This window comes from Nomascus leucogenys, chromosome 11 (assembly GCF_006542625.1).
Source record: "Nomascus leucogenys isolate Asia chromosome 11, Asia_NLE_v1, whole genome shotgun sequence".
Classification (NCBI taxonomy): domain Eukaryota; kingdom Metazoa; phylum Chordata; class Mammalia; order Primates; family Hylobatidae; genus Nomascus; species Nomascus leucogenys.
Window position 1 is genome coordinate 58,410,952 of NC_044391.1, and position 142,206 is coordinate 58,553,157.

Sequence of the window (142,206 nt, forward strand, 5' to 3'; positions counted from 1 at the left end):
TTCTCAATCTCTTTATTCAACAGAACAAAAGAAGGCAAAGAGAGCAAAGAAAAGCAGTGCAGAAATGCAGACTGCATCAGAAGGTACATTACACACTATTCAGGGACACTGCAAGGGAAGATAAGGACAACTTATTTGTCAGATGGGAACTCCTGAGTGTAGTTATGATGGGCAGGACTGTTGGGAATTGAAGAGAGGACTGCTCCTCTGCAGCTGGACCCAGATTGAGCTTCAGTTTTTAGTGGGGCGCATATGTCATTTTCATCTCAGAATTATGGCAGACGAATGTATCTGTAATAAGATGGAAGCATGAGAAGGATGTTTGCATGTCTGTGTGATAATGACCGTTGATCTTTTGATGGTGATCAGTGGGAGTTCAGTGGAGCAGGTATCAGCAGAGAGGGGAAACAAAGGGTAGAAAACCTCAGCTCTGGCCGGGCGCGGTGGCTCACGCTTGTAATCCCAGCACTTTGGGAGGCCGAGGCGGGCGGATCACGAGGTCGGGAGATCGAGACCACGGTGAAACCCCGTCTCTACTAAAAATACAAAAAAAAATTAGCCTGGCGTGGTGGCGGGCGCCTGTAGTCCCAGCTACTCGGAAAGGCTGAGGCAGGAGAATGGCGTGAACCCGGGAGGCGGAGCTTGCAGTGAGCCGAGATTGTGCCACTGCACTCCAGCCTGGGCGACAGAGCAAGACTCCGTCTCAAAAAAAAAAGAAAACCTCAGCTCTGATTTAAAGAGCAAGAGAGACCAGAGGGACTTTTAGTTTGGGGTTTGGCACATCAAGAGGTTGAAAGTCATCACTACATTCTAACAAAAAGTAAAAAACGGAACAAATGAAAAGCAACAACTCTTCTTCATCTGTCAGAGAACTGAGATTACAGGGCAAACCACCGCCTTCCAACTGGAGAGTTAAAGAGGCAATTACAGAGAACCCCAACTTACCAGAGTAGTAAACCATGAGCAGAAATCTCCACAGGAACCAGTATTTGGGCAGAAAACCCTGAGCCGTAATTGGTAAATTGCCGGAGGCTCCGTGTGGATAAGTTTGAGTGTTGAAAATTCCAGGGGAGCCCACTCTTAGAGGGGCATACTTAGTTTTACTCCAGGGGCTTCACCAGGTCCTCACAGAGAAAATGTGAGAAAAATCTCATGCTTCCAGTAGGGGGAGCAGACAAAGAACCATTTTGAAATAGCCAGAGCAATCTGTTCTTAAAGAAGTCTGCCGTCAGGAACAACAATTTAACCACAGCCAGCCCTGCTGAGGTTTTATCAGAGCCTGGTCTAGCTGGAGAAAGGGAAATACCCAACCCCAGCTCCCTCCAGCTATGCTGGCCCTACTTAAAGAGGTGAAAAAAACCTCAGAAGCACTTGTGAAGTTCACAGCCAAGGGGCACAGGCTCACTAAAAGACTGAGACCTAATCCTAATCATAGGTCTATAGAATACCTCCCCTCCCCTCATACCTCATCACTACATTACTAAAGGCTTGTTTATCAGTTTCTTCCATCCATTTTCAACAAAAAAATTACAAAGCATACTTAAAGGTAGAAAACAATTCGAAAAGACAGAGCAAGTACCAGAACCACACTCAGATATGGCAGGGATGTTGGAATTATTAGATCGGGAATTTAAAACAACTATGATTAACAAGCTAAGAGCATGAATGAACAAAGTAGACAACATGCAAGAAGAGATGGGTAATGAAAGCAGAGGATAGAAATTCTAATAAAAAATAAATGCTAGAGATAAAAAACATTATAACAGAAATGACGAACGCCTTTTGTGGGCTCATTAGTAGACTAGACACAGCTGATATTAGAATCTGAGCTTGAGGGTATGTCAATAGAACTGTTTTTTCAGTTCTTTCAAAACTGAAAAGCAAAAATAAAAAAACGGAGAAAAAAGAACAGAATATGCAAGAACTGTGGGGGAAACTACGAAAGATGTAGCTTGTGTAAAAGGAATACTAGAACAAGAAATAGAGAAAGCAACATAATAAATATTGGAGGGAGTAATGACAGAGAACTTCCAAAAATTAGTGTCAGACATAAAAAAACCCTGTGTATATTATATTCAAACTGTAGAAAATGAAGGATAAACAATAAAAAATCTTGAAAGAAGCCATGGAGGGGAAAACAGCTTATCTATAGTGGAACAAAGATAAGAATTAAATTCACTTCCTCACAGAAACCTTGCAAGCAAGAAAAGACTGGAGTGAAATATTTACTGTTGGGTGAGAAAACACCAATACAGAATTCTATATCTTGCTAAATTTACCCTTCAAAAGTGAAGAAAAAATAAAGACTTTCTCAAGACAAACAAAAATTAAGAGAATTTGTTGCCAGTAGTCCTGTCTTGCAAGAAATGTTAAAAGAAGCTCTTCACCGAGAAGGAAAATTATATAGATCAGAAACTTGGATCTACATAAAGAAAGGAAAAACATTAGAGAAGAAATAAGATCTAACCGATAAATGTTCATTCAAAATATTAATAGCAACAATGTCTTCAATGTCTATACTTTATGTGTAAGTGAAATGAATGACAGCATTGATACAAAGGATGCGAGGGAGGAATTAGCGATATGGTCACCCCTTGGTATATGCCAGGGATTGATTCCAAGACCCTGCACATATACCAAAATCCTGGCATACTCAAGTCCCACTGTTATCCCCATAGGACCCTCTACATGAAAACAAAGTTGACCCTTCGTAATACTTGGATATTGCATCTTGTTAATTCTACATATATGTGGATCCATGAAGTTCAAACCCATGTTGTTCAAGGGTCAACTGTACTTGGTTATTACAAAGAACTTGCAATACCCATAAAGCAGTATAGTGTTATTTGAAAGTAGACTTGGATTAATTGTAAATGTATATTGCAAACTCTAGGGAAACCACTGAAAGAGGTAAAAAAAAAAAAAAGTATAACCGATATACTAAAAAGGAGAGAAAATAGAATCATATAAAATGCTCAGTTAAAACCACAAAAGATGAAAAAAGAGTGGGAGACAAAAAAGGAACAAAGAACAAGGGCAATAACTAGAAAACAGTAAGAAATATGGTAGATATTAATCCAACTATATCAATAATAACTTTAAATGGTGATGGTCTAAATGCACCAACTTAAAGATAGAGATTGTCAGAATGGATCAAAAAACAAAACCCAACTGTATGCTGTCTAAAAGAAACCCATTTTTAAATATAAAGACATGTATGATTAAAAGTAAAGGGATGGAGAAAAAACATACCACGCTAACGATAATTAAAAGAAAGCTGAAGTAGCTGTATTAATTTGGGACAGGACAGACTTCATAGCAAGGAAAATTATCAGTAAGAAAGAGGGGCATTACCTAATGATAAAAGTGTCAATAACAATCCTTAATTCCAAGATATAACTATCCTTAATGTGTACATGCTTAACAACAGAGCATCAAAATATGTGAGGCAAAAACCAATAGAATGGGGTGGAGAAACAGATGAATCCACTATTCTAATCAGAGACTTCAACACTATTTTATATTAGAAAATATTTATATTGTTTTTTATTAGAAAATGAGTAAAGACATAGTTGAACTCAAAAACATCATCAATCACCTCAATATAATTGACATCTTTAGAACACTTCACCAAACAAGAGCAGAATACACATTCTTCTCAAGCTCACATAGAACTTTCACACTCTAGCCATAAAACATACCTTAAATTTTTTTTTTTTTGATTGGACCCCTTTAGTAAAGATCCATTTATTTTTACTGTTCAAACAGAAGCAATTTAATGTAACTTCTCCCAAATCTATAGACAAATATCGATTACTTCATGAAATATACATTCTTTTTTTTTTAAATTATTATACTTTAGGTTTTAGGGTACATGTGCACAATGTGCAGGTTTGTTACATATGTATCCATGTGCCATGTTGATTTCCTGCACCCATTAACTCGTCATTTAGCATTAGGTATATCTCCTAATGCTGTCCCTCTCCCCTCCCCCCACCCCACAACAGTCCCTGGAATGTGATGTTCCCCTTCCTGTGTCCATGAGTTCTCATTGTTCAATTCCCACCTATGAGTGAGAACATGCGGTGTTTGGTTTTTTGTCCTTGCGATAGTTTACTGAGAATGATGTTTTCCAGTTTCATCCATGTCCCTACAAAGGACACGAACTCATCATTTTTTATGGCTGCATAGTATTCCATGGTGTATATGTGCCACATTTTCTTAATCCAGTCTATCGTTGTTGGACATTTGGGTTGGTTCCAACTCTTTGCTATTGTGAATAGTGCCACAATAAGCATACCTGTGCATGTGTCTTTATAGCAGCATGATTTATAGTCCTTTGGGTATATACCCAGTAATGGGATGGCAGGATCAAATGGTATTTCTAGTTCTAGATCCTTGAGGAATCGCCACACTGACTTCCACAATGGTTGAACTAGTTTACAGTCCCACCAACAGTGTAAAAGTGTTCCTATTTCTCCACATCCTCTCCAGCACCTGTTGTTTCCTGATTTTTTAATGATGGCTATTCTAACTGGTGTGAGATGGTATCTCACTGTGGTTTTGATTTGCATTTCTCTGATGGCCAGTGATGATGAGCATTTCTTCATGTGTTTTTTGGCTGCATAAATGTCTTCTTTTGAGAAGTGTCTGTTCATGTCCTTTGCCCATTTTTTGATGGGGTTGTTTGTTTTTTGAAAAATATAAATCATACAATGTATGCTCTCAGACCACAACAGAAGTAAGCTAGAAATCAATAACAGAAAGACAGTTTAAAAATCCCCAAATATGGCCAGGCATGGTGGCTCACACCTGTAATCCCAGCACTTTGGGAGGCTGAGATGGGTGGATCACAAGATCAGGAGTGAGAGACCAGCCTGACCAACATGGTGAAACCCCATCTCTACTAAAAATACAAAAATTAGCTGCGCATGGTGGCACGTGCCTGTAATCCCAGCTACTCAGGAGGCTGAGGCAGGAGAATTGCTTGAACCTAGGAGGCAGAGGTTGCAGTGAGCTGAGATTGCGCCACTGCACTCCAGTCTGGGGGACAGAGTGAGACTGTCTCAAAAAAAAAAAAAAAATCCCCAAATACATGGAGATTAAACAAGACACTTCTGAATAACACATGGGACAAGGAAGAAATCTGAACATACATTTTTAAATACTTTGAACTAAATAAAAATGAAAATATGACACCAAAATTTATGGGTTTCAATAAAAATAGTGTTCAGAGAGAAATTTATATTGAATGCATATATTAGAAAAGAAGAAAGATCTAAAATCAATAATCTAAGCTTCCACCTTAGAAACCTAGAAAAAAAGGAGGAAATTAAATTCAAAATAAGTAGAAGAAAAAAGTAATACAGATTAGAGCAGAAATCAATGAAATTAAAAGCAGGAAATTAATAGAGAAAATTAATGGAACCAAAAATGATTTCTTTGAAAATACCAATAAAATTGATAAGCTTCTAGCCAGGCTAAGAAAACAATAGAAAGGACACAAAGTTACTAATATCAGAAATTAATAAATCAACATCACTATATATTCCATGGGCATTGAAAGGGTAATGAAGAAATATTATAAACAACTCTACATCCTCAAATATGATAACCTAAATTAAATGAACCAATTTTTTTGAAAGACGTGATCTGCTAAATTCACACAAGAAAAAATAGACTAAAGAAGTTGAACCAAAAATAAATAATTTTCCAAAAGTTATTTATTTACCCATCCAGGCCTGGATGGGTTCACAGGTGGATTCTACCAAACATTGACAGGAGAAATCGTGCCAATTCTCTATAATCTCTTTCCAAAGATAGAAACACAGAGAACATTTTCTGACTCATTCTATGAAGCCAGCATCACCTTAATACCAAAACAAGACAAAGATATTGCAAGAACAGAAAACTGTAGAGCATTATCTCTCATAAGCATAGCTGTAAAAATCCCCCATAAAATATTAGCAAATCAAATCCAACAATGCATAAAAAGAATTGTAAAAGAATTATACACTATGACCAAGTAACATTTATTTATTTATTTATTTATTTTTTTTTTTTATATTATACTTTAGGGTTTTAGGGTACATGTGCACAATGTGCAGGTTTGTTACATATGTATCCATGTGCCATGTTGATTTCCTGCACCCATTAACTCGTCATTTAGCATTAGGTGTATCTCCTAATGCTGTCCCTCCCCCCTCCCCCCACCCCACAACAGTCCCCAGAGTGTGATGTTCTCCTTCCTGTGTCCATGAGTTCTCATTGTTCAATTCCCACCTATGAGTGAGAACATGCGGTGTTTGGTTTTTTGTCCTTGCGATAGTTTACTGAGAATGATGTTTTCCAGTTTCATCCATGTCCCTACAAAGGACATGAACTCATCATTTTTTATGGCTGCATAGTATTCCATGGTGTATATGTGCCACATTTTCTTAATCCAGTCTATCATTGTTGGACATTTGGGTTGGTTCCAACTCTTTGCTATTGTGAATAGTGCCGCAATAAACATACGTGTGCATGTGTCTTTATAGCAGCATGATTTATAGTCCTTTGGGTATATACCCAGTAATGGGATGGCTGGGTCAAATGGTATTTCTAGTTCGAGATCCCTGAGGGATCGCCACACTGACTTCCACAATGGTTGAACTAGTTTACAGTCCCACCAACAGTGTAAAAGTGTTCCTATTTCTCCACATCCTCTCCAGCACCTGTTGTTTCCTGATTTTTTAATGATGGCCATTCTAACTGGTGTGAGATGGTATCTCACTGTGGTTTTGATTTGCATTTCTCTGATGGCCAGTGATGATGAGCATTTCTTCATGTGTTTTCTGGCTGCATAAATGTCTTCTTTTGAGAAGTGTCTGTTCATGTCCTCTGCCCACTTTTTGATGGGGTTGTTTGTTTTTTTCTTGTAAATTTGTTTGAGTTCATTATAGATTCTGGATATTAGCCCTTTGTCAGATGAGTAGGTTGCAAAAATTTTCTCCCATTCTGTAGGTTGCCTGTTCATTCTGATGATAGTTTCTTTTGCTGTGCAGAAGCTCTTTAGTTTAATGAGATCCCATTTGTCGATTTTGGCTTTTGTTGCCATTGCTTTTGGTGTTTTAGACATGAAGTCCTTACCCACGCCTATGTCCTGAATGGTATTGCCTAGGTTTTCTTGTAGGATTTTAATGGTTTTAGGTCTAACATATAAGTCTTTAATCCATCTTGAATTAATTTTTGTATAAGGTGTAAGGAAGGGATCCAGTTGCAGCTTTCTACATATGGCTAGCCAGTTTTCCCAGCACCATTTATTAAATAGGGAATCCTTTCCCCATTTCTTGTTTTTGTCAGGTTTGTCAAAGATCAGATAGTTGTAGCTATGCGGCATCATTTCTGAGGGCTCTGTTCTGTTCCATTGATCTATGTCTCTGTTGTGGTACCAGTACCATGCTGTTTTGGTTACTGTAGCCTTGTAGTATAGTTTAAAGTCAGGTAGCGTGATGCCTCCAGCTTTGTTCTTTTGGCTTAGGATTGACTTGGCGATGCGGGCTCTTTTTTGGTTCCATATGAACTTTAAAGTAGTTTTTTCCAATTCTGTGAAGAAAGTCATTGGTAGCTTGATGGGGATGGCATTGAATCTATAAATTACCTTGGGCAGTATGGCCATTTTCACGATATTGATTCTTCCAACCCATGAGCATGGAATGTTCTTCCATTTGTTTGTATCCTCTTTTATTTCATTGAGCAGTGGTTTGTAGTTCTCCTTGAAGAGGTCCTTCACATCCCTTGTAAGTTGGATTCCTAGGTATTTTATTCTCTTTGAAGCAATTGTGAATGGGAGTTCACTCATGATTTGGCTCTCTGTTTGTCTGTTATTGGTGTACAAGAATGTTTGTGATTTTTGTACATTAATTTTGTATCCTGAGACTTCGCTGAAGTTGCTAATCAGCTTAAGGAGATTTTGGGCTGAGACAATGGGGTTTTCTAGATATACAATCATGTCATCTGCAAACAGGGACAATTTGACTTCCTCTTTTCCTAATTGAATACCTTTTATTTCCTTCTCCTGCCTGATTGCTCTGGCCAGAACTTCCAGCACTATGTTGAACAGGAGCGGTGAGAGACGGCATCCCTGTCTTGTGCCAGTTTTCAGAGGGAATGCTTCCAGTTTTTGCCCATTCAGTATGATATTGGCTGTGGGTTTGTCGTAGATAGCTCTTATTATTTTGAGATACGTCCCATCAATACCTAATTTATTGAGAGTTTTTAGCATGAAGGGTTGTTGAATTTTGTCAAAGGCCTTTTCTGCATCTATTGAGATAATCATGTGGTTTTTGTCTTTGGTTCTGTTTATATGTTGGATTACATTTATTGATTTGCGTATGTTGAACCAGCCTTGCATCCCAGGGATGAAGCCCACTTGATCATGGTGGATAAGCTTTTTGATGTGCTGCTGGATTCGGTTTGCCAGTATTTTATTGAGGATTTTTGCATCAATGTTCATCAAGGATATTGGTCTGAAATTCTCTTTTTTGGTTATGTCTCTGCCAGGTTTTGGTATCAGGACGATGCTGGCTTCATAAAATGTGTTAGGGAGGATTCCCTCTTTTTCTATCGATTGGAATAGTTTCAGAAGGAATGGTACCAGTTCCTCCTTGTACCTCTGGTAGAATTCGGCTGTGAATCCATCAGGTCCTGGACTCTTTTTGGTTGGTAAGCTATTGATTATTGCCACAATTTCAGAACCTGTTATTGGTCTATTCAGAGATTCAACTTCTTCCTGGTTTAGTCTTGGGAGGGTGTATTTGTCGAGGAATTTATCCATTTCTTCTAGATTTTCTAGTTTATTTGCATAGAGGTGTTTGTAGTATTCTCTGATGGTAGATTGTATTTCTGTGGGATCGGTGGTGATATCCCCTTTTTCGTTTTTTATTGCATCTATTTGATTCTTCTCTCTTTTCTTCTTTATTAGTCTTGCTAGCGGTCCATCAATTTTGTTGATCTTTTCAAAAAACCAGCTCCTGGATTCATTAATTTTTTGAAGGGTTTTTTGTGTCTCTATTTCCTTCAGTTCTGCTCTGATTTTAGTTATTTCTAGCCTTCTGCTAGCTTTTGAATGTGTTTGCTCTTGCTTTTCTAGTTCTTTTAATTGTGATGTTAGGGAGTCAATTTTGGATCTTTCCTGCTTTCTCTTGTGGGCATTTAGTGCTATAAATTTCCCTCTACACACTGCTTTGAATGTGTCCCAGAGATTCTGGTATGTTGTGTCTTTGTTCTCGTTGGTTTCAAAAAACATCTTTATTTCTGCCTTCATTTCATTATGTACCCAATAGTCATTCAGGAGCAGGTTGTTCAGTTTCCATGTAGTAGAGCGGTTTTGAGTGAGTTTCTTAATCCTGAGTTCTAGTTTGATTGCACTGTGGTCTGAGAGACAGTTTGTTATAATTTCTGTTCTTTTACATTTGCTGAGGAGAGCTTTACTTCCAACTATGTGGTCAATTTTGGAATAGGTGTGGTGTGGTGCTGAAAAAAATGTATATTCTGTTGACTTGGGGTGGAGAGTTCTATAGATGTCTATTAGGTCCACTTTATGTAGAGCTGAGTTCAATTCCTGGATATCCTTGTTAACTTTCTGTCTCGTTGATCTGTCTAATGCTGACAGTGGGGTGTTAAAATCTCCCATTATTATTGTGTGGGAGTTTAAGTCCCTTAGTAGGTCACTCAGGACTTGCTTTATGAATCTGGGTGCTCCTGTGTTGGGTGCATATATATTTAGGATAGTTAGCTCTTCTTGATGAATTGATCCCTTTACCATTATGTAATGGCCTTCTTTGTCTCTTTTGATCTTTGTTGGTTTAAAGTCTATTTTATCAGAGACTAGGATTGCAACCCCTGCCTTTTTTTGTTTTCCAGTTGCTTGATAGATCTTCCTCCATCCCTTTATTTTGAGTCTATGTGTGTCTCTGCACGTGAGATGGGTTTCCTGAATACAGCACACTGATGGGTCCTGACTCCTTATCCAGTTTGCCAGTCTGTGTCTTTTGATTGGAGCATTTAGCCCATTTACATTTAACGTTAATATTGTTATGTGTGAATCTGATCCTGTCATTATGATGTTAGTTGGTTATTTTGCTCGTTAGTTACTATAGTTTCTTCCTAGTCTCGATGGTCTTTACAATTTGGCATGTTTTTGCAGTGGCTGGTACCGGTTGTTCCTTTCCACGTTTAGTGCTTCCTTCAGGAGCTCTTTTAGGGCAGGCCTGGTGGTGACAAAATCACTCAGCGTTTGCTTGTCTGTAAAGTGTTTTATTTCTCCTTCACTTATGAAGCTTAGTTTGGCGGGATAGGAGATTCTGGGTTGAAAATTCTTTTCTTTAAGAATGTTGAATATCGGCCCCCACTCTCTTCTGGCTTGTAGAGTTTCTGCCGAGAGATCAGCTGTTAGTCTGATGGGCTTCCCTTTGTGGGTAACCCGACCTTTCTCTCTGGCTGCCCTTAACATTTTTTCTTTCATTTCAACTTTGGTGAATCTGACAATAATGTGTCTTGGAGTTGCCCTTCTCGAGGAGTATCTTTGTGGCGTTCTCTGTATTTCCTGAATCTGAATGCTGGCCTGCCTTGCTAGATTGGGGAAGTTCTCCTGGATAATATCTTGCAGAGTGTTTTCCAACTTGGTTCCATTCTCCCCATCATTTTCAGGTACACCAATCAGACGTAGGTTTGGTCTTTTCACATAGTCCCAAATTTCTTGGAGGCTTTGTTCATTTCTTTTTATCCTTTTTTCTCTAAACTTCCCTTCTCTCTTCATTTCATTCATTTCATCTTCCATCAGCGATACCCTTTCTTCCAGTTGATCGCATCTGCTACTGAGGCTTCTGCAATCTTCACGTAGTTCTCGAAACTTGGCTTTCAGCTCCATCGGCTCCTTGAAGCCCTTCTCTCCATTGGTTATTCTAGTTATCCATTCTTCTAATTTTTTTTCAAAGTTTTTAACTTCTTTGCTGTTGTTTTGAATTTCCTCTCATAGCTCAGAGTAGTTTGATCGTCTGAAGCCTTCTTCTCTCAACTCATCAAAGTCATCCTCCATCCAGCTTTGTTCCGTTGCTGGTGAGGAACTGCGTTCCTTTGGAGGAGGAGAGGTGCTCTGTTTTTTAGAGTTTCCAGTTTTTTTGGTCTGTTTTTTCCCCATCTTTGTGGTTTTATCTACTTTTTGTCTTTGATGATGGTGATGTACAGATGGGTTTTTGGTGTGGATGTCCTTTCTGTTTGTTAGTTTTCCTTCTACCAGACAGGACCCTCAGCTGCAGGTCTGTTGGAGTTTACTAGAGGTGCACTCCAGAGCCTGTTTGGCTGGGTGTCAGCAGCGGTGGCTGCAGAACAGCGGATTTTCGTGAGACCACAAATTCAGCTGTCTGATAGTTCCTCTGAAAGTTTTGTCTCAGAGAAGTACCGGGTTGAATGAGGTGTCAGTCTGTCCCTACTGGGGGGGTGCCTCCCAGTTAGGCTGCTCAGGGGTGAGGGACCCACTTTAGGAGGCAGTCTGACCGTTCTCAGATCTCCAGCTGCGTGCTGGGAGAACCACTACTCTCTTCAAAGCTGTCAGTCAGACAGGGACATTTAAGTCTGTGGAAGTTCTTGCAGAGTTTTTGTTTGTCTGTGCCCTGCCCCCAGAGGTGGAGCCTACAGAGGCAAGCAGGCCTCCTTGAGCTGTGGTGGGCTCCACCCAGTTCGAGCTTCCTGGCTGCTTTGTTTACCTAAGCAAGCCTGGGCAATGGCGGGCGCCCCTCCCCCAGCCTCGCTGCCACCTCGCAGCTTGATCTCAGACTGCTGTGCTAGCAATTAGCGAGACTCCGTGGGCATAGGACCCTCTGAGCCAGGTGCGGGACACAATCTCCTAGTGTGCCGTTTTCCAGGCCCGTTGGAAAAGCGCAGTTAGGGTGGGACTGACCCGATATTCCAGGTGCCGTCTGCTTCCCCTTTCTTTGACTAGGAAAGGGAACTCCCTGACCCCTTGCGCTTCCCGAGTGAGTCAATGTCTCGCCCTGCTTTGGCTCGCGCACAGTGTGCTTCACCGACTGTCCTGCACCCACTGTTAGGCACTCCCTAGTGAGATGAAACCAGTACCTCAAGCAGAAATGCAGAAATCACCTGTCTTCTGTGTCACTGGGGCTGGGAGCTGGAGACCGGAGCTGTTCCTATTCGGCCATCTTGGCTCCACCCCCCCAAGTAACATTTATTCCAGATATGTCAGACTGGTTCAACATTTGAAAATCAATTAATGTAATCAATCACAACAATAGGCTGTAGAAAAAAAATCACATGATTATATCAATAGGTGTATTGTGAAAAACAATTTCACAAAATCCAACACCATTTATAATGCAAATTCTTAGCAAGTTTTGAGGACAGAGGAACTTTTACAACTTGATAAAGAACATTTACAGAAAACCTGTGCTAAGATTATACTTAATGGTGAGAAACTAGAAGCTTTCCTGCTAAGATCAGGAGCAAGGCAATGATTTCCCCTCTCATCACTACTTTTCAAAATAATTGGAAGTCCTAGTTAATGAAATAAGACAAGAAAAGGAAATGAAAGTTATACAAATTGGGCGGGAACAAATAAAACTGATCACATGACATAACTGTCTATGTAGAAAAAAAGATGCAATGAAAAACTACCCAAACTTACAAGTGATTATAGCAAAGTTGCATGATACAAGGCTAATATAAAAAGTCAATCATTTTCCAATGTACTAGCAAAGAACAATTGGAATTTGAAATAAAAGACATGACACTATGTATATTAGCACCTCCAAAAATGAAATAGTTGGTATAAATCTAACAAAATATATACATATCTACATAAGGAAAACTACAAACTCTGATGAAAGACATCAAAGAACCAAATAAATTGAGAGATATTGCACGTTCATGGATAAGAAGATTCAATATTGTCAAGACGTCAGTTCTTCCCAACTTGATCTACAGATTCAGTGCAATCCCAATCAAAATCTCAGCAAGTTATTTTGTGTAGACCAAAAAATGGATTCTAAAGTTTTATGAAGAAGCAAAAGATCTAAAATGGCCCAACACAATACTGAAGAACAAAGTCAGAGGACTGTCAATACTTAACTTCAAGACTTACAGTGAATCTACAGTAATAAAGACCATGTTGTGTTGGTGAACGAGTTGACAAATAGGTCAATGGAACATGATAGAAAGGCCAGAACTAGACCCACACAAATATAGTTAACTGGTCCTTGACAAAGAAACAACAGCAATATGAGGGAGCAAAGACAAATGCTATTGGAATAATTGAATACCCCACATGCAAATGAATCTCAACAGAGACTTTCCACTTTCCACAAAATTAACTCAAAATGGATCACAGCCCTAAATGTAAAATGCAAAGCTATGAAACTCCTAGAAGATAACATAGGAGAAAACCTAGATGACCTTGGGTATGGTGATGACTTTTAAGATACAACACCAAAGCCATGATCCATGAAAGGAATAATTGATAAGCTGGACCTCATTAAAATTAAAATTTCTGCTCTGCAAAACACACTGCCAAAAGAATGAGAAGCCAAGCCACAGACTGGAAGAAAATATTAGCAAAAGACATATCTGATAAAGGACTCTTATTCAAACTACAATGTATTAGATAACTCTTAAAATTAACTATAAGAAACAACCTGATTATAAAATGGACCAAAGTCTTTAACAGCTACATCACCAATGCAGATAATACAAATAGTAAGTAAGCATATGAAAGATTTTCAACATCATAGGTCATCAGAGAAATACAAATTAAAACAACAATGAAGTATCACTACATGCCTATTAGAATAGCCAAAATCCAGAACACTGACAATGCCAGGTGCTGGCGAAAATATGCAGCAATGGGAACACTTACTCATTACTGATGGGAATGCAAAATGGTATAGCCACTTTGGAAGACAGTTTGGTAGTTTTGTACAAAAGTAAACATACTTGGCTGGGCACAGTGACTCACTCCTGTAATCCCAGCACTTTGGGAGGCAGAGGTGGGCGGATCACGAGGGCAGGAGTTTGAGACCAGCCTGACCAACATGGTGAAACCCTGTCTCTACTAAAAATACAAAAATCAGCCACATATGGTGGTGCTTGCCTGTAATCCCAGCTACTCAGGAGGCTGAAGCAGGAGAATCGCTTGAACCCAGGAGGCAGAAGTTGCAGTGAGCTGAGATCGTGCCACTGCACTCCAGCCTGGGTGACAGAGAGAGACTCTGTCTCAAAAAAAAAAAAAAAAAAGTAAACATACTTTTGCCATACAATCCAGCACTTTCACTGCTTCATATTTACCCAAAGAAATGGAAAACTAATGCCCACATAGAAACTTGCACATATATATTAATAGCAACTTTATTCCTAATTTTCAAACCTTAGAAGCAACCAAGATAGGTGCTTAAATAGACAATTGGCTGAATAAATAGACAATTTGTGGTACATCCATACAATAGAATTTCATTATTCAGCACTAAAAAGAAATGAGCTATCAAGCCATGAACAGGCATAGAGGAGCCTTAAATGCATATTGCTAAGTGAAAGAGGCCAATCTGAAAAGGCTACATACGTGTGATTCCAACTACATGACATTTTGAAAAAGGCAAAACTATGGAGACCATAAAAAGCCCAGTGGCTGCTTACGGGGGAAGAAGGAATGAGTAAGTGGAACAGGAGGATTTTTAGGGCAGTGAAACTATTGTGTATGATACTATAATGGTGGATTGTTGCAGGCCGAAAGAGTGAGGGTCGTGATCAACTCAGTATACCACTCGTGGCTGTATGAGTAAACAGCAAACTAGTCTCATGAATGCAGGTTGTTGGCAAACTGACAAAACTGCATCTGCCACCTGAAGGAATGCTGAGGGCAGTCATGCTGGCAGTGTTTCTTGTGATTAAGCATAATTGACACCTGTTAACAGTAATGTGAACCTGTGATCAATTAAGCAGCTGACCAATCATTACCTCCTCCTCCCTGCTTTTTCTACACAATAAATACGAAGGGCTGTGGAAGCTCAGCGGGCTGCCTTTGCTCACTAGAAGCACGGAGCTCTCTTCTTCCCCAGACTCCTTCTTTAAAACAGTTTCTTTTGTCTTAAGTTTTCATTTCTACGTTCGTCCCCCTTTGTTAAGTCCCATGGTAACCGTGGCAAACTGCCACAGTGGATATATGTTATTATACATTTTTAAAAGACCCATAGAATGTACAAAACCAAAAGTAACCCTAATGTAAGCTATGACCTTTGAATAACAATGGCACATCAATGTAGATTCACCAACTGTAACCAATGTGCCACTCTGGTGGGGGATGTGGATAATGAGAAAGCTATGCATGTGTGTGTGTAGGTGTGCGGTTTATATGAGAACTCTTTGTACTCTCTGTTAAATTTTGCTATGAACCTGAAGTTGTTCATAAAGTCTATTTTTAAAAATTGTACAATTAATTTGGAAAGCTAATACACGTTGACCCTTGATGTCACAATTCAATTTCTAGGTATTTATTTAAGCAAAATGAAAACATTTGCCCACAGAAATATTCACAAATATGTTCATAACTGCTTTATTCACAGTAACCCCAAACTGGAAATATCCCAGGAACTCATCTGTAGGAATGAGTAAGGAAACTGTGGTATATTCATACAGCAACACACCACTTAGCTGTAAAAAAGCATGAACTACTGATATGAACAACAACCTGGATGAATCTCAAAAACATTTTGTTGAGTGAAAAAAGCCAGACACATACAGCATGTATATAAATGGCACATGTGCAGTATGTATACACCCTATTATTCTTTGGTAGAAAAATCAAAACAGTATTTGCTTGGTGCAGTGGGATTCATAGGGAAGGTGCACAAAAGAGTTTTCTGGAGTAATGGGAATATTCTATACCTTGATAGGGTGTCACTTATAGAGGTGCATGGATTTTTCAAAATAGATTGAACTCTATACTTAAGAGCTGTACATTTCACTGTATGTAAATTCTACCTCAATAAACAAAACTGTTTTCTTAAAAAGAGAAAGTGGTTGGGCATGGTGGAACTTCCCTTTAATCCTAGCACTTTGGGAGGCTAAGGCCAGAGGATCACTTGAGCCCAGGAGTTGGAGGCCGCAGTGAGCTATGACCGTGCCACTGCACTTCAAGCCAAGCTGTGGAACAGGAAAAGACCTCCATCTCTAAAAAATGAAATAAAATGATATGCAACAAAATAAAAATAAAGAGAGAAAGAAGATTTCACTTTTCCTCTTTCTATAGTGGAGATAGGAAAGAAAGATGTGTGTTAGGAATGGAACCTCCTTGTGGATGGATTAGCCAATCTACAGTTTCTGCCACAAGGTCCAGGCTTTCCTAGTCATGTTGTGTGTTCTTCTTCGCCTATCTGGAAAAATTCAGGCTATTTCCCTGAAACAGGTGGGGGAAGAGAAGAGGAAAAAGAGAAGGAAATTAAATTTATCAGATCCCCCCCTGAGGCCTCACTTGCAACATGAGTCCCACAGACTTCTGCCAGAATATCAGTGATCTGTCGCTAATCCTGCCCCTAGGCTTAAAGTGAAATTATACAAGATTAACAGATGGAAGCAGCCAGGAAATTCCAGGAAATCTCAGAGGAGACTGGCTTGCTTTCTAGGGTATTTGTACTCTAAGAGTAAAATGATTTGAAATTAAGTTTTATAGGTGGGAATTACTCCAGATCATTCCAAATGTGGAGGAATTACCTATTACCTCATAATTAATCAGACATTTTCCCTGAAATATTTTCCTGAATTAACCAAATATTTTCCTGAAATAAAGGGTGTTTGACCAGAAGGCCGATGGAGTGAGACACCCCTCTGTAAGAATGCACTTCATCCTATCTTTTACATTATTTAAGCCAGGCCCTGGGTATGTCACTGGGGGATAGTTGAAATATTTTTTCCCAAGTATACTTAAAAAAAATTACGCTGTATGGTGAAGGGAGCCCTGCAGCGGTGAGGAAGTAGAAACCAGAGTTCAAAGTGAAGATGGGATAAGAAGGGAGATGGGAACTGGGGAAGGCAGTGGAGAGAAAAGGAAACCAGTCCACTGGAAACTCTTCTTGGAGTTTTTACTGGTCTCTCTGGAAGGCTGGCAGGGCTCCCTCCAACCCTGTCCTTATCAAGGACCTCAGCCATGTGACAGAAGGAGAGCCTGGTCCTTCACCTGCACACTATCCCCTGCTCACAGAGGAGGGTCCCTGCCTTGTCCTGTCGTGCAGCCTGTCCCTTTCTCGCCTTCTCATCCTCCCAAAAGCACTTCTCTGCACTTCCAACCTCCCTTCTTGCCTCCTATCATCAAAATGCCTCATTCATAAGATACACACTGCTCCTCCTCCTCTAGTGTCCCCACACGGATCAGGAAAGCCAAAGGTTGTCCCCTTCTTCCAAATATGCTGGTCAGTGCCCAGCCCGGTTGTGCGCTTTCCAGTGATGTAAACATCCAAGTGCACCTACTTACCCAGTACCAGCATGCGCAGGGTGAGTCAAGACGGATTGGACACATGCAAAATATGTCACTCGGTAACTACATTTTATATGAACATGCGTCAAACTCAATGTGTAGGGAGCCATCAGAGTCATTTCTGTCATTGTACAAACACTCAATATTTGCCCCCTCGAAGCACAGAACATGCATCAGTCCTGTAGGCTAATGATTGTTTCCAGTTCACTCCAGGCTCCTTGTCAAAATCCACCTTTTTTTTTTTTTTTTTTTTTTTGACACAGTGTTTTGCTCTGTTGCCCAGGCTGGAGTGCAGTGGCATGGTCACAGCTCACTGCAACCTCTGGTTCCCGGGCTCAAGCAATTCTCCCACATCAGCCTCCCAAGCAGCTGGGATTACAGGTGTGCACCCCCCCCCCCCCACTAATTTTTGTACTTTTTGTAGAGAGTAGAGATGTGGTCTCACTATGTTGCCCAGGCTGCTCTCAAACTCCTAGACTCAAGTAATCTACCTGCCTCAACCTCCCAAAGTGCTGAGATTACAGGCATGAGCCACCGTTCCCAGCGTATAATCTACTTTTGATGGTTGAAGTGGCAGCTACAATGCTTCCTTCCATCCCTCAGGTCTGTGAGGAAGAGGTTCTTGATGTATGCTCAACGGGAAAGTCACATGGAGTGACATCTGGGGATTTAGGAACCACACTTTTAAAGGCAGGATGGCCTGTGCAAAATGTTATTCCATTGACCTCTGGACTCCACAACTGACCTGAGGTAGAGCCCTATCCTGCTGGAAAATGGAGTTGTGAGACTTCCTGCCGCTGTAGAGAAAGCCACTCATGGATCATATTCAGATAGGCAATGCTGTCAGTGTTCTCTGCAAAAAAAAGAAAAATACACGGACCGTGTGTGTGAAAATTGAGAAACAGAAGGGAAGCTCCAGAGCTAGGTGCATACTGAGTATTCATAAACAACATGATTACTAAGTAAAACAATTTTGAGGGTTTCAAGACTTTCTGAACCACTAGGTCTACCATAGAAGGCTGCACGTCTCACACTAGCCTTTGTGCTTCTGTCTATGGTGCTTACACATGTGGCTGCCGGTATTTCTCTTTCAGTGGGTGCTTCCTAGGGACAGGCCTGGCTCGCTGGGATTCCCTCTGAGCAGCATCATCCTAAACTGTGGCTTGCAGGATTAGGCACTGAGTCTTAAAGCTTTTGATGATGATGACAATAGCCTCTCCCTCATTCTCATCTGCCAACTCCACCCTGGGAGGCAGAACGCCTAGGCAAATCCTCTTTGAGGCAGACTTTCCATGAGCTCAGACTTCAAGAGGTCCCTCCTGCCCTCCCTCCACACTGGGAACAACTCAAGAGTGCAGGTTAATCCCCGGCCTGGAACAAAGGCATTCTGCATTCCAAGGCAATCAGAGACAGCTCCCACCTGAAGGGAGGCTCTCCTGGCAGAGGGAAGAGGCTGGGTTCAGCTGTCCCCTGGGGAGGAGGCTGGCTGTCATCCTGCTTACTCATACTGCGTGCTTTGGTTTCTCTCACATAGTTGCCTGAACCATCACCCTTTGTTCTAATCTTCTTATGAAGGTTGTGCCTTCCCCACTCGGCTCTCTAGGGAAACAGAACACCTCTGGGCACCACCATGGGACATGAGCCTTCGTCATCAGAGAGGTTTCACCTGAGAATAACCATCCAGGGTAAATGGGGTGGCCTGCCTATGAACATGACCCTTTCCTGGGAGAGGTGGGAGCTGGCAGAGGTAGACTCAGAGGTAGAGAGGGCTGGACTCACAGGAGAGAAAAGAAACAGGGCCCAGCCTAGGGCAGCTGTCTGAAAGCAGGCCAGGAACAATAGCCACCTCCCACAACAGGACAAAGAAAGACATAGACAATCAATGGCAAATGAGCCAGGTGCAAACTTGCCCTTTTAGGGGTGGTGGGGGCTGGGAAGAAGTGGAATCAGAAATAGATCTTCCAGGGGCAGCAGGATTCCCTCCTCTCTAACTCCTCCTCCACTGTCTTAGAAGCCCCTCGTCACCTCTCATGAGTCCTCCCAGCTGACCTTACTCTATGGGGTCACTGGACTTGGTTCCCAGAGCATGCCTGGCAGGTGGGAATGGGAATTTTTTTAAAAAACCTCTTAGTAGATATATAAGAGAATGTCATATAAATCTAGCAAAAGGAGATAAACTTGTGTCAGGAAATTAAACACGGCACTTTATATTGCTGGTGCTGTCTGATGCACATGCCAAGCCTGGGATTGAATAAGATGTTGAAGCTAAACCATCCACTGATAGACTAAATGAATTACACTACATATTTTATTCAGGGATGAGTTCACCCCCACACTTAAAAAGACAGGAACTCATTAGTGAAAAAGGAACTGATGCAGTTGGCACTGCTGGTTAATAGCAGCTGCCCCTGTGTGCGTACCCCAGAGAATAGCCTGAGACCCAGAGGATGGGCGGGGGAACCTGACTCCAGAAGAGGGAGAGCAGCCTTCTGGGCTCCTGCCAAGAACTCAGAGGTTGGATCCTCTCTCTAACCATGTTTCCTTCCAATCACTCAGGCAACATGCTGCCTCCCCCGCCAGGCAGAGCTCTCTCTGCCCCATGCTGCTGCTCAGCGGAGTGGCTGCAAGCTTGCAAATTGCTCTTCTGATCTTGTTGCTCTTCTGCCTTCTGCGGCTCTGTGTGGCCTCTGGGAGCAGGGCAAACCTCTACACATGGCTTCCTAAGTCCTTACTAACGTGGCACAAGCCTGCAACGTTGGTTTCACTTCGTTACCAGTCTCTAAACCACCCTCCTCCCCCACACACTTACCCTGCACTTGTGTCCCTGTTCTTGATGCTTCTTGTGGGCCTCTACATACAAAATGTCTTCATACTTCCCTATGATATTAGCTCACCTTCGGTGAGAAATTGTATGCCAGATGCCTTGCTAAGACCTTCAGTTAATTATCTCACTGAAGCCTCACAGTAGCACTCTGAGGCCAGTGCTATGTTCACTCCCAGTTTACAGGTGTAAAAACAAGGCACAAAGGGGTTAAGAAAGTACATAGGGACACCCAGGTGCTTGGTCATGGACCTGAGCCCTCTGTCTCCAGAGTTCATGCTCTTAACCAGGGGTTGGCAAATGTTTTCTTTAAAGGGACAAATAGTGACTATTTTAGGCTTTGCAGGGCATACAATCTCTGTTGCAACTACTTAGCTCTGTCTTTGTAGTGTGAAAGCAGCCGTGGACATTGGACATTGACACAGACGTAGGACACTGGGTAAATGCATATAGCTCCCACCTGACTTGCCAACCCTTCTTACCCGTCCTAGCATCATTCATGCCAAACCTAAAGCCTCTATCCCAAAAGAGTAGAGTGGGTCAGAGCACATACCAGAAGGAACACTTCTTTCCCAGAACTGGGTGGAAGCACATTCTTGGTCAACCATTGTGCAACCAGGGTGGAGGGAGGGGATCTGCTTCCGTTGTCTTGAGAAGGTATCTCGTTCTTGCCAGACGCTGAGTTAGCACCTCCTTTAGACAGGGAACACCCTGTTCTCCTGGATGCTGTGTCCCCCCCTCCAAATGTTGGAGAAATGGGACCGCTTTTAAAATAGTAACAAGAGCTTTCCTGAGGCTTTTCTTAGCGTGGGAGTTTGTTCTTCCTCCTACGGTTGCTCATTTATCCATAGGTTCTCACAGAAGATTGCCCAGGATTGCTCTCCATTCTCCTCATACACACTGCTTAGTGCATGGACTGGAAAAGTGAAGCTCATTCCTCTCTAAACCAAGCACACTCACCTTTGACAGTCTGCCCACTCTCCCAGAAGGTGTATATGGATTTGAGATTTCAAGCACTGAGATCAGAAATTAAAATGTGGAATTGACATGTTACATCATCACACTTGTAAGGGCACAGTTTTATGACTCACTGCTTCCATATGCCCCTCGACTTTCCCTACACACCCAACTGTCTGACTCTTGATTCTTAAGAAATGTCAAAATCTGTGGGAATAAAAATCCAGTGAATTCCTTAATGATTTTTATTCCACTCATTTTCAGTTGTTTAAATTAAGCTCTAGGTAAATGCTCCAAAACAGCAGGGAGAAGGGGTCTATGAATTTCAACTGGAAAGGCAGATTTACATGAGACTAAGCGCAATGGGAAAGCAAGCACTAGAGAGAGAGGTGCAGATATGGAAAGAAACTCCTGGCAGAAGTCAGGTCTCTGAGCACCCTGGGCAATGTCTGCTCCCATCATCTTAGGTAAACGCCATGTGGGCAGGAGATCACACAGCACACAGAACAAATGTTGCTCCTACAGTGTAAAGACTCAACTGCTCTCTCCCTCTTGCCTGACAAAGGAGGGTTAGATCCCCAAAGTAGACCCCGTTCCTATGTCCAGGACATAAGGGAGGACAGCCAGGAGCTCCAGAAGAACTGTTCCAAATGCAGTGGAAAAAACACAACAGGCTACTTCTTGCTCAGGCCATCAGGCAAATGCCCATACGCCCTCAGGAAGGATCCCACTCAGAGGGTGAGGCTGGTGCCAGTGGAGTTGAAAACCTGTGTGGGAAGGGGGCACACAGGGAGTGTCTAATGAAGAAGAAGGAGGGGACAATTATCACAGATCAGCTCCTTGTCTCCTTTGTTTGAGGACATGACTAACTCATGACTTCAGTGAATGTATACCCAGGCTTATTGTGTTAGGATCAAGTCAAGGCTGGAAGGCAGGAGAATTTCTCTATGACTAAAGGAAGCCAAAAAGCAATCTTCATATTTCATACCTTTCTAGAAACTGGGTGTGATCTCACTGTTGGTAAAGCCCAGCCCTTCCCAACTTGCAAGCTCACCTTCCAGGACTGGGCCCAGCCCATGCTCTCCATATATAAGCTGCTGCCCCGAGCCTGATTCCTAGTCCTGCTTCTCCTCCCTCTCACCTCCAGCCTCTCACACTCTCCTCAGCTCTCTCATCTCCTGGAACCATGGCCAGCACATCCACCACCATCAGGAGCCACAGCAGCAGCCGCCGGGGTTTCAGTGCCAGCTCAGCCAGGCTCCCTGGGGTCAGCCGCTCTGGCTTCAGCAGCGTCTCTGTGTCCCATTCCAGGGGCAGTGGTGGCCTGGGTGGCGCATGTGGAGGAGCTGGCTTTGGTAGCCGCAGCCTGTATGGCCTGGGGGGCTCCAAGAGGATCTCTATTGGAGGGGGCAGCTGTGCCATCAGTGGCGGCTATGGCAGCAGAGCCGGAGGCAGCTATGGCTTTGGTGGCGCCGGGAGTGGATTTGGTTTCGGTGGTGGAGCCGGCATTGGCTTTGGTCTGGCTGGTGGAGCCGGCCTTGCTGGTGGCTTTGGGGGCCCTGGCTTCCCTGTGTGCCCCCCTGGAGGCATCCAAGAGGTCACCATCAACCAGAGTCTCCTGACTCCCCTCAACCTGCAAATCGATCCCACCATCCAGCGGGTGCGGGCTGAGGAGCGTGAGCAGATCAAGACCCTCAACAACAAGTTTGCCTCCTTCATCGACAAGGTGAGCCAGGGCCATGCCCTCCATGGGGCACTTCAGGGTCCCCAGACCAGAAGAGTAACACCTTCCTGCCAGGGAGACCTAGGAGAGAGGGAGAAGGGGACTCAGCCCAGCTCTGCAGAGAGTGCAGATGGCTGCTGGTGCCCAGCAGGCAGCAGGGATGGGCATCACTCCCCCATGGGATCTCTGGAGTGGCCCTCACTCCTGCCTAGGGAGAGCCGTAACTTTTCATAACCCTGAAGCACAGATGAGGCCATCAGAGAATGGAGTAGGTTAACTCTTCCCTTTGAAGCGTCAAAGAAAATGCCAGGAGTACAATGGCTGGTAAATTACACTCTGGGGTCTGGATAAGAGGAAAAAATTATTGGAAACAAAATAAAGGATATTTTGGCTAGATTAAGGAAAAAGAGACTTAAAACGTTTATACGTTATGTGGAAATGTTAATTAATCCTCAAAACAAAGAATGACCATAACATCAGGATGTTTTAGAAGAGAGACTTGCACAAATGGGAAATGAGACAGGAATCGAATCATTGGGCAACATTTAACATCTCTTCTAACTGAGGTCCTATCAGTAATAAAAACTGTGTAAAATTTATCAGATGAATACTATTTTATAACTATGTTTGTAATTGTGGCTGGGAAAAGAAGGAAAAGACATGTTGAAACTCATTAATATGTTCAATAACTTAGAGAGTGAGAACACCTCAATGGTCTGTGGGACAATTTCTCTAGCGAGATTGGTGGGGTGCAAAGGAGAAAGGGTTGGGGGAGCAGAGCCCAGCCTGAGCCTTTCTACATGCACTGTAGTAGCCCAGCACCATGGCAACCTCCCGGACCTGCTAGGAAACCAGATACCAGACACTTTTTCTTCCTTCTTTTGCCTGGAAAATGACCATCTTGCTTCCCCTCCAGGTGCGGTTCCTGGAGCAGCAGAACAAGGTTCTGGAAACCAAGTGGACCCTGCTGCAGGAGCAGGGCACCAAGACCGTGAGGCAGAACCTGGAGCCATTGTTTGAGCAGTACATCAACAACCTCAGGAGGCAGCTGGACAGCATCGTCGGGGAACGGGGCCGCCTGGACTCGGAGCTCAGAGGCATGCAGGACCTGGTGGAGGACTTCAAGAACAAGTGAGTTAAACAGGAGAAATGGACTCAGTTTCCGGCAGCACAGACTTCAAGACTATTGGGTGAGCAGGGCCAGAAGGGGGTAAGATTCCTAACAACCCATGTCCATGGAAATGCAGAGCACAAATTAGTCCCTAGGAGCAAAACTGCAAGAACCACAGACGGTTATGGGAGGATGGGGAGATTAAAGAAGTGGCAAATTTAGTAGAAGCAAAAATAGTCTCTTAGGCTCTCTGCAGCAGGAAAGCCCAATTAGAATATATTCCATTCAGGAAAATGTTGAATCCCAGGCTGCTTTTCTGTTTCATCCTACCCACTGGCTCAAACATGTCCCATGCCTTTCTTCCCGTAGATATGAGGACGAAATCAACAAGCGCACAGCAGCAGAAAATGAATTTGTGACTCTGAAGAAGGTGAGCAGATGAAGCCAGGAATTCAAATTCATTTAGAAGGAGAGAAGTGGCTCTGTGTCCTTGCTCACCTGGGAGATGAGAGTTGGCAGGGGGACTAGAAGATGGGTAGATTGGAAAGGTGCGCTCAGGTAACTCCAGGTTGTTGGGTCTTTCCCCAGGATGTGGATGCTGCCTACATGAACAAGGTTGAACTGCAAGCCAAGGCAGACACTCTTACAGACGAGATCAACTTCCTGAGAGCCTTGTATGATGCAGTAAGCATCTCCACCCTCCTTCTGTTTACTCTGATGGGGTCTGCAAAGGGGAGAAGATGTATAGGGTTGGGTATCTCTGTAAATGTCAGAAGTGAAGCTGATCTTATGACCTTCTGTTCTGCAGGAGCTGTCCCAGATGCAGACCCACATCTCAGACACATCCGTGGTGCTGTCCATGGACAACAACCGCAACCTGGACCTGGACAGCATCATCGCCGAGGTCAAGGCCCAATATGAGGAGATTGCTCAGAGGAGCCGGGCTGAGGCTGAGTCCTGGTACCAGACCAAGGTGAACAGGGAGTGGGCAGCCGCTGAGGAATCCCTGTGTGCATCCCGGAATACCAGAGGTCTGCAGACTTCATTGGGGACATCTCCTGACAGGAAGCTGGGGTCCTCTCCCAGGATATGCACTCTGCACTATTAGAGTAGACATTTGCGCAACTTATGCCCAAGTCAAGGAGGAAAAAGAACCCAATGCAAGGGGAAAGCTGCCATAGACAAGGAAATAGTCATCTCTGCTTTTAGCTTCACCCTGATTGCTGACTTTCTGAAAATGGTATAGAACATTTCTACTCCCTAAAGAAACTAGGCAGGCAGTGGTGCCATAATGAGGATGGTCTGTGACTCCAGAGGTTAGCACCCACCCATCACATAACATCAACTTTTCCTCAAGTTTCTTGGGGAGAAGCCATTAGGTCCACTTCATGACATGCATGATACACAAGTGAAAGTCATCACTCCCAGGTAAGAACCCATAGACACTGTCTCTCTCTCCACCTCTGGGCTGCAGTATGAGGAGCTGCAGGTCACAGCAGGCAGACATGGGGACGACCTGCGCAACACCAAGCAGGAGATTGCTGAGATCAACCGCATGATCCAGAGGCTGAGATCAGAGATCGACCACGTCAAGAAGCAGGTACGGTGAGGTGCAATGGAGGAGAGAAGCATTTTCTTGTCAGGTCGTCAGGCAGTCATCAACCATTATATTAGGGAAAATTCCCTGGAACTCATCAAAACCAGGGAGAGGAGGCTATCAGTTCTTACCCTTAGTGGGTACCCACTGCTTAGGAGACATAGATCCTACCCATGGCATGACACAAACACATGAGAGAACCAGTCACGATGCTCAGAGTTGCAAAAACATGGTTTAGAGCAGGAGTGTCCAATCTTTTGGCTTCCGTGGGCCACAGTGGAACAAGAAGAACTGTCTTGGGCCACAGATAAAATACATTAATACAAACAATAGTTGATAAGCTAAAACAAAACAAAACAAAACGTACAGCCTTGTCCAGTGGCTCATGCCTGTAATCCCAGCACTTTGGGAGGCTGAGGCTAGTGGATTGTGAGGTCAGGAGTGAGAGACAAGCCTGACCAACATGGTGAAACACCACCTCTATTAAAAATACAAAAAAATTAGCTGGGCATGGTGGAGCGTGCCTGTAGTCCCAGCTACTCAGGAGGCTGAGGCAGGAGAATCGCTTGAGCCTGGGAGGCGGAGGTTGCAGTCAGCCGATACTGTGCCACTGCACTCCAGCCTGGGTGACAGAGCAAAACTCTGTCTTAAAAAGAAAAAGAAAAAACCCTCATAATGTATTCAGAAAGTTTAAGAATTTGTGTTGGGCTGCATTTAAAGCCATCCTGGGCTGCATGTGGCCTGTGGGCTGTAGGTTGGACAAGCTTGGTCTAGAGGAATTGGATGTATTTCCATAGGAAGACTGACTTGGAAACTGCAAAGGAACAAATTGAAAAAGAAAAGGGCAGATAAGAAAGCACAAGGAACATTGTTTCAAATCTGCTCAAGGTGAAAGAGAGAGTAGAGGAAGGGCAAAGGACAAAGAAAAGTAGATGAGAGATTCTGAGGGGGAGGAAGGCAAGGTCTCAGCAGTCTCATGTGAAGACTCATCACCTCACTTCAGGATGGTCTTAATTTTGTGCATGTTAGTGTGGCATCTATATGAGGTAATCATAAGTGGTCTTGATTTGACTGTGGAGACAACACTCCAAACAAACCAGCAGGCCCATTTCTTCCAGCGTCTGTGTCCACTGCAGTGTCTCCCATTAGTAAATATCTACATTCTCCCGCAGAATGGTTCACAAAAAGGGTTATGAGTTTTTGTTAAACGAACCAGACTGGACAAAAACTGCAAAATAAAAAAACAATAGATAGGAAGAGTCAAAGCTCATTCACCATCAATTCTGGGCTCCTGGCCCCTTCTTCACTAGGAAATAACCAGCCAGGTTTAGTCTCCTCTGGAAGACCGGATGACAAGTTTCTTCTATTCCTTTCCTCTTCTAGTGCGCCAATCTGCAGGCCGCCATTGCTGATGCTGAGCAGCGTGGGGAGATGGCCCTCAAGGATGCCAAGAACAAGCTGGAAGGGCTGGAGGATGCCCTGCAGAAGGCCAAGCAGGACCTGGCCCGGCTGCTGAAGGAGTACCAGGAGCTGATGAATGTGAAGCTGGCCCTGGACGTGGAGATTGCCACCTACCGCAAGCTGCTGGAGGGCGAGGAGTGCAGGTGGGTAACTGACCTGACTTCCTCCAACAGCTGAGTCCATCTTCAAGATGCCTGGCACTGAGCACAACTTTAGGGTGCACTGCCCATGGCCATAATTGCTCTTCCTGAGAGAAAACTAAAAGAGCAGTTTCCCACGGACTCTTCCACCCACTGAGGCTGCCCACGCTGGTCCAGGGAAGGAAGAGCTCTCTGAGGTCTCACCCTCCCTGTGTTCCTCTCCACAGGCTGAATGGCGAAGGCGTTGGACAAGTCAACATCTGTAAGTACCTTTGCTTGCCTTCCTCCCCTGCCCTTCCACTCTTCTGACTGGGCTCAGGCTGACAGGATGAGCTCATCGTGGCTTCTTGTGTCCTTGTCCCCTCCCCACCACAGCTGTGGTGCAGTCCACTGTCTCCAGTGGCTATGGCAGTGCCAGCGGCATCGGCAGTGGCTTAGGCCTGGGTGGAGGCAGCGGCTACTCCTATGGCAGTGGTCTTGGCGTTGGAGGTGGCTTCAGTTCCAGCAGCGGCAGAGCCATTGGGGGTGGCCTCAGCTCTGTTGGAGGCGGCAGTTCCACCATCAAGTACACCACCACCTCCTCCTCCAGCAGGAAGAGCTACAAGCACTAAAGTGCTTCCACTAGCTCTCGGTCCCACAGTCCTCAGGCCCTTCTCTGGCTGCAGAGCCCTCTCCTCAGGTTGCCTGTCCTCTCCTGGCCTCCAGTCTCCCCTGCTGTCCCAGGTAGAGCTGGGGATGAATGCTTAGTGCCCTCACTTCTTCTCTCTCTCTCTATACCATCTGAGCACCCATTGCTCACCATCAGATCAACCTCTGATTTTACATCATGATGTAATCACCACTGGAGCTTCACTTTGTTACTAAATTATTAATTTCTTGCCTCCAGTGTTCTATCTCTGAGGCTGAGCATTATAAGAAAATGATCTCTGCTCATTTTCATTGTAGAAAATTGCCTGGGGCTTATTTCAGAACAACTTCCACTTACTTTCCACTGGCTCCCAAACTGTCTACCTTACAAGTGTTGTGAACCCCCACCCCTGCATTATCCATGAAAGCACAAGTGACTAGTCCTATGATGTACAAAGCCTGTATCTCTGTGATGATTTCTGTGCTCTTCGCTCTTTGCAATTGCTAAATAAAGCAGATATATAATACAATGTATTCTTTTACTTTGACTTGCTTTGGGACCAAAGTTTTGGGCTTAAACTTTTTTACCTGATAAGTGAATATTTATTTTTAAAAGATAATCCATTCTTTATACACATAACTCCCCTCCTTTAGAGAGGTTCATCAAACTTCAGCTTGGTATCATGACATTCAGAGTGTATTTCTAGATCAAATTCCATCTAAACTTTTGGCAAATGGAGTGGGAGGCATCTGGTCCACCAGCATTGTCCACTCCATTTTAACTGTCCATACCAGGAACTAGCATCCCATTCCCTCTGCCTTGGTTTCCAGGACCACTTTTCCCCTTATGCCAGGGCTCAGCCTAATTGTCCAGTTAAGAAACATATTATCGGCCAACTAGAGCAAGTTATTTGACAAAAGAATCAGATATGTGATTAATCATTATAGTTGCCCTCATGAGCAAGAAACTTGCCTGACAACATGTATCAAGCACAATTAAAATGTGCATACACTGAACCATAATTATACTTCTAGAAATGTATCCTGAGGAAATAGAACAAATTCAGAAAGGTGTATGCACACAGATGTGCATCACAGGAATCTTCACAACAGGGAAAAGTTGGAGACATTCGAGCTGGTCAAATTAAGAGCTCAAAGACTCAGGCCAAAACTCAGGTGCTTATTCCCTGAAGAGTGAAGGCAGTAGAAGAGAAAAATTTCCTCCTCATAGGAGAAGGCTCTGACAGAGATCCACAGATAGCAAGCCTAATGCTCTGAGAGAGATCCAAAGAAACCAAATCCATGTTGCTCAGAAGAGATGGTCCTATTCTTCTCTTTGGTGTGAACTGTCCTGGTTTAACTTTATGAATGGGGAAGGGAAAACTCAGAATAAGGTTCGAGGTTGGTCTATTGACTTGTCCTGTCCCCGGGCCACTTCAGTCTTTGTTGCCCCCATGAGTGACAATTATCTTCCTAACTCTAAGATTCTCATACCACTGAAGAAATTTTCTTGGATTATACTGGTGTTTCTGGCTCCTGCTGTATTGGTATCCAAATGTGTTCATCTCCAAAAGATCCCCCAGCAATATGGGAAGTTTTTCACATTGGCACTTCCTCACATTCTCCCCAGAACTTTCCTGACAGCAGAAAGGTGAAGACTGACTTCCAAAATCTAAGCAATCTTACCACATATATATGTACCCTTCAGAAATAATGAAAAAGAAAATAATTGACAAGAAAAATTATCTAGAATATAGCAATACAGCAAAAGGAGGTTAAAAATTATCCATATAGGTTTAAATAAAATTAAAATCTTATAGTTCATGGGCATTAAAAATGTAATAAAGAAATACTACAAACAACTCTATTGGAAATTTGATAGCTTAGTTTGAGAAGAATTGTTACTAATTCTTCTGTAAATGTTGAGTAGAATTCAGTAGTAAGGTCATCTGCTCCTGGATTTTTCTTTGTTGGAACACTTTTTATTACTGATTCAACCTCATTATTTGTTATTGATCTGTTCAGATTTTCTAATTCTTCTTAGTTCAATCTTGGTAGGTGTTTATGTCCAGGAATTTACACATTTCCTCTAGGTTTTCAAATTTATTGGCATATAGTTGTTCATAAGTAGTCTCTAGTGATCCTTTCTATTTCTGTGTTGTCCATTGTGATGTCTCCTTTTTCATTTCTGATTTTATTTATTTGCATCTTCTCTCTTTTTTTCTTAGTCTAGCTAATGGTTTGTCAATTTTGTTTATCAGCTTTTTGTTTCCTTGATCTTTGGTATTTTTTAGTCTCATTTTTGTTATTTCTGATTTGGTCTTTATTATTTATTTCCTTCTACTAATTTTGGGTTTGGTTCTTTCTTGTTTTTCTAGTTCCTCAAGGTAGAACATTAGGTTGTTAATTGGAAACCTTTCTAGTTTTTTGATGTAGGCACTTATTGCTATAAACTTGTCTCTATATTAACTCTTCTCAAACTATTCCAAAAAAATTAAAGCAGAGGAAATTCTTCCTAACTCATTCTACAAGGCCAGTATAATCCTGATATCAAAACCAGACAAGGACACAACATGGAAAAGAAAATTAAAGGCCAATATCCCTGATGAACACAGAGGCAAAAATTCTCAACAAAACACTAGCAAACCAAATTCAACAACACATCAGAAAGAGAATACACTATAATCAAGTGGGATTTATCGCAGAAATGCAAGGATGGTTCAACATATGCATATATGTCATACATCACATTAATAGAATGGACAGAAACCATATGATCATCTCAACAGATGCAGAGAAACTTTTGATAAAATTCAACATCCCTTCATGATAAAAACTCTTAATAAATTAGGCATAGAAGGAAAGTACCTCAATATAATAAAGTCCATATAGGACAAACCTATAGCTAACCTCTTACTAAACAAGGAAAAGCTGAAAGTTTTTCCTCTAAGAACTGGAACAAGACAAGGATGTCCTCTCACCACTTTCATGCAACATAGTATTGGAAGTCCTAGCCAGAGCAATTAGGCAACAAAAAGAAATAAAGGGCATCCAAACTGGAAAGGAGGAAGTCAAATTGTCCCTGTTTGCAGATGACATAATATTTTATATAGAGAAACCTAAAGACTACAAAAATGCTTAGAATTGATAAACAAATGCAGTAAAGTTGCAGGATACAAAATTAATAAGCAAATACCAGTAGCATTTCTATACCTAAAAACAAAACTAGCTAAAAAAATCAAGAAGGCAAACCCATTTACAATAACTATAAAAATGAAATAAAATTTCCAGGAATAAATTTAACCAAGGAGGTGGGAAACTTCTGCAAGGAAAACCACAAAACCCTGATGAAATAAATTGAAGAACATACAAACAAATGGAAAGATATCCCATGCTCATGGAATGGAAAAATTAATATTGTTAAAATGACAATACTACCCAAAGCAATCTACAGATTAATGCAATCCCTATCAAAATATTAATGATGTTCTTTACAGAAATAGAAAAAAAATTCTAAAATTTGTATGGAACCACAAAAGACCACCACCCCATGCCCAGTAACCAAAGCAATCCTGATCAAAAAGAACAAAGCTGAAGTTATTATACTACAAGATGTCAAAATATATCACAATGCCATAGTAACAAAAATAGCATGATACTGGCGTAAAAACAGATACAGAGACCAATGGAACAGAATAGAGAACCTAGGAATTAATCTACTTATCTATAGCCAACCGATTTTTGACTAAGTTTTCAACAACACTCCTTGGGGAAAAAAACAGCCTTTTCAATAAATGATGCTGGGAAAACTGAATATCCATGTGTGAAAGAATGAAACTAGAGCCCTGCTTCTCATTTTATATAAAAATCAACTCAAAATGAATGAAAGACCTAAATGTAAGACCCAAAATGATAATACTACTAGAAGAAAACATAAAGGAATCACTTCAGAACATTTGTCTGGGAAAAGATTTTATAAATAAGACCTCAACAGCACAGGCAATGAAAGCAAAAATAAACAAATGGGATTGTATCAAACTAAAAAGCTTCTGTACTGCAGAGGAAACAATCAACAGAGTGAAAAGACAACCTACAGAATGAGAGTAAAGTATTTGTTGAGTCTTCATCCAACAATATCCAGAATATATAAGGAACTCAAACATCTCAACAGCAAACAGCAAACAATTCAATTTAAAAATTGGCAAATGATCTGAACAGACACTTATTGAAAGAAGACATACGAATGGCAAACAAATATATAAAAAATGCTCAACATCATTAATCAACAGGGAAATGCAAATCAAAACTACAACCAGCTATCATCTCACCCCAGTTAGGATGGCTATTATCAAAAAGACAAAAAATAACAAAAGCTGACAAGGATGCAGAGAAAAGAAAACTCTTTTACATTGCTGGTGAGAATATAAACTACCACAGCAACTATGAAGAATAGTATGGAGGTTCCCAAAACAACTACAAATAGAACTACTATATGATCCAGCAATCTCACTACTGAGAATTTATCCAAAGGAAACGAAATCATGATATCAAACAGATATCTGAACCTCATGTTTATTGCAGCACTATTCACAATAGCCAAGATGTGGAATCAACCTAGGTGTCCAGCAACAGATGAATGGATAAAGAAAATATGGTATATATACACTATGGAATACTATCAGCCACAATAGAAAGTCAAATCTTGTGATTCATGGCAACATGGAGGGAACTGGAAGACATTATCTTAAGTGAAGTAAGCCACGGACAGAAAGTTAAACACCACATATTCTTGCTCATATGTGGAAGCTTAAAAAACTTGATCTTAGAGAAGTGAAAAGTAGGACAGAGGATACTAGAGGATAGGAAGGATAGGGGGAAGGGTGGGATAGAGACAGACTTGTTATAGGATGTAAAATTACAGCTACTTTGAAGGAATAAGTTCTAGTGTTCTCTACCACCATAGGATGACTGTAGTTAACAATGTATATAGTTTCAAACAGCTGGAAGGAGGATATTGAAAGTTAACAAAAAGAAATGCTAAATGTTTGAAACGATAGATATGCTAATTACCCTGATCTGATCACTATACATTATATGCCTAGAAACATCACTATGTACCTCATGAAGATGTACAATTACTATTCATCTATTAAAATTAAAATTTTAAAGAACTTTCATATTAAACACAACTTGTAAACTTAGATTAAATGGGCTAAACCTTGAAGACACAAAATACCAAATATCTCACAAGGATAAACTGACAATCAGAATAGCCATATACCTCTTAGATAAATTGAATCAATAATATATAACCTTTCAATAAAGAAAGCATTGAGAGAGATATTTTCATTGGTTCACTCTAGGAGCATTTAAAAAATGAGATGACAACAATACTCTACAATCTCTTTCAGAAAATAGAAGCAAGACAGCACTTTCTAATTCATCATATGGAGGCCAGTATAACACTTACATTAAAACTAGATAAAGACAGTTCAAGAAAGAAAAACTAAAGATCAATACCTATTATAAACATAGACACAAAAATGTTCAAGAAAATATTACCAAATTGAATCCAACCAAGTATATAAAGAATTATATACTATGAACGAGTGGGATTTATTTCAGATATGCAAGCCTAGTTTAACATTGAAAATCAATCAATGCAATCCACTACATCAAAGGAATAAAAAAGGAAAATCAAGTGATTATAACAATTGATGCAACAAAGGTATAAAACACAACCTACCATCCATTCAAGTTAAAAAATATTAACTCTCAGAAAGTAAAGAATAGAGACAACTTCCTAAACTTGGCAAAGAATGTCTAGAGAAATTCCATAGCTAATAACATCACACTTAATGTTGAGAGACTGGACCTTTTTCCCCTAGACTAAGAACAAGGCAAGCATATCCTCTCCCACTGTTATTCATAATGTACTGGAAATCTAACTAGATCAAGAAGATGTGAAAAAGAAATAAAAGTTAGGCAGAAATGAAGAAATAAAGCAGTCTTTGTTCTCATATTACATTATAATCTATGTAGAAAATTCTAAAGAATCTACCAAAAACCTCCAGGAAATAATAAGCAAAGATAGCAAAACTGCATTAAAAAAGGTTACTGTAAAAAGTAAGTACATTCTTTTTGTTTTGTTTTGTTTCATATTTGTTTGTGTTTTGAGACAGGGTGCTGTTCTGTTATCCAGGCTAGAGTGCAGTGGCATGATCATGGCTCACTGTAGCCTCAACCTCCCTGGTTCAAGTGAGCCTCCCACCTCAGCCACACAAGTAGCTGGGACTACAGGTGCATGCCACCATGCATGGCTGATTTTTTGTATTTATTGTATAGATGGGGTTTTCACCATATTGTCCAGGCTGGTTTTGAACTCTGGGGCTCAAGCAATCTACCTGCCTCAGTCTCCCAAAGTATTGGGATTAGAGGTGTAAGCCACCACACCTGGCCAAAAAGTAAGTACATTCTTATATACCAGCAATAAAGAACTGAAATTTGAAATTAAAAATCAATATTATTCACAATAGCACAACTAGAATAAGTACTTAGGCATAAATCTGACAAAATATATAGAAAAGAAGATACAGGTAGAAACTACTAAATAATGATTAAAGAAATCAGGTGAATAAATTAAGGGGTATTACATATTCAATATTATTAATTGAATTGACTCAATATTATTAAGCTGTCAATGCTTTCTAACTTGATGTATAGATTCAACATAATTTCAGTACAAACCCCAGCAGGCTAGTTTCAACAAACTGAATAAAGATTGTATGTAAAGAAAATAGATCTTTGCAAGGTGAATAAGTGAAACAACTGTAGTGATGAAATAATGATATACATTTGCCAAAACCCACAAAATTTTTTGTTTTAAAATTAATGTTATTTTAATTGAAAAAGTAAGAATATAAATTTATGAAGTTCAATATGATGTTTATACATGTATACACACACACACACACATACACACACACACATACACAAAGTGGAACGATTAAACCAGGCAAATTAACATCTCATGTCATTTTTTGTAGGGTGAGACATTTGAAATTTACCCCTCTAGTTATTTTGAGATGTGCAGTATGTTATTACTATGGTCACATTGCTGTGAAACAGATCTCAAGACTTATTCCTCCTGTCTAATTGACCCTTTGACAAAGTTTGTGCCCTTTGACCCATCTCTAGTAACCATTGTTCTATTCTCTATTTCCATGAAATTTGACTTTTTAAGATTTCACATATAAGTGTGATCATGTGGTATTCCTACACCTGCCTTATTTCATTTAGCATGATGTTCTCCATCATGTCTTTTGTATTAGTCCATTCTTATCCTGCTTTGAAGAAATATCCAAGACTGAGTAATTCATAAAGAAAAGGGGTTTAATTGACTCACAGTTCTGCATGGCTGGGGAGCCTTCAGGAAACTTACAATCATGGTGTAAGAGACCTTTTCACAGAGTAGCAGGAGACAGAGTGAGTGCAAGCAGAGGAAATGCCAGATTCTTATAAAACCATCAGATCTCATGAGAACTCACTCACTATCATGAGAACAGTATTGGGGAAACTGCCCCCATGATCCATTCACTTCCCACTGAGTCCCTCCCACAATATGTGGGGATTATGGGAACTACAATTCAAGATAAGATTTGGGTGGGGACACAGCCAAACCATATAATTCCACCCCTGGTCCCTCCCAAATCTCAGGTCCTCGTATTTCAAAACACAATCATGTCTTCCCAAAAGTCCCCCGAATTCTTAACTCATTCCAGCATTAACTCAAAAGTACAAGTCCAAAGTCTCACCTGAGACAAGTCCCTTCCACCTGTGAGCTGGTAAAATCAAACATGAGTTAGTTCCTTCCAAGATACAATGGGAGTATAGGCATTGGGTGAATACAGCCATTCCAAGTGGGAAAAATTGGCCAGAACAAAGGGGTTATATGACCCCTGCAAGCCTAGAATCCAATAGGGCAGTCATTAAACTTTAAAGTTCCAAAATGTTCTCCTTTGACTCCATGTCTCACATCCACATCACACTGATGTGAGAGGTGGGCTACCATGGCCTTGAGAAGCTCTGCCCTGGTGGCTTTGCAGGGTACAGCCCCTCCTCCTGGCTGCTTTCACAGGCTAGCATTGAGTGCCTGTGGCTTTTCCAGGCACACAGTACAAGCTGTCAGTGGATCTATCATTATGAGATCTGGAGGATGGTAACCTACTTCTGACAGCCCCACTAGGCAGTGCCTCAGTGGGGACTCTGTGTTGGGGCTCCAACCCCACATTTCCCTCCCACGCTGCCCTAGCAGAGATTCTTCATGAGGGCTCCACTCCTACAGCAAATTTCTGCCTGGACATCCAGGCGTTTCCATACACCCTCTGAAATCTAGGCAGAAGTTCCCAAACCTCAATTTTTGACTTCTGTGAACTCAACACCACATGGGAGCCACCAAGGTTTGGTGCTTGTATCCTCTGAGACAATGGCCTGAGCTGTAGCTTGACCTTTTTTAGCTACAGCTGGAGCTGAAGCAGTTGGGATGCAGGGCACCATGTTCCAAGGCTGCATAGAGCAGGGGGACCCTGGGCTGGGTCCTTTTCCTTCCTAGGAAAATGGTCTATTTTTCCTTCCTAGGCCTCTTGGTCTGCTGCTGTGAAGGTCTCTGACATGCCCTGGAGACATTTTCCCCATTGTCTCGGTGATTAACATTCACCTCCTTGTTACTTATGCAAATTCCTGTAGAGGGCTTGAATTTCTCCCCATAAAATGGGTTTTTCTTTTCTACTGCATCATCAGGCTGCGAAATTTCCAAACTTTTATGCTATGTCACCTCTCGAATGCTTTTCTGCTTAAAAATTTCTTCTGCTAGACACCCTAAATTGTCTCTCTCAAGTTTAAAGCTCCACAGATCTCTAGGGCAGGTTCAAAATGCCTCCAGTCTCTGTGAAAGCATAGCAAGAGTGGCCTTTACTCCAGTTCTCAACAAGGTCCTCATCTTTATCTGAGACCACCTCAGCCTGGACTTCATTGTTCATATCACTGTCAGTAGTTTGATTAAAGCCATTCAACAAGACCCTAGAAAGTTCCAAACTTTCCCACATTTTTCTGTCTTCTGAGCCCACCACACTGTTCCAACCTCTGCCTGTTACCCAGTTCCAAAGTCACTTCCACATTTTCAGGTATCTTTATAGCAGCACCCCACTTTCTGTGGTAACAATTTACTAGTGCTTTCTTTTGCTGCTATGAATAAATATCTGAGACTCGGTAATTCATATAAAAAAGAGGTTTAATTGGCTCACAGTTCTTCATGGCTGGGAGCGGTCTCAGGAAACTTACAATCATGATGGAAGGCACCTCTTCACAGGGCTCAAGGAGAGAGAATGAGTGCAAGCAGGGGAAATGCCAGATGCTTATAAAACCATCAGATCTCATGAGACTCACTCACTATCTTGAGAACAGCATGGGGTAAGCCACTCCCATGATACAATCATTTCCCACTGAGTCCCTTCCATGACACATGGGGATTATGAAAACTACAATTCAAGATGTGATTTGGTTGGGGACTCAGCCAAACCATATTATCTTTGTTTCTTAGAGCAGTTTTAGGTTCACAACAAAATTGTCCAGAAGATACAAAGACTTAGCATATATCCCCTGCCCATACAAATTCATAGCTTCACCCATTAACAACACCAAACAGAGCAGTACATTTGTTGCAACCAATGAATCTACATTGGCATGTCATTATTATCCAAAGTTCATAGTTTACATTAGGGTTCATTCTTAGTGTTGTACATTTTATGGATTTTGAACAATGTATTATGAAGTTTATCTATTATTATTGTATCATACAGGTTAGTTTCACTACCCTAAAAAATCCTCCATTCTAAGCCTATTCATCCTTCCTTCCCCACTAACAGCCAATAATCTTTTTGCTGTCCTCATAATTGTGCCTAAAGTATGCCTTCTAACAGGAATCATACAATATGTAGCCTTTACAGATTGGCTTTTTTCACTTGGTAACATGCATCTAAATTTCCTACATGTCTTTTCATGGCTTGACAGCTCATTTCTTTTTAGTGTTGAATAATATTCCATTGTCTTGATAGGCCACAGTTTGTCTACTATTCACCTATTAAAAGACATATTGGTTGCTTCCTAGTGTGAACCCAAATATCTGAGACAGGTCTCAGTCAATTTAGGAAGTTTATTTTGCCAAAATTAAGGATGCACACCATGACACTGCCTCAGGAGGTCCTGACAACCTGCACCCAATATGGTTGGGGGACAGCTTGGTTTTATACATTTTAGGGACACCTGAGACATCAATCAATATATGTAAGATGGTACATTGGTTCAGTCTGAAATATGGGACAACTTGAAGCTGGGAGGGAGGCCTCCAGGTTATAGGTAGCTAAGAGACAAATAGTTGCATTCTTTTGAGTTTCTCATTAGTCTTTCCAAAGGAAGCAATCAGATATACATCTATCTCAGTGAATACAGACGGTTGACTTTGAATAGAATGGGAGGCGGGTTGCCCTAAGCAGTTCCCAGCTTGACTTTTCCCTTTAGCTTAGTGATTTGGGGATCCCAAGATTTATTTTCCTTTCACACTAGTTTGGGCAATTGGTAATAAAGCTACTATAAATATCTGTGTATTAGTCCGTTCTCGCACTGCTATAAAGAAATACCTGAAACTGGATAATTTATAAAGTAAAAAGGTTTAATTGGCTCACAATTATGCAGGCTCTATAGGCCTCTGCTTCTGCGGAGGCCTCAGGAAACTTACAATCATGGTAGAAGGTGAAAGAGAAGCTGGCACATCTTATATGACTGCAGCAGAAGGAAGAGAGAGAGAAGGGGAAGGTGCTACACACTTTTAAACACCAGACCTCATGAGAACTCACTCACTATCATGAGAACACAAAGGGGGGAGTTTACCCCCATCATCTAATCACCTCCCACGAGGCTCCTCCTCCAACACAGGGGATTACCATTCAACATGAGATTTGGGTGGGGACACAAATCCAAACCACATCAATCTGTGTGCAGGTCTCTAAATGGGCATATACTTTCAATTCATTTGGGTAAATACTAATGAGTTCAATAGCTCAATTGTATGGTAAAAGTAGGTTTAGTTTTGGGAGAAACTGCCAAACTGTCTCCCAAAGTGGCCATGTCATTTTGTATTTCCACAAGCAATGAATTCTCATTCCTGTTGTTCCACATCTTCACCAGTATGCGGTATTCTCAGTGTTCTGGATTTTAAACATTTGAATAGATGTGTAGTGTTATCTCATTTTGTTTTTAAATTTTAACTTACCTGATGACATATAATGTTGAACATCTTTCATATGCTTATTTGCCATTTGTATATCTGCTTTCGTTATGTATCTGTTAAACACTCTGGCCCATTTTATAACCAGGTTGTTTCTTATTGTTAATTTTAAGAGTTCTTTGTATAGTTCTGGTAACAGTCCTTTATCAAATATGTCTTTTGCCAATATATTCTTACTCTGCAGCTTGACTTCTCATTCTCTTGGCAGTGTTTTATGCAAAGTCTGATGCATTGAAATTTTGATGAAGTTCAGCTTATACACACACACACACACACACACACACATGCATAAATATAGAAAGAGATATCCTTTTGGTTACACACACACACACACGTATATAGATAGATGATACATAGATAGATGATAGATAGATGATAGATAGATAGATAGATAGATAAGAGAGAAAGAGTTATTATTATTAACAATCAGATGATGTAATCTTGGAGGCTAACAAGTCCCAAGATGGCAAGTTGGAGAGCCGATGTTCTAGTTCCAGACTCAATCCCAAGGAATCCAAAGATTTGATGGTGTAGCTTCAATCCAAAACACCACAGGCTTGAGACCCAGAACAAGCAGCTGTTTTAGATAAAGTCTGAGGGCAATATAAAAACAAAAATCCAATGTTCCAGTTCAAAGACAGTCATGCAGGAAGATTATCCACTTACTCAGTCTTTGTATTATATTTATGCCTTCAACTGACTAAATAGGCCCACCCACATTAGGAAGGGTAACCTGCTTTACTCAGTCTAACAATTCAGATTCAGATTTTAATCTCACACAGAAGCATCCGAAGAGACATATCCAGAATAGTGTTTGAGCAAATATCTGGGCACCCTGTGGCCCAGTCACGTTGATAGCATTTTGTTGCCCATTGGCATCATTTTGTTGCTAAGGCAAAGAAAGCAGAGAACCTGTGATTTGTGAGCCACTCTGCAGTGATCTTTGCTGGCTTTTTTGAATTGATGTTTAAAATAATTATTCACACAGCCTTGTTTCATAATGAGAATTCCAACCCACCTGAATATGCCCCAGGACCTTCCTCCCAGAATACGTCCTGTAAATGGCAGCCCCAGAGGATGCTCATCTCATTAAAAATGAGCACCAGTTGGAAAGGAACCATTCCAGGATCCACAAAAGATCTATGCATTTAAAACTGAAAGGAGTGAGGGAAAAAAAGGCACTTAATGCTCAACAGAAAAAAGGCACAATAAAGTGTTAGCAAAAAAATTTCAATGAAACGATAACCTCCATAAATTAAGAGAACTAAGGGACAATATATTGAAACAATAAAGAACAAAAGAAACAAAGACCAAGTGAAAGCAGCACAAAGAGGAAAGAAAGATATTGCTGAAGGCACAGTAATTGACATATAGGAAAAGATGGAGAAATCAAACAGAAAAAAAGGGATCAGAGTGGTAAAAGAGAATAAAGAGAAAAAAATAGATTTGGAAGGCAAAGTAGAGACACCACAAACTTAACTGGAAGATAATACATGTGTATGTATTTAATATATATAATTTTAAAATATTTTATATATGTATGCAAATTTAATATATAAAACACACAGAAAAACCTCTCTCTCTCTCTTTAGCTATAATTCACCTACACAATACCTTTCTAGGGGCCTTACTCTATATATAAAACTCCCCCTCCTCTCTCACCCTCTGTCTTCTCTCACATACACATGCGCGCACACACACACACACACACACACGCAAATACACACATCTCACATATTCCCCAGAAAAAGCTCAGAAACATATCCAAGTAAAGTTACTAGAAGGATACACAAGGACCTGATAACAGTCCTTACTTCCACATAAAAAGTTTGCATGGCGGGGAATGGCTTTAGTAAGTATTTCCTCCTTAAACATTTATTACATATTCGATTTATAAACATATAAATAAACGTGTAAATAACAATTTTCAATTTTTTTATTTTAATTAATTTATTTTTTTGAGACAGAGTGTCGCTTTGTCACCCAGGCTGGAGTGCAGTGGTGCAATCTCGGCTCACTGCAACCTCTGCCTCCCAGGTTCAAGGGATCCTCCCACCTCAGCCTCTGGAGTAGGAGCTGGGATTACAGACATGCACTACAACACCAGCTAATTTTTGTATTTTTAGTGGAGATGGGGTTTCACCACGTTGGCCAGGCTGGTCTAAAACTCCTGACCTCAGGTGATTAGCCCGCCTCGACCTCTGAAATTGCTGGGATCACAGGCATGAGCCACTGCACCCGGCCAATTTTCAATATTTAAATAGGCATTCTACTACCTCCACATCTGGAAAGTCTAAATATATGAGAGTCTTATTAAGCTTCAAGTTTTAATGATCAGTTTGCAGGAAATATAGAGGACACAGTAGCATCTTAAATGAAACACTGTGAGTAAGCAATGAGGAAATCCCAAAGACTGAAACACTACCCAGGACAATTAACCTGGTCTCATCAACAAATGAATTGTAAACAATAATGAAATAAATAAACAAGGACATTGGAGAATTGAATAGACACATTGATGTTAATAAATACACAAATTGGGTGGGAGCAGTGGCTCATGCTTGTAATCCCAGCACTTTTGGAGGCTGAGCCGGGTGGATCACCTGAGGTCAGGAGTTCCAGACCAGCCTGGCCAACATGGCGAAACCCCATCTCTACTAAAAATACAAAAAATTAGCCATGCTTGGTGGTGGGCACCTGTAATCTCAGCTACTCAGGAGGCCGAGGTGAGAGAATCTCTTGTACCTGGGAGGCGGAGGTTGCAGTGAACCTAGATCGCACCACTGGACTCTAGCCTGGGCGACAGAGTGAGACTGTGTCTCAAAACGAAAAAAAAAAAAATTACCCTTCCCCACTGTCCCCTCTACACCCCCTCTCTGTGCTCTTTTCTTCCTAGTAAAGCATTACTTTCTTTCTAGCTCAGTGATGCCACTAGATGTGATGTCTTCTATTTCCTTTTGTGTTATTTGTCATCTTTATTAGAGTCAACTCCTTGAGGGCGAAGACTTAATAAATACATAAATTTTAAAAATACAAAATAATATTTCAGTTATATTTTTTAAAGGCCGATCATTTAGAGATTAATATTGAATTAATATTGAATTAAATCCCAAATATTTTGGGGATTTAAAAAAATTTAACATTGATAAGGGAATTGGGTGGAAGTATACAAGAAATAAGACTGGCCATACAGTAATCATCATGGAAACAGGTAATAGGTATATACAGGCCCATTGTGTTGTTCTGCTCCTCTACATGTTTGAAAAAATAATTACAGGGAAAGTGTTAATATTTCTGTTAAGGCATTTGCAATACAGTGCTTGTGATCTCCAACAGCTCTGCTGGAAGAAAGTCAGACTGGGAAGAGGAGAGCACTGGGGGCATGTTGATAAACAGCCTAGCATGCAGAACCTTTGCTGAAGACAGTGACTAACTCCAACTTCATGAACTGAGAATGCTCTTACTGTGCTGAAATCTCAAGTCAAAGCTGGAGGCAGGAACATTTTCCCTGACTAAAGGAAGTGAAAAATGCCATCTCAGCGTTTCATAACTTTTCTAATCCAGGTGTGATCTCACTATTCCTAAAGCCCAGCCCTTCCCAACCTGCAAGCTCACCTTCCAGGACTGGGCCCAGCCCATGCTCTCCAATAATATATAAGCTACTGCAGGAGCCCGATTCCTTGTCCTGCTTCTCCTGCCTCTCGCCTCCAGCCTCTAACGCTCGCCACAGCCCTCTCATCTCCTGGAACCATGGCCAGCACATCCACCACCATCAGGAACCACAGCAGCAGCCACCGGGGTTTCAGTGCCAGCTCAGCCAGGCTCCCTGGGGTCAGCCGCTCTGGCTTCAGCAGCGTCTCTGTGTCCCGCTCCAGGGGCAGTGGTGGCCTGGGTGGCGCCTGTGGAGGAGCTGGCTTTGGCAGCCGCAGCCTGTATGGCCTGGGGGGCTCCAAGAGGATCTCCATTGGGGGGCGCAGCTGTGCCATCAGTGGTGGCTACGGCAGCAGAGCCGGAGGCAGCTATGGCTTTGGTGGCGCCGGGAGTGGATTTGGTTTCGGTGGTGGAGCCGGCATTGGCTTTGGTCTGGGTGGTGGAGCCGGCCTTGCTGGTGGCTTTGGGGGCCCTGGCTTCCCTGTGTGCCCCCCTGGAGGCATCCAAGAGGTCACCGTCAACCAGAGTCTCCTGACTCCCCTCAACCTGCAAATCGATCCCACCATCCAGCGGGTGCGGGCTGAGGAGCGTGAGCAGATCAAGACCCTCAACAACAAGTTTGCCTCCTTCATCGACAAGGTGAGCCAGGGCCATGCCCTCCATGGGGCACTTCAGGGTCCCCAGACCAGAAGAGCAACACCTTCCTGCCAGGGAGATCTAGGTGGGAGGGAGAAGGGGATTCAGCCCAGCTCTGCAGAGAGTGCAGGTGGCTCCCTGTGCACAGGAGGCAGCACAGATGGGCATCGCTCCAGCATGGGATCTCTGGAGTGGCCCTCACTCCTGCCTAGGGAAGCTGTAACTTTTCATAACCCTGAAGCACAGATGAGGCCATCAGAGAGTGGAGTAGGTTAACTCTTCCCTCTGAAGTGTTTAAGAGATTACAAAGCAAATGTCAGCAGTATATGGGCTGGTAAATTACACTCTGGGGTCTGGGTAAGAGGAAAAAGATTTTGAAAGAAAAGGAAAAGATAATCTGGCTGGATTAAGAAAAAAAGGGCAAAGAAACAACTGTAAAACATGGATAAATGCTAATTAATTTTAAAAACAGAGAATGACCATAACATCAGAATATTTGAGAGGAGACACTAAATGGGAAGGTAGACTAAAATGTAATCATGAGTCAACATCTAATATCCCTCCTAACTGAGATCCTATCCGTAAAAAAACTGTGTACAATATATCAGGTAATTAGTATTTTTAAACTAGATTTGTGATTGTGCTCGGAAAAAGAAAAGAAGAAATGTTGAAACTCACTGATGATCAATAGCTTACAGCATGAGAACACCTCAATGGTCCGTGGGACAATTTCTCTAGTGAGACTGGCGGGGTGCAAAGGAGAAGGGGTTGGGGGAGCAGAGCTCAGCCTGAGCCTCTCTACATGCACTGTAGTAGACCAGCACCATGGGGACCTCCCAGACCTGCCAGGAAACTGGATACCAGACACTTTTTCTTCCTTCCTTTGCCTGGAAAATGACCATCTTGCTTCCCCTCCAGGTGCGGTTCCTGGAGCAGCAGAACAAGGTTCTGGACACCAAGTGGACCCTGCTGCAGGAGCAGGGCACCAAGACTGTGAGGCAGAACCTGGAGCCATTGTTCGAGCAGTACATCAACAACCTCAGGAGGCAGCTGGACAGCATTGTGGGGGAACGGGGCCGCCTGGACTCAGAGCTGAGAAATATGCAGGACCTGGTGGAGGACCTCAAGAACAAGTGAGGACTCCATTTCCCACAGCACACATTTCAAGACTATTGGGTGTGGGGCCAGACAGGGGTGGGATTCCTAACAACCCATGTCCATGGAAATGAAAAGCACAAATTAGTCCCTAGTAGCAAACCTGCAAGAACCACAGATGGTTACGGGAGGATGGGGAGATTTAAAAAGTGGCAAATTTAGTAGCAGCAAAAATCATCTCTTTGGCTCTCTGTGGCAGGAAAGCCCAATTAGAATATATTCCATTCAGGAAAATGTTGAATCCCAGGCTGCTTTTCTGTTTCATCCTACCCACTGGCTCAAATATGTCCCATGCCTTTCTTCTGGTAGATATGAGGATGAAATCAACAAGCGCACAGCAGCAGAGAATGAATTTGTGACTCTGAAGAAGGTGAGCAGATGAAGCCAGGAATTCAAATTCATTTAGGAGGAGAGAAGTGGCTCTGTGTCCTCGCTCACCTGGGAGAGGAGAATTGGCAGGGGGACTAGAAGATGGGTAGATTGGAAAGGTGCGCTCAGGTAACTCCAGGTTGTTGGCTCTTTCCCCAGGACGTGGATGCTGCCTACATGAACAAGGTTGAACTGCAAGCCAAGGCAGACAATCTCACAGATGAGATCAACTTCCTGAGAGCCTTGTATGATGCAGTAAGCATCTCCACTGTCCTTCTGTTTACTCTGATGGGGTCTGCAAGGGGAGAAGATATATAGGGTTGGGTATCTCTGTAAATGTCAGAAGTGAAGTTGATCTTATGACCTTCTGTTCTGCAGGAGCTGTCCCAGATGCAGACCCACATCTCAGACACATCCGTCGTGCTATCCATGGACAACAACCGCAACCTGGACCTGGACAGCATCATCGCCGAGGTCAAGGCCCAATATGAGGAGATTGCTCAGAGAAGCCGGGCTGAGGCTGAGTCCTGGTACCAGACCAAGGTGAGCAGGGAGTGTACAGCTGCTGAGGAATCCTTGTGTCCATCCCTGAATACCAGAGGACTGCAGACTTCACTGGGGACATCACCTGACAGGAAGCTGGGGTCCTCTCCCAGGACATGCACTCTGCACTATTAGAGTAGACATTTGCGCAACTTATGCCCAAGTCAGAGAGGAAAAAGAACCCAATGCAGGAGGAAAGCTGCCACAGACAAGGACATAGTCATCTCTCCATTTAGCTTCACCCTGATTGCTGACTTTTAGAAACTGGTACAGAACATTTCTACTCCCTAAAGAAACTAGGCAGGCAGTGATGCCATAATTAGGATGGTCTGTGACTCCAGAGTTTAGTATCCACCCATCACATAACATCAACTTTTCCTCAAATTTCTTGGGGAGAAGCCATTAGGTCCACTTCATGACATGCATGATACACAAGTGAAAGTCATCACTCCCAGGTAAGAACCCATAGACACTGTCTCTCTCTCCCCCTCTGGGCTGCAGTACGAGGAGCTGCAGGTCACAGCAGGCAGACATGGGGACGAGCTGCGCAACACCAAGCAGGAGATTGCTGAGATCAACCGCATGATCCAGAGGCTGAGATCTGAGATCGACCATGTCAAGAAGCAGGTACAGTGAAGTGCAATGGAGAAAGAAGCATCATTTTTTGCTAGACCCATCAGGCAGTTATTAGCCATTATTTGAGATAATTCCTGAAATGTAAACCAATACTAGGGTGAGGAACATGTGTAGTTCTTGCCCTCAGTGAGAACTCAATAAAGAAGTGAATCCCACCCAAGAGGATGAGCCTCTGAGGCACGAGCAAGGCCAGGTCTCAACAGTCAGGTAAAAAGTCATCACCTCTCCTACAGATGGTCATAATTTTGTATATTTTAATGTGGCATCCAGATGCATTCCTCAAAATTATTCTTGTTGTAGTTTTGAAAACAGCACTCAATACAAACCGAGCATTCATCTTCCATATGGCTTGTATTTGCGTCCATTGTAGTGTCTCCCATAAGATGCAAAGCACATTATCAGGCAGGTGCATAATACAAGGGGCATAGGACATTGTCACTTGACTCCCAGACTAGACAAATATTGCCAAATTGAGAAATACTGGACAGGAATAGTCAGAGCTCATTCTCTGTCAATTTTGGGTTACAGGACCCTAGTTCACTAAACAAGAGCCAGCCTCTTCTGGAGGAGGAGACAAGAAGTTCCTTCTCTTCCTTTCCCCTCCTAGTGTGCCAGCCTGCAGGCTGCCATTGCTGATGCTGAGCAGCGTGGGGAGATGGCCCTCAAGGATGCCAAGAACAAGCTGGAAGGGCTGGAGGATGCCCTGCAGAAGGCCAAGCAGGACCTGGCCCGGTTGCTGAAGGAGTACCAGGAGCTGATGAATGTGAAGCTGGCCCTGGACGTGGAGATCGCCACCTACCGCAAGCTGCTGGAGGGCGAGGAGTGCAGGTGGGTAACTGACCCGACTTCCTCCAACAGCTGAGTCCATCTTCAAGGTGCCTGGCACTGAGCACAACTCTAGGGTGCACTGCACATGGCTGTAATTGTTCTTCTTGAGAGAAAACTAAAAGAGCAGTTTCCCATGGACTCTTCCACCCACCGAGGCTGCCCACGCTGGTCCAGGGAAGGAAGAGCTCTCTGAGGTCTCACCCTCCCTGTGTTCCTCTCCACAGGCTGAATGGCGAAGGCGTTGGACAAGTCAACATCTGTAAGTACCTTTGCTTGCCTTCCTCCCTTGCCCTTGCACTCTTCTGACTGAGCTCAGGCCGGCAGCATGAGCTCACCGTGGCTTCTTGTGTCCTTGTCCTCTCTCCACCACAGCTGTAGTGCAGTCCACTGTCTCCAGTGGCTATGGCGGTGCCAGCGGCATCGGCAGTGGCTTAGGCCTGGGTGGAGGAAGCAGCTACTCCTATGGCAGTGGTCTTGGCGTTGGAGGTGGCTTCAGTTCCAGCAGCGGCAGAGCCATTGGGGGTGGCCTCAGCTCTGTTGGAGGTGGCAGTTCCACCATCAAGTACACCACCACCTCCTCCTCCAGCAAGAAGAGCTACAAGCACTAAAGTGCTGCCACCAGCTCTCGGTCCCACAGTCCTCAGGCCCTTCTCTGGCTGCAGAGCCATCTCCTCAGGTTGCCTGTCCTCTCCTGGCCTCCAGTCTCCCCTGCTGTCCCAGGTAGAACTGGGGATGGATGCTTAGTGCCCTCACTTCTCTCTGTCTACACCTGCCCCATCTGAGCACCCATTGTTCACCATCAGATCAACCTTTGATTTTACATCATAATGTAATCACCACTGGAGCTTCACTTTGTTACTAAATTATTAATTTCTTGCCTCCAAAATTGTTATCTCTGAGGCTGAGCATTATAAGAAAATGATCTCTGCTCCTTTTCATTACTGAAAATCGCCTGGAGCTTATTTCAGAACAACTTCCACTTATTTTCCATTGGCTCCCAAACTCCCTGTGTTAAAAGTATTGTGAACCCCCCTGCAGTATCCGTGGAAGCACAAGTGACTAGTTGTATGATGTACACAGTCTGTCTCCCTGCGATGATTTCTCTGCTCTTTGCTCTTTGTAATTTCTAAATAAAGCAGGTTTTAAAATAATGCATGGTACCAATATTTCTTCAGCTTTTTCAGTTGACAAATGCCTTTTTATTTTTAACTGATAATCCATATCCCCATGTGCTTAAAACTTCTCCTTTAGAGAGGTTCAATTAACAGCACTATCGCATCCTGATATTCAGGTATCTTCTCTGATCAAATTCCTCCTAAATGTTTGGCAAGTGGAGTGGGAGTCATCTGGTCCACCATGATTATCCACTCTGGTTTTACTGTATGTAGGAACTGGCAGCCCAGTCCCTCTGACTTGGTCTCTAAGACTACTCCTCCTTATACACCAGTGCTTGGCCTAAATGCCCAGTGGAGAAACAGTTTTGTCCAAATAGAGTAAAAGTCATTTGGGAAGAAAATAAGATACTTTATTTATACTTAGAATTGCCTCATGACTAAGAAAATTATTTGACAAGGTGTATCAACAGCAATCAATATGTGCCTACTTAGAACTGGAATTACACCTCTGGAAATGTATCCTGAGGAGAACGTGCAAATGCAGACAGCTGTACACACATGGATGTGCACCACAGTTATCTTCACAACGGGGAAATGGGACATTAAAGTTGACACAATTAAAAATCCAAACAGCTGGGGGTGGTGGCCCATGCCTGTAATCCCGGCACTTTGGGAGGCTGAGGTGGGTAGATCACCTGAGGTCAGGAGTTCGAGACCAGCCTGGCCAACGTGGTGAAACCCCATCTCTACTAAAAATATAAAAATTAGTTGAACATGTGGTGGGCGCCAATCCCAGCTACTCAGAAGGCTGAGGCAGGAGAATCACTTGAACCCGGGAGCAGGAGGGAGGTTGCAGTGAGCTGAGATCACGCTACTGCACTCCAGCCTGGGCAACAGAGCAAGACTCCGTCTCGAAAAATAAAAAATAAAAATCCAAACAGCCAGGCACAAAACTCTCATGCTTATTCCTTGAAATTCGAAAGCAAGACAAGAATGGAAATTCCTTCCTTTCGTACTCTAAGCCTCTCACAGAGATTCCACGAAACCGAGTCTGTTTATCGGAAGAGACAGTTATATTCCTCCCTCAGGAGTGAACTGGCCTGTCTGTGAACTGGGCTGGCATCTGTGAATGGCTAAGGAAAGTCTCAGGATATAAGTGGATGGTCAATGAACTAGTGTTGCCTTTGGGCCACCTCAGTTCCTGTTTTCCTCAGGAGTGACAATTATCCCCCTAACATTCTGGCTCCCACATCACTAGAAACATTTTATTTGGTTGGCAAATTCACAGAAGGTGTTTCAGGATCCTACTGTGTCAGATTCCCACCGTGTTCACCCCTAGGCTTTTCCTCAGCAACACGGGCAGCTTCTGACGTTAACGTCTCCTCACTGCCCTCCAGACCTCCCCAACAGCACACATGTGATAACTGACCTAAACCCACTGACCATGCATACAGTTATATACTCATGAAGCATAATTAAAAGGAAAATAACTGACAAGGTAAATTATCTAGGATGTAGAAATATACCAAAAGGAGGTTAAAAACAATGTGCATGTATGTGTACCTATATAAAAAATAAAAATCTTACAGTATATGAACATTTAAAGTATAATAAAGGAAAACTACAAATGAACAAACTTGAAATTTCAATGAAATGCACCAAATCCTTGAAAGACACAGGTTACCAAAATTTACACAGGGAGAAACAGATAATTCGAATAGTCACATATCTATTAAATAAATTGAATCAATAATTTACAGCCTCTCTAAAAGAAAGCACCAAGCCCAGATATTTTTATTGGTTAATTCTATTAACATTTAGAAATGAAATGATACTGATTGTCTACAATGTCTTCTGGGAAACAGATGCAGAGAGAACACTTTATATCTTATTCTATGGAGATCGGTATTACTCTAACACCAAAACTAGATAAAGACGTTTTGAGAAAAGAAAACTATAGACCAATACCTCTTATAAACATAGATGCAAAATCGCTCAACAAAATATTACCAAATTTAATCCTACCAGTACTTAAAAGTTATACACCATAACTAAGCAGGATTTATCCTATATATGCAAGGCTAGTGTAACATTCAAAAGCCATCAATAAAATCTACCATATCAGAGGGCTAAAAAAGAAAAATCATATAATGATATCAGTTGATGCAGAAAAAATTTTTTATATAACCCAACACCAATTCACGTTTCAAAGAAAACAAGCCTGTCAGCAAACAAGAAATGGATGGCAACCTCCTCAACTTGGTAAAGAACATCTGAAAAATAAAAAATCCCATAGTTAACATCATAATTAACAGTGAGAGACTAGGCCGTTTTCACAGTTCTAGAGCAAGTCATACATGTCCCGTCTCTCCACTGTCACTCCCATTGTACTAGAAGTTTAACTGCAGCAGTAGATGAGAATAAGCAATAAAAGTAATATATATTAGAAATAAAAAAACTCTGTTTATCCTCATATGACATTTAGTCAATGTAGAAAATTTCAAAGAATCTACCAAAACTTTCCTGGCAGCAACAAGCAAAGAGAGCAAAGTTGCAGGCACGAGGTTACTAGACAAAAGTAAGTACTTTCTTATATACCAGCAATGAGGAACTGAAATTTGAAATTAAAAATCAATACCATTCACAATAACACCAAAAGATTAAATGCTTAGGCATAAATCTAACAAAATATAAAGAGACTCCATAGGTGGAAAACTACTAAATAATGATGAAATAAATCAAAGATGTAAACAAATGAAGACATATTCCAGATTCGTAGATTGGAAGACTCAAAATTATTAAGCTGTCAATTCTCTCTAAATTGATACATAGATTCAACACAATCCCAATTAAAATCCCAGCAAGCTATTGTTTAAATATCAATAAACTGGATAAAGTTTATATGAAAAGGCAAAGGACCATTGCAAGGTGATAAGTGAAACAATTGTAGTGGTGAGGTCACATTATGCATTTGTCAAAATCCATAGAATTTTGGGGGGATTTTAAAAATTAATATTTTAAATTGACAAAAACAAAATTGCATAAATTTATGAGGTACAATATGATGTTTTTATATATGTACAAAATATGAAATGATTAAATCAAGCTACTTAATATATCTATCACCTTGCTTTATCATTTTCTGTGGTGAGACATTTGAAATTTACTTTCTTAGCTATTTTGAAATATGCAATATATTATTATTGATGATTGTCACCCTGCTGCACCATAGATCTCAAAATTTATTCCTCTCATCTAACTGAAATTGTGCTCTTTGACCAGCAATTCCCATTCTGTCCCATCCCCACCCCCTCCCCCATTCTCTGATAACCATCATTCTACTCTAAACTTCCATAAGTTCCTCTCTTCTACATAACACGATGAAGTGAGACTATGCAGTATTTCTCTTCCTATGTCTGGCTTATTTCACTTAGCATAATGTCTGCCAAGTTTATCTATATTGTCTTTATTTTTTAGAGCAGTTTTAGGTTCACAGTAAAATTGTCCAGAGGCACAAAAACTTACCATGTACCCACTGCCCACACAAATTCATAGCCTCACTCACTATCAACAGCCCCCACCAGAGTGGTACATTTGTTACAATCAAATCTATGTTGATGTGTCATTATTACACAAAGTCCAAGCTTACGGTAGGGTTAACTCTTGCTGTTGTACATTCTATGGTTATGAAAGATGGATAACATGTATCTACCACTATAGTATCACACAGATTCATTTCACTGCCCTAAAAATCTTCTATGCTCCACCTATTTATCTTTCCCAACTAAGCCTTGGCAGCCAATGATCTTTTTACTGTCTTCATAGTTTTTTCCCTTTTCCAGCATGTCATAGAGTTGGCTACAGTATGTAGCCTTTTCAGGTTGGCTTCTTTCACCTAGTAATATGCATTTAAGTTTCCTCCATGTGTTTTCATGGCTTGATAGCTCATTTCATTTTAGTATTGAATAATATTTCATTGTCTTGATGGGCCACAGTTGACTTACCATTCAACTACTGAAAGATTTGTTGGTTGCTTCCTAGTTTGGGAAATTAGGAATAAAGCTGCTGTAAATATCCGTGTGCAGGCTTTTGGATGGGCATAAGTTTCTAACTCATTTGGGTAAACACCAAGGCATGCAGTTGCTGAATTGTATGGTAAGAGTATGTTTAGTTTTGTAAGAAACTGCCAGACGCTCTTCCAAAGTAGCCATACCATTTTGCATTGCAATGAATGAGAGTTCCTGTTGTTTCACATCCTTGCCAGCATTTGGTATGGTCAGTGTTCTGGATTTAGCTATTCTAATAGGCATGTAGTGATATCTCATTGTGCTAATTTGCATTGTTCTGATGACCTATGCTCATCTACCATTTGTATATCTGCACTGGTGATGTGTCTGTTAAAGACTTTGGCCCATTTTATAATCAAGTTATTACTTATTGTTAATTTTAAGAGTTCTTTGTATGGTTTGGATAACAGTCCTTTACAGAATATGTCTCTTACCAACATTTTCTTCCAGTCTGTGGCTTGAATTCTCATTCTCTTGGTAGTGTGTTTTGCTGAGCAGAATTTTTATTAATAATTTTAATGAAGTCCACATTATCAATTATATCTTTCATGGTTCCTGACTTTGGTATTGTATCTAAAATGTCATTGTCATACCTAAGGTTATCAAGGCTTTCTCCTATGTTATCTTCTAGGAGCTTTACGGTTTTTCATTTTACATTTAGAGTTATGATCCATTCTAAGTTAATTTTTGTGGTGAATATAAGCCCTGTATCTAAATTCGTTTTTCTACATGTAGATATCTAGTTATTCCAGCACCAATTGTTGAAAAGGCTGTCTTTGTATTGCCTTTGTTTCCTTGACAAAGATCAGTTGATTATATTTATGTAGATCAAATTCTGGGTTCTCTATTTTGTTCCTTGATCTATTTGTTTATTCTTTCACCAACACCACAGTGTCTTTGTTACTGTAGTTTCATAGTAAGTCCCAAAGTCAGATGCTTGTAGTCCTCTGACTTTGTTCTCCTTCAATATTGTGTTAGATATTCTGGGTCTTTTGCCTCGCCATAAAAACTTTAGAATCAGTTTGTTGATATCCACAAAGTACTTTGCTGGGATTTTTATGGTGGAAAACTCATAGAACTTTATGAGTGGAATTTTTATTAGGGAAAGCTCACAGAATTTTATACTGCGGAGTAAACCTTACTGTTTGAAATTAAAGAAAATTATTTATAAGATTGAGAGATCCTAGAATGGAATGTACAATGTGGCAAAAGGATCTAACTATATTACAAATGTATGAAATTACCTCCCTGAAGTGGATGGGGAGAAAAAAGGCTGACATTAGGAACTCTGCAAGTGAGTGGAGTCTATGAGACTAAAGGCAAAGAATCTTGTAAGAACTGTATGTCAGTATTGCACTTGAGTTGATAAGGTTGCTTCCTACGGTGGCATGACTAACAATTCTGAAACCACTATGCCTGTGCTTTAGTCAGTGTTCTCCAGAGTAATGGAAACTATAAGGTATATATATATATGTGTATATATATATATGTGTATATATATATGTGTATATATGTATGTGTATATATATATGTGTATATATATATGTGTATATATATCTGTATCTATCTATCTATCTGCATCTATCAATCTACTTACCTATGTATTTAGAGAGAGAGAGAGATTATAAAGTATTGGTTGATATGGTTTAGGTGGCTGGCAAGTCCCAAGATCTGCAGTGGACAAGCAGGAGACCCAAGAAAGCAAATGTTCTAGTTTGAGTCTAAAGGCAGAAAAAACCCAGCTCTAATGCTATTAGGCAAAAGGAATTCTCTCTTACTAACCTGTTTGTTCTATTCTTCCCTTTAACTAATTTAATGAGGCCCACTCACATAAGTAAGGCAATTTACTTTACTCAGTATATATACTCAAATATTAATCTCATCCAGAAACATACTCACAGACACACCCTCTCCCTGAATAACGTTTTACCAGATATCTGGGAATTCCCACAAAAATATTCTACAATAATTTGAATTTTTTTTTCTATTCTGCAAGATATGTTTAAAAAAAAATTCAAGAGTTTTGGGGGAATAGGTGGTGTTTGGTTGCATGGAAATATTCTTTAGCGGTGATTTCTGAGATTCTGGTGCACTCATCACCCAAGCAGTGTACAATGTACCCAATATGTAGTCTTTTATCCCTCACCCCACTTCTACCCTTCTCCCCAAGTCCCCAAAGTTCATTATATCATTTGTATGCCTTTGTGTCCTCATAGCTTAGCTCCCGCTTATAAGTGAGAACATGCAATGTCTGGTTTTCCATTCCTGAGTTACTTCACTTAGGATAATGGTCTCCAACTTTAGCCAGGCTGCTACGAATGCCATTATTTCATTTCTTTTTATGACTGGTGGAGGTGGCAGGGGTGTGAAGTAGACTCTGTGAGAGTCTTTGGTTGTCGATATGTTTAGTGTGCTGGTTTCCTCAAATGCTGGTTATGCTAGCAGTGAAGTTGTCACATCAACAGACCAGAATGTTGCAGGCAGTGGAATGAGCCTTGTTTTCTCCTTCTTTGGAGCAGGGTTGTTCTGTCCTGAGTTGCTGTATTGTCCTGAGTTGGTTGGCCTCCAGCCAGGAGGTGGCACTTTTGAGGGAGCACCAGCTGCGATAGTAGAAGGGGAATATAAGCTTGCCCTAAGTTGGCCAGGATAAGTATTCAGGTTTCTCAGGTGATAGTTGGGGTCATAAAGCTCTCAACAGTTTATGTCTTTTGTGACTGGAGTTCTTCGTCTGTCTTGCGGAATTTGCAATGGCCTGCTCCTTTCTTCAAAAAATCTCTGATTTCTTTCTGTTTTCATGGTATGCTTCTGCAGTGGTTCCTGGAGCAAAAGTTCACAGTGTGAGTCTCCACGTGATGTTCTGTTAATCAAAGTGGGAACTGCAAGTCAGCCCTGTCTCCAATCCGCCATCTTCCCTCTAATTTTAATTCTATTCCACAACATATGTTCTGATGATTAATTTTATGTGGCAACTTCAATGGATGTTATGTGTCCCATTCGTGTTATATTGTCCCATCACAATATATACTGAGGAACAGAACAATTAAGTAAATGGATAGCAGATAGTCGCAGCCAGGGTTTTTGCTGTTGTTACGTGAGGTTGTAGGTAAGCAAACGAAGATGCTAGAATGATCCATGTGGTAATGAATTCAAGTTGGAGACTTGAATAGATAGATACAAATGGTTACATATAATAATACATAGAAATATATTTATTGTCACCTAACAGGGCCCAGAAACAATGACACCCCAGTAGCAATGAGCACATCTTGTACCTAGATCTTGGTTGCTAATGCTATTACCCACTGTTACCCACTGTTAACATGATGGTTAATTTTATGTGTCAACTTAACTGGGCTACAGGTGCCTATATATTTGGTCAACACTATTCTAAGTATTTCTGTGAGGATGTTTTGGATGAGATTAAGATCTGAATCCGTAGACTGAGTAAAGCAGATTGCCCTCCCTATTGTGGGTAGGTCTTATTCAATCAGCTGAAGGCCTGAATAGAACAAAAGGCTGACCGACCCTCCCTCTAGTAGGAGAGAATTCTCCTGCCTTATAGCCTTCAAACTGGGACATTAGCTCCCTCTGGTTCTACAGCAGGTTCCAGCCTTCAAAGTCAAACTGACACATCAGCTCTGCAGATTTTGGATTTGCCATTCTCCATAGTTATATGAGTGAATTCCTTAAAATAAATCTCTTTATATATTTATCTCCTATTGGTTCAGTTTATCTGAAGAACCCTGACTAGGAGCCAGTGGTTCTTGGAGAAATGGCTGATTTTAGGACTAGGGCAGGAGACATAAAAGATGATCCTGGAGCATCTTGCCATGTCAGAAAGTAAGGAAGCTTTTTAAATAACAAAGAAGCAAACAAAAATGAAAAAACACCATGTGTCAATTAAAAGTGCTGCCAATGGCCAGATTGGAAAAAGTTGAGCAATGAAGTAAATAAATACATATATGTATTGGATTATAGTGCAAAGTACAAAATAAATACCCATAAACCTATAGTGCTATAAATAAATGATTGAGTAAATCAGTAAGAGAGGACAGACAACTGTCACATGGAAGAATTCCAAACAATTTATGTAAGTACTCCCCCAGAAGGAGGTAGAGTGTAACTGCTCCCCACTTAAGTGTGGGCTGTGACTAATGACTTCTTTCCAAAGAGTAGAGTATGGAAAGGAGGTTCAGTAGTCCCCCCTTATCCATGGGGATAGTTCTAAGACCCCCCGTGGATGCCCCAAATCTCAGATATTATCAAACCGTACATATACTGGGTTATCTCCTATACACACATACCTATGATAAAGCTTAATTTATAAATTAGGCACAGTGAGAAACCAACAATAACCAATAATTAAGTTATTATTAGTATTTTAAGTAAAATAAGGGTCCCTGAACACAAGTACTGTGATACCCTGACAGTTGATCTGAAAATCAAGCCAGCTACAAACAGTATCACGGACCACAGCACAATCAAATTATGAATCAAGACTAAGAAATTCACTCAAAACCAGACAATTACATGGGATTTGAATAACCTGCTTCTGAATGACTTTTGGGTAAATAATAAAATTATGGCAAAAATCAAGTTCTTTGAAACTAATCAGAACAAATATACAGAATTTCTGGGATGCAGCAAAGGCAGTATTAAGAAGGAAAGTTATAGGACTAAATGCCCACGTCAAAAAGTTAGAAAGATCTCAAGTTAACAACCTAACGTCACAACTAAAAGAACTAGAGAACCGAGAGCATACAAATCCCAAAGCTAGCAGAATACAAGAAATAATCAAAATCAGAGCTGAACTGAAGGAGATTAAGACACCAAAAACCATTCAAAAGATTAGGGCCAGGTGTGGTGGCTCACACCTGTAATCCCAGCACTTTGGGAGGCCAAGGTGGGCAGATCACCTGAGGTTGGGAGTTCGAGACCAGCTTAGCCAACATGGTGCAACTCCTATCTCTACTTAAAAAATAAAAATCAATCAATCAATAAATTAGCTGTGTGTGGCAGCCAATGCCTGTAATCCCGGCTACTGGAGAAGTTGAGGCATGAGAATCGCTTGAACCTGGGAGGCAGAGGTTGCAGTGAGCCAAGATCATGCCACTGCACTCCAGCCTGGGTGACAGAGTGAGACTCTGTCTAAAAAAAAAAAAATAAAAAAAATAAATAAATATAAATCCAGGAGCTGTTTTTTTTTTAAAAATTAATGAAATAGATATGCCACTAGATGGACTAATAAAAAAGAAAAGAGAGAAGATTCACAGCTGAATTCTACCAGATGTACAAGAAGAGCTGGTACCTTTCCTACTGAAACTATTCCAAAAAATTGAGGAGGAACTCCTCTCTAACTCATTCTAGGTGGCCAGCATCATCTTGATACCAAAACTTGGCAGAGACACCACAAAAAAAGAAAAGTTCAGGACATTATCTGTGATGAACATTGAAGCAAAGATCCTCAATAAAATACTGGCAAATCTAGCAGCACATCAAAAACCTTATCCACCATGATAAAGTAGGCTTTATCCCTGGGATTCAAGGTTGGTTCAACATAAACAGATCAATAAATATGATTCATCACAATAACAGAACTAAAGACAAAAACCATATTATTATCTCAATTGATGCAGAAAAGGCTTTCAATAAAATTCAACACCACTTCATGTTAAAAATTCTCAATAAACTAGGTATTGAAGGAACATACCTCAAAAAAAAAAAAGAGTCTTCTGTGGCAAACCCACAGCTAACGTCATACTGAATGGGCAGAAGCTGAAAGCGTTCTCTTTGAAAATCTGTGCAAGACAAGGATTCCCTCTCTCATCACTCCTATTCAACATAGTATTGGAAGCCTTGTCAAGGGCAATTAGGCAAGAGAAAGAAATAAAGTGCATCCAAATAGGAAGAGAGGAAGTCAAACCATCCCTGTTTGCAGATGACATGATTCTATATCTAGAAAACCCCATAGTCTTGGCCCAAAAGCTCCTTCAGTTGATACACAACTTTAGAAAAGTTTCAGGATACAAAATCAACATACAAAAATCATTAGCATTCCTGTACACCAACAACAGCCAAGCCGAGAGCCAAATCAGGAAAGCGATCCCATTTACAATTGCCACAAAAAGAATAAAATACCTGGGAATACAACTAACCAGGGAGGTGAAAGATCTCTGCAATGAGAATGACAAAACACTGCTCAAAGAAATGAGAGATGACACAAACAAATGGAAAGAACATCCCATGCTCATGGATAGGAGGAATCAATATCATTATAAAGGCCATACTGCCCAAAGCAATTTGAGCAGATTCAATCACACTGGATTATATTCAGTGTGATTCCTATCAAACTACCAACAACATTCTTCACAGAACTAGAAAAAAATTATTTTAAAATTCATATGGAACTAAAAAAGAGCCTGAATAGCCAAGGCATTCCTAAGCAAAAAGAGCAAAGCTGAAGGCATCACACTACCCAATTTCAAACTATACTACAAGGCTACAGTAACCAAAATATGGTACTGGTACAAAAACAGACACATGGAACAGAATAGAGAATCCAGAAATAAGTCTGCATACCTACAACCATCTGATCTTTGACAAACCTGACAAAACAAGCAGTGGGGAAAGGATTCCCTATTCTATAAGTGGTGCTGGGATATCTGGTTAGCCATATGTAGAAGGCTGAAACTGGACCCTTTCTTTACACCATACACAAAAATCAACTCAAGATGAATTAAAGACAAATGTAAAACTCAAAACTGTAAAAGCCCTGGAAGACAACCTAGGCAATACCATTATGGACACGGGAACAGGCAAAGATTTCATGACAAAGATGCCAAAAGCAAATGCAACAAAAGCAAAAATTGACAAGTGGGGTCTAATTAAATTAAGCTTCGGCACAGCAAAGGAAACTATCAACAGAGTGAACAAATAACCCACAGAACGAGAAAAAATTTTGCAAACTATGCGTCTGACAAAGGTCTAATATCCAGCATCTATAAGGAACTTAAACAAATTTATGAGAAAATAACAACCCCATTAAAGAATGGCAAAGGACATGAACAGACACTTTTCAAAAGAAGACATACATGTGACTAACAGTCATATGAAAAACAGCTTAACATTACTGATAATTAGAGAAATGCAACTCAAAACCATAATGAGATACCATCACATACCAGTCAGAATTAAAGAGTCAAAAAATAACAGTTGCAGAGAAAAAGGAATGGTTATGCACTGTTGGTGGGAATGTAAATTAGTTCAACCATTGTGGAAAATATGTCGATTCCTCAAAGGCCTAAAAACAGAAATACTATTTGACCCAGCATTCCCATTACTGGGTACATACCCTAAGGAATATAAATTATTATCTTGATACTATTATAAGTATGTTGTAGGATAAAGCAAATAAACAATACGTTAATGTCATTTAGAACCAAATTTATCAGTGTGAGAAAATTTAAATACAGGTATACATTATTCTATTAGGTTGGGGCAAAAGTAATTACTATTTTTGCCATAACTTTTGCACCAACCTAATATAATCTTCCATTTGAATTGAAATATTAGTATAAACTTCTGATTTGCTATCTTTTTAAACATATTTGTACATTTTCCTAGCTCTGTCCATCGAAAAGACTTCACAGCAAAGGCAACTCAGTAATAAAAAGGGCTCCTAGCATCCGAATTCTAGTTGATGTATATCATTTCCCAATAAAAGCAACTAGATCTACGAGGGGAAATAGGTGATTTCATGTCCACTGCATGATGAGTACAAAGTAGGCCTGAGACATCTGGTCCTAGAAAACAAGGAACCTATCAAAAGCAAGTGAGGTCCTGTAAAAGGACCGAAGCCAGTCTAAAGAACTTCCATTGCTTCAAATAGGACCATTTAAGTGCCAAAAGAATTAATGACTGCAGTGGACTGAAACATATCAAATACATTTTTTGTTAAACTGTGAATTTATAATTATATCAAAACAAAAATACCTTCTTGGTTACCTTTGAAGATTGCTAGAGAACCAATCTATTATCTGAAAACTGATAAAGGGAAAGAGTCAAACACTTATTCTAAGTTTCTTGTATGAATTAAATGTTAGGTTACCTAAAAGGTAAATGATGAAGAGTTCTTCTTTGTAGAGGAATCCCAACTAATAAACACAGAAGGCATGATGAAATCAGAAAGATGCCATTTTGCAACCTCTAATGAAGTAGTGAATCTGGAAATTGATGGAGTCAATGAATATTAATATATCAGATGAAAATTGTATTGTGTGCAGTGGTTTATAATGGAGGGATTGGGTTGAAACCACTGAAATCCCCTAATCAGTCTTAACATCACAAAAAGTAGGCAATTAGTATTACATATCTTATGATATGGTGCAAGAGGATGTACATAGCACCAGCTATTGCATAATCTTGCCTGCTACAATGGGAACAAATCTAATCAAGTGTTCACTACAACTACCAACACATAGGAAAAACTAGGGGAGAGAAGGCGTTATGTGATACCAACAGGAAGCAATGAGTCAAATCCAGAATATGAACATTCTATAGAAACAAACAAAACTTCCACAAATCGATGGCAAATAAAAGAAAAAGACAGGGTTCATTACAGAATAAATAACCTTAAAAGACATGGCAGTCAAATGCAATATATGAACTTAGTTAGGATGTTGCTTGGAGCAAGCCAGCTACAAAGAGAAATTTTTGAGATAATCAGAGAAATGAGAATATGAAGGAGGTATTGGATAGATTTAATACTGTTACACAACTAGATTATAAATTCACTATTACTCAGATAAAAATACAAATATTGACAAGTGAAATGACTTGATGTGTAGATTTCCTTTAAGATACTTTAAGAAAAGATGTAGGGGAGTTAGATATAAAAAGACTAGGGGAGTTAAATGGAACAATAATGAGGAAAATGTTGATAACTGTTTAATCTGCGTAATTCATTCATGGAGGTTTATATACTGTTTTCTTTACCTGTTGGAAATTTTCAATAATACAAAGTTTGTTTCAGCAATGAAGTGGCTTATTACACTGAGGAAAACACAAATATAGTTTGAGATTAAATTTCTAGCAATAGTAAAAATGATGTTTTATGGAAAGCGTTCAAGTTACTCAAATATAGCTCGAGGGAAGATAGAGGCCCTACAGAACAATGAGACATCTATATTAACAAAGTGCAAGAGAGGAAAAAAATAATATTTCTAACTTAGGTTATTAGATTAACATTTTACATAATATGATATTTTAAATATAAATGAGTGGCTTCTGAACTTAATCTAGTGGAAGAAAGGGAAGCACTTTCCTCTTCTCAGAAATTACCTAAAAACAACAAAGAGAACAAAAAACATAAAGGCAGACTCTACCCTCAAACACCAGAAGTAAAAGATCTTAAAATCCCTAAACCGACTGATGATGATGATGATGATGATGATGACAGAATGTCCTCACATAAACAGAAAAATACAAACAAGGTTGTTAGGAAAACTCAGAGAGCGGATGCCATGGCTGCCAATCTCAGAAAAAGCCAGTGGAGAACACTCACAAATAAACAGATCAAAATCAAACAACACAGTAACCGCAAAGGAAAACCAAACACAGCCTAACAGTGAGGTTTCACTACATGCCAGGCACAGTTGACTCATTTCCCTCAACTAAATCAATGTAAAGGGCATGTCCTCATGTGAAAATCCAAGAATCCCTTATTTGCAACCATCACAACTGGGTGTGTAAGCACAAGCCAGGACCCTGCTTGTCATGAAGTTTCAAGAAACTACGAAGGCAAAGTTGAATAAGAAGAGAGACAAGGTCAACTAGCAGCATTTTGTTGTGAGGCAAAGAAAACAGAGAGGCTGTGAATTGTGAGCCACTCTGCAGTGATCTTTATGGGTTTGGCTGAATGAAAGAATAAAAGAACTATTCACACAGCCCTGTGTCACAATCAGAACCCCTGTTAGCCTGGATATGGCCCTGGCTCCTCTGCTCATAATACTTTCTACAAATGGCAGGTCCAGAGGGGGCTCATCTCATTAAAAATAAGCACTAATCAGAAAGGAACCATGCCAGGACTCACAAAAGATCTGTGCATTCAAAATTGAAAAAAATAGGCAAAAAAAAAAAAAAATAAGACTCATAAAGAATACTCAACAGAAAAAGGCACAATAAAATACTGAAAAATAAACATTATAAAGTGGGAAAAAGAAGACAAAATATAGTGAGACAGTAAAAGATAAAATACTCGTTTGTGGAGCGCAGAAAAGGGGTAGAGAAAACAACAAAGTCATGCTTAGAAATGAAGGCCAAATTGGCCAGGTGCCGTGGCTCACGCCTGTAATCCCAGCACTTTGGGAGGCCAACACGGGTGGATCACGAGGTCAGGAGTTCAAGATCAGCCCGGCCAACATGCTAAAAACCCGTCTCTACTAAAAACACAAAAATTAGCAAGGCGTGGTGGCGGGTACCTGTAGTCTCAGCTACTCGGGAGGCTGAGGCATGAGAATCACTTGAACCTGGGAGGCAGAGGTTGCAGTGAGCTGAGATCATGCCATTGCACTCCAGCCTGGGTGACAGAGCAAGACTCTGTGTAAAAAAAAAAGAAAAGAAAAAAGAAATGAAGGCCAAATTGAAAGTGGCATTAAGAGGAAAGACATTGGTAAACAGACAGTAATGGACATTTGGGAGAAATGTCCTGGAATAACTGGGAAAAGCAAACAGCTATGAAAAAGAGATTACAGACTGTTAAAAAGAGAATCAGAAAACATAGATGTGAGAGACAAAGCAGACACAACACAATCACAATTGAAAAAGACAATATTTTTATGTTTTGCATATATGAATACATGAAATAGTTTATATACATAAAACACACTCAAACACATACACACAAAACACTCATGTATTTATTTATATACCTTTCTACAATGCAGGCTCCCTTTCTATGTATGCCAACTCCCTCCACCTCTTCTTCACTCATACAAACACACATTGACACAAACACATATGTACAGACATGTCACCCATGGCCCAGGAAAAGCACAGAAAAATATCCAAGTAAAGATACAAGGATACACAAGGAACTGCTAACATTACTTCCACCATAGATAGGAATTGGGTAACTGGGGAATGGCCTTGAGCTATATTATTTTGTTGTTTAGCATGTTTTACAAAAAAGTTTTTAAAACATGTATCATGTATTCAATTTGTAAACATGTAAATAATTGTGCAAGTAGTACTATTCAAAATTTAAATGGGCAGTCTACTACATTTACATCTAGAATGTTTAAATATAGACAGAATCTTAATAAGCTTCTAATTTTAATATGAAATATGAAGGTTAGAGTCGCATATTAAAGGAAACAATAGGGGTATGCAATTAGAAAAATCCCAAGAATGAAAAAGTACAATGAACAGTTAACCTGTTTTATTTAACAAATAAAAGAAAGAAATGAAGGGAGATTTTTAAAATTCCAATGATTTAAAGGATATATCACTCAAATACAACGTTTATAGAGCTTATTTTGACTCTGATTGGGACACCAAAATATAAGAAATATATAACAAAAATAGGACTGCTTGAAGACAAAATAGACACGTTCATTTTAATTAGTATGTAAATTTTTAAGATATAAAAATAGTGTTTTGATTTTTTTAAAGGACCTATTATTTAGATATTAATATTGAATTATTTATTGAAGACATAATATGACTTCTGGAATTTGCTTTCAAACAATCCAGAATGGAAGAGGAAATTGGGTTGAAGTATGAAAGAAATCAGGCTGACCATGAGGTGATCATCACTGAAGCAGGTGACAGGTATACACAGGCCCATAGCAGTGTTCTGCTTCTCTACCTGTTTAAAATTGCACCTAAAAGGTGAAACAATTATGGGGAAATTGTAATATTTCTGTTAAGGAATTTACAATACAGAGCTTGTGATCTCCAACAGCTCTACTGGAAGAAAGTCAGACTGGGAAGAGGAGAGCACTCGGGGGCATGTTGATAAACAGCCTAGCATGCAGAACCTTTGCTAGAGACAGTGACTAACTCCAACTTCATGAATTGAGAATGCTCTTATTGTGCTGAGGTCTCGAGTCAAAGCTGGAGACAGGAACATTTTGCCTGACTAAAGGAAGCGAAAAATGCAATCTCGGTATTTCATAACTTTTGTAATAATGCAGGTGTGATCTCACTATTTGTAAAGCCCAGCCCTTCCCAACCTGCAAGCTCACCTTCCAGGACTGGGCCCAGCCCATGCTCTCCATATATAAGCTGCTGCTGGAGTCCGATTCCTAGTCCTGCTTCTCCTCCCTCTCTCCTCCAGCCTCTCACACTCTCCTCAGCTCTCTCATCTCCTGGAACCATGGCCAGCACATCCACCACCATCAGGAGCCACAGCAGCAGCCGCCGGGGTTTCAGTGCCAGCTCAGCCAGGCTCCCGGGGGTCAGCCGCTCTGGCTTCAGCAGTGTCTCTGTGTCCCGCTCCAGGGGCAGTGGTGGCCTGGGTGGCGCATGTGGAGGAGCTGGCTTTGGCAGCCGCAGCCTGTATGGCCTGGGGGGCTCCAAGAGGATCTCCATTGGAGGGGGCAGCTGTGCCATCAGTGGCGGCTATGGCAGCAGAGTCGGAGGCAGCTATGGCTTTGGTGGCGCCGGGAGTGGATTTGGTTTCGGTGGTGGAGCCGGCATTGGCTTTGGTCTGGGTGGTGGAGCCGGCCTTGCTGGTGGCTTTGGGGGCCCTGGCTTCCCTGTGTGCCCCCCTGGAGGCATCCAAGAGGTCACCGTCAACCAGAGTCTCCTGACTCCCCTCAACCTGCAAATCGACCCTGCCATCCAGCGGGTGCGGGCCGAGGAGCGTGAGCAGATCAAGACCCTCAACAACAAGTTTGCCTCCTTCATCGACAAGGTGAGCCAGGGCCATGCCCTCCATGGGGCACTTCAGGGTCCCCAGACCAGAGGAGTAACACCTTCCTGCCAGGGAGACCTAGGAGGGAGGGAGAAGGGGACCCAGCCCAGCTCTGCAGAGAGTGCAGATGGCTGCTGGTGCCCAGCAGGCAGCAGGGATGGGCATCACTCCCCCATGGGATCTCTGGAGTGGCCCTCACTCCTGCCTAGGGAGAGCCATAACTTTTCATAACCCTGAAGCACAGATGATGCCATCAGAGAGTGGAGTAGGTTAACTCTTCCCTCTGAAGAGTCTAAGAGATTACAAAGCAAATGCCAGGAGTATATGAGCTGGTAAATTACACTCTGCGGTCTGAACAAGAGGAAAAAAATTTAGAGAGAAAAGGAAAAGATAATCTGGCTGGATTACCAAAAAAAGGACATAGAAACAACTATAAAACATGGAGAAATACTACTTAATTTTAAAAACAGAGAATGACCATAACATTAGAATATTTGAGAGGAGACGCCACATTAAATAGGAAAGTAGACTGGAATCTAATCATGAGTCAACATCTAATATCCCTCCTAACTGAGGTCCTATCAGTAAAAAAACTGTGTACAATATATCAGGTAAATAATATTTTTAAACTAGATTTGTGACTGTGCTTGGAAAAAGAAAAAGAAGAAATGTAGAAACTCACTGATATGATCAATAGCCTACAGCGTGAGAACACCTCAATGGTCTGTGGGACAATTTCTCTAGTGAGACTGGTGGGGTGCAAAGGAGAAGGGGTTGGGGGAGCAGGGCTCAGCCTGAGCCTCTCTACATGCAATGTAGTAGACCAGCACCATGGGGACCTCCCAGACCTGCCAGGAAACCGGATACCAGACACTTTTTCTTCCTTCCTTTGCCTGGAAAATGACCATCTTGCTTCCCCTCCAGGTGCGGTTCCTGGAGCAGCAGAACAAGGTTCTGGACACCAAGTGGACCCTGCTGCAGGAGCAGGGCACCAAGACTGTGAGGCAGAACCTGGAGCCATTGTTCGAGCAGTACATCAACAACCTCAGGAGGCAGCTGGACAGCATCGTCGGGGAACGGGGCCGCCTGGACTCAGAGCTGAGAAACATGCAGGACCTGGTGGAGGACCTCAAGAACAAGTGAGGACTCCATTTCCCACAGCACACATTTCAAGACTATTGGGTGACCAGGGCCAGACAGGGGTGGGATTCCTAATAACCCATGTCCATGGAAATGAAAAGCACAAATTAGTCCCTAGGAGCAAACCTGCAAGAACCACAGATGGTTATGGGAGGATGGGGAAATTAAAGAAGTGGCAAATTTAGTAGCAGCAAAAATCATCTCTTTGGCTCTCTGTGGCAGGAAAGCCCAATTAAAATATATTCCATTCAGGAAAATGTTGAATCCCAGGCTGCTTTTCTGTTTCATCCTATCCACTGGCTCAAATGTGTCCCATGCCTTTCTTCCCTTAGATATGAGGATGAAATCAACAAGCGCACAGCAGCAGAGAATGAATTTGTGACTCTGAAGAAGGTGAGCAGATGAAGCCAGGAATTCAAATTCATTTAGAAGGAGAGAAGTGGCTCTGTGTCCTCACTTGCCTGGGAGAGGAGAATTGGCAGGGGGACTAGAAGATGGGTAGATTGGAAAGGTGCACTCAGGTAACTCCAGGTTGTTGGCTCTTTCCCCAGGACGTGGATGCTGCCTACATGAACAAGGTTGAACTGCAAGCCAAGGCAGACAATCTCACAGATGAGATCAACTTCCTGAGAGCCTTGTATGATGCAGTAAGCATCTCCACTGTCCTTCTGTTTACTCTGATGGGGTCTGCAAAGGGGAGAAGAAGTATAGGGTTGGGTATCTCTGTAAATGTCAGAAGTGAAGTTGATCTTATGACCTTCTGTTCTGCAGGAGCTGTCCCAGATGCAGACCCACATCTCAGACACATCCGTCGTGCTATCCATGGACAACAACCGCAACCTGGACCTGGACAGCATCATCGCTGAGGTCAAGGCCCAATATGAGGAGATTGCTCAGAGGAGCCGGGCTGAGGCTGAGTCCTGGTACCAGACCAAGGTGAGCAGGGAGTATACAGCTGCTGAGGAATCCTTGTGTCCATCCCTGAATACCAGAGGACTGCAGGCTTCACTGGGGACATCTCCTGACATGAAGCTGGGTTCCTCTCCCAGGACATGCACTCTGCACTACTAGAGCAGACATTTGCAGAACTTATGCCCAAGTCAAGGAGGAAAAAGAACCCAATGCAGGAGGAAAGCTGCCACAGACAAGGACATAGTCATCTCTGCTTTTAGCTTCACCCTGATTGCTGACTTTTAGAAATTGGTACAGAACATTTCTACTCCCTAAGGAAACTAGGCAGGCAGTGATGCCATAATAAGGATGGTCTGTGACTCCAGAGTTTAGTATCCACTCACCACATAACATCAACTTTTCCTCAAGTTTCTTGGGGAGAAGCCATTAGGTCCACTTCATGACATGCATGATACACAAGTGAAAGTCATCACTCCCAGGTAAGAACCCATAGACACTGTCTCTCTCTCCCTCTCTGGGCTGCAGTACGAGGAGCTGCAGGTCACAGCAGGCAGACATGGGGACGACCTGGGCAACACCAAGCAGGAGATTGCTGAGATCAACCGCATGATCCAGAGACTGAGATCTGAGATCGACCATGTCAAGAAGCAGGTATGGTGAGGGGCAATGGAGGAGAAAAGCATCATTTTTTTTTATTAGGTCTTGAGGCAGCAGTCATCCATTATTTAGTAAAATTCTTTGGGAATTGATTGATATGCAGAGAAGGAAAGACATGCAGTTCCTAGGCTCAGTGATAACACTGGCTCAGAGACATGGATCACACCCAAGGGCGTGAAACAATCACCTGGGCAGAAACACTCTCACCTGGTCAAAGCTGTAAAAGTATAGTCTAGAGGCATTGGAAGGGCTTATGTAAGAAGACTGATTGACTTTGGAATTGCAAAGGACCAAGTTGGGCGAGATGTCAGGTCAGAAAGCATGAGTAACCTTGCTACAAATCTGCTCAAGGTTCACGGTGAAAAAGAAAGTGAAACCAGGGCTATGAGGAAGGAAAACATGGCCCAAGTGGGTGAGAGAATGTGAGGCAGGAGGAAGGAAAGGTCTCAACAGCCTCATGTGAAAACTCATCACCTCAGTTGACAATGTTTGCAAATTATTGTGGCATCCATGTAAGATCATCAAAAATGGTTTTGGTTTTGCTTTGGAGACAACATTTAATGTCCTTGGTCTTGTGTCCACTGTGGCATCTTCTGTTGGTCATCACCCACATCTTTAGGCAGGGGAGTTAACACAAAGGGCACAGGATTTTATCATGTAACTCCAGACGTAAAAACTTTGAAGATAGTAAAAAGGCTAGACAGGAAGAGTCAGAGCTCATTTACCATCAATTCTGGGTTCCTGATACCTTCTTCACTGGAAAAGAACCAGCCAGGTTTAGTCTTCTCTGAAAGACCAGATGACAAGTTCTTTCTCTGCCTTTCCCCTCCTAGTGTGCCAACCTGCAGGCCGCCATTGCTGATGCTGAGCAGCGTGGAGAGATGGCACTCAAGGACGCCAAGAACAAGCTGGAAGGGCTGGAGGATGCCCTGCAGAAGGCCAAGCAGGACCTGGCCCGGCTGCTGAAGGAGTACCAGGAGCTGATGAACGTCAAGCTGGCCCTGGATGTGGAGATCGCCACCTACCGCAAGCTCCTGGAGGGCGAGGAGTGCAGGTGGGTAACTGACCCGACTTCCTCCAACAGCTGAGTCCATCTTCAAGGTACCTGGCACTGAGCACAACTTTAAGGTGCACTGCCCAAGGCCATAATTGCTCTTCTTGGGAGAAAACTAAAAGTTTTCCCATGGACTCTTCCACCCACCGAGGCTTCCCATGCTCATCCAGGGAAGGTCTCACCCTCCCTGTGTTCCTCTCCACAGGCTGAATGGCGAAGGCGTTGGACAAGTCAACATCTGTAAGTACCTTTGCTTGCCTTCCTCCCCTGCCCTTCCACTCTTCTGACTGGGCTCAGGCTGACAGGATGAGCTCATCGTGGCTTCTTGTGTCCTTGTCCCCTCCCCACCACAGCTGTGGTGCAGTCCACCGTCTCCAGTGGCTATGGCGGTGCCAGCAGTGTCGGCAGTGGCTTAGGCCTGGGTGGAGGCAGCGGCTACTCCTATGGCAGTGGTCTTGGCGTTGGAGGTGGCTTCAGTTCCAGCAGCGGCAGAGCCACTGGGGGTGGCCTCAGCTCTGTTGGAGGCGGCAGTTCCACCATCAAGTACACCACCACCTCCTCCTCCAGCAGGAAGAGCTACAGGCACTGAAGTGCTGCCGCCTGCTCTCAGTCCCATAGCTCTCAGGCCCCTTTCTGGTTGCAGAGCCCTCTCCTCAGGTTGCTTGTCCTCCCCTGGCCTCCAGTCTCCTCTGCCCTCCCAGGTAGAGCTGGGATGCCCTCACTTTTCTTCTCATCAATACCTGTTCCACTGAGCTCCTGTTGCTCACCATCAGGTCAACAGTTATCATCACTCAGACATGCAAATGTCCTTTTTAGTTCCCATATTATTACAGGTATCTGAGTCTGCCATAATTCTGAGAAGAAAATGACCTATATCCCCATAAGAACTGAAACTCAGTCTAGGTCCAGCTGCAGACGAGGAGTCCTCTCTTTAATTGCGAACCATCCTGCCCATTATAGCTACACTCAGGAGTTCCCATCTGACAAATCAGTTGTCCTGATCTTCTCTTGCAGTGTCCCTGAATGGCATGTGATGTACCTTCTGATGCAGTCTGCATTCCTGCACTGCTTTCTCTGCTCTCTTTGCCTTCTTTTGTTCTGTTGAATAAAGCAGATTGAGAATGTCAACATTTTGTATTGCTGACCACATCCTGGTTTAGAAACATTCACACCCCACAAATGGTTTCTCATCTTTGGGGAACTGCTCCTCTCCCCACTGACCAGTCATCATGGAGGATGAGTCAGGAGCTCCTTCTCCATAGCCTACTCCATCAGTCAACATTATGTGATTCTGTCGGACACTCCAGTGGACAATCACCAACTACTCAGCCCTCACCACTCGGGACTTTTTCCACAAATGGAGTCTTTTAGAAAGCATCAGAACAAAAAGGGAAGCTAAGTCCTGGAATCTGGATCAGCATAATCTGATAACTAAGATTCATTTATATTTTTTATTTTTCAGCCCCATCATTTGGTGGCTTGGCCCCACACTGATCTCTGAGACTCCCTCTCTCCCTGGCTCCCCACCACCAGGGGAATATTGCACTGACCCTGCAGATCAGAAACACTTGGTAAGAAGCAGGTGCTTGCCCCAACTCTATGATTATTAAGACTTTTGCCACCAATGCTTGCTCTGATATAAACTTCTAAAATCCATCATTCAAACTAATAGATACAGTAAAGGAGCATCCTCAAATCTCAGTGTATGGATTTAAAGCCATGCAGTGCCATATGTGTTGGAATGGTTTTGACACAACTCAGAGATACGTGGGCTGAACTTAAGAACTTATCTTGGGGCCGGACTTGGTGGCTCACACCTGTTAATCCCAGCACTTTGGGAGGTTGAGGCGGGTGGATCACTTAAGGTCAGGGGTTTGAGACCAGCCTGGTCAACAAGAAGAAACCCTGTCTTTACTAAAAATATAAAAATTAGCTGGGCATGGTGGTATGAACCTGTAATTCCAGCTACTCAAGAGGCTGAGGCACAAGAATCACTTGAGTCTGGGAGGCGGAGGTTGCAGTGAGCCAAGATAATGCCACTGCACTCCAGCCTGGGCAACAGAGCAAGAACTCCATCTAAAAAAAAAAAAAGAAGAAAAAAGAAAACAAGAACTTATCTTGGGAAAGGCTGGTTAGAATGTTTATGACTGTACACCTAAAAACAGTGACTTTGACTGTCTGTACATTATACCTCAACGACTCTTAGAAAAAGTGAAGTTGTCAAAAAAAGTCAATAAAATAAATTCATAAAATTTCTTTATAAAATTAGTTTGTGTTGAGGTGCTGCTGGCAAAGATGACATGGTCCATGAGATGACATGGTCCATGCTGACAGACTACACTCAGATCAACATGGGGGCTGAGCACAGCGGCTCAAGCAGGAATAACTTGAGCCCAGGAGTGTGACACCAGCCTGGGCAACATAGCCAGACCCTGTCTGTACAAAAAACTAAAAAATTAGTTGGGCATGGTGGTGCACACCTGTAGTTTTAGCTACTTAGGAAGCCGAAGCAGGAGGATCACTTGAGCCAAGGTGTCTGAAGCGGCAGTGAGTTATGATTGCACCACTGCACTCCAGCCTGGGTGATGAAGGTTAAGGGAGTTCCTCATTTGATGATAGGATGCAAAAACAAAACAAAACAAAACAAAAACCATGCACGTTTTAACTGTAAACTTTCATGATACTTTTGACAAGCAAAAAGTGATGGTTGGACGTTCATGCAAATTGACCAGATATCAACATCAGGGTTGTAATTTTCACTTTTAGACAGAAACAGACTATCTTTCAGGCCATGTTTACACAAGCTTATTCTAGAAACTGGCTAATCAGGTCTTATCTGTGAGCAGAAGAATACAAAGTGAGGGAAACTTCCAGAAGAACAACAATAACCCTTTCAGTTATGGTCATATTTTGCCCATTAGATGCCACAGCAGAGATTCTTTCGCATGCGTCACTACTGTAGTTGAGGTCTGGCCTTCTTCCCATGGTTGTTTGTGGATGGGCAAGGGTCTTGCCACTAAGCAGGTCATTAGCAGAAGCTTTGGAGCTGGAGGAGACTTTGGGGAATCAGTGACCCCCTCCCTTTCTATCATTGCAGTCTAGGGTTTGAAGTCAAAGGCATGGTGGAAGCAGAGTGTAGGAACTGCCATGTTGTTCAAGTCCCAAAAGCTGTTAGGACAACTTCCCAGTGTGCCAGGCAAAGTCATCCTCCCTCCTCAGGTGAAAAGCTCCAGGACAGCAGGCTACTGGGCAGTGCCCCTCACAACCTTCAAGTGAAGTCCAGATGCTTACCTGCTCTGAGAGGCCAGCTAGATGCCAACTGGCTTGAGACGTGGAGCAGGCAACCCAGTCACCTGTGAATAGGGTTGTCCAGACAAAATAGAGGAAGCCCAGTTAAATTTGTTGTGTTTTTTTTTTAGACAGAGTCTCATTCTGTCACCCAAGCTAGAGTACAGTAGTGCAATCATGGCTCCCTGCTGACTGGACTTTGCAGGCTCAAGTGATCCTCCTGCCTCAGCCTCTTGAGTACCTCTGACCATAGGCATGCACCACCATGCCTAGATAATTTCTGCTTTTTTGTAATTTTTGTAGAGTTAGGGTCTCACTATTTGCCCAGGCTGGTTTCAAACTCCTGGGCTCAAGTGATCCTTCCACCTCAACCTCCCAAAGTCCTGGAATTACAGGCATGAACCACTGCACCCAAACCCCAGTTAAAGTTGAACTACAGATAAACAACAAAAATTCATAGTCTAAGTATGTCCCAAATAGTGTATGAAACATACTTAAACTAAAAAGAAATTTGTAGCTGATCTGAAATTCAATCTGAACTACACATCCTGTATTTTTATTTGCTAAATCTAGCAACCCTGCCTATGAAGTCAACCTCCTTTATGTTGAACCACAGACAAGGACATAGGTGATTGGACTGCTGCTTTGGATTTCTCCTGTAAGGGGCAGACAAAAGGCAAGGACCAAGCTTAAGACCCTTCCTCCAAACCACCCCCTCACTGTTACCTTAGGCCTTAGCTCTACTCATCTGCCTCAACCCACATCAGCTCAAATCAGACTTGGGTGCCCCTGGGTTGTCTTCATTTGTGAGGTCCTGGTTCATAGTTCCTAGTATCCGTGCCTTTCACGTGTTTCTACAATTTCTCAGGATTCATCCTGTGGGAGGGAGATAACAGACCCAGCTGGTTTGCCATCTTGCCAGGACAAAATATTAATAGTGATTAACTCTGAGGAGTGTGAATTTGGGTAATTGCTATTTTCATTTTCATACTTTTCTGCTACATAAAAATCAACATCCTACTTTTTCCCCCATTGAAATACCACTTTTATTACATGCTGAATTCATGCACTTTCTCTTCTGTTTCATTGATCTCTTTGTCTGATCACACCACTGTGATTACTAGACCTTTATATTATATGCTGGTTTCTCTATTACTTTAGGGTCAGTCTCTGGTGCCTTGTTTTGTGCGTTTGGTGAGGTCTTTTCCGTGAACATCCTCGATGCTCAAGGATGTGCAATGATGTCTGAACCTGCAGAGAGACTTTGGACTGTGGTTGGGTGCAGAATTCTTGTTGTGGGGGGCATATGAGCAGGTTACCTTGTATTCTGCCATCTTGGTGGCATTCACTCTGCTACTTACATGTTGGTTTCTTATACAGCAAGTCCTACTCATTGTTTGTCTTCAATGTTTTCTGGTTATTCTTGTGCATTATGTTGTTGTTGTTGTTGTTAGGTATCCCTAGTTATCTCAGAGTTTTTGTGTTATGAGTTAGAACTCCTTTCTCTCCATCATGTTTTCTAATTACTGAAAGGTAATGCATGAAAATGATTGATTTCTGTACCTTGATCTTGTACCCAACCGCCTTGCTAAACTTTGTCTTCATTTTAAAGATGAGGAAACCAAGCCTCAGAAAAGTTAATTAACTTGGCGAGTAAGTGGCAGAGCCAGGATCCAAGGAACAACCTGCCTCACTTTAGGAACTCTGCTCTTCTGCATTCCTAGGGAGGTGTGGTCTTACTCAGGGAATCTGGCTCCATCACCTCCTGCTCTGGCCCCAGGAGAGAGGGAGAGTTCTGCCAGCGTGAACAAGATGAGACTGACCGCATTCCCCACCACTCCAGTCCCTCCTTGCTTTGCTTGCCCTCTAGTGAAGGAGCTACTGCTCTGGGTGCTAAGAGGAGATGCTGGAGCTGGCTCCTCACCTAAACTAGGCATCTGTTGGACGGTGACATTGGCCAGTGCAATGCTCGCCCTTTAGCCTGGAAATTCCAGCCTGCATTGGGAAAAAGAGGAATGCCTGCTTTTCCCCCAAGTGGGCTCAGCTGACTGTTCTCTCCTCCCCCAGCTCTGGACTCCCTCCAAGCTTTGTTTTTGTCTTTCCTCCCCCTGGGAGCTTATGCTAGTCTCTGAAGCTTTATTTCCCCTACTCTGACTTCTTGCTCAATCCTTGGTGATGAGAAAGCGATGAGTGAAATGTGACTGTCTTTAGCCTGTGTTACCTTTGTCTTGGAAAATGTCTTCAAAAGTTCATTATTTGTTCATAGGTGCCTTATGTCACTCAGCAACCCAGCAAAGTCACTCAGCAATACAGTTTAAGATTACCTGTGGCATAGCAGGGTCCTGAATACTTCATAACAAATTAAAGGAGGGTAGGTACATTATCAGATGCATGTCAAATTCAACTGAATTATGTGCTTACCTTTGAAAAATCCATCTCACCTGGCAGAGCCAGAACTATACCCATGAACACGCACACACACTCCACATAAACCAAGAGGCAAGGGCAACAATGCATGCAAAGAATGAAGGAACATGAGCAATGGCAGGTCCAACTTCAGAGGGGCTCTGTGGGTATGTCCCTTCCAGGGGAAATTTTGAAAGATGCAGGGAAACCCTATTTCCATCCTAAATCCATAAAATACCATGATGCCTAAAGAGCATTATCAGGGTAGAGAGTATAGATGCTTATCTTAGAGATTTTTTTTAAAACCTCCATTTATTGCAGAATCATACCCCCTAAATCATTCCAGGAAGAATCTACAGAAATCTCTACAACTTCCCTTAGAAGCATATTTTTCTGTTCACCAGTACGACATAGAAGTCCTTAATGGAATATTTCTTGCCGATTAAGTTTACTCCCTGATGGTAAGAGCAGTAACAACAAAGAAAAACATTGGTCTCCTGTCATAGTTCCTTTCCCCTTTGCTCCCACCTCTGTTTCCCAATTCATTGGTCATTTTCATTAGTCTCTGGGCTCACCCTAGGTTGACTAACTCTTGCTTAATAAACCAGTGCTGGGGGGTGAATGAAAAGCACTTTCAGGCATTTCCTTTAAAAGGAATTCCTCTCCCTCACGGCCAGATGCGAGAACAGCCAGAATATCCATAGATAGGATCATGCAGAGGTCATCCTGGCATCTGCCTGTGGGCCTTCTAAGCCATTTTACCCTTTTCTGGGAAGGGAGGAAAGTGGTGTCCTGGCCGCTCAGATGTAACCTGCATCATACACACAGCCCTGGTCTGTTCAGTGGGAACTATCTTACTCATGACATCCTGGTAATAGATCTGGTTTTACACCCTGGAAACCCTCCTGCAAGCGACATGTCAATCAATTGCACTCTGAACACACACAACGAGAGCTGGCTGATTAGAAGAGCCTTCTGCTGAGTCCTCCTTCAAAGAGATTGATTTTTTGGCAAGAATGAGTCATGGGCCCTAATTTTTCATTCCTCTGAGTTGGGGCTTTCAAATATCTACCCCTCTTAAAGCAGAGCAGGAAGAGGTTTCTGTTCTCCATTTACATTGAGTCAGTCACTCCTAGCATAATGGCTCTCAGTTTCCTGACCTCTTTGTCATTGTCACCATCCTCATCATCAGTATGTGCTGATTTAGTGCCTACAGGTCAGCTGGGTGTCATGCACCTCAGAATGAGGCAGGAATTCCTGGGCCAAGACTGGGTGCCCAAGGGACCTGCCCTCTCAAGATCACGGAAAACACAGCTCCACGGCTACAGAAGCTCTCATTCATGGAAACACACAAGCAAACAATGCATCACCCGGATGCCTCATGTCAGACACAGCTTTACAGAGACAAGGCAGGAATGCATTCAGTGATCCCATCTGAAGTGTCTGTGGGTGAATCCACTCTGATTTATCCGTGGGAAATGTTTAGACTCAACCAACTACCTCGGCCTCCCCTCCTGTGCTTAGCGCTGCTTCCCGCCATGCTCCTGTGTGTGCCCGAGATGGGGCATCTGGAGCCAGCAGGAGAGCAAGGATCCTCTAAGGCCCTCAAGGCCCATCCAGAGACTGCACCACTCACAGTCTGAATTTCATTTTATTTTTGAGACAGGGTTTCACTCTATCACCCAGGACGGAGTGCAGTAGCACATTCACAACTCACTGCAGCTTCAACCTCCCAGGGCTCAAGCCATCTTCCCACTTCAGCCTCCTGCGTAGCTGGGACTACAGGCACACACCACCATGCCCAGCTAATTTTTCTATTTTTTGTAGAGATGGGGTTTTGCCATGTTGCCCAGGTTGGTCTCAAACTCCTGGGCTCAATCTATCTGCACACCTCGGCCTCCCAAAGTGCCAGAATTACAAGCATGAGCCACTGTGCCTGGCCTATATTTTTAAATTCTGTTATATACCATTTTACATGATGTCTGCTTCACATGTGTCAGTTCTATCTTCCCCACAGCCCAAGCCCCTAGTGGGCGGAACTCATGGAGAACACTTACCATCTGCTCCAGCACATGTATCAGTGTGGCATGGAGCAAACACTGTTCTGGGGGACAGGAGAAAACTGTCCTATTGCAGTTTTACTCTAAGCTTCCTGTCAGGCTCTGGGCCTCACACTCCTCATCCATGAAATATGGGATCCGTATGAAGTGTGCTTCCTGAGCTTTTCTGGAGTTGCAGTGAACAGCAAAGGCCTGGCTACAAGACTGCATGGCCACAGCCTGGCCACCGATGGGGAGATGGCCTCCCAGGTATCATGAGCTCCCTGTGCACACCCTGCACCTACCCCTAAAATGACACTCTCTCTTAATGACCCACTTCCTTGTCACCATGCTGGGACTTTGCCTCCCTCAGTGCTGCATCCCAGTGCCTCACGTGTCATAGGTCCTCAACAAATACTTCTTGAAAGAATAAATGCTGAGCAAAGGCAGCTTGTTTGAAGGCTCAGATCAGCTATGTCTCTCAGATATAACTGGGAGAGGGAAGGGGGCTAGCAAGCAAGAAAGAGGGAAGAGTTTTCAGGATGTCCAAGTTTTCAGTGTCCAGGAGACACTGAGGCAGTGCCAAGCCCAGCACAAGGGTGAGGCTGCTGCTTTCAGCTCGGACTTCCCATCAGGTGACAAACAGCCCGAACCCTCCACAGCAACCTCCAGACCTGGTGACACTGGGGAGGTTTCAGCAGCATCCCGCAGCGTGCCAGGATCACCAGCCCCTGAGCCTGCACCCACAGGCTGGAACTCCATGCCAGTGTTCACCAGGCTGGTTTCTAGGTCCTGTGCTCCTCAGTTCAGAGAGGGCCTCTGGGTCCCCACCCTGAGGAAGAGCTGGAGCGGCATCCCATTTCTTCCCACTTTCCCTCCCTGCAGTTTTCCCTGTGGGGCAGCTTCTCCCAGCACAAGCCACAGAGAGAATTGGTGGAGGAAGCATCCTAACCCTGGGAACAAACGAAGCCATTAAAGTGGCCGAAGAAGCCAAGCACAGTGGCTCACACTTGTAGTCCCAGTACTTTGGGAAGCCAAGGTAGGAGGATAGCTTGAGCCTGGGAGGTTGAGGCTACAGTGAGTGGTGATTGTGCCACAGCACTCCAGACCCTGTCTCAAAAACAAAAACAAAAAACAAAAAACACAAAACAAAAAAAGTTGGAGATGAACGGCCAAGATACACCTGGAATTATTCAGTCTCCTTCTGTCGGGGTGCTGTGGGAGGGCCCCTGAGAGTCTGGCATCTCACCAACACCCTCCTTCCAGGAGGGCCCCACCTGTGCCTCTCAGGCAACAGGGAGGTTTCTTGCTGTGCTCTCTAACGCGGAGAAGCCTCGGGGCTAATGTGGGGCAGCAGAAGGGATCAGGAGTTCTGGCCCAGCTACCAAACAGCTGTGTGGCCTTCGACAGTTCTTCTCTTCTCTCTGACCCCAGTTTCCTCATCTCCAGCCTTTAAAGACTAATTCTGCTCCTTCACTTCTGTATCCTGACACACCCAGGCAGCACCACACTCATGTGCAGATCGCTGTTTTGTGAATGTTGTGAAGACAGAGTGTCTGTGTGTCTACCTTGTACGTGCACATCTGTTGGGTGCGTCTGAAGGGCTGGATTATGGAGGGACAGGACAGTTTCATCACACTTTCTTAAGCCTGAGTTTGAATAAAAAGAGCACACCACTTTCCTGCTGAAATGGACTGAAAGGGGAGGTTGTCTGCCCACCTGCACAGGCTCTACATCTGCGCATCAAATTTGGGCCCATGTGAAGTTGCTGTTGAGTTGGCAGTGGACAGAGCGGATCAGGTGAGTGTGGCCATTTGCAAGCAGACGTCTCAAGTCCTGCACCTTGGCAGTTTGTTCAGATCAGCCGGCACCTTTAGTGCCCTTTGGGGAGCAATTATTGCTGCTGACCACAGGCACAAAGGGGGCTGTGAGGTGGAGGATCTGAGGCAGGCTGGGCAGTACCTGTTAGACACACCAAACATTGAGGAAGTGCGGCCACCCTAGCACAAATAGTGAAGACGGCAAAGCATTTCTGGTCAGTCTCAGGTGCATCACAACAGAATTACCTTCTCCACACTCGGCCCCTGGGAGTGTCCACAACAGAATTACCTTCTCCACACTCGGCCCCTGGGAGTGTCAGCTGGGAGAACCGGATTGTGTCTGCCTCTCCAAATCACCTCTACTTCCCTCCTCTTTCCATATAAGCTCCAGGAGGGAAGGGAGTTGTGGCTGCTTTCTTCACGGCTGTATCTCCTGTGCTAGAACAGTGAGTACCTGGCATATTATAGATGCTAATAAATAGTTACTCACTAAAGCCAGGACTCCACAGAGAGTAGAAGTCTGGGAAGTCTAGCAGTAGAGGAATTGAGGGTAGGTGGTTGTGGCCTAGGTCCTCAGATGCTGTGCCCAGGCCCCTAGCTCTATGATTCAGGCCAGCCTGCTCTAGGGAGGTAAACCCTGCTGCCCCATGGTCTTTAGCCCTGGCGGCCCTGCCCTGGCCCTGGCCTGGCTGGAAGCCAAAGCTCTCTGGGGCATTCCCCACTCCTCATCTGTGGAAGAGGCATCTCCCACCCACTTCCTCTCCTCCTCCACAGCCCTGATCACCACCTGGCCCCACCTCCTGGGATCCACCACCTGCCAAGGACGTTAGTGTTCCTCCTGGGATGACAGAGATCACCCTGAGCAAGATGGGCAGAGAACAGGGAAATTGAAGAGTTTCCCTCTCCCAGCCTCATGCACCAGAGCACAAACCATGACCCTTGAATCCAGCACTCCTCCAAACTCAAGAAAACTCCTCTCAGATAGACCCAATAACACAGAGCTGGAGAGGGCTGCACAAAGACTGCAGAACAGAAAGGAATGTGTAGTTCTTCTTTAAATTAGACAGCCTGAATCACACAAACTTCTACCACAATTCTATCTGGGGTGGTTAGGAGGCTAGTCAGAGCTGGGAGGAAAACGCCCAACCCTCAGAAGTGGACTAACACTCGTACCACCAGAAAACCAAGATATCAAAGGGCATGCCAGACGCAGGCACTCCAGGGAAACAGTGTTAAGGGGTAGTGCTGGGCCCAGTTCATCTTCGATGACTTCTTAGGGATAAGTTGTAAGCAGAATTACAAAGAGGTTAAAAACAAAACAAAAATATCAGAAAGTGAAGAAGTTGTTAACAATCTATGAGTTTTGAGATTTTTAAAAGGGTGATGACACAAGTTGCCAGGGAGGCCAGGTGTCCCAGGCACTCTTCTAGATATTGACCACCAGGATAAAGGTCACTGTGCAGGTCAAAGGTCACAGAAGAGGGAGTGGAAGAGGAAGGGAGGTGAACGATCTCTCTATTTCAATCTAACTCGGCAAAGCCTGTGAGTAAGACCGTCTAGCTTCAGAAACAACAGTCCTGGAAAAACTGGAGGGGAAGGAGGAAAAGAATAAATGAGCAGCCCCAGGCAAGAGGTGATGGCTGAGAAAAACCAGAACAGAAACAGAATGAGATGAAGTGCCTGGGAAGAGGGCCCCAGCAGGGGACATGGGAAAGAAAGGAATGGCTGGAAGGGAAGGCAGCCTGGAGCCTGCTTCCCACGTGGGAAGCATGGTGAGAGAAGGCTGGGGACCTCCCTTCCCGTGGACATGCCAGCCCAGCCACTCACCACGCCTGGACCCTCCAAGGCCTTTGTTTTGTGAAAAGCTCTGCAAGCATTTGCTCAGTATGGCTCAGGAAACAAGTGTCCTTTCTTCTGGGGGCCAGATTATCATGCAATGAAGAGTACAGAAAACAAACATAATTATTCTTTCCACTTGAGAACCATGCACCACCCTGGCTGGGGTTGGCAACGGAGCCAGGTGAGGGAACTCCTCTGCTCTTCCTGGCCTGTATCAACACAAGCTGTGATTCATATCTTTCCTGTGGAAACTGAGACTCCCAAATAATCTCTAGATGGGGGAGAGGCCTACCCCCTGGCCTCAGCCCCAAGGAGGAAACAGCTTAGAGAACAAAGAACTACTGCTCCAAGTGCCAAGCTGCCATTCCAGGCAGGTGAGAACGTCTGCCAAATGGTCGGTTACCGGTGTGCCCCTAAAAGGACACCTGTGTGGAAAGACCATGGAATCTGGCTCTGCCTCTTGTGGGTCTGTCTGACTAGTTAACCATTCTGGGCTCAATGCCCTCGTCCACGAAATGGAGACTGAATGCTGATTAATTCCTCTCTTACTCTCCCAGCCTTCAAAACCGCAGCAAGAGGAAAGCAGGCAGCAAGATAAAAGAAGATTCAGGCCAGGCGTGGTGGCTCAAGCCCATAATCTCAGTAGTTTGGGAGGCCAAGGAGGATGGATTACTTGAGCTCAGGAGTTCAAGGCCAGCCTGAGCAAAATGTCGACACCCAGTTTTTACAAAATAGTAAAAAAATTAGACGGGCATGATGGACCATGGCTGTTGTCCCACCTACTCGGGAAGCTGAGGTGGGAGGATCACCTGAGCCCAGGAGGTGGCGGTTGCAGTGAGCCGAGATTGAGCCGCTGCACTCCAGCCTGGGTGACAGAGTGAGACCCTGTCTCAAGGAAGAAAAAATAAAGAAGAAGATTCAGCAATGTTTTGGTTTGACTCTTCCCATGGTAGAGATGGGGCAATGAGATGCAGAACAGACAGATGAGGTGCCTTGAAGTCTTTGTGGTTTGTAGACTAATATAGAATGTAGGGCACAGTCTACAAGGTTAACAGGAGAAACAGGGAAGGAACGGATCCTCTGCTAGGTGCAGCTGTTGGAGCTCTTTTGATGAAGGACTGGAGAGCTAGGAATTCTTGGTCCTCAGGAGGAGGGACCTGCCTGGGAGACTTCTGGGATAGGCAGCCTCAAATGCAGCTTGGAGGTGATGATTCATGGTACACCGTCTTGTACAGTTTTATCTTCCCAACAGGACCATGAGCTTGTTGAAGATAAATAATGTGCATTGTGTTTCTTTTGAATTCCCATAGGACTAGTCACAGGATGGACATGGTTGGCACTTCCTTAATATTACTTGATTGTATCAGAAGGAGGGAAGCCTCAATAGACATTTACTCAGCACTTACATATACCAGGCATTGCAAAAGTTTTCACATGTGAATATTCATCACAAACCCCATTTTACAGACATGCAAGTTGAGGCACAGAAAAGTTTCATGGCTTGCTCAAGGTCCCACAACTATGAGCAGGTCTGAGATTCAAACCCAAGTCTTTCTCCTCCAACAACCTCTCTTCCCAGGAGACAGAGCACTGGCTGGCCTTGAGAGTCACATTATGTTGCAGTGGGCAGGGCACAGGCACACACACACTCCAGAAAACCATGTGTGACCTACACAATAGACACGGAAGCTTAAGAGCAGAATAAAGGGGCAATCAAAATGGGGTAGATTCCTAAGGAAGATGATTACAGAGCAGGACCTTCAAGGTCTGGAAAGACAGCTTGATGGGGCTTGGGGAACCGGGCAGTAGCTGCTGAGAAAATGCTTAGGGAATAGGAAGCACCCCAAGGAAACAGTGAAGTACAGTGGCTTGTATTAACACAAGATGTTTGGACAGGAGGGAGTTGGTCCCAGGCCTAAGAAAGTGGTTTAGAAATGAGGCAGTGTTTGCTGAGTCCTTTACAAGATGCATCATTAGCACATGACAGAAAGCAATTAACTTGCTTCTTACTCATGTGCTGATCAAGTTGCAACTGGAAAGGAGTTTGCACGTTGTGGGGAGGGGGTGCCAGGGAACCAGCCAGTGGCCCTTACACCATTTCCTGAGGGATGCCGAGTGTGAGCTCAGGGTTGGCGGATGCCCAGGGGATGCCATCAGAAGGCCCTCTCCACTAGCAGTGCCCCGCCCCTGGAGGATGCTCATAAAAGCCATGGGACCAGGGCTCTCCAGCCACCTGTCTTCTCCACTGCCTGCACCAGCCCACCTCAGGTGCCTTCTCGCCAGCCTTCCTCACCCACCATGTCTCGGCAGTCCTCCATCACCTTCCAGTCTGGCAGCCGCAGGGGCTTCAGCACCACCTCGGCCACCACCCCAGCAGCTGGCCGCTCCCGCTTCAGCTCTGTCTCTGTGGCCCGCTCTGCAGTGGGGAGTGGGGGCCTGGGAAGGATCAGCAGTGCTGGGGCCAGCTTTGGAAGCCGCAGCCTCTACAACCTGGGGGGTGCCAAGCGGGTCTCCATCAGTGGGTGTGGCAGCAGCTTCCGAAGTGGCTTTGGTGGCAGGGCCAGCCAGGGGTTTGGAGTCAACAGTGGATTTGGCTATGGGGGTGGAGTTGGAGGAGGCTTCAGTGGCCCCAGCTTCCCTGTGTGTCCCGCTGGAGGCATCCAAGAGGTCACTGTCAACCAGAGTCTCCTGACTCCTCTCAACCTGCAAATCGACCCCACCATCCAGCGGGTGCGGGCCGAGGAGCGCGAGCAGATCAAGACCCTCAACAACAAGTTCGCTGCCTTCATCGACAAGGTAAGCAGCGGCTTCATCCACTCCCTTGGGTTTGGGATCAAATAAACTCTTGGAAGGGCCATCCCATGGGGGAAGAGCAATAATGCAACGACCCCACTGTGGGAATGAGCACTGTTCAGCACGGCCTCCCAGGGGCTGAGACCCTTCCAAGTCAGGCCAGCTTGCCCCACAGGACCTGGTAGAAATTTCCTCTCTTTCCAAGCCACATGGGCTGGTTCAGTCAACACCAAGGGAAGAGTTTTGTTGATTCTCTACAGGAGAGTTGTTGCTCAGCAAACTACCCTAACCCAGAGTAGGTGGTGTTGAGAAACTTAACCCAAGAACAGCTCCCCAGCAGAAGCCTCTAGGCCCCACCACCTGAATCCTATGCAAGCCCTAGGGAACTTTGTGGTGGCTCCATGGACTGCCTCCTTTTGGGTTGGAGTTGTCAGTTACATTATTGCCAATGGGTGCCAAGTGAAAAAAATATCTTTTTCTTCTCTCCCTTATTAATAGGAGTGTCTGACTTTGCCTTTCCAACTTCTCAAGGTTTCATTCTCCTTCTTCCCTCCAGGTGAGGTTCTTGGAGCAGCAGAACAAGGTCCTGGAGACCAAGTGGGCCCTCCTGCAGGAGCAGGGCTCCAGGACCGTGAGGCAGAACCTAGAGCCCCTCTTTGATTCCTATATCAGTGAGTTCCGACGGCAGCTGGAAAGCGTCACCACTGAGAGGGGCAGGCTTGAAGCCGAACTGAGGAACATGCAGGATGTTGTGGAAGATTTCAAAATCAGGTAAGTGGGAGACTGGCTTCTGGCCACACACAGCCATCCGAAGGCTCCTTTGTATGAGGACCAGAGGTGCAAAGGAGCAAATGCCGGTATCAGCCGGGAGCTTTGGAACTGCAGCCATTATCCCGCAAGGTGGAGACAGCACTGAGTGGGGTAGCATAAGAACCTTCATCTCGCGCATTGCTATTGATGAAGATCCTATTCCTATTTGTTCACATGACTGCAAAGGGATATCAACATCATCTGACAAAACATTGCTACTCACTCTAGAAATCATAACGTAATTTCACAGTCAGCATATTGTTTAATTCCATTGGACATGGGCTTAATTATTGAGATGGTTTGCATTTCCAGGATGGCATTCACTGTGGAGTGAAGAGAGGTAGCAAGGAAGAGTTTAAAGGAGGGCAATCTGACTTTCCTTGTGGGGGGCAACTTTTCACTGCACATCATCCAGGCTGCAGTAGGTGAGGTATCCAGTGGAAAGGGATTTGGCCCAGGCTAACCCATTAGCCAGCTTGCCCTTATTTCTAAGCTTGAGCTACCCCTAGTTACAAAAAGCATATTTCTCAGGGGCCACCCTGAGGTTCCGTGAAAATATATCAAAATGTACCTGAAACAGCCTGCTGAACAGATAAAGTTTACTCCACGATTTCGGTATACACTTAAGGTGGAAAAACATTTTAGATTGGCATTGCATATCTATCAAAAGATGGAGTTGCATATTTTTCTATTCCTTTAAGTTCCATGCTCACCTTCTACTCTTAGAAAAGTTTATTAAAAACTAGCAGAAGAAATTATCCCCCTTTTATGGAGGGAGAAATAGAGGTTAAGTGAATCACCCAAAGTCATGCCCAGGTCAGCGGAAGAGCTGGAAATGATTTGAGGGCTCTTAACTCTTGCTACACCAGTCTGGGAAGAGTTCAATGCAAACTTGCTCAACAGCACATCCCCTGCTCTGTCCTTATAGGTACGAAGATGAAATTAACAAGCGCACGGCTGCTGAGAATGAATTTGTAGCCCTGAAAAAGGTGAGTGGGGATGTCTCTCTCAAAGGAGAAGATTTAAAATGGAATCTGGAGTGTGGGTAACCTGACCTCTGTCCCTTGGGCCACCCGAGAAATGTCACATCAACCTTGAGAATATCTGCAGAGTTCAAATCTCCCAACATGTTCCCTCTACGTTGACGGCCCCATTAGCCCTGCTTGGGTTTCTGTGAGCTCAGGGAATTCAAGCCCCCAGTTCTCAGTAAGTACCCATCCCCAACCCCAAATCCCCCAGACCCAGAGTTTTCTAAAATCCAAACTAGATGAGCTGGGGAGAAATCTGCTCGGCTTCTTTTGGACCAAATACTTGGGGCTGCAGACTCAAAGGAGCATCCTGTGCTGTCATTCCAGGACGTAGATGCTGCCTACATGAACAAGGTGGAGCTGGAAGCCAAGGTCAAATCTCTGCCTGAGGAGATCAACTTCCTCCACTCAGTCTTTGATGCAGTAAGAGTCTGCAAGTATTTCTGTCCCTCCTAGGTCTGGAGCTTGGAAAGAAAAGGATGATGCATTGTGCCATTCATTCACTCAGTGCCTCTGCCCAGCATCTTGCCTGTATACTTCAAGCTGGGGCTTGGGGGGTAGGGGGACCAGGGAAAACTGCTTGGAGCCTTGTCATACTAAACTACCCCAGCTCTGATGCTTCTCCCCCGAACTCCCTCATGCCATGGCGGACAACATCTAGCAAGGAGAGAGTACTGATTCCCAAATTCTAGGACATCGGGTAATTTCCCAAGAAATCAAGACATACCTGCTCCCTTCCCCTTCCCTGAAAAGCATTAAAAAAAAACAAAAGGCAAGCTGCCCCTCAGCTCATTGGTCAGGGGGCTTCCTGCCCTTTGAAGTTGCCTCATTCTGGGCGCTATTCCTCCAAAGGCAGAGACCTGGGTCTGTGGAAAGGGAGAGAGGTAGAAAGTGATGGAGTCACACTGTGCAGGGGGAAGTAGTGTCCCAGATGTCCCCCAATGCTCTTAAAGAAGCCGTTTATGCTGGCATACTGAACAGACACATGTCACATTCGAATATATGTAATTCCAATTCAGAGGATGCTTACCCACCCTCATGCCCGGGGAAAGCACACAGATGGGAGCCTTGAGAAGTAAGGTTGGGAAAGACTTTCACCACACTGATCTTTCTGGATGAATGGGAATACCTAGGGAATAGCTGGGAGAATCTGCCAGGAATACTAAGGAAGGGATTCCTGACCTAGATGGGTAGTTAACCATGAAGATTTAAGATTCTTCTTCTTATGCCTTGGTGATGCTGAGTTTACTGCCCTGTAGGAGCTGTCCCAGTTGCAGACCCAGGTCAGTGACACATCCGTGGTGCTGTCCATGGACAACAACCGCAACCTGGACCTGGACAGTATCATTGCCGAGGTCAAAGCACAATACGAGGACATTGCCAACCGCAGCCGGGCCGAGGCTGAGTCCTGGTACCAGACCAAGGTGAGCATGGACACCATGATAGGTTCCAGGGTTAGTGTTCTCTGAGGCTCCACATTATCACTTAACTCAGCCTCAGGAAACGTGTGAGCACATTCATTTATTTCAACTTAGCAGGCATGTCTTTGATTCTATGAAAACTTACCTTGAAATGCATGTGGAAACCCAACCATACATGTCACACTAATACATGTCAGCCCAGTGCTGGGAGCTCAGGGCATCCACCAGCCCCACATTCCTCAAGATCTGGGTGGGAGCAGGGTGAGACACCAGGACAACCAAGACACAGTCATGAAGCAGTTTCTAAAAGACTTATTTATTCTCTATATATTTTCTGAGTTCCTGCTGTATGCCAGTCAGGGTTACAGGGTTGCAAATGAATAAACTGCAAACAGAGAACCCAACCTCTGGGAGGCCATGAAGTGAATGGACAATCATGGAAGGGAAAAGATAGCACGAATAAAAAGCTTCCAGGAAGACGTGGGGGCTTTGTCCAGTTGGGAAGCCATGAGGGACAAAAGATTGCCAAGGAGTGGGGAGAGGTTTAAGGCTGAACAAGGAGCTGGCAGGCAAGAACAAGCAAGGGAGTTTATGTCAGGAAGAGGAAGGCTGGGATAAACACAAACAGCTACTGCCCAGAGCTCAGACAACCGCAAAGAAGTTTGGCTTTGGAGGGGTACAGCTGACCCATGATACCAGCTCCCTGCCAAACCCAGACCCCTCTTGGGGCAGCTTCTCACCTACAAGCTGGTTCCTACTCGTTCCCTGCTCCATACATTGTCTCATCCCTTCTGGTCAGGAGTGTGGTGGAAAGGAAGGTGGATAGCAGGGACCAGGGGTCCACAGGGCAGAGGCCGCGCCTTGACGGTGAGAGGAAACGTGATGCACTTAACCCCAAGGTGAAGTGGTTGAAATCGATAGCAAACGATTCCTCATGTCGTTGGGTTGTTGCTCCATTTAATCGTGTATATCTAGAAGTGGGAACCTGAGCTATTCAGCACCTTCAAGACCCCCACAGATCTCGACTCTGGCAGGGGATCTCCTTTTTGTCAGGGAAAGGTGTAGGTTTCACTTCAGTCTGCTGGAGGAGACAGGGTGTAATTATTGCTCTTAAATTCACGTGTCCTGGATATGCACCATTAGATTGAGAACTACCTGAGATTGGGAATACTTTTACAAAGTCTTCAAAATTGTGCCTTCCACAGCCTCTGCACCGTCCCACACCATTCCCCCATATCTCCTCCCTGTTTCCCCAGCATTGGTGTTTGGAGGGCTACCAAAATTCATGGGCACAGTTGGTCTGGATGCATGCTCTGTGACCAGGAACTCCCCAGGGACAGTGACCAAATCACTGTCTCACTCCTAGAACTCACCATGTTCCTTCCCTGACCCAGGGTCTTCATGCAGGCTGTTTCCTTTGTCTGGAATGTTCTCCCCCACAGCTGATCACTTAGGTCCCTCCTTCTCATCCTTCAGACCACAGTTCGAGCATCTCCATCTCTGGAGAGACTTCTCTGATCACCTCTTCCCACTTCCAAATCTAGGTCAGATTCCTTCATTACACTCTCCCAAGACGCTGTTCATTTCCTAAGGGCACTTATCTCAGTGTGGAACTATACATTTGATAATATGCTAATTCAGTTAATGTCTATGTCCCCCAATAAACTGTAAGCTTCAGGGGGAATGAGTGAATGACCAGGAATGAATGAGCCTGCTTGTGGCACCCAGGGTGAGTCTGTGTGCACAGCAAGTGCCTGGGCCAGGCATTTGACTCACTGACTGGGTTTGCTCTGGTTCTCTCAGTACGAGGAGCTGCAGGTCACAGCAGGCAGACATGGGGATGACCTTCGAAACACCAAACAAGAGATCTCTGAAATGAACCGCATGATCCAGAGGCTGAGAGCTGAGATTGACAGCGTCAAGAAGCAGGTAAAGATTTGGCAAGGCCAAGAGCTCCTCAAATGTTCATTTCTTCTGGGCCTTTCTGCCATCTTTAAGAACTCCTCCCCAAGAAGCACCACACCTCCATGGGCTGTCAGCAGGACTCATGGCTTCCTCCTGTCCTTACAGTGCTCCAGCTTGCAAACGGCCATTGCTGATGCAGAACAGCGGGGAGAACTGGCTCTCAAGGATGCACGGGCCAAGCTGGTGGACCTTGAGGAGGCCCTGCAGAAGGCCAAGCAGGACATGGCTCGGCTCCTGCGTGAGTACCAGGAGCTGATGAACATCAAGCTGGCCCTGGACGTGGAGATCGCCACCTACCGCAAGCTGCTGGAAGGCGAGGAGTGCAGGTGAGGTAGATGCACCAACTTCATCCTCAAAGCAAGTTGAGCTCTCCCCAGCTTCCTGGGCATTCCTAGGGGCTCAGGCTGTTGTAGCCCCTTCTTCTCCTGGAAGAAAATGCAGTTCAGAATTGGGCTATGGCAAACAAATAATTTTAATTTCCTTCCAGGCTAGTAAATCATTTGAGGTGCAACTACAGTTAGCATCCCCATAGAAACCTAAAACCTGATCAGGTCTAAGTAACTGAATTCTACCAAAGGAGACATTTGGTTACATGGCAGCTCTCAAAATGCGGTCTACAAGGCCATGGGCTGAGAACAAACAGTCCTAGGATTTGGGCTTACAAATCTACCACTAAGTAGCTACATAACCTTGGGAAAGTCAGTCTCCCTTCTCTGGCCCTCAGTTTCTTCAATGATAAAATGAAAAGGTCAGATTACATGATCTGCAAAGCTTCATGGGAGCTTTGTGCTCTGCCAGTTAGGAGCTGTGTAGCCAAGAGCAAATACTTAACCTCTCCACCTCTCAGTGTTCTCACCCAATAAAATGTGAATAGCAATAGTTCTAAACTCTCACATTATTAAAAGGGTTAAAATAAGGGAATACACACAAAGCTCTTAGAACAATGCATGGTACACAGCATGTTCGATAGATGTTAGCTATCATTCAGTTTCATGGCCAAAGATATAGGCTTTGGTGTCAGATGAATCTGGCTTCAAATCCAGCTTTGTGACTATGGGCAAGTTAGTTAACTTGTCTGAACTTCCATTTCTCCCTCTATAAAAGTGAGTGAATAATACCCACCTCATGGGATTGTTGAGAGAACTAAGTGGTGTGATACAAGTAACAGGTACTCAACAGCTATTAGCTCTTGTTAAGGTTCTCAGTATGTGTTTATGAATGAATGCCAGTTCTGTTCTGGAGATGCTAAAGCAAAGTTACTTGGTTGCTAAGATAATAATAAACTGATATTAGTATTGTTATTTTTATGACTCAGACTCCTCTCCACACCTATATATAATAAGCTCAGCCCTGGCTCAGTGCATGACAATGGTCCCTTGTTGAGAGACAAATCTTATTATAGGACAGGCCCTTCTTTCCAGTTGATGCCAGTATATGATTACTTTTAATTTCCTTAAGGCATCTAACTAGTTTAAACCAAAAATTGTATTTCTGAGATTATAGATTTTGCTCCTGTGAACCTCAAACTCCACCTTATTTTATTCATTAGATTATTAATATTATCTTTAATGCTACTAGTTCTCAAATAATTTCAACCTGCATTACTTCTGCAATAAAAATAATAAAGTATGTTTAAATGCTTTGTCAACAATTACAAAAGTGTCATTGCAAAGGCCCGTGAGCTGCTGGCCACATTGGTAACCTTCCTTCTCCCCGCTCTTCCCAATCAGGTTGAGTGGAGAGGGAGTTTCTCCAGTTAACATTTGTGAGTATGACATACTTCTTGTGCCATTTGGAGTGTTGTGTGGTAGAGGGGATGGGGATGTGGTGGGCTTGCTGGAGGGTGAAGATATGAGGGGTTAGAAGGGATCTCACAGACAGCGTTCATTTGGAGAAGGTTTGAGGTTTTGAGTCCCTTAAAAAGCAAGCCATATTGGGAGTCTTTAATGTCACAGTTCTTTCCTCTTTGAGAGTGAGGGTGTCACAGAAGGGGTGATGGGAGGTTTGTTGTCGTTGTTCTGGGTGGGTTTAAAAGATCCTGGCCACATCTCCTACCTCCCAGAATTCCCGGCCTTTTTGTTGGGGCTGCAAGCCTAGCACAGAGGTGAGCACTTGATGTAGACGGGATTTATGAAAATTCCTGGTCTGGCTTGGACCTTTGAAGGGAGCCTTCATGCTGCGGACAAGAGCATTGCCAACTAGGCGGCTTCTCTCCTAAACAGTTTGAGAAGAAGCTCCACTGCTTGGCTCAACTCTGCAGAGTATAACTGCAGAAGGATGCCAAGGGTTTTCAAGGCAGTAAGGGCAGCATAAAATATGGCAGTTGGGTACAGTAGCTCTAAAACAGGAGAGGTGTTAACAAGCTGGCATAGCCCTGTGCTGGTGAGAGAAGAGGTCATTCACAGAGCTCAGTGCTGGCATCACAAGGGCAACAGAAATGACTCTTACAACTCACCCTCTACAAGTGAGTTTGAGTTTGGTTTTCTTGATGGGCATTCATAAGGGCAATTCATTATATTAGCCAATGATTCTAGAAGGCAGAGCCCTCTGAACCTCCAGGTGTCCTTCTTCCCTGATGTCCTTGTCTAGTGCTGCCAGAGACCCTCAAACCTAATTTTGGGGACAGGCCTTCAAGCATAACCTTGAAGCTCCTTTTCTCTTGAAAACACCTAATTGTCTGTATTAGTTTTCCAGGGCTGCTGCAGCAAAGTACCACCAGCCAGGTGGTTTAAAGCAACAGAAATATCTTGTCTCACAGTTCCGGAGGCTGAAATTAAGGGGTTAGCAGGGCCCTGCTCCCTCTGAAACTTGGAGCCTGGGCCAGCCTCCTGCTCTGTATGTCATGCAGGGTGGCACTATCCCCTCTCCAAACCAGATGGTGTTCTGGAACACGGAGGCAGCATGGGCGGCCCAGCCCCCCTCCAGCCTCCTCCTAGCTCTGGCGGTGGCCATCCATCCTTGGTGTTCCTTGGCTTGTGGCTACATCCCTCCACTCTCTGTCTCTGTGATTGTATGACCATGTCCCTGTGTGTCTGTGGCTTCAGATGAATGTCTTCCTTCTTTCTGTATGGACACCAGTCATGTTAGATCAGGGCCCACCCTACAGACTTTATCTTAACTTGGTTATACCTGCAACGATCACATTTCCAAATAAGATTGCATTCACGGATACTGGTGTTAACGCTTCACCATAGGTTTTTGAAGGACACAATTCATCCTATAACGGAGTCTATTTTTTTAAATTTGATTTTCCTTCTGCAGGACCCAAAGTAGGGTGCTAGAATGTGTAAGGGGATGAGTTATAAATCAGACGAAGAATAGGTTGGGAGGAGAACGGGGGCAGAGTTCACTGGCCAACAGGTTAATCTGTCACTTGATCCATCAAGAATATTCCAGACTCCACTCTGGGATTCTGAGTGTGGGGCTGGGGGACACTGAGGGAAGAGGAGTGTGCCCCTCCCCCCATAAGCGTCCAGAAGGAAGAGAACCTCTGGAGTCAGGCTCAGAAAGGGAGACAGACCCAGAGGGCACAGCAGGAGGATCAAAGGGAAAGCAGGCGGACTGCAGCTGCTTCCAGGAAGAGAGGGCTCCATTCGGTTCTGGAAGGGGAGGAGGAAGCCATTCCAGCCTAAGAGGCTGCCTGGAGCTGCAGCTCAGGAACACAGGCCAAGGCATATGGCAGTGATCTCACTAAGCAGGGGACATTGGAAGGAGGCAAACTACTGGCTGATGAGACCACCCCCTCCCCACCCAAGGACTCCAGGGCATAGGCCCTGACACTCCCAGCTGTCTTCTTTCTTGCACTTGATCTGACCACACCTCCTCTCTTCCCAGCAGCTGTGGTCACCTCCACTCTATCCAGTGGCTATGGAAGCGGCAGCAGCATTGGAGGTGGAAGCCTGGGCCTCGGTGGGGGCAGCGGCTACTCCTTCACTACCAGTGGTGGGCATAGCCTGGGTGCAGGCCTAGGAGGTTCTGGATTCAGTGCCACCGGCAACCGGGGCCTAGGGGGCAGTGGTTCTAGCGTCAAGTTTGTCTCCACCACATCCTCCAGCCGGAAGAGCTACAAGCACTAAGAGAGCTGCATGGCTCCCTCTCCCCTGCTTTGAGGCCTTTTTGCAGTCACACCTGGACACCTGGTCCTGCTCCTTCCTCTCTCCTTGTAAGGTGCACCTGTGCTGCTGGGAGCCTGGAGTACTGGCTAAACCCATTCCCAGGCCTAAGCCAGCCTCTCCCTCCTGACAGTGCCCAGACTGCCAGCAGCACCTGTCTGCTACACATGTGAAACCAAAGCCTGCTCTCTCCCAAGGCTCTCATTCAGCCTATCTTGTGAGGCCTGGGCAGCTGGAAAGTCCTCCTCCAGCTCCAACTCCCTCCCTCCCTCCAGATGCAGAGGTTGGGGAGTCTCTCAATGCCAGGTTGTCACCCACCTGTCTCATAATGTTTATAAGCGGCCTGCTGGGAGTGAGCGCTCCCTCTGTTCCCTCCCTGGAATGTGTCTATTAAATGCATGTGTCACCTGTTTGGTGTCTGGCCCTCTGTTTGGAATGGTGACTGACCCAAAGCAATTCTCCTCCTCTCCCAGGCCTGCTCCCAGCATGGGGATCACACAAGCAGTGCTCAGAAGCATCAGCCCTTGCCCCTTACCTCTGAGCTAAGAAAGCTGGCTGGGAGGAAGGGAGGGCGGGCTGCAGAGGTGCAGGGAGTGCAGGGCTGGCAAGACTTCCTTTTCCCTCTCCTTGGCATGCCTTGTTTGGGGAGCCGGAGCTGCTGGGAGAAGCCCAGACCAGCCTCCCTGCTCTGTTGGTGCCATCCCCATTCCAAACCAGTGTTCCAGAATACTGACGCTGGGTGGGTGGCCCAGCAGAGGGGCTGATTGTTCCCTGACAGTTTCAAGCTTGCAGACCCAGCAGAGAAATAACAGGCCATGAAGAGGAGTTAAAAGGCAGCCCTGGGAGCAATGCTTTCACCAAGGAGAGGAGCCATTTAGCCCATAATTGCAGGCAGCAGTGAGATATCCAGTAAGCTCCCACATTCCTGAGTTTACAGTCTCCTGGACCCCTCCCATCAGGCCTGAGCTGGGGCATAGCCCAGTGGGCTCATCCAGAGTGGGGCAGTCGATGTGGGCTTGGAGGGAGTAGGTTCAATGCTCAGGACTAAGCTCAGGAACTGACGTGAGCTACTTGGGACAGGGTTCTAAAACACCCTTGTCCAGGGTGAAGGAGCAGGAAGTGAAGTCAGGGGAGAGGGAGGCCATGAATCAGGAGGGGAGATGAGTGTAAAACCAGGGGCTAAAATTTGGAATGGATGGAGAGGGAGGACGGCAGGAAGGTGAGAAATGACACTAAGAACAATTGTGAAATCCCTGGTGTTGGGGTGAGGGCGAGTTCAGACCCAGGGAGGAGAGAAGTGGAGCGACAGGAATTTGGAGTGACATCCTCAGGCTTTCTCCACTGGCCAAGCTGCCTCTCATCTCTGAGCCTGATCTTCCCATCTGTGTGGGGTGCAATGATTCAGGGCATGGGACCGGGAGTCAGGATTCTGACAATGGCCCCAGTGCTCACTAGCTATGTGACCTCAGCCAAGGTGCCTAACTATAGCGTGTCTCAATCCCCTCCTTTGTCAAACAAGAATCATAACAGCAACCCCTGTAGTGCTATTTCAGATTAAAGAAGATACACGGAAACCAGGTATCCATAGTGGCTGCTCAAAAAGTATTCAAAATTGTCCTTATTTTTATCATCCACCCTCACAAAGTTATTATGTGAATAAAATGAAATCATGCTTGTGGCTGACCTGCCATGTGGTGTGGCACAGACTGAATCTCCAATAAATGAATTTTTAGAAATCATAAGTGAACAGAATGGAAGGAGCATAATTTAGTGGCTTTGGGTTCAGAGCCCAAGACCTGGGAATAGAGAAGGGAGTTCAGATGAGAGGCTACAGGAATGTCCACAATGTGTGGCTGAGAGCTTGGGTGGATAGGGGGCCTGGAAACCCCCAGGCCTGCTCCAGGTCTGCTCCAGACCCCAGTGCCCAGACCTTGTCCTGGGGACTTTGTTTAAGGGGGAAAATTGTATGTATTTCCCAAGTCTGTCTCCCATGCCGAGGTGAGATAAGGGTTATTCAAGAAACCCAGATTGGCTGCACAAGACCACAAAGGACTCGAGAGAGCAGAGAGAGGAAGGGGCATGGGGGCTGGCCCAAGGCCACACAGCTCATGATGGACATGGCTGAGGACATACCCGGATCCTCACAATGCGACTCCAGTGTGACCCATTGCAGCATTGCCAGAGTATATAGGCAACTGAGTCCAGACTCTAGGTCTAGAGAGATCATGTCAGAAAGAACATGGACATATTAAACTTTCTGCCAAGGACCTCCTGCCCATTTAATGGAATTCAAAACTTCACCCAGTAATATGATGGTGGAGTGTTCTTTTCTTGAATTACCACACATGCACCTGGTTGGTGCCAGCCCCTCTGACTCTTCCTGCTTCTCCCCTCTCCAAACCAAACCATTTGTCCCCCAAGCCCATTGCACCAACATCTGCTTGGCTCTCTATGTTCCAGGTTCCTTCCAGGCTGAGGAAGAGGAGGAAGAGCCTGCCGCCTGGACTCTGAGGTCCAGGTTGTGCAGAGCCTCCCTGCACTGTTAGGGATCCCATTACCAGAGCCCTCTGGGAGGCTCCTGAATGGAAGCTCTCTCAGTCTCTTACCTCTGGCTGGGGCAGGTGTGGTTTCTGGAACAGGAGAACAAAGTCCTGGAGACTAAGTGGAGCTTCCTGCAAGACCGAAAAACCACCAGGGCCAATTTTGAGCCCATGTTTGATGTCCACATCAACAACATGAGGCAGCAGCTGGACTGCCTGGGTGGAGGGTAGGGGAGGCTGGATGTGGAGTGAAAGAACATCCAGGACGTGGTAGGGGACTTCAAGAACAAGTGAGCAGATGTTCAGCCAGTGCCTGGGCCAGGGCCCTGTCCTGGGGCTCCAGGGGTGGTCAGAGGGGGCAGGAGAAATAGCCTCTGCTCTCCAGAAATGTCCAATTCAGTGGGGAAATGGAACACACTTAGGGCACAGAGGTGGAATCAGAAATAAACACAAAAGTATCAAGAGAGCTGGGACCCACCCTGTGGTCAAGAATGCTGAGGCTTTAGTGAAGGGCTGGGATTGTAGATGATGATACCTAACATAGGTACAAAAAGCAAGATACACCCAACATTCTTCAAACTCTGCAGATGAGGAAAGTAAGGCTCTGAGATAGCATACTAAAGATGACACGAAGTGACAACTCAGGAGTTAAGAATGAATCCCATAGAATCTCACTCTCACATGAATGCAATTAAATCTCACTGCTAATTTGCACAGTGTTCACATATTCACTCCAATCCAGGCCAAGAGGCTGGAGAACAAAAAAGAAAGACACACATTTGCTGCCTTCTCCCAAGACCCCCCGCCCCCCACACACACACTACTAAACATAATGAGATGCTCAAATGCTCATGCCTGTAGACACAAATTTCTTGATTTTATTGTTTTTACTTATTTTTATTTCTTATTTTTCTGGTTCTAATTATTTTTAATTCTCTTGGTCCAACCAAAATTAATAACTGGATCATGAGTTTTGGTTAACGCTGTTTGTATACTGCAGCACAAGTTCAGGTTTTAGAGTTGTGCTGTCCAACATAGTAGCCAGGAGCCGGTAGCCACATGTGACTATTTAAATTTAAATTAATTAAAACTAAATAAAATTTAAAATTCAGTTCCTCAGTCACACCTGCCACATTTCAGGTGTTCAATGGCCACACGTGGCTAATGGATCCTGTAATGAACACAGATACAGAGCAATTCTGTCATCGTGGAAAGTTCTCCTGGACAGCACTATAGATTTCAGAGTCAGTGGCTTTAGAATGTTGGCCCAAGCACTTAATGGCTGAATGACCTTAAGAAAACTATTTAACCCCTCTAAGCCCCAGGTTCTTTATCTGTTAAAAGAGACATCAATAGTACCCACCTCACAAGAGCACTGAGATTATTAAATCAAAACTTGCATGTAAGGTGCTTGGTAGGGTTCACGATGCCTGGCACATAGTAAGTTGTTAATAAGTATTAGCTATGTTTATTGTATTTATGATTAGGTATGTATGTGCCGTGATACAGATGCAGACAAGAGAAGCAAGTGCAGATGGGTAATTTATAACATGTATGCAAGCATGGACTAACAGTGTTTCAATCCGAGAAGTCTTCCTGGAGGAGAAGGATAAAGCTTAGGGTTGAAAAAGGAAGAAGGCACAGGGGAGGGATATGGCAGAGCATCTGTTGATGAGTGTGCTCCTGGTCAATGACCAGGCAATGTTCCTGTGGCATCAAAGTGGCCTGTGCAGGGCCAGGCGATGCTTGCCCTTCAGCAGAGGAACTGTGAGCTGGGCCACACAGAAGATGAGGACAGTTGTATGGAGTTAGGTGAAGAAGAGACATTCAGAGTTCATTAAAAGGCAACTCAAGGAAACGATGAGGAAAACCGAATTGCTTTTCCCAGAGAACACTGGGAGAAAGCACAATACTGAAATTTCAATGGCAAGCAAGAGATTTTCTCAGATCATATGGAGCAGCAGAGGAAATATGAAAGCCAGGAAGATCCTGCTTCGTGTAAGTCATGTGTGATAGGACTCTGTGGTTTTAAAAGAATGACAACTTTCCATTACATAGTAGAGAAAGATTCTCTGGGAGGTCATATGGCTGATGGGCAGAGCAGCTGAGATCAAAACCACAGCTGTCTAGCACCATGAGGGTGGTGTGTGCTGATGCACCCAGGTAGGTTGGGTGGGGAACGGGTCACCTGGAATAGAAGCGAAATTTCCTTCCCAGAGATCAGTGAGCAGGAGGCACCTCCACATGCCCCTGGGGGACAGACAGGGTGGGGTTGCTGCCTACAGACAAAATGAAGAATGAGAAACCTTTGGGGGAGAGGGTTCCTATGGGCCTGAAGTCTCTGCTTCTTAGGCCACAGTTCAGCATGCCTGAACAGAGTGAGGGAAATGTGGCTGTTGTAGGGTGAGGGGCTGCCAGCCTCTGACCTTTCTCTCTGTTCCTCTCCTCTCTGCCCTGGGTTGGGGCAAGACCATTTAAAAAAAAAAAAAAAGAAAGAAATGTATATGCCCCTTTATGGGACCCAAATACTCCAAGGAGCCGAGCTGTGAGAAAAGAAACCTCAGGTAGACTGAGAGGGGATCTGTTTTGTGGTTGTTTTGGGTTTGGGCTTTGTTTGGTGGTTTGTTTGATTTGGAATTTGGGGCCATGTGTGTCACAGGAGAGCCAGGCTACAGTGAAGCATTTACTAAGGCTGCTCTACAGACCCACCATTGCCTGTCCACCTCCACCCTACTGCTCTGACCTCACTCCCAGGGCCCAATCCAACCCCAAACCACTTCTTGATCCTTCCCACAGGTATGAAGAAGAACTCAACAGGTGCACTGAGGCAGAGAATGAGTTTGTGGTGCTCAAGATGAGTGGACCGAGTTCCTCCTGCCCGGCTCCCAGTGGCCTCATACAAGGCCTTATTTAATTTGCACAGCAAGCCTAGAAGTAGGTCTTACTTTAACAGTGGGAAAACTGCAATTCAGAGAGGTAAAGACACTTGCCCACGGCTACCTACGTAATCAGGACTCCAGAGTCTGAGCTGCAAATCCCAACACCACCCCCACCCTGTGTGGAGTCCAGTGTGGAGACAGGGGAAGCAAAATGGGCCTTGTCCCGGGCTGGGTCTCCAGGCACCCAGTCAGGTTCAGGAGGATGGGGCAGCCCAGAAGCAGCTCCATGGAGTTCTGGGCCTTCCTGCTTGGTGGCCAGGGCCAGAAAAGGGTTGTCCTCACAATGTGAGGTGATGCAGAACTTTCGATGTGGCACCAGAGCTGATGAGCAGGTGGGCACCCCTGAAGGCCCTGGTCTTCACACAGTTTGGAAGTTCTACTCCTCTCCAAGTTCTAAGTTCAACTCCATGGCCTGGAGTAGACAGATGCTCTGTCCTTGGGAACTGAAGCTCTCCCACCTAATTCACAGACAGAGGGGGCTGGTTATCCCTGGAAGGGTAAGGCCCAGAGTGATAGCATGTTCTGTGGTACATGGATGCTGTCTACATGAACAAGGTGGGGCTGGAGGCCAAACTGGATGCCCTGATGAATGAGACCAACTTCCTGAGCCCTTTCTATAAGGTGGCGAGAGTGCTCGGTGCCGCCTCCAACAGGAGGGCTGGGGGCTGGGTCTTAGAGCCTCAGCTGGGCGCAGAGCCTGCGGGCTCCTTCCTTGGTTTTCTCTCTGCTCCTTATCCCATCTGCATATTGCAGGGCAGATGCTGCTTCCCCTCCCACAGGAGAAAATGAGGTTCCATAGAGCGGCCAGCAGGTCAAGAGAGATGAAAAATTCAGCCTTAACCATCTGGATCAACCATGTTCCGTTGGGCAGGCAGAAAAATGGACCACCTGTCATTAAAATATGGATTTCCATAGAACTTTCTGAGCAACTTGGCTCATCCTGCCCTGCCCAAATTTACCTGCTGCTCTTCCTAGAGCAACTGCAGGGTGATGCAATTACACAAATCAAGTGGCAATTAGTGAGCCCTCAGGTGCTTCTGGAAGCAAGCAACACAATTGCCTGGTTCTCCGTTTGTGTCCTCCACAGAGCTGCAGGCACAGTGCTGAGCAAACACAACGGAGCCCGTAAGTTCTTGAAGCTTACAGTGTAGTGCAGGAGAAAGGCACAACAGAGATAATCAAATCACTGCACTATTTCAGGGGCTACAGAGGCAATGAAGAGAAATGACAGTAGAAAGCAATCATAGGCAATGGGTGGGTGACATTGAAAAAGAAACTTGAAGGAATTGAGCATGTCAGCCAGGAAGGCAGGGTGGGTGGGGGTAGTGCTCCAGCAAGAGGGAATGGGAAGTATAAATGACCCCGGGTGTGATCCAGGAATGCCAGGAGGAGGACAGTGTGGCTAGGGCAGAGGGGAGAGTGGTGAAGATAGGGCCAGCAGTGTCGAGGTGGGGTGTAGGGGGAGTGGAGTGCCTCCAGGTAGGCCTGGTAAGGACAGGTGATATGCCCATAGGGTCACACACACGTGATGCCCAACAGAAGCTTGTCACATTGTTCCAGGACCTGGGGCTTCAGCTCTGATTGTTTGGTTGGGCTCCAATTCCACCTTACAGCCCACAGGGGGATAACCAGCCCCCTCTCTGCTTGTTCTCTTCAATGCTGACAACCAGGGTGGTATTGCCTCGGAATTCTGAACTAGCCCACAGCCAGCAAGCCTGTGGGCCAAGATCTTTGAACTAGATCTGCAGCCAGGAAAAACCATTTGGGAAAAACAAGCTGCAGCACAATAACAAAATAATAATTTGTTGAAACGGGAAACGTATGAATCAGTCATCAATAAAGAGAGAAAAGGAATATTTTTACTTAGACTTCTGCTTTGGCCTACTGACTCTCAAATTTTAAAGAGCATCAGAATCTTCTAAAAATCTTGCTAAACACCAGTTCTGATTTAGTAAGTCTGGGCTGGGCCCACAGTGTTGCATTTCAATCAAGTTTCCAGTGATGCTGATGCTGCTGGTTTGAGGTCACATTTTGAGAACCACTGAGTTAGATGATCCTGAAAAGGGACCATTAACAAATTAATTGTGAGTTCACTGTTTCCAGACCATCTTATCTGGATGTCATTTAATCTTCACGAATTCATTTGAGGCCAGTATTATGATCAGCCTTGCTGAGATCCGGGATGCTATTCAAACGTGATTGGCAGATACAAGACTCGAATTTGTCAGTTGGGTGGCCTTTCTGCTATTTCCAGCTGGTTTCCATTGCCCATCCTATCCCCGAGGAGCAGGGAGGAGCCAAATTGGGAAACACAACTGGAAAGTAGCCAAGTCTTCTGGCTTCTTCTGACTCAATTTTCTTTCACAAGATATTTTCCTTATTTGGTGTGAAGGGCTGTATTTTCTCAGAACATGAGACATCTGTGATACTGACAGGTCACAACGTGGTGTGCTCCTGTGACACCAGGAGTGGCTTCTGGAGAATTCTGGCTGGAGTTACATGTGCTGCTGCTCCCTCCACGCAGATGAGCTGATGACAAAGAACAGCCATAAACTCAATGACCTCCCTAATGTTTTTCCCAGCCCTTTCAGCCTCCACAGGCCACTCCATCCCTACCGTGCAAGACCCTCAATGCCAGGGTCTGTTCCAGGGGGCAGATCACAGCCTCCCAAAACATGCCCCCACACACACATGCATACACATGCTCACACGCCAACATGCATGCACACACATACATGCACTCGCATGCACATACGAACACACATGCACACTTGCACGCACACACGGACACACCTGAACATGAGCACTCTGCCTCAGCTCTCTCATTTGGACCCAACCACAAAAGCAGGCTCAGCTTCAGGCCCAGATCTCTGAAACCTCCATGGTCCTCCTGTTGATGGACAATAACTGCAACCTGGACCTGGATAGCATCATCATTGAAGTCAAGGCCCAGCATGAAGACATCGCCAACAACAGCAGGGCTGAGGCTGAGTTCTGGTACTAAACCAAAGTGAGACATCAAGGTCAAGTTCATTAAACAAGCACAAAAAACTGAGATTTCGAAGGCAAACAAGAGCCATGTCCTCTCAGATGTCCCAGTCTGATAGGGTCAAGGGATCTGAGTTCAGCTTGGGGCTCACCCTATGTTACCTGGGGGAAGCATGTCAGGACCTGGGGAACAGTCAGATAAAGGCAGGAGGTGGTCAGTCCCTCTGCCAAGAGGCAGATGGACACACCTCCAATGCCCTGTATCAGACAGAAAAGGGACAGCTGGACAGTTCCAGCCATCAGTGCCAACAGGAGGAACAGAGAGGGAGGGTGGGGACAAGAGGAAAGTTTAACCCCTTGTGGAGGAGGCTGGAGGATCCAGAGAAGAAAGGCGGAACTGGCTGGGGCCCAGGGGCTGGAGGCCAAAGGCTTGATCTAAGTCACAGAATGGGATTTTCCAGATGAGAGCAAACATTCTGCTCTGGGAGTCGTTGGAATGATAATTTGCAATGCCGAGGAAAATATGAACAAAGGAAAAGTGATTGACACCTACATGATGCTGAGTTTGGGAGGGTGAGATGCATGGTATCGAGGGAGAGGGAAGAAAGACCAGGTACAGGAAGAAGGGAAAGAGCACAGCCACAGCTGTCCAGCTGTAGGGTGAAGCCAGTGGGCACAGAAAGTGAGGGACAGAGTCAAGAGAAAACGCAGATAAATTTGATTGGGCCAGAGACGGCCCAGCAGGGAGGCTCTCAGACGCACATGAAAGCCTATGGGGCTGTGGGAAGCCACAGCCTTCTCTTCCCTGGCCTGGCTGTCCCTGCCCACTGCACGCATCCCCCATCCGAGGTCTGTTTCTCCTCCCTCCTAGTACAAGGAGCTACAGCACTCTGCTAGCCTGTATGGGATGACCTCCACACCACCAAGATGGAGATCTCTGAGCTAAACTAGTAATGCAGAGGCTGCACTCTGAGATTGATAACTTGTAGAAGCAGGTAGGGCTGAGCTTCCAGGTGTCCTTCCATCCATGCTCCTGCCTCCAGGTGGTCTTGTGCCTGGGCCTCACTCAGCCCCTGCAGAGAGAAGCCTCCCAGATGAGTGGCCTTCCAGGAATATAAATATGCATTTACCTAGTGCAATGGTTAATATTGTCACCTTGATTGGACTGAAGAATGCGAGAAAGGCACTTTCTTCTGGAAGAGTAACTGGCAAAAGTTTGGCTTGCTTTACTTACTCACAATCCAGAAAAGTTCAGCATTGAAAAGGACCTCAGAGGGCTGGGTAGGGTGACTCACGCCTGTAATCTCAGCACTTTGGGAGGCTGAAGCAGGCGGATCACCTGAGGTCAGGAGTTCGAGACCAGCCTGACGAACAAGGTGAAACCCCATCTCTACTAAAAATACAAAAATTAGCCAGGCGTGGTGGTGCACGCCTATAATCCCAGCTACTCAGGAGGCTGAGGCAGGAGAATCACTTGAACCTGGGAGGTGGAGGTTGCAGTGAGCAGAAATCGTGCCAGTGCACTCCAACCTGGGCGACAGAGTGGAACTCTGTCACAAAAAAAAAAAAGAAAAAAAAGAAAAGAAAAGGACCTCAGAACATCATTTTCTCCATTCTGGCTAAGTCTCAAACTATCCAAGGGGGACAGAAATCAATCTTAGTTTTAAAGATGATGAAGCTCCCCAACCTCCTTTGCATTAAATCCACTTCAGGGAATTCTTTCATATTTTCAACTTAAAGTTCATAGAGGATCTTACTGCATCCTCTATGAACAATGTCACACATTCTCATTACCACCTGGCAGTGTGCCATGCCCTAGGCCACCATCGCCTGCTGATGCCAAGCAGCATGGGAAGGTGGCACTAAGAACAAGCTGGTGGAGCTGGAGATAGCCCTGCAGAAGGCCAAGCAGGACATGGCGCAGCAGCTGCGCAGGTACCAGGAGCCAATGTATGTCAAGCTAGCCCCGGACATCGAGATCGCCACCTACAGGAAGCTGCTGGAGGGCTTGAAGAGCAGGTGGGCCACCCTCCCCTCCCACCGTCACCCAAACAGATGCACCAGACCACGACAGCAATGCCACAGAGGCCTCATGAGCCCCACAGTGTCAGCCCTCCAAATGAAGCTCCCAGGTCAGAATCAGGGTTAAAATGCAATTGCTCCCTTAAAGGCATCCTGCAGTTGCAGCCCCTCCCACAGCTGTTGGACTCAGGGCAGGGGTGAGGGTCAAACAGCTGTTGGACTCAGGGCAGGGGTGAGGGTCAAAGGGGTCAAGGAAGGGACGCTAAGCAAGACCCTTTCTTCCCAAGTCCTGTAAGAAATGCAACCATACTTGGGACAAGCCTCAGGGGCTCTGGAATTGCCCTACAAGCTGACGGTCTCGCACTACCTCTACCACAGCTCCCTCTTCTCATTTCTCTCTGTATTTGTGACTTGTTCTCTCTCCTGGATTTTCCTCACAGATGCACTTGAGCTTCCCAAGGCTAACAAGCTGAGGCGAGAGCTTGCCAAGCACAGTGCCTGATACATGTAAGCCCTCTGTGATGATAACTTTAAATAGAAAGAACTCAGGGCCCCTTAACCTCTCAGCAAACAAAATGTCTCTTTCTCTCCCTAGCGGTCACAGACTCACTGAAGGTGTCAGAGCCGTCAGCACCTGTGAGTCAATGTCTTGGAATGGTAGAAAAGTGGGGGGCACAATGGAAGCTGGGAGCATCACTCATGAGGGTCTGGTGGGTCAAAGATGAGCAGGCAGGGGCAGGGATGTCACAAAGACCCTCTTGGGGGCTCTATGGAGACTCTTCTTGTGCCCTTCTTCCCTGTGAGGTCAAGAGAACTCGAAAGGGGCACATTCCATGTCACTAAGGAGCTCAACAACTTTCTCCTCACTCTCGCTTAATCTCCACAAAAACTGTGGAGATTAATTCGCAGGTGACCCATCACCCCCAGGGCTGGTCCCAGAAGATCCCAGTGACAGGGCAAGACTATTCAAACGATTGTAGGTCCCCAGTCTGAATGCCTGATTTCTCAGCTAGTGCTGCCAGGAACTCAAACTAACACAAATAACGAGAGGCTATTAAACAGATTAAATGTAAAGACCTATATTTAGAATTGAAGCATATTAATTCAACAAATAGAACAGTGACTGATCTGGCGTGGCCTCAACTCACAGGAAGGAGAGCAGGAGTGACCTCACAGAGTGACCCACCAGGGCTCTGGGGCTGTGTGTAGAAGCTCAGCATCGTAGGCGGCATTAATGGGAGCATTGAGTCCTGGTCATGGGAGTAGAATCCCCTTGAGACCTGTGTGGGTCAGATCACATTAGAGAGGCTGTCCTGATAGGATTGGGGAGAGCCTGGAACCAACTCATCAGAGGGGCAGGAATGCCCCACCAGGAAAAACGGACGCCAAGAGGGGAAATCAATGAGACATTTCCAAATGTTTACCTGGCTTGCAAAGATGCATCCAAGTAGGGAGCTCCCATTGCTGAAAATATTGAAGCAGAAGCTGAACAATTGTATCTTGGCAATGTCATTGAGGGGTTCTGGTACTGGGGGAGGCTTGTCCAGGTGGCCTTCAGGCCTCTTTCAACAAGGGAGTCTATGGCTCCCTTCCAGAATACAAGGCCTCCTCTTCCATCCAATGTGACAGCCGCCTACAAGACAGGGGAATGAACCCAGCACAGGAGCTAAAAGCCTTGGATCTGGTGGGCATGGACTTGGGTATGCCACTTGATCTCTTTGCACCTCATTTTTTCCTCTACAAAATGGGGGTGATTGTAGTAATGGTGTCCTCTCAGCCCTGTTGAGATCCACATGGTCACAGCTGTGAATGTGCCTTGAGTGTGGCGATGCCCTATGCAGAGGTTCATGAGGAGGTAGCGTGTGACGGGGTGGTGAGTCCATGCCCACCCTCTCTCACACTGGCTCAGGCGTTCCCCGAGGCTCTCAGGGAAGGGAGGGTTGCCTGGAACAAGGCACTGCGGGAGGGGAGCAGGCATGGGGATCACACCCAGGAAGGGTGTCATGGGAAATGGGAAGAACTGCCAACATGTCCTGAGCCCTCTCTCCACAGCTGAGGTCTCTTCCTCCGGGGCTCCAGGCTCCAGTGGGGGCAGCGTCCTCTGTGTGGATGGGGGTGGCCACAGCAGTGGCCTCTGCCACAACAACAGGAGCAGTGGCATCAGCTCCACCAGCAGTCACAGCAGCTCCAACATATTCATTGTCTCCAAGAGATGGCCCACCAAGAAGAGTTACAGCAGCCACACACCCCACCTGCCTCCACTGCCACTCCCCTCAAGCCCTCAAGCTTCCCAGCTCCAAGGCTTGATGTTTACTGACATCCTAGACACAAAATCAACAGCAGGAGGTACAGGGAGCAGGAAGTGGCTTGTGAGGTCATCCTGTCCATCCCTCTGCCTCCAGAAGGTCCCCACAGAGGTACCCCACCTGCTCCCGTTCTCTGCAGGGTCCTGCAGGGTCCACAGGCATCCATTCCAACCAATGTTGACTCAACTGCTCTGTGCCAGGACCTGGGCTAGCACTTTGCCCTTAAGAAGCTTCCAGAGTAGGGGGTGCAGTAGGGTCTTTCCCCTCCTGTCTAAGCCAGACCCACAGCAACCACAAGACAAGGCCTCTTATGCAGTCCTTCTCCGGACCTCAGAACTGACCACGGTGCCCCAGAGAGGTTGAGTGCAGTGTGGGCCCAAGTTTCCACACACCTTTCTCATTGCAGATGGAACAGTTTTCCCACTCAGGCCAGGACACGTCTTGCAAACCCTGCCACACACGCCACCTCCTCACCTCCTTTCTTCCCCCTGCCCAGGCCCCAGCCAAGTCCCTTGACAACTCTCACCAGCAGAATATTTGAGTGAGAAATCAACACCCTTCAAAATACGATCAACTCTTGCTTATTCATAATAGAATGGAATGATGTTATCAAGAACTCAAAAGCCCTCCATGGCCCAGGGCTGCAATGAGTGAGAGTTCACAGCCAAATTTCTGTCAAGTCTGCTTTATTTAAGTCAATATTAGACTTGCTGTTCCTAAACAGAAATGCCCCGATGACAGAGGGGTGGGAGGGAAGCAGGCTCATGTGAGGGTGTGGGAAGGCAGCTCGGCCCAAAATGTTTGCAAGAAATACACCAGGAAAAGCCTATTTTAATTCTCCTGCATTAAGAACTGCCCTGTGAGATTCCTGCAAAATAATCCTCCAGGCTCAGGACTATTCCTCTTCTCTTGTGCTAGCCACATCTCTCTTCTGGAAAGTTTCCCCTCCTTTTAACCTTACCCTTTTCACCTTTCACCCTCACTTCTTTTTCTACTCACCTTTCCCCACTGCCACCCCATGCACCTCCTCTCTCTCAACCCCCCTTTCTCCTCCTGTCCTGTATTTTTCACCCTTCTTCCTCTCCCACTCTTTCCGTTTGACAATCTATATTGCCTGCTCTTTCTCTTCTGACTTCCTTTTTCTATCTCCCTGCCTCTGAACGTCTCTGCTCTGTGTCTTCAGCCGTGGCTGACACTGAAGCTCCTTAAGCCAGGACACCACATTCCCTGCCCCACAGCAGAGGCCCAGGACAGTGCACTCAGTGGAGAGGTGGCTCTTTCTTTGGTGTTTTTCCTCGCTCTGAGGGAACACATTGCTGAGCCCCAGAAGGACGCAGGGGGAGGCTGGCGTGGAATTGGGGGTGAGGTAGGCATGGGGTTCTTCTTTGAGGCCTTCAAAGGGTGGTTTTTGTATTTAATTTGAAGAGTCATCAACCCCCAAAACACCTGCCAAAACGCATTCCAAAGGCAGGTAGAGATTGTCTACTGCACTGCCAAAGTGAAGACGGAGTTCACTGCTCCAGAAGAAAATCACACCCTTCTCAACTGCCTGCTCCCTTATGCCCCCTGGTTCCTGAACCCACTTTCATAAAATGCCGCCAAGCTGTCTAGGTCTTGACTGAGTCCTGTCCTAGCTCACACTCAGAGGGCAACCCTGGACTCGGGGGGCTCAGGGAACAGGTGCCTTCCACCCACAATAAATCCAAGGAACCGCCCTGCCCTCTGCTCCTGAGCTCTGGTTCTGGGCTCCGGGAGCCCAACTTGCTCACTGAGGCCCTCCTCTGGCCTGGGCATGGTGGGGAGACTCTGCTGTGTCCACTGCTGCAGTGACCCCTGCCCTCCGGTGCTGCTCACTGTCTCCCTCACCCCCTCTAGTGGGAATCTGCTCTCTGGCGGGGCCTCTGAATGTCTCCATCAACATTCACACCATCCTGGGCCCCCTCTGTGGACTCAGTCCAGGGAAGAGTGTGGTCTTCTTCCCCTGACACCCTGCAATTGGACCCCCTCACCCAACCTTTGGCCTCCCATTGTGGCCTGTAGTCTCGCCTTGCACCACCCCTCCTCCACTGCTCTGGGGCCCACAGTCAAGACTATGAAAAAAGGGACAGGGAGTGTGAAATGTCACAATGAGACTGAGAATTTCCCAGGAAACCTTTGAGTTCCAGTCTCCTAATCCACAGGTTGGAAGGCTGAGGGACAGGGACAACAGAACATTTATGGGCAGCAGATTCCCAATTCCTCACCTGGGCTTCCCTGCTCTGGAGCAGCATGGCAGGGTGAAGTCAGAAGGAACAGGATGGACTCCCAGCTGATCAGCCACAGCTGTGTGACGTGGGGATGCTGCTCTTAACTGCTCTGCTCCCCATTTTCCTGTCTGTGGCATAGTAACTACCTCATGGTGTGGTCAGGGAATTAAATGAGACCGTGGATGTAAAGAGTACAGAGTGGTCCCAGCACATAGTAAATGCCCAATAAATGTTTATTATTATTATTATTATTGGTTTGATTTTGACCTGGTAATAAGTCTCAGTGTGGAAGGGAAATGCCAGTTGGCCATGGCAAAAGTTTCACTGATGAAATTGATGGAAAAGAGGAGGAAAGAGAGTGAGGCAGGGGCTTCAGACATCTCCAAAGATCTGTGTCCGTGACCTGAGCTAGAAAGAAAGCCTGAATCCCACATCCACCTGAAAATTCCCAAGGGCAACAACTCTCCCCAGAGACATCCTCAGGCCAAAGCTGGCTCTGTTGACCTCAGGGACATTCAGGCTGGGTTGGGCAGAAGGGGAAAGGAACAGCCACATGGAAGCCGAGACCTGATGCTGAAATCATGCCTTCTGGGGTCCCCAGAAGTGTTGGGGAGAGCGTCCCTTCCTCTGCCCTTCTCAAGCACCAGGCCTCTCCTCCTGAGTTCCCTGCAGCCTTTGTGGACTGATGGGCCCTGTAGAGAAGCATCTATGCCTGGAGCCTGTCTACCTTCGAGACCCCCATGGGACAGTGGGTCACTGAGCCAGAGCTCAGGAGGGTTAAGGTCCAGCCTGTTGTAGGGAGGCTTCTCCCCCAACAAAAGCCTTCCTCCTGGGAACTTCCTGACTCACCTAGGAGCCCACAGAGGGCACTTGGGTTGAGGATCTGCAAAAAAAAAACCTAGGAGCAGCCTTGGGGAAAGAGCCAGAGCATCTTTAAGCATATGGGACTTGCCCTCTAATCCCAGAGAAGCCAGGGTATATAATTCATGGCACGCCTCCCCTCCTATGAAATGACGTAGTCCCAACTCTCCCTTTCCTTGAGGCTGAGCCACTGGATACATGGAACGTATCTGTCTGGTTGGCCCCTTTCATCACCCCCACAATCAAGGAAGGAGGACAAATAGGGTTTTTATAGGGCCCACCAGCACTGACCATTGGCCCCTTCTCTTTGCTCTTCGCTACCCTAATTATCCACATTGCTACTTAGCTCTGCCAATATCCCAAGCTCATAAACCTAGTTTAATGCTGATTTGGGGTTTGACCCAGCTCAGCCCTCCATCCCCCTATCAGATAAAAAGGGGGAAGCTGAGCCTGACTTGATCATCCTGCCCCCATTCTTTTCTCCAGGGCCCCATTTCTCTGCCTCTCTCTCCTGCCATGTCGTACCACTCCTTCCAGCCAGGCTCCAGGTGTGGCAGTCAGAGTTTCAGCTCATACTCGGCTGTCATGCCCCGGATGGTCACTCACTATGCAGTGAGCAAGGGGCCATGCCGGCCCGGGGGTGGTGGGGGCCTCCGAGCTCTGGGCTGCCTCGGCTCACGGAGCCTGTGCAACGTGGGCTTTGGGAGGCCCCGGGTAGCCTCCAGGTGTGGAGGTACCCTACCTGGCTTTGGGTACCGACTGGGGGCCACCTGTGGGCCTTCTGCCTGCATCACCCCTGTCACCATCAATGAGAGCCTGCTGGTCCCACTGGCACTGGAGATTGACCCGACCGTGCAGAGGGTAAAGAGGGATGAGAAGGAGCAGATCAAGTGCCTCAATAACCGCTTTGCATCTTTCATCAACAAGGTAAGGGGGCAGTGGCCCAGGGCCGTGGGAGGACCCACTGCAGATCTGGGGTCTGGTCTTGTTCTGGTCCAAGGGAACCAGGAGGAGACTGACATTGAGGAAGCCTCAGTTTATCCAGTGGCCTCTCTCACATTCCACGACCACCAGCCTTTGAAAGCCAGTTAGATCAGACTCCACACTAAACATTTCTGCTTCCTTGTCTTTTTTAAAATATATCATCTTTCTCTGAATATTATCTGACAAAATCACCCATCACCAAGGTTGCCTGAGGTCAGACTATAAGAGGAACTTCCAAAGCAACACTGAAAGGAATGACCAGAGAGGCAGAGAAATGCCCTTCCTGATGAGGCTTTAACAGTAGAACCGCCTTCTGTGTGCCTGAGCTGTGTCACAACTCTTGAGCCTGAAGGTGAGGATGGGCACTGTGACTTCAGAATTTCCAATCAGTTTAGGCCTGGGATGAGAGGAAAGTGGACAGTCAGAGCTAGAGGCACAAGGTGACGGTCACGAAAGTCTTACATCTGTCATCCCCAGAGCCACTGAAAGGCTGCTAGGAAGGCACGCCTTCAGAAGGTGCTGAACTGGCCTGCCATCCCTCATCAGCCTCTGGGTCCATCCCACGCCCCAGGGAGGCTCTTGGGGTGAGAATTCATTCCACAGTTTGAGCTGGTGTTTCTGGTGACCCTAAGGTTGAGGGGCAAGAGTCCTGGGCCAGAGGTCAGGAGCCCTGGCCACTGGCGTTGACTCTACTCCTACACCCGGAATCCCCGTGCAAGCCATTCACCTCTTGGCCTTTGGACGGTGCTGCCCGGTGAGGAAGGGGAGGAGTGACGGTGGGAGATTAGAGGAGGTATTATATGCCAAAGTGCTTCACAGAGGAACTTGTTTAGTCAAACTTACAGTTTTATTTCTAAAGTTTATTAAGTTCTGGCTATAAACTTACTCCAAAAACATGGGCCCTGATTAGCAACAACATCACAGCACCTTCTGTTAGGCTGGGAGCCTCCTGTTGATGCAGCCACTGACCAGAAGTAGGGCAATGCTACTTCTGTAGTTTTCTTGACAGACAATGCACAATATGGAAAATTCCAGAACAAGGGCTGGAGACCACGTTCCCTTAGTCAATGTCCAGCCAGGTGGCCATGGTGAACTTACTCAACTCCTAATCTCAGTTTCCACTTTACGAAAAGGGAGGAGGAGGCCAGCAGCTGTCCACATTACTATGACCTGGACTTTTTTCAGATACAGCCATGTAGGATGCAGCATAGTAGGTGAAAAGAGCTTAGAGTCCCTTGATCTGACTTTTCCCCTGAGTGTCCCTAGGCTGCCATAAAGGAAAGCCTCGACCCCCAAGCTTCACATCCTCTGACATTAGTATGAAGTTAACAGAGTCCCTTCCCATACACTGTCCCAGGTAGGAGCTTTGGGAAGCAAAGTGAGCTTGAAGGGACAGGATGTCTTGGTCAAGGCCACGAGGATAGAGAGAGGCAGGCAGGCAGTGCTGAAACAGGACTTGCCCAGGCCTCTTGGAGAAGTACTATCCACTACAACACGCAACCTCTGAGTGGAAGGTAGGAGTCCACTAGGCTCTCCCACGCAGGGGAGACACAGAGACACATACCCTCAGATGCCAGTCTATGCAGAGACCCTGATTTTTGCCAATTCTAGTGCACTGGCAGCCATGTGTTGGGAGAGAGGGCACAAACTCATTCCATTGCCCTCTCTAAGTCATGGTCCCCAGGATCTCTGCTGCCTGGTGACATTCCATTCTTGGCTGCAGGTCCGTTTCCTGGAGCAGAAGAACAAGCTGCTGGAGACCAAGTGGAACTTTATGCAGCAGCAGAGGTGCTGCCAGACCAACATCGAGCCCATCTTCGAGGGCTATATCAGCGCCCTTCGGCGGCAGCTGGACTGTGTGTCCGGGGACCGTGTGAGGCTAGAGTCAGAGCTCTGCAGCCTCCAGGCTGCACTGGAGGGCTACAAGAAAAAGTGAGTCAGTGCTGCTTTCACCCCACTGGTGGACCTGGGGCAAGGGACAGAAACAGTCCGGGCCCTGATTCCCCATTTATAAAATGGGAAGCCTAAACTTAGTTCACTGGGTGGCAGAACAGTTATGTGGGATCGTGTCAGCAGGGCACCCCACTTGGCACACGGTGGGAGCTCTGAGACTGTGTATTGCCATCTCTCTCCCCACTACTCCACCTAAATAAGGCCCTCAGGATCTCTCTCTCTCTCTCTGTAAAACAAGCTCTTTCATGTGTGGCTTCTGGAGCTCCAGCTTCCGGCTGAAACTGCCTGTTCTGCCTTTGCAGATCCTGAACTACTTCCTATTCCACAGACAGATCCCCAGGCCTCTTCCCTCCTGGCCTTTGTTCCTGCTGCTTCTCCTGCCTGACACACCCCTCTCAGCATCTCTCTGCTCCATGTCCAAGCTACCACAGCCCACCTTTTCTTTCACCCCCAACTCTGGCTTCCTGCACAGCCCTTCTGCCCTTTCCCCACATATCAGGCTCTAGCTCCTTCTGCCTCACTTCCCAGTTCTTTGTGGTTCCTGTTTTGTTTTCTGCCACACTTGCTCCCCCTAAGGACGTGCTCCAGATCTGATTCACAGCTTGGAGTAGGTGGTTGATAAGCATATGGTAATTAAGCACTTGCAAGAGGTTGAGGCCCAGATAAATTGTCTCACCAGGTCCTGGGCCGAGTGCCCCATGGGAATCCAGTGTCCTATGGGAATCCAGTGCCCCGTGACAGTTCAGTGTCCTATGGGAGTGCATGTTAGAGGCAGGCAAGTTGAAACAGGTGTCTTTCTATTGAGGAGAAACAGGGCAAATATACTGAGAGCAACAGGTTTATAAGGGTTTGGGTCAGTGAAGTGGAGCCATGTTGGGGACACTCACTGCAGGTGTCAACCACATGCCTACTCAATGCCAGACACTGCTAGAAAGTGTGGGTGCTATTGAAAGAAAAAAGGCTAACTCTTTCCCAGTCCAGTGTGCACAGACCACCTGCACCTACACACAACCAGAGGAGAAGGGAGAGGAATCCCAAGAAAGGGAAAGAGCAGGAGTCCAGGAAGCCTTCTTGGAGGAGGTGCAATTTCCTCTGGCCCTTGGAGGATAATGGCTCATTCCAATGGCATTATCCTCCATTTTGGAAATGGGGAAAGGACAGGAATGGGTGGCAAGAAAGAGGAAGGGCCTGCCAAGTGAAGGGGACAACTCTAGCAGACTGTGACAGGTGAGATGCAGTGAGGTTGTGGGAGGGCTGGAGGCCAGCCCGTCAGCAGAAGCAATGCCTTTCTTGAGGAGTGAGTAGCAAGGTGAGATTAAGAGACAGGATTTGCAGCTCAAGATGAGAACTTTGGCTTTTAAAAGTGAGACAATCGAAGAAGGATGAGGTCCAACTGGTATTTTAAGAATAGCAAACACTTTCACAGTAAAGAGCCTGTGCCAGGCACTGTCCTAGTGCTCTTCAGGTATTAATGCATGTGACATGTTAGCTCACAACAGCCCTGTGAGGCAGAACTAGTGTTAGCCTCATTCTATGGATGACGAAGCTGTGCATCATGAGGCAGAAAGGCCAAGTCACTTACCCAACTTGCCCACAGCTTGCACAGGACAGAGCCAGGATTCAAACCCAGGGGGCTAGGCTCCAGAGTCCAGGGCCAGTGCTGCAGCAGTTCTGCTGGAAAAAAAGAGAGATGGGCATGATGAAGCAGAGAAGCTTTTAATGGATTGATGCTGCTCATCAAACTGAACCCCCTGACCAATTCCCTCTGCCTTAGGGGAGTGCTGAGTGGGCTGAGGAGCCCCAAGGAGCTTGAGGAAATAGCCTGGCTGTCTCTGTGGATCTGGTAAAATGGATAATTACTACCTCTGCAAATGAACCACAGGTAGAGGCCAGGCTCTGAACCCTCCCAGCGAGGAGGATGCACAGGGTCAGCCGGGAATTTCAGTGACTCAGAAAAAAGAGCTAGGCCAGCAGCACAGCCTTCTCCGTTCCCAGGGGAGGCCACTAAGTGAAGTGAACCTCCTCGGCAGCAAGATGGAATGAAGGTAGCCTTAAGGAGGACTTCCCAGAGGAGGACTCATTGTGGGAAAAGGCTCCTGAGGAATGGGGAGAAGAGTAAACTTGAAAAGTGGCTACTTATCCATCTCAAGTGGGTGAAGGAGCTACAGTTGCCAAGACAGGCTGGACCTGGGCACTCCCCAGGGCAGTCAGTGACAGGCAGAGCTGCCCCCAAAGGCCTGATGCCAAGATCTCTTCCAAAATCCACAAGCCCGACTAAAGCATTTTTTCCTGCCTTTTCCATCAGATACGAAGAGGAGCTCTCCCTGCGTCCCTGTGTCGAGAATGAGTTTGTTGCCTTAAAGAAGGTGAGGAGGATGTTCAGAGAGGCAGAGCCCCTGAGCTGGCCTGCCTTGCCCCAGGCCACCTAGCCCTAAACTCAGTCCACACGTGTCTGCAGCCCACCCACTCTGAAAAAGGGTTTTTCCCCCCTCAGACTCCTGTGCCAGCCCCACTAACCCTGAGAATGAGGAAGGCTGGCCTCCTCTCCCCCAGCTTTGTTCCCTTGCAAAAGGCCGGCCATTGGCCTGGCCTCCACTTCCCCACTCATGCAGGCCGAAGCTGGGTTAAAGTCATGTCTAACCCTGCCCGAGCAGCTGGAGATGGGACAGATGCCAATGCCAAACCAAAACGAAAGCTCAAAAGCTCTGCCGCAAGCCCCCAAATACAACAACAATTGCGATGGTTCCTCAGACAGGTAGCCAGGTATTTCCAGGCCCAGGCTCTGCAAAGTGGGCTCTGAGAGGCTGCTGCTAAGGCTCATTTAAACCCCACTGCCTTCAGATCCTTTTCCCATCAGGAAGCCAGGCCCAAGCCTGGGGTCCCAGGGCTAGGGATCCCTTTTTCCCCACCTCGGCTCCATCACCCCTTCGCTGCCCGTGGGTGTCTGTGAGGAAAGGTGAGCCCCACGCCTTCCCCCTGCCACCAGCTTGCCTGGGAGGTGGCCCAGCCAGGTCATATTCTGTCCCTGCTCTGCTGCAGGATGTGGACACAGCCTTCCTGATGAAGGCTGACCTGGAGACCAACGCAGAGGCGCTCGTGCAGGAGATTGACTTCCTGAAAGGCCTGTATGAGGAGGTACCCACAGCCCTGACCTTGGGTGGTTAGTCAGGGCTGGAGCCAAGGGATTGAGAGGGCAGCAGAGTGGCCGCCCGGTGGGTACATTTCAGGACAAGCATGGAAAGAGGTCCACACTGTAGAGACGGTTCTCAGGCAGTGAGACTCACAGAAGTTGGATCATCCAGGCCATGGCTCACAGGCACCTCTGAGAAAGTCTCCACCAAGCTCTGGGCAACTAGAGGGTGGGGACAAGGAGTCAGTTGGTGACTGAAGACCAGAACAGCCATAGCAGAGTTCTACGCACTCTGCTCTGGGAAGGTCAGAACGGGTTCTCCCCTTCTCCTGTCCCGGGACGCTCAGAGAGCTCACTCCTTCTCACCTGGGCCCTGCCCCCAGGAGATCTGCCTGCTGCAGTCTCAGATCTCTGAGACCTCGGTCATTGTGAAGATGGACAACAGCCGGGAGCTGGACGTGGACGGCATCATCGCTGAGATCAAGGCGCAGTATGACGACATCGCCAGCCGCAGCAAAGCCGAAGCAGAGGCCTGGTACCAGTGCCGGGTGAGGCCCGGGGTTTGGAGGCAGGGAGACTGGAGAGGTGACAAACCAGGGGAGGGGAGGACCCCCAGACTCCTTCCCTGCAGAAGTGGGTAAGGAGCTAATGAGAGCCACGCCATGCCACAGACACAGGGAATCCCATAAAGCCCAGCTGCTGTTGTTTCTGCCAGGCCCCAGGCCACTTCCCTGCAGAGCACGTGGGAGGGACCCCTCCCCGCCCCGGACAATCCAGGCCTGTCATCAGGGTGCCAGGGCACCCAGCAGTTTTTACCTGCAGACTCACTGGAAGTGCTCCTGTACGCAGTGTTCAGTAAACACTAATTGGCGATGATGGCAAAGAGGGCTGTAAGCTTCGAGGTGTGGGAGGAGGCTAGTGGCATGGGGTGGCTACTAATGGTAGAGCAGAAACAGTGATTAAGATGGCCTCAGACTTAATAATTAGGGGCTTGCTTGGAGGGCAGGGGGGCCCTAAGGGTAATTAGATTTAACAAATATCATCAGCTCAGCCTCTCCTGCCCTGCCTGTGAAAGGCGCCATGCATGCATGCACTCATTGGTCCACTCATTCAACACTGTGTATTCAGCATCAACCACGTGCCAAGCACAGTTCTAGAAGCTGGAGACACAGCAGGGAACAGAACAGACACTAGTCCCTGCCTTCATGTCACTTTCACTCCAGAGACAAGCTGGGGGCCAGGGTAGGGTTGGAGGGGCAGGGGGATGGATGATAAACAAGGCACATAAGTGCAGTGGATGTATGTTAGACTGTGATACCAAGTGCTAGGAAGAAAATAAACCAGGGGAAGGGTAGGGAGTGTTGGAGTGCAGTTTCAAATAGGGTGGCCAGCAAGGATGTGCTTCCCAAACCAAAACGCCAGCTAGCAGGAAGTGATTGCAAAGGTGGAGCAGCAGGTAAAGGGAGTTTGATGACAGAGGGAACAAATTGTGTCACAAAGGCAAAGGTGTTGTCATTTGATCTAATCTTGAAGGACAAATAAGATTCAATGGGCCAGATGGGGAGAGGGTGTGCCAGGCCGAGCAGTGGGTGCTAGGACACAGCAGCAGAAAGTGAGGGGCCTGGAGTGCCATGTGCTGTGGAGATCGGGCTGGAGGGGTAGCTTTAGGCCAGGTCACAGCACATCTGCAGGGCTGTGCTAAGTCATCTGGCTTTGTTCTGAAGGCAGTGGGTGCCACTGCCCAGGGAGTGCCCAAAGTGATGCTCTGCCCATTTTCTGGTGCTCCATGGTGGCTGGAAGTATGAAAACTTGACCTGGAGTCAGCTCCTGGTGAACCCGTCTGTAGTATGTGGCCCACCCACGGCCAGGTTTCACTCTGGCTGGCCCTTCCTCTAGGTGCCCCTGGCAACCACCATCAGCCATGTTGGGTTCAGGATTACAACCACCTCATTTTCCCATCCTGCTAAGTCAGAATTGTAGGGAAAATTCTATTAGTTAAAGATTGCATTTGGCTACCAGGATCAGAAATTCTAAAAAAAAGAAAAAAAAAGTTAAAATTGAATTTTTACTTTTTTCTGAAGTAGCTTGAAGTACAAAATAGACTGCCTAGGATGACACAGAGGTTCTGTGACATCATCAGGGACCCAGGATCCTTCGAGTTCACCATTCTGCCATCTGTAATACATGCTCCATCCTCTTGGTTGCCTCATGTTCCAAGAAGGCTGCAGCACCTCCAATCTCACATGCTTACGCCTGGCAGCAAGGAGAACAGAGGCGAAAAAAGCCAACTGGGTCATTCCCCCTTTAAAGAGCTTACCCAGAAGCCCTACCCAGCCATGGTCATAGATCTCATTGATTGGAAGGCTGAGAAATATTCTCTTATCTGGGTTCATTGTTACCCTAAATAAAAGCAGGGTTCTATTTGGTTCTGGGTTTTTGCTGTTGTTGTTATTTTTGTTTTTTGTTTATTTTGAGATGGAGTCTTGCTCTATTGCCCAGGCTGGAGTGCAGTAAGTGGTGCAATCTCGCCTCACTGCAACCTCTGCCTGCCAGGTTCAAGTGATCCTCCTGCCTCAGCCTCCCAAGTAGCTGGGATTATAAGCATGCACCACCATACTCAGCTAATTTGTGTATTTTTAGTAGCGATGGGGTTTCACCATGTTGGCCAGGCTGGTCTTGAACTCTTTTTTTTTTTTTTTTTTTTTGAGACGGAGTCTCGCTCTGTCGCCCAGGCTGGAGTGCAGTGGCGCCATCTCGGCTCACTGCAAGCTCCGCCTCCTGGGTTCACGCCATTCTCCTGCCTCAGCCTCTTCGAGTAGCTGGGACTACAGGCGCCCGCCACCACGCCCGGCTAATTTTTTTTTTTTGTATTTTTAGTAGAGACGGGGTTTCACCGTGGTCTCGATCTCCTGACCTCGTTATCCGCCCGCCTCGGCCTCCCAAAGTGCTGGGATTACAAGCGTGAGCCACCGCGCCCGGCCGGTCTTGAACTCTTGACCTCAAATGATCTGCCCGCCTCAGCCTTCCAAAATGCTGGCATTACAGGTGTCAGTCACTGAGCCCAGCCAGGGGTTCTGTTTTAAGAAGAGGAGAATGGATATTTATTGGGCAACTGCAGACTTTCCTACTGTAACCAAATAACAAAAGAGCCAATGGGTGTGATTATGTGCTTATCTCTCGTTTTGCATTTTCTATATAATATGCTCCCACCCACTATCAGAAAATCTAAAGTCAGCTAACTTTTTAAAACTTACAAATGTAATCTGTACACACTACTATTCAGAAATTGGATTCAGAGTGCAAAGGTTTTTATAAAAAAGTGTTACCTCAAGGTAGGACATAAATTGCATTTTGGTTTTTTTTTATTGTTTTTAGGGAAAACATACAAATGTTCTCACCCTGATGGGCAGTCCTTGGTCTGTTAGGCAACCCAGGCTGAGCACAGAAGCCCCTTCCAAGGTCCAGAGGCATATCTAAAAGGGAAAGAGCCCTCAGGTGAACTTGGGCTCTGGGACAGAGAAAAGGACCAGACACAGAACAGCTAAACAGAGGAGGGGATCTCAGAGGTTGGAGAAAAATCTAACAAGCCTGGAGCTGGGGATGGGCTGAGATGGGAATCAGGAGCAGCCCACATAAAGGACCCAAAATTGCCCAGAAGTGGAAGAAGGTAAAGGAGCAGTATGAGAACCAGAGAGCACCCGAACCAGGAAGTCACGGGAGAAAAGACTGGGAACAGTGAGAAAAGAGGCTAGGAGATGCCACCTTGTGGGCCCTGGGGTTCTGACCTCTCTGTCCTGGCAGTATGAGGAGCTGAGAGTCACAGCTGGGAACCACTGTGACAACCTCCGCAACCGTAAGAACGAGATCCTGGAAATGAACAAGCTGATCCAGCGGCTGCAGCAAGAAATCGAGAATGTCAAAGCCCAGGTGAGACCGGGGAGGACCTCCTTGCTGCGAGAGCCATCCTAGGCTGACTGGCCAGTCTGTGCCGTGCAGGGCGGGTTCAGTCCCTGCTGTGAGTGCTGCTGAAGAGGGAATAAACTTGTGCTGCCTTGCTCAACAGAAGCAAGCCCTTTCTACAAAAGGGCAGACCCACAGCAGGATGAGCGGCCGCAGGAAATAGTCAGGTCCCCAACAGAAACGAGGTGACCAATGTCAAAGATGAAAGGCAAGGATGCTTCACTAGGTGCAAGTATAGAAAAGATGTGCTCCACGGTCCCTTCAGACCCAAAGACTGTGATTCTATGATCCTGAAATTCAAGGTGACTCTCAGTTGTTCATAAAATCAGACCCACTCCATTCTCCTGGGCTAGGGAAGACCAGCTAGGCATTTAAAACCTATTAGCCCCACAGAAATTTCTCAGCATACTTAAGAGGAAAATCCCAGCTCTCTTGGAGGTATTTTAGACAGAAAACCCATCCCAGTTCCCTGGAGGAACCAGACGTCGCAATCCTAGGATGAAGCTCGCAAATGTGAGCCTGGCATATAGCCACCCCCGTGTTCTCTCTGCTCCTCTGCGAGTCTGGCTTGGGGCTCCAGGGCCCCCAGTGATGCTTTTCTGTGCCCCTCCCACAGCGCTGCAAACTTGAGGGTGCCATAGCTGAGGCAGAGCAGCAGGGCGAGGCGGCTCTCAACGATGCCAAGTGCAAGCTGGCAGGGCTGGAGGAGGCTCTGCAGAAGGCCAAGCAGGACATGGCCTGCCTGCTCAAGGAGTACCAGGAGGTGATGAACTCCAAGCTGGGCCTGGACATCGAGATCGCCACCTACAGGCGCCTGCTGGAGGGTGAGGAGCACAGGTGAGCTCCTGGTGGCAGGGTGGTGGTGGGGGCGGGGGGGGGGAGGTCAAAGACGGGCACCAGGTGTGGCCATTACCCAGCCCTCTGGCGGCGGCTGCTAGTATCTCTCACCTCTGTCCCCCACCCCAGTCACTGAAAACCCACAGGCCAGGCGCGGTGGCTCACGCTTGTAATCCCAGCACTTTGGGAGGCTGAGGCGGGTGGATCACGAGGTCAGGAGATCGAGACCATGGTGAAACCCCGTCTCTACTAAAAATACAAAAAATTAGCCGGGCGTGGTGGTGGGCGCCTATAGTCCCAGCTACTCGGAGAGGCTGAGGCAGGAGAATGGCGTGAACCCGGGAGGCGGAGCTTGCAGTGAGCCGAGATCGAGCCACTGCACTCCAGCCTGGGCGACAGAGTGAGACTCTGTCTCAAAAAAAAAAAAAAAAAGAAAACCCACAGCAGCACATGGTCCACAGTGAGGGTGGGAGTGGGGAGATGCTGCATTTACCTGCATCTGTTTGATGTAGTTACCTGTCTTCTTTTTCCTCTCATCCCCAGGCTGTGCGAAGGCATCGGGCCCGTGAATATCTGTAAGTAGATAAGCCATGCCCCACTGGCTCTGGGGTCTTGGGGGTTGATCACCCCAAAACAGGCAGCCACACCACCCCTTCCCAGACCTCTGATGCCTCCCCTACCCCAAAGGAAGAGCTCTGTCTGCCGTGAGCTCCCAGGCTGGTGGAAAGGGCTATCCAAATCTTTTGGGAGTCAGACTAGGAGCAGATTTGCAACAGCGGCAACAGCATGGTCCAAGTGCTTCAGGGCCCAGAAGCCACAAAGAACCACCCTGAAAAGAGAATGCTCTTCTAGAGGAAGAGAATTTGAAGCAAGCTTAGGAAGGAGGGAACAGTAGAAACTGAGAAAGGGTGAAACTGAATCCGGCCTGGCCTTGCCCAGGCTCTACAGAAAGGAGAGAGGTGCACGAGGACCTTGCAAGCACTTTATGTGACTAGGGTGGGAGACGCGGAGGCTGGAGGCTGGAATGGGGTGTCTGTAGAGGTGAGTGGCAGGAGGTGGGAGGAATGGCCTGGCTGAGTAGTTTCAGGGCAGTATACTGAGAGCCACACCGTGTGGGGCCCTGAGCACCCCTTCCTGTTCCCACAGCAGTGAGCAGCTCCAAAGGCGCCTTCCTGTATGAGCCATGTGGGGTCAGCACGCCTGTCCTCAGCACTGGCGTCCTCAGGAGCAGTGGGGGCTGCAGCATCGTGGGCACTGGTGAACTGTATGTCCCCTGCGAGCCCCAGGGGCTACTGAGCTGTGGGAGCGGGCGGAACTCCAGCACGAAGCTAGGAGCTGGGGGCAGCTCCCCCAGCCACAAGTGTTAGCATGACCCCAGACCTGCAGGAGACAGGGCCCCTGCCCCATGGCCCTGGATGTCACACTCCCACCAGGGCTGAAGACAAGGATGTTCCAAAACCCCACCTCCCTGTATTGACTCCACATTCCCCTCCAGTGTTCCCTCCTTGGGAGCTGAGCTGCCCCTAGGACCCCTCCTTTGCTTCATGAGTCACCTTCCACTCACCTGTGTGCAGACCCTCAGCTAGGCCCAGAGGGTGGGGACAGAGGGCAGAGAAAGAGAATGCATTGCTCTTAACCGCAGAATGGCAATAACCCCCAAAAGGTCAAATGGGCACGCCACAGTTCTGCTCTGTGGATCATCCCATGGAAGTTTCCTCACAAAGCCAGCTCCTCTCCCACCACAGGCTCCACACTGCCCTTACTTCAGGCTTTCATGCCCCTAAGAAAAGTGAATTTCCTTTAACACCACCTGAAACATGCACACTACAAATATCAAAAGGAGACACCTCCAAATCCCACTCTAAATTCCAAAGCCAAGTGCCACGATTTCAGGATAGTCAGGGCCTGCCAATGTCCTCTCAGCACAGAGAATCAAGAGGTGGCCTTTAGGCAGTAGATTTACTTTCTCAGGTATGTTGAACCCAAACTATGAGAATAAATCTTTCTCCTGAGCTCACATTGGCAGGTGATGTCAGGCAAATGCCTAGAACAAAGGGCAAAGGGATATGGAATGTTTACTGGACAGATGGAAAACCAAACACAGGTATCATTTGCTCAATGGAATCAGTCCCGCCTCCACCCAACCCCTTCTGTACATAGCCGCCCCTCCCTGTTCCCCATCCCTTTAGCTCCTTTTGCTTTGAGTCTGATATGACAGTGATGTAGGGCTGCCCCAGCCGACTTGGAGGCCCTGGCTCAGGAGCTCATAGATGGAGGAGGTGTGGGCTGACTCCACCTCCCAGAAGCCCCTCGTGCCAAGCCTGTCCCACTGGGGCTCCAGGGCCTCTGCCCTGAACATCTGGGCTTCTGTTCAAAATAAACCTGCTCTGTTCGTGGATTATAGAAATCAGGATTATTTACTCTGCTTTGTGGAAAGTGTGATAAGGCTGAGGGGGAACTGGTGAGCAGCTTTTTGGGACTGAAGTCTTGGGAACAGAAATGAAGAATGTTATACAAACAGAAACGCTACGTGTAAATAATTTGCAAATGCCTGTGGAAGAAATAGGGCTCCATACAAATCACACTTAAAACCTGCACGCCACACCCCAATGGTTCACAAGTCACTTGCCATGTTAAAAACCACAAGCCCACTGCACACAGGCCTCCTCACTACATGGTGCCCTATACACATCCTAGAGAAAATCCTTGGGGTCCTCTATCATGTCTAGACTTAGCAGCCCCCAAGCCCTAGGCTCTGTCCCTATCCAGAACCATTCTCAGTGCCTGGATACCCCCAGCTCCAGGAAAGCAGTGAAGATGGTGGCAGCCCATGGAGTGAGGAGGACCAGGACACTCCAGTCTCCTCTCCCCATTTAGAAGCCCAAGACCTGGAGATTTGGCGGCAGTGCTTCCACCCTCTGCGAGGCCTCAGTCCTCTTTCCTCTGCCTCACTGACCCCCTGAAACAGCCTCTCCTGGTGGGGTGCTTTCCCCCTTGTGGCTCCCCTCTCCTGAGAGTTGGGATGACTCCCCACTCTCCCCAAAGAGCACCCATGCTGCACCAAGCCCTGTATTAGAGGCTGGTGCTGCAGAAATGACTAAGACGCCCTCTTAACCTTGGAAGGACACTCAGCCTCCCGGAGAGAGGATTCATAAATAATGAGGGCCAAACAGCATGGGAGCCCCAAGAAGCAGCTCACGACTGCCTGGCGAGGGTCAGAGACAGGATCACAGGAAAGACTGTATGGACAGGGGCTGAAGGGAAGTCTAGAGTCAGATCTGTGGGCAAGCACAGTCAGCAGAACCCATCCCTTCACATTCTCATTGGCTCAGTCTGCATCTCTCAAGCACCTGCGATGGGGCTGGCTACCCAGGGCCTGGAGACAGTGTGGGGAATAAGACAGCCCTGGTCACGGCCAGTTTACCCCATAAGCGCAGTAGACACTGTATGTAGGGCCGATGGTAGAGAATGTAAGACGGGGCAGCCACTGTGGAAGACAGCCTGGCAGTTCCTGAGCATGGTCCCCACAGAGGTACCAGGTGAGTCAGCACTATCACTCGTAGCCATACACCCAAGAGAGATAGAAACCTATGTCCATGCAAAAACATGCCTGTGAAAGTTTATCACAACATTATTCCTAATAAATAAAAGGTGGAAACAAGACTGTGTAGACATGTCACAGTGTCTATCCAAAATATGGCACACCTACACAATGGAATATTCTCTGCCATATAAAGGAGTCCTGTGCTGATACATGCTACAGCATAGATGAACCTCGGAAACATTATGCAAAGTGAAAGAAGCCAGTCACAAAAGGCCACCTATTTTATAATTCCGTTGGTATGAATGTCCAGAATATGGGAATCCACAGAGAAAGCAGAGCTGTGGCTGCTTAGGGCTGGAAGGAGCAGAAGACAGAGCTTAGGGGAGTCACAGGAGCCACAGCTAAAGGTTTCTTTAGCCTGGTGTGGTGGCTGCACCTGCAGTCCCAGCTACTTGGGAAGCTGAAGCAAGAGGATCACTTGAGCCCAGAAGTTCAAGGCTGCAGTGAGCTATAATCGCACCACTGCACTCCAGCCTGGGTGACAGAGCAAGACCTTGTCGCTTAAAAAATATTTTTTTTTTTGATAAAAAATAAAGATTTCTTCTGGGGTGATGAAAATGTTCTAAAATTGGCTGTATTGATGGTTGCACATTCTAAAAGCCATTGACTCTTACATTTTAAATGAATGAATTATACAGTAATAGGAATTATATCTCAATAAGGCTATTTTTTTTAAATGGGGCCTTGGCTGCACACCCCATGGGCTTACAGCCTACCAGGAAATACAGATTGGGGACGCAAAATTACAGCTGTGAGGACTGTTGTGATAGTGGCAGAGCAGAAGGCCATGGGGACAGAACCGAGGGTCCTGCCTTAGTCCTGAGGCTCTGGAAGCTCCCAGGAGGAGGCGCAGGCAAGCCTGAGCCCTGGAGGCCCACAGGACTGTCTGGGCAGGATGCTGGCAGCAGGCTCCAGGCTGGGGCATCACAGCTGCCAGCTGGGCATGCAGCACATGGCTGGGGCCTGTAAGTGTGATTCCGGGGATGCACATCCACATGCCGGGAAGGAGAGAAGGAAATGATGGATCTGAGAGCCTTGTTCCCACTTGAAGCCTCGTCTCTCTGGACCTGGACCTGGATCCAGCTCCACTCCCTGCTGAGGACTAACTCAGAGCACCCTAGAGCCACAGGGACCCTCCACCCTGTAGTCAGCAAACAGATTCCAAGGAGACTGGCCACCCCATCTCACAGATGGCTGCCCGAGGCCCAGGACACAGCCTACCTTGGTGTTGGGACTGAGCTAAGAATGAAGGAGGAGAGGGAAGGAAGACTCCCCTCACTGCGGTGAGGCAGGCTCGGGGCCTGGTGACCACCCCCTTGGGATTTTGGTTCCAGAGTGCCTGGCCCCTGATAAGTGTCTGCTGGGCAGAGAGGCTGCCTGGAGCCATCCCATAAGCACTGCTCATCCCAGGAGTGTGCTCCGGTGCTCAGCCCTGGATGTGAGCACAGAGACCCGGGCACCCCCTCCAGGACACCCACCGGGGACGCCGCAGCATCATGCAGCTCTGTCCCCATTCCCCCTTCCTCCCCAGGAGAGGAGACATTCAAAACAGGCGGGACAAAAGTGCCTCCTGGTGGTGGCTGGGATGTCTGCATTCCATTCAACACAGCAAACACCTCCTGAGTGTCTTCTGGGGTCAGCCCTGCAATGGGTGCTGGAATACAGTAGGAACAGGCCCCGGCCCCCTGCCCTGGTGAGAAAGAGAACCGTCTGCCTGAAGCCAGAGTTTCACTGCACTCGGCTTGGCCTGGAGTCTCCTAACCCCAGCCCCTCCAGAGTGTGCCAGTGAGGATAGGATGGGGAACAACCCAGAGAGGCCTAGGGAGGCTGGGGGGACCTGGAGTGGAGCTCTGTGTTTCTGTGTCTGTCTCCACAGAAAGTCTCCCATTTCCTGGCCCTCTTCCTCCTGAAGCTCTCAAGTGCTCACCAGAGTTTCTCTCCCTCCCACACAGCCCCTCCTTGTTCCCCTGGCCCCTCCCTTGGGTGACTCTGCCCCTAATGGTCCTTCCTCACACCAGTCACATCTGTGGTCCCAGGTCCACCCACGATTGCCACGCTCCAGCCAGGGTCACCAAGTACCCAGAAAGAATCCTGGCAGGGGCTTGAATTGGGAAAATGGCTCTAGAAATGGCACGCTGAGCAGAGGAGGGGCGTTTGGGGTCACTGAACCTGGAAGAGGCTGTCCTAGCCATCCTAGCACCTAAGTGCAATGCCAGGCACACATTAGCAACCAATAAAGGTGTGTTGAAGCAAACTGAACTAGATGTCTACCAGCAGCAACATTTTCACTCTGGACAGGTGACAGCCATGTGGGCCATGTGAGACATTGCATTAAACCTGAAAAAACCATCCTTCCTGGAATAAGTGCGAGGGGTGGGTAAAAAACAAGAAGGGGGTGCTTTATCTCCCCTGGGGAGGTGTGTTCATTCATCTGAGAGGGGAGAGAGGAGGAGGTACTGGCAAGGGTGGCCTAGCCTCTCACACACACCCCCTGCGCCCCAACCCCCCCCCCCCCCCGCTGGGGGGACTCTGAAGCTTCCTTTCTCAGCAGGAGCAGGTCTCAGCATGAAAACTTCTCCCGCCAGTGCCTCTCTCCAGCACAAACTCGTCCCCAGGCTAAACAGAAGCCCTCTGAAGACTTCTCAGAATCTGGGCTTCCCCTGTCATCCCCTTTCCCACACACACACCCAGCCACAGCGCAAACAGGGTTCCCAGAACCTGCATGGCCAACCAGGATGTCTCCCTCCCTCAGGCAGCCCTTCCCCTCCCTTTCCTCTGCTCAGCGTTTCTGCCTCCTCCCTGCTCCACAGATAGGATCCTGATGACCCAGCAGCCAGGCATAGTAATGCAGCCACAGAGCCTGGGCTCAGCCCGCAGGTCTCTGGAGTTACACTCAGGCTGACTGACAACAGCAAGAAGAAACTGTTGCAGCAGCAAAACCTCCCACCCAAAGTTGCCAGGGCAACTCCGCCCCCTCTCCCCACCTGCCACCCCCTAAAAAATGACTGAGGGTTGTGTTTTGCGTCGTCTGGCGAAACAATGCCTCCAAACTGCAAACTGCTGATGGCGACAGTTCATCGCAGAGCAGGGGCTATGCTTGACTGGTCCCAATTACAATTACTCCCACCCCACCCAGCCTGATCAGGGTTGAGGGAAGCTGGGACATGAGACAGGAATGGCTAATGGGGTATGAATGCGTCTGCCTCTGGAGCGGGAAGGAGGTGGGTGTGGATGGGAACAGGGATGACTGTGTAGAAGTGAAGGGAGGATTGTGAAAAACAGAGAAGAAAAGGGAGGAAGGGAGGGAGGAAAGAGCAAGGGAAAGGAATGGAGTACAGTAGCAGCTGCCAGGCACTGCACAGTGCACATCCCAGGCACTTCCTAGTCAATCCTCATCATACTATGAAACAGGGAATATTCCGTATTAACATGAGGAAACTGAGGCTTAGAGGTTAAACAATTTCCCCAAGGTCATTGGTATACCATAGGGGTGGAAGGGACTACTATCATTACTTAGAATGGCCAATGCATGCCGAAAATTGTTAATAAGCTGGTTGTATTTGGTTTTAAAGTTCTGTGCAGATAAGTTCCCCTAGTGCCTGCACCTGCAGCAGAACCTGGCCACCATCCTGCCCTTGGTATGGCACTATCCAAGATCATACTGCTAGTCGGTGACAAATCTGAGTTTCACCCAGGTCCATCTGACTCTAAAATCGATATCATCTTCTGGGTCCCCACCAGGGTTCTTTAGGCAGGCCATCCCTCCCACTCCCTTCCCCTTTCACCTCCACCAGACAGCCTCTGGTTCCCCTGTCCCAATCTCCTGGAACCCCTCGCCTGGCCTCAGACTAGTGGGATGCCCTTTCGTTCAAGCAGCCTGGCTCAAACCCCAAGAGGCTGGAGCTGGGGGACAAACTGGATTGGTTCTCCTGTGAGCTCTTGAGTTTCTGCACCACTGTCCCCACCTGGGCCATTCCTGTCCATTTGGGAACTTGGAGTCTCTTTTTCCTGAAATATCTTCAAAATCAAATGCCCAAATTCCTGTTCTTCATACTTCCTGTTTCTTTCGCCTCCTGCTTTTAATCTTTGCAGCCTCTTCCGTTCACTCAACGAAACTATACAGAATGCCCACCATGTGCCCCACTCTGAGTCCTGGGGACCCCTAAGAGAGCAAAATGCACAGCAGTGTCTGCCTCCTAAAGCTTTGCTCCAGCCAGTGCAAGTCAACGAAAACAACAGGCAAATCCACTCAAGGAGAAGACCTCAGATGGCTGTAAATGCTAAGGCGACAAGGAAGCAGGGCAGGCGTACAGGGAGGACAGGGAGTTTCCTCCTTAGAAGTTTAGAGGATGACATATGAACAAAGCCCTGGAAGAGTCGAGGGACCCGACCATGCAGCTATTTGAGGAAAAAGGTTCCCAGCAGAGAAAATGGCAAGGGGGTAAGCGTCTGAGGCAGGAGTCATTCTGCCTGTTTGATGGACAGCCAGGATGCCCAAGTGGCTGCAACAGAGTGGGCAGCAGGACAGGTGGAGGGGATGAGGTCAGGGAAGAGGGAGGCACACTGCATAGTGTCTTACAGGGCATTGACTCTGAGTGGGTGGGAAACCATGGGAGGAGTTTCGGCATGGAAATGGCATGATCTGACATGTTTTTAAAGGATCGCTCTGTGCTGCTAAGAAAAGTCTGAAGGGGCAAGGGAGGAAGCTGGGAGACCAGCTGGAGTGTAGTTCAGAAGATCCTGTGGGAAGAGATGGGCCTGGGCCAGCATGGCAGCGGCAGGATGGTGAGAAGGAGTAGGAGTCTGGATATATTTTGAAGGGAGAATTTGCCAATGAATTGAATGTGGGAAAAGGGAAATAAAAAACAGAGGACAAAAGGATGACTCCAAGATTTCTGGCATGAACTATTGCAGAGACAGTGATGTTGGCAAGTGGAACATATTTAGTAGAAACAATTAGGAGAACAGTTTTGGTCATAAAGTCAGCCCTCTGTATCTGTGGCTCCCACATTTGTGGATTCAACCAACTGCAGATTGAAACTATTAAAAAAAAATTGCATTTGTGCTGAACAAGTACAGACTTTTTTCTTGTCAATAGAGTATAACAACTATTTACATAGCATTTACATTGTATTAGGTATTATAATCCAGTGATTATTTCAAGTATACAGGAGGATGTGCATGGGTTACATGCAAATACTACACCATTTTATATCCGAGGCTCGACGAACATCCATGGATTTTGGTATCCACAGGGGGTCCTGGAACCAACTACCTGGGGATACCAAGGGACGACTGTATTAAGTTTGAGATGCCTATCTAATATCCAAATAGAGATGTCAGTTAAAATATATGTGTGGCGTTTAGGGGTAGGGAGGTCTGAGACAGAGATGTGCCTTGGCAGTCATGAATGAATAGACGGTATTTAAAGTCGTGAGTCTGTATAATATCACCAAGGCAATGAGTCTAAAGAAGAGAATAGATACCCAAGGAATGAGCCAGGGACTCTGCAGTGCCTAGAGGTTGGGGATATGAGGAGGAACTGGCTTAGAAGACTGAAAAGAGTGTGGCAAGAAATCAAGAGAGTGTAGTGTCTGAAAATTGAAAGAAGAACATGTTTCAAGAGAAAGGGCATGGTCAGCTATGTGAAGAAAGTGAGGGCTGAGGACAGACCATTGAATTTAACATGGAGGCCACTGGTGGTCTTGACGAGAAGTACACACTTCTTATTGTTTTTCTGCTTCTTTTCCCCCTTAGACATACAGCTGATAGCTGGAAAAAGAAAATACTGCACAAATGAGCTGGATGCTTCTGGTCAAAAGCATACATCCCCTTCCAAGTAGAATTCCAAGCATCCCAAAGAATCTCAAGTGTCCAAACATGAGGTCCCCTGGGCAGAGGACGCACTAGAATAGAAAAGATTAAACACCAGCCTGGGTCAGGGTCCTAAAAGAGCTGAAATATTGCTAACAATGATAATATTCAGTTGCTGAGAACTTTTCCTTTTCTATCCAGATGTATATTGCTTTGTGTCTCTCTATCCTAACCAAAGATTCATCAACAATTCAAGGAACCTAAATGGACAGGCCCATAAATCACACCTATGGTATATTTGGGGGCTAAAAATCATGTAGTTAACTTTCTATACAGAAACTTTCCAATGCTTTGGCCTCAAATCATGCCACAAAGTGTTGACTGCTGGAAGTCCTCAAGATAAACGTTCTACCAGGCATGATGGTGCATGCCTGTAGTCCCAGCTACCTGGGAGGCAGAGGTGGGAGGATCACTTGAGCCCAGGAGTTCAAGACCAGCCTGGGCAACTAGATCCTGTCTCTAAAAAAAAAATTTTTTTAAGATAAATCTTCCCCTACTACCATGAAGATAGAGACTGTCTTTGTAATCTCTGTACCCTCAGCACCAAGCACAGTGCTGGATACATAGTAGGCACTCTAAAACTGTTGAATGAATGAATAACTCTGAGTGTCTGAAATCACAGATGTGTCTACACTAGCCCAAATGAGCTTTACTGTAGATTCAACTCTTGTATACTAAACAGCCATATCAGATAAAACATGGCAGAAGATTTCTTGATGATTTAATTGATTTACAGAAATGCAACAAACTGTACTTTCTCCATATCACTTCTTACTTGGAGATGTGCACACACTCCCACCTCTTTAAGGGGTTATATTTTCATGGATGCATCCCTTGTGAGCCTCTTGCTGGAGCTGTCGCCATCCTAACTTTCTGGTGGTTAGCCACACTTACAGTGAAAAAATCTATTGCATTTATGACCAAAGCAAATTAATGTCCCCTTAATGGCAATTGTGGTGGACTTATAGGGAAAAATAGGACTATAATGTTTATGTGTTTATGTGTTTTTAATGTTTATTGGTTTGCTGTTACAGCCCTCATCCTGATGAGACTAGGTGTGTCTGAGTTAACTCATTGTCAAGGAGGTTATAGGCATGCAGAGTTTCTGCTAACTACCCAAGCTCATAAATGCCTGCAAATGGATTTATTCGTTTTTATGGGGCCAAGCCTCAGATCACCATACACATAAAAGGGGTGCAAGGGATCCACTGGCCTCAGAGGGACTCCCAGCTCCAGCTCGCCTATTCTACACTTGCTTTTTTGCTCCCAACCAGGAAGCCACCATGTCTTGCCGCTCCTACCGAGTCAGCTCTGGTCACCAGGTGGGCAACTTCAGCTCTTGTTCAGCAATGACACCGCAGAACCTGAACCGCTTCCAGGCCAACTCTGTCTCCTGTTGGAGTCGGCCCGGCTTCCGGGGCCTTGGCAGCTTTGGTAGTCGGAGTGTCATCACCTTTGGATCGTACTCACCCCGGATAGCAGCTGTAGGCTCTCAGCCCGTCCGCTGTAGAGTGGGCTTTGGTGCTGGCTGTGGGATGGGTTTTGGTGATGGAAGAGGTGTTGGTCTGGGGCCTAGGGCTGACAGCTGTGTTGGTCTGGGCTTTGGAGCTGGCAGTGGCATTGGCTATGGCTTTGGTGGCCCTGGCTTTGGTTACAGAGTTGGAGGGTTTGGAGTTCCAGCAGCCCCATCTATCACAGCTGTGACTGTGAACAAGAGCCTGCTGAGCCCCCTCAACCTGGAGATTGACCCCAATGCCCAGAGGGTGAAGAAGGATGAGAAGGAGCAAATCAAGACCCTCAACAACAAGTTTGCCTCCTTCATTGACAAGGTACCTATGATAGCTGAATCTCTGGGTCTAGGAATATTACAGCCAAAATGCACTAGAGTGCTCTTTCCCTTAAAAAGAGCTGGCCTGGTTCTGGGTACTTGACCTTGACCTCAGATCTTTCAAGTGCCTACCTCAGGCATTGTGGTATGCTTTCTGGGTTTGCTCTGCTGCAGAGCAAGGCCAAGCCAGTGGACGAGCTGCATGGTGGGATCGACTCAGACAGTGGTGACATCTTCTGGAGGACAGAGAAGCATCCAGCCAAACTCGAGGGCACCTAGACAAACTAAGATGTTGCATCTGGTCACTTAGAAATGTCTCTGAAACAGGCTGGAAACACTGGGACTTTAGCCAGGTGTTGGCTGGTGTATGTTTAAGAGGTTTTATTCTTTGAGATCCTTTTGTTCCTTATGAAGTTTTCATAGTTTCTGAGGCTGAGTGGCCTCATCTGTTCAGGCTTAGAAAAGTAGAGAATGGAGTTGAGTAATTAAAAAAAGAAGAAGAATTCATACCCCCACATGGGGTATCAAAATTCGGCCAAGTTGCCTAGATTCAGGGAAATTGTAGGGAATGACCACTGGTAGTTACTGGCCTCCAGGCAGATGAGTGGGAACAGTGATGTGGATAACCCAAAAGAACTGACGTCCCACACACCATGTCTATGTGGAGATGGAATGGTTATGTCTGAGAATGGAGGAGAACCTCTGTAAGTTTTGGGTTCTTCCTCTCTAAAATGAGGGGCTGGGGTAAAGGGTCTGTAAGTTCTCTTCCAGCTCTACACATCTCAGCCAATGGATTATCTGCGATGTTGGATAGGACTTACTATCTGAGAATTCCTACCTCCTAGTACCATATCCCACCCCAAATGTAGTTTACTCTGCTCCTCATTCTCTGCCAGGGATGCCTGGCATCAGTTTTCAGATATAGGCAAACCCCAGCTTAAATAGAATCAACCCTTCCAACTTCCTGATGTACCAGTGTACACCTTTCTTAGAGACTGGATAGGGGAATGGTACTGAAGTGCTACGGTTCCAAACCCCATATTGGTAACTAGGCCTAGCTGAGCACAAGGAGGGAGTCACAACCTGCCCTTCCAGCTTCTGCTGAGTTAGTGGAGGAATGAAAGTCAGCAGAGGAGAGAATCCTGTCGACATGTGGTCAAGTCATCGCTGGCCATCTCAAGAGCTTGGTCAAGGCATGAACCCTATCAAGCACTTCAAATGCCATTTCTGTGCCCTGTGGATTTAGGTGCGGTTCCTAGAGCAGCAGAATAAGCTCCTAGAGACCAAGTGGAGCTTCCTCCAAGAGCAGAAATGTGTCAGACGCAACCTGGAGCCACTCTTCGAGAGCTACATCACCAACCTGCGGAAGCAGTTGGAGGCACTCGTCAGCGACCAGGCCCGGCTCCAGGCTGAGAGGAACCACCTGCAGGATGTCCTAGAGGGCTTCAAGAAGAAGTGAGTGACATCTGAGCTGCACAGACCAATGACAGGCCTGGGCTGGCCCCAGAATCAGCCGCCAAGCTCAGATGAGAGCAGCTGGAAGGATCAGGGTTGAATGCCGGTTACATCAAGCCTGGGGAGGTGGGGGTGGGTAGCGATATGTGAACAGAAAGGAGGAGGCCCTTCTGAGGAAAAAGGTGCCCATGTTCAGTATCTTTTTCAGTTGGGCCCTACTTGCTCTATAGTCAAGTGCAATGATCCTACATTATTTCTGTCAGAGGAACATAGCAATAGACCAGGTTTTCAGATCCCAAACCCACATTAAGAAAGTGGAAGGGATTTGGAGAAACTGAGAGGCACTGGCTTATGAAAGGTCATAAAGATGAGACAGAGGGTATGATGTTATAGCATTCAGATAGCAATAGGGAACCATGATCCTGCATGGACTGAGAGATCTTGCGAGGTTCACTGGGGAGTTGGGAGTAACTGCCTCTCAGTTCAGAGTAAGAACTCACCCTCTTAACCTTTATCATCAGGTATGAAGAGGAAGTGGTATGTCGGGCCAATGCTGAGAATGAGTTTGTGGCTCTGAAGAAGGTAAGGGGGAACCACAGGCCAGGCCAACTTCTCCCCTGGACTGGCAAATGTTCTCAAGACTCCCCAGGAAACTGCTCAGGCAGCCCTGTGGAGTCTGGGACTACTCACACCAAGACAGTGGAGACAGTGGAACCTCAGAGATGACAAGAGATTTCCTACAAAGTTCAGGTTCTGCCTTAGATTCTTTAGGATTGGGTCACATGAGAGCAGAGGTATGAAAAGGTGACCTAAGTATCTTGGATTATCTAGATTTTCTTTGCCTCTAACTGAACATCAGAAAATGTCCAGCAGCCCCTGGGGGAATGTTGGCATTGTAATAGGGAAATGAGCAAAAGTCGCTGAACTTCACTTCTACCCAGCAACCTTACCATCTGTGGGAAGTGGCTGCCTCTTTGCACCCATCTCCAGACATGGGTGGGAAGGTGAAACAGTGCCCAGGCGATGAATATTTATCCTTCTCTGTTTTATACAGGATGTTGATGCAGCTTTCATGAATAAGTCTGATCTCGAGGCCAACGTGGATACCCTAACTCAGGAAATTGACTTTCTAAAAACGCTTTACATGGAGGTGAGGGCTCATCTTCTCTAGGGCATCCCAAGAGAGCAATGCTTGGCCTGGACTCCCTGAATGCTTAGTCTGGGCTAGCATATTTTCAAACATTTGCTGTCATATATCTTTCCTCTCACTCAAATCTGTATGCTATATATGCCAATATATCTTCAAACAGGGAAGGGAAGGTGAGCAGGCTTTTCAGCAGCCTGATGCAAGTCAAACTCCTTGGATCTATGATCCAACTCCTTATTTACCAATTTAAAGACTGGGATCTAGAAATGTCACTTTCTGTGTACTGACCAGAAGACTGAAAAATTGATTTGCCAGGAGAGGTAAGAAAAAATGTGTTTGACCTAATTAGCCAAACCAGCTGTCTTTTGCTTCATAAGCAATCTGTCCAGTCTGGTATAGGCCCAGCCAGAGCTGAATTGCTAGCTGTAAGTGAAGAGGCTGAGGAAAGCCTCCTCTGGAACTCTCTTTGCAGGCCAGTCCCAAGCCCCTTGGTTCTTCTATTAAGGAATTGGGATATAGGAAAACCTAGACCACCATATGCTAAAATATTGTCAGGTCTCAATGGTCTGTGACCAGCGCAGCCACTTTGTAGATAATCTAAGAAAAGTTTAAGCTCTAGAGTGGCTCCCACTTTCTTCCACCATGTTCTTAGGTCCCCATGGTTTTAATACTCACTGAGCAAAGTAGTGTGTTAAAGGGATGTCTCTGAGTAGATCACAATAGTTCTAAAGTCAGCCTGAGATGGTTCTCAGACATGTCTTTTTCTTTATCATCAATTTAGATGGTCTTGCTTTTTAATGAACCAATGAGTGATGCTCTCTGCCCCTGACACCACTTCCTGGGCACCCTGTGGCAGAGTCCCAGCTACTAAATGAGACTCTAAGCACATCTGTTTCCCCAATCCTCCAACACAGGAAATCCAGTTGCTGCAGTCGCACATCTCAGAGACGTCAGTCATTGTGAAGATGGACAACAGCCGTGACCTGAACCTTGATGGGATCATTGCTGAGGTCAAGGCCCAGTATGAGGAGGTGGCCAGGCGCAGCCGGGCTGATGCTGAGGCCTGGTACCGGACCAAGGTGGGCAGTGGAGGCTGGGGAAGGGATGTAGGCAGCTCTGGGGATAAGACTCATATATAACAAATCGGGCCCAGGGAGGTTTGAGGCCCCCAACTCAGTGAGGGCTGTGATCTTGACATGACCTTCGAACCCTCAAAATACCCTCCTCTCTCCCCAGTATGAAGAGATGCAGATGACAGCTGGCCAACACTGTGACAACCTGCGCAACATACGGAACGAGATCAATGAACTGACCCGCCTGATCCAGAGGCTTAAGGCAGAGATTGAGCACGCCAAGGCTCAGGTGGGCAAAGGAAAGGAGGGAAAGCCTCGGATGAGGGAGAACCAGGGCCTCAGGCTTTGGGAACCCCCAAGTCTAATGAGGTGAGGGAGACCATCAAGACCCAGAAACCGAGGAATGGAGGGATCAGTCCAGGAAGGCTTTCTGGAGGAAAAAAATATGGAAGGGAAGGAGAGCTTCCCACATAGAAGTAAATAGCTAGAGCAGACCCCCCAGGGAAGGTGGTACAGAAAGAATAAGTTTACCCTCTAGATGCCATGGCTCTGGGGCAGCTGAAATCAGGAGTGACAAAGTCAGTGGGGATGGAAACAAGAGCAATGCCCTACCCCATAGTGACATCAAACTACAGGACCTCCAGTGCCTGGGAAAACAGCCACCATGGGGTCCATCCCTGCCTTGGCCCCAGGCTATGTTCCCACTAAGAGGGGCAGTGTTTCTAACCCAACCTGGGGATGCCCTGGCACTGCCGAAGCCTACCTGCAAACTGCCTTCCCTGCAGCGTGCCAAGTTGGAGGCTGCAGTGGCCGAGGCCGAGCAGCATGGGGAGGCGACCCTCAATGACGCCAAATGCAAGCTGGCAGATCTGGAGTGTGCCCTGCAGCAGGCCAAGCAGGACATGGCGCGGCAGCTGCGCGAGTACCAGGAGCTGATGAATGCCAAGCTGGGCCTGGACATCGAGATCGCCACCTACAGGCGCCTGCTGGAGGGCGAGGAGAGCCGGTGAGTGCTCTCAGTCCAGCAGGAGAGTGAAGTCAGACTTAGGCATCTAGAAAGACTAAGGAAGAGAGGGGGACAGTGAAGAACTGCAGAAATACGTAGTCTTTAAAGATGACAATACCTTCTCTGCAAACATTAGTTGCATTGCCCTTGTCAGGGAATTAGAAGAAGGCTCTAGACCTGTGATTCTCAAATGCAAGTCTAGACAAGCTGCACCAGAATCATTAGTAATTTTGCTAAAATTACTACTAATGATACATTTCCTTAAATATTTTAATCTAATGGTTTTGGGATAGAGTCTAAGAACGTGTAGTTTTTCAACAGTCCCCAGATGTGTGTATAACCGGGGTGAGAACTACTGCTCCACAGATCTACTCAGACAAGAAAGCCCTTTTTATGGCAAATAGGTTTTCAGGAAACAATAGTGCATGTGAAATGATTTGTTTCTTTCCTTTTCCAGGCTCTGTGAAGGTGTTGGACCAGTAAACATATGTAAGAAACTTGTTTTTTCCTCTTCACACATTTCTCTCCTCTTCAAACTTCCTTTAAACTCAGGCCCACACTGGGGTCAGGAAGCGTCCGAGATGGCCGGTCTGACCACAACAGTCAGGGGAGCTGGGACCATCCAGCCCTGGACGGGGAGCACCTTCTTAGCTGAGGTCTGAGATCTCCTCAGAGCCTGCCTTCCCCAGAGCAAGACATTCATAAAGGTTTGCAAGTCCCCCAAAGTGGAGGCAGCCAGCTTTTTTGCTTTGAGCAGCCTTGTCCTTCAAGGGAACCATCTAGGGGACTTAGAAGGAATGGGAAGGCCTCTGCCAGGGGAGACTCTCATCCCCTGATGGCAGGGAATGCAAGGCCAAATGGAAGTCTCCCAACAGCTGCAGCCGAAGCATGGGTTGTACCCAAAGCATGCAGGGCAGTGTGCCGGGCATGGCAGGCTGGGGACACTGGCAAGGCAAGACCCAGCCCACGCTCTCTAGAAATAGAATCTTCTTGAGAAGATGAGTCCTAGCCACCATCAACCTAACTCTGGAAGGATCCCTGGGGGGAAGAGCAGATATTGGCATCCCTGTTTTGCCCACTCAGAGAAAGTACATGATTTGCCAGAACTCACAAAGCAAACCAGATTTCTGACTCCAAAAACACAAATGAACACTGACGTGTAGTGGAACCGAGTGCTAAACTGGGTAGGTCAGACAGTCAGAGCTACATGTACTTGGAAGAGAGTATCCCTTCCCACTCCCATGAAGGTGGGGAGTAGGCAGGGGAAGCCGCAGGCAATGGCTTTCTGCAGGAGATCAAGCTTGAGTGAACATCATGGATGGCAGGAAGGATTCTGGATAAGATGAAAGGGCAGGAAAGAGTGTACCCCTCCATGGATGGGGCTGGTCTAGCAAGCTTTTCTGTGGATTCGAGTCCTGAGGCATGGAGTTGTGTCCAAGGGAGAGCAGAGGGCTACAGAGCACAGCCACCAGTGGGTCAGGAGAGAGGAAACAAGGAACTAGTGTTGGAGGGGTTTCCTGTGTGCTGGGCTAGGGGAAATGTGGAGACCACCGAGGGGCATAATACAGCTGGAAGAGAAAAGGCCCACGGCTTTATGGAAGCTACTGTTCCAGCTGTCTGGATAATCCAGCTCACTACTTACATCTCACAACCCAACTTGACTTTAGCCATATATAAACGACAGTCAACCTATGGATGTATGCAAACATCTGGGGAACTGGATGACGTCGTCATTTTCATCTGGATGTTTGATTTTAATGTAGTCACAGTCTTTGAGCCATCCAGACAAGAGAGGGAAAAAGTGTATACTGACTGTGTAGACAATAGGGACCACTTCCCCAGATGCCACAACCCTGACCCCACTCCCTCCCCACCAGACCCAGGGGTAGCATGGAGGTGGAGGGCCCTGGTGTTGGCAGCCTCCCTGATGCTTTCTTTCTCCGCAGCCGTCAGCAGCTCCCGGGGCAGCCTGATGTGGGGGCCTGAGCCTTTGGTTGCCAGCTCCACCCTCTCCGGCGGCGGGGTCACCTTCTCAGGCAGCAGCAGCGTCTGTGCCACCAGTGGGGTCCTAGCTTCCTGCGGCCCCAGCCTGGGTGGATCCCGGATCACCCCGGCCACTGGGGACCTGCTGAGCACTGGCACGAGGAGTGGCTCCGTGCTCGTCAGCGAGGCCTGTGTCCCCAGAGTCCCCTGCCCCCTGCCCACCCAGGGGGGCTCCAGCGGGGGCCGCAGCTCCAGCGTCCGCTTCGTGTCCACCACCACCTCCTGCCGGACCAAGTACTGAGAGCCCAGCCCCAGACAGCTGCTGCCCAGAGAAGAACCAGCTCCACGGCTCCTGCTTCTGCCCCCAGGGTTCGTGGGCTTTGGGCTCGAGGGTCTCCAGCTCCCCTTCCTGCGAGGAAGCCACCCCTTAGCACTCCCCCGGCTGTTCTGCCTGGCCCCATGTCCTCTTGGAGGATTTTTCTGCCATGTAGATGGTCCATTAGCAGTTCCAGCCAAGCTGGCTTCTCCCTGCCTCCCAATTTCTGTCCTTTGGATCACTCCTCTCCCTGTCAGCAACAGCCTGGAGAAATGCACATTCAGCGCAATAAAAACAATCCCCCCAGTGCCCTCACCACCCGTGGCTTCGGGTTAATTTGGAGAATAGAGCTGACCGTCCACACTGCAGGCATCCTTAACTCCACATCCTTCACTTCCTTCTTCTTCCTTTCCCTGGTAGGAGAAGTTTCTTTCCTTCTCTCCCTGATCAAGGGGATCCCAGGCCTTGGTGGCCCCAGGCTCCCTAAGCCCCAAGATGGCTTTTCTCCCAGTGGCTTCTGTCCAGCTGTTTCTCTTCCTGGGTTGTTGGTGTAACTCTGGCATGCGAGTCCACGAGGTGGGGTGCAGGTGGACAGGCGGGCTCTGCAATGCTCCCCGTACTCCTGCCCCTGCTCGTGGTGTGAGGCCCAGCCCTGTCCACTGCAGGGTTGTGTCTGCAATCTCCAAGGAGGCCTGGGGGTTGGGTGGGGTGGGCTGCCTGTGTGCATTGCTCTTTGTGTTCCTGGGTTTTCAATAAACTTGCCAAGCTCACCTCATAGGGACTCTGGCCTCTCCTTCTGGATCACACTGGGGTTGGGGGAGTTGCCTCCTAGACTCCACCAGATCACAGCCTGCCGAGCTGAGGTAGGGAAGAGACTGGTGTCCTGGGCACAGGGAAGGCACTGAGGAAAGAGGGCCCAGGCCCTTCCCTGGAGGGACTGACAGTTCTGCAGGGCAAAGGAGAGGTAGCAAAGTCTCCAAAAACAAGTGCCAGCTGGCCCACTGTCCACTTCCCCCCACCACCAGGAATAGCCTTGTGCTCAGAGGCACTCTCCCCTGACCAAAGTGAACCCTGCCATCTGTTGCTCCCCAGGTCTCACCCACCCTCAGTTCCCCCAGTTCATCAGTTCATTATAGGTCCTTCCTGGTCTTTCTGTTCCCACTCGTGTCTCCATCCAACTCATTCATCACGATGCTGCTAGAAAGGCCTTTCTCACATAAGAAACTGACCGTTTCCCCCCAGCTCATATCCTTCAGTAGCTCCCCATTGCCTCCCAGAAATAGCCCAAGCTCCTTAACATGGCATAGAAGCCCTGTGTGATCTGCCTGTAGACTTCCACCCCCAGCCATCCCCTCCACACAGTCCACTGCCCACCTCTCATCTTTTGTCTATTCATCCAACAAACATTTGAGAAGTGCCTACCACATATCAGGCGTGATGCTGGGAAAATGGTAATGGACAAGATTCAATTCCGGCCCTCAAAGAGCTTACAGTCCTGTCTGATAGATGGACAAGTGCATAAGCACTTGACTCAATATGCTAAGTACTATATTAAGAGTAGAACTCATGCTGTACTACCCAGACAAGAGGCCCAGCCCAGACTTGGGGCATCATTAAACACTTCCTGAAGGATATAATGTCCCAGCAGAGGTGTGAAGGATGATGAATTAGCCATACTAAGAAGGAAGAAGTGTCCCAAGCAGAGGCAACAACAGCATTTGCAAAAACCAAGACATTGGAGAGAGCAGAAGTTTGAGGATTTGCCTGTAGTTGAAATTGACCAAGACTATAGCATAGAGTGCAAGACATAACATCAGGTGGGGACAGGAGTCAGCCAAGGCACAGTCATGAACAGCACAGCTCCACTGGGGCACATGTCTCATAGTAGGAATGGTTTGCTGGTCAGCCTTACTCCAAGATAGTTCTTCTGAGGGAGCAGGAAGCACATCTCTCATTTTTATATGTTCTTCATTGCCAAGACCCCAGCCAGCACCCTGAGGATGTAGAGGTTGCCCTGCTCACAGCCTCAGACCCTGCATGATGATGGGGTCACCAGCCACTGGCCCTCCTGCTTCCAGGAGCTCATGACTTCCCACCTCATCTTCTATGTGCAAAGTCACACACACCCCTTGGGGGCAATTTTAATATTTGACATTTTAAAAGTCATTGATGGGCCCGTAACAAAAAGAAGTAGACAAAGGAGAGTCAATAACTTGAAGATAGATCAATAGAAATTATCCAATCTGAAGAATAAAGAGAACATAAGATTTTTAAAAAGTTTTTTTTAAGCTAGAGAAAATAACACATTACATATAGGGGAATAACAGTTCAAATTATCATAGATTTCTCATCAGAAACCATGAAAGACAGACGACGATGGCACATCACATTTAAAGAGCCGAGGGTGGTGGAGTGGGGAGGGACTGTAAACACAGAATTCTACAGCCAGCAAAAGTCTCCTTCAGAAGCAAAGGCAAAAACAAAACAAAACCAACAAAGAAACAAAAAGACATTCTCAGATGAAGGAAAACTAAGGATTTGCCATTTACAGACTTGCTCTAAAAGGAAACGATATCAGAGAGAAACGTAATTTTAAGAATAAAGGAAGAGCAACAGAAATGGTAAATATCTGGGTAAATATAAAATTTATTTTTGTTTCTTTTGTGTTCCTTAAAATATATATGACTATTGAAAATAAAAATGATAACTATTGATGGGGTTTTAATGTATGTAGATGCAATATCTATGATGACTGTCACATAAACGGGGGAAGGTAAATGTAAGTGATAAAATATTACCTCTAAGTAGACTGTGAAACAGTAGATTACATACACTGTATCTCTAGAGTAGCCACTAAAAAATAATACATAGAGATATACTCAAAAATCAATAGAGGTCAGGTGTGGTGGCTCACGCCTGCAATCTTAACACTGTAGGGGGCTGAGGCAGGAGAATCACTTGAGCACAGAAGTTCGAGACCAGCCTTGGTAATATCAGAAGACCCTTTCTCTGCAATAATAATAATAATAATAATAATAATAAATAAGTTTGTTAAGTCATAGATCAAAGGAAAATATATTAATATCTAAATAATCCAAAGAAGATAAAAAAGAAGAAATACAGAAACATCAGAAGGGCCAAAAAGAAAAAAAATAATAAAATCACAGACCTTAAATAAAACAATATTAATAATTACATATAGCATAAATGGTGAAAACACACTGTCAGGGAGAAAAAGCTTTCCTTTACCCACTTAGTTTTAGTGCTTGGAGTCTGTGAATTAAGATGACCAAAGACAGATTAACAGAAGGAAAGTTTAATGGCTACTGTCACTGTCTTTGGTAATTCGTGTCACTTTCAATCAACCTCATTTACTTGACATTTATAGAGCACACCACCCCAAACAGAAAAATATACATTCTTTTCAAGTGACAACAGGGAACATTCACCAAGACAGACCTTGTAAATTATGTAGCCAGTCCTGCCTGATAGCTCTATATCTAGTAAGTGTGCACTGAATGTACAGTTTTAAACCTTCCCACAGAGAAGAATTCAGGCCTAAGCATTTTCACTCGTGAATTCTACTAAACATTTAAGGAAGAATTCAAACCAGACTTCCAGAAAACATAAGAGAAGGGAAAATGTCTCAATTCCTTTTGAGACCAGCATTACCCTGATACCAAAACCCAGTGACATTATAAGAAAAGAAAGCTATAAACTAGTATCCTTAATGAACAGAAATGAAAAAATCTTCAGCAAGGCATTAGTAAAGTAAGCACAGTAACAAATGAAAGGACAGTATATCATAACCCATGGGAGTTTAGCCTGGGAATGCAAGGTTGGTTCAACTTTCAAAAGTCTGTTAATGTAATTCATGATATCAACAGACTAAATAGGAGAAAGAGTATAATTATGTTGACAGATGCAGAAAAAGCATTTGACAAAATTTAACATCCATTCTTGGCTTAAAAGAGAGAGAACTCTCAGCAAATTAGAAATTGAAGGGAACTTTCTTAGCCTGGCAAATGGAATAAAAAAAAAAAAAACCCTACAGCTGACAGCATACTTAATGGTAAAAGACTGAATACTTTCTCTCTAAGATTAGATACAAAATAAAGAAGTCTGCTTACACCACTCTTAGTATTGTACAAGCTGTCCCGGCCACCGAACTAAGGCAAAAATATACAGGTTGGAAAGGAAGAAATACAGCTCAGAAGTCATCATTTTCTATATAGAAAATTCTAGAAAATATTTATTTAAATATCTACTAGAGCTAATAAGTGACTAGGAAGGTTGCAGGATGCAAGGTCAATATACAGAAATCAATTGTATTTCTATACACCAGCAATGGAAATAAAAAAATTGTTGAAATATCATTTCCAATAGTACCATTTAATTCCAAAGGATGAATACTTAAGCATAAACCTTTAAAAAGTATATGAGGTTCTGTATGCTGAAAACTACAAAACATTAATGAAATAAATCAAAGAAAACTTAAATAAATGGAAAGATATACTGTGTTAATGAGCTGGAAGACTCAATATTATTAATATGTCAGTTCTCTCCCAAAGATGATATAGGGGTCAAACCCATGGACAACGGCACAGGCAGACCTGAGTTCAATCCCAGGTCTTCCACTTACTGGCTGCATGACCAAAGGTAAT

At 45.8% G+C, this 142,206-nt stretch overlaps 6 protein-coding genes across 6 annotated transcripts; all 6 read left to right on the forward strand.

Moving 5' to 3' along the window:
- Nucleotides 1-22,413: 22,413 nt before the first annotated feature.
- Nucleotides 22,414-28,480, forward strand: KRT6A (keratin 6A). Its single transcript, XM_003252079.4, has 9 exons — nucleotides 22,414-23,016; nucleotides 23,930-24,144; nucleotides 24,494-24,554; nucleotides 24,713-24,808; nucleotides 24,933-25,097; nucleotides 25,599-25,724; nucleotides 27,105-27,325; nucleotides 27,550-27,584; nucleotides 27,698-28,480. The coding sequence occupies exons 1-9, from the start codon at nucleotides 22,477-22,479 to the stop codon at nucleotides 27,931-27,933; spliced, it is 1,695 nt and encodes a 564-aa protein (XP_003252127.1). The 5' UTR covers nucleotides 22,414-22,476; the 3' UTR covers nucleotides 27,934-28,480.
- A 14,498-nt stretch (nucleotides 28,481-42,978) lies between these two features.
- Nucleotides 42,979-48,259, forward strand: KRT6C (keratin 6C). Its single transcript, XM_003252083.2, has 9 exons — nucleotides 42,979-43,580; nucleotides 44,496-44,710; nucleotides 45,042-45,102; nucleotides 45,261-45,356; nucleotides 45,480-45,644; nucleotides 46,146-46,271; nucleotides 46,888-47,108; nucleotides 47,333-47,367; nucleotides 47,481-48,259. Exons 1-9 carry the CDS (start codon nucleotides 43,041-43,043, stop codon nucleotides 47,714-47,716), a joined length of 1,695 nt encoding a protein of 564 aa, XP_003252131.1. The 5' UTR covers nucleotides 42,979-43,040; the 3' UTR covers nucleotides 47,717-48,259.
- Nucleotides 48,260-64,603: 16,344 nt separating this feature from the next.
- On the forward strand, nucleotides 64,604-70,094 carry LOC100593588 (keratin, type II cytoskeletal 6B). Its single transcript, XM_003252080.4, has 9 exons — nucleotides 64,604-65,206; nucleotides 66,131-66,345; nucleotides 66,679-66,739; nucleotides 66,898-66,993; nucleotides 67,118-67,282; nucleotides 67,784-67,909; nucleotides 68,749-68,969; nucleotides 69,175-69,209; nucleotides 69,323-70,094. Exons 1-9 carry the CDS (start codon nucleotides 64,667-64,669, stop codon nucleotides 69,556-69,558), a joined length of 1,695 nt encoding a protein of 564 aa, XP_003252128.1. The 5' UTR covers nucleotides 64,604-64,666; the 3' UTR covers nucleotides 69,559-70,094.
- A 12,344-nt stretch (nucleotides 70,095-82,438) lies between these two features.
- Nucleotides 82,439-92,900, forward strand: KRT75 (keratin 75). The gene is made up of 9 exons (XM_003252099.1): nucleotides 82,439-83,157; nucleotides 83,711-83,925; nucleotides 84,893-84,953; nucleotides 85,320-85,415; nucleotides 86,252-86,416; nucleotides 88,217-88,342; nucleotides 88,484-88,704; nucleotides 90,109-90,143; nucleotides 92,216-92,900. The coding sequence occupies exons 1-9, from the start codon at nucleotides 82,498-82,500 to the stop codon at nucleotides 92,452-92,454; spliced, it is 1,818 nt and encodes a 605-aa protein (XP_003252147.1). The 5' UTR covers nucleotides 82,439-82,497; the 3' UTR covers nucleotides 92,455-92,900.
- Nucleotides 92,901-108,794: 15,894 nt separating this feature from the next.
- KRT82 (keratin 82) lies at nucleotides 108,795-121,649 on the forward strand. Its single transcript, XM_003252101.2, has 9 exons — nucleotides 108,795-109,319; nucleotides 111,100-111,308; nucleotides 113,635-113,695; nucleotides 114,369-114,464; nucleotides 114,843-115,007; nucleotides 118,261-118,386; nucleotides 119,036-119,256; nucleotides 119,800-119,831; nucleotides 120,403-121,649. Exons 1-9 carry the CDS (start codon nucleotides 108,909-108,911, stop codon nucleotides 120,621-120,623), a joined length of 1,542 nt encoding a protein of 513 aa, XP_003252149.1. The 5' UTR covers nucleotides 108,795-108,908; the 3' UTR covers nucleotides 120,624-121,649.
- An 8,307-nt stretch (nucleotides 121,650-129,956) lies between these two features.
- Nucleotides 129,957-137,749, forward strand: KRT84 (keratin 84). The gene is made up of 9 exons (XM_030822614.1): nucleotides 129,957-130,563; nucleotides 131,809-132,017; nucleotides 132,539-132,599; nucleotides 133,072-133,167; nucleotides 134,079-134,243; nucleotides 134,401-134,526; nucleotides 135,023-135,243; nucleotides 135,701-135,732; nucleotides 137,190-137,749. The coding sequence occupies exons 1-9, from the start codon at nucleotides 130,018-130,020 to the stop codon at nucleotides 137,525-137,527; spliced, it is 1,794 nt and encodes a 597-aa protein (XP_030678474.1). The 5' UTR covers nucleotides 129,957-130,017; the 3' UTR covers nucleotides 137,528-137,749.
- The last annotated feature ends 4,457 nt before the right edge of the window (nucleotides 137,750-142,206 follow it).

Excerpts from the sequence above, each read along its gene's own strand:
- KRT6A (XM_003252079.4), top strand. The coding sequence starts at position 22,477 with ATGGCCAGCACATCCACCACCATCAGGAGCCACAGCAGCAGCCGCCGG. Across the intron at positions 24,145-24,493 it reads GTGGAGGACTTCAAGAACAA|ATATGAGGACGAAATCAACA; the intron begins GTGAGTTAAACA and ends TTCTTCCCGTAG. Across the intron at positions 25,725-27,104 it reads TCGACCACGTCAAGAAGCAG|TGCGCCAATCTGCAGGCCGC; the intron begins GTACGGTGAGGT and ends TTCCTCTTCTAG.
- KRT6C (XM_003252083.2), top strand. The coding sequence starts at position 43,041 with ATGGCCAGCACATCCACCACCATCAGGAACCACAGCAGCAGCCACCGG. Across the intron at positions 45,357-45,479 it reads TGAGAGCCTTGTATGATGCA|GAGCTGTCCCAGATGCAGAC; the intron begins GTAAGCATCTCC and ends TCTGTTCTGCAG. Across the intron at positions 46,272-46,887 it reads TCGACCATGTCAAGAAGCAG|TGTGCCAGCCTGCAGGCTGC; the intron begins GTACAGTGAAGT and ends TTCCCCTCCTAG.
- LOC100593588 (XM_003252080.4), top strand. The coding sequence starts at position 64,667 with ATGGCCAGCACATCCACCACCATCAGGAGCCACAGCAGCAGCCGCCGG. Across the intron at positions 65,207-66,130 it reads TTGCCTCCTTCATCGACAAG|GTGCGGTTCCTGGAGCAGCA; the intron begins GTGAGCCAGGGC and ends CTTCCCCTCCAG. Across the intron at positions 66,346-66,678 it reads GTGGAGGACCTCAAGAACAA|ATATGAGGATGAAATCAACA; the intron begins GTGAGGACTCCA and ends TTCTTCCCTTAG.
- KRT75 (XM_003252099.1), top strand. The coding sequence starts at position 82,498 with ATGCCCAGGGGATGCCATCAGAAGGCCCTCTCCACTAGCAGTGCCCCG. Across the intron at positions 83,158-83,710 it reads TCGCTGCCTTCATCGACAAG|GTGAGGTTCTTGGAGCAGCA; the intron begins GTAAGCAGCGGC and ends TCTTCCCTCCAG. Across the intron at positions 83,926-84,892 it reads GTGGAAGATTTCAAAATCAG|GTACGAAGATGAAATTAACA; the intron begins GTAAGTGGGAGA and ends CTGTCCTTATAG.
- KRT82 (XM_003252101.2), top strand. The coding sequence starts at position 108,909 with ATGTCGTACCACTCCTTCCAGCCAGGCTCCAGGTGTGGCAGTCAGAGT. Across the intron at positions 118,387-119,035 it reads TCGAGAATGTCAAAGCCCAG|CGCTGCAAACTTGAGGGTGC; the intron begins GTGAGACCGGGG and ends CCCCTCCCACAG. Across the intron at positions 119,257-119,799 it reads CTGGAGGGTGAGGAGCACAG|GCTGTGCGAAGGCATCGGGC; the intron begins GTGAGCTCCTGG and ends TCTCATCCCCAG.
- KRT84 (XM_030822614.1), top strand. The coding sequence starts at position 130,018 with ATGTCTTGCCGCTCCTACCGAGTCAGCTCTGGTCACCAGGTGGGCAAC. Across the intron at positions 130,564-131,808 it reads TTGCCTCCTTCATTGACAAG|GTGCGGTTCCTAGAGCAGCA; the intron begins GTACCTATGATA and ends CTGTGGATTTAG. Across the intron at positions 132,600-133,071 it reads AGTTTGTGGCTCTGAAGAAG|GATGTTGATGCAGCTTTCAT; the intron begins GTAAGGGGGAAC and ends TGTTTTATACAG.